The sequence below is a fragment of the Actinia tenebrosa genome, unplaced genomic scaffold (genome assembly GCF_029948245.1).
Source record: "Actinia tenebrosa isolate PJP-AT-01 unplaced genomic scaffold, QUT_ActTen_1.0 PGA_scaffold6__47_contigs__length_16458017, whole genome shotgun sequence".
NCBI classification, from domain to species: Eukaryota; Metazoa; Cnidaria; class Anthozoa; order Actiniaria; family Actiniidae; genus Actinia; species Actinia tenebrosa.
This window is the reverse complement of record NW_028292583.1, coordinates 2,794,781-2,936,243: the sequence shown is the minus strand read 5'-3', so window position 1 is coordinate 2,936,243 and position 141,463 is coordinate 2,794,781. Positions and strand designations below refer to the sequence as shown.

At 36.9% G+C, this 141,463-nt stretch overlaps 16 protein-coding genes across 22 annotated transcripts in view; 7 read left to right on the top strand and 9 right to left on the bottom strand.

The window, feature by feature from the left end:
• The window catches only part of LOC116306742 (uncharacterized), a 6,115-nt gene extending 5,620 nt beyond the window's left edge, over nt 1-495 (bottom strand). The window contains exon 1 of the mRNA XM_031716835.2: nt 307-495. Coding sequence (XP_031572695.1) covers nt 307-415 — 109 coding nt within the window. The 5' untranslated portion in view covers nt 416-495. The remainder of the gene's footprint in view (nt 1-306) is intronic.
• Nucleotides 496-581: 86 nt separating this feature from the next.
• Nucleotides 582-3,360, top strand: LOC116306734 (cytochrome c oxidase assembly factor 5). The gene is made up of 3 exons (XM_031716827.1): nt 582-782; nt 2,223-2,324; nt 3,162-3,360. Exons 1-3 carry the CDS (start codon nt 672-674, stop codon nt 3,201-3,203), a joined length of 255 nt encoding a protein of 84 aa, XP_031572687.1. The 5' UTR covers nt 582-671; the 3' UTR covers nt 3,204-3,360.
• A 12,118-nt stretch (nt 3,361-15,478) lies between these two features.
• LOC116295659 (uncharacterized) lies at nt 15,479-18,559 on the top strand. Of its 2 annotated transcripts, none has more exons than XM_031703555.2 (2): nt 15,479-15,597; nt 16,517-18,559. In XM_031703555.2, the coding sequence occupies exon 2, from the start codon at nt 17,058-17,060 to the stop codon at nt 18,129-18,131; it is 1,074 nt and encodes a 357-aa protein (XP_031559415.1). In that variant the 5' UTR covers nt 15,479-15,597; nt 16,517-17,057; the 3' UTR covers nt 18,132-18,559. The 2 variants fall into 2 exon arrangements, with proteins under 2 accessions (XP_031559415.1, XP_031559424.1); XM_031703564.2 differs by having other exon boundaries at nt 15,506-15,597; nt 16,556-18,559.
• A 10,310-nt stretch (nt 18,560-28,869) lies between these two features.
• LOC116295642 (uncharacterized) lies at nt 28,870-38,300 on the bottom strand. 3 transcript variants are annotated; one of them, XM_089039265.1, is made up of 6 exons: nt 37,867-38,300; nt 35,430-37,389; nt 35,070-35,337; nt 32,970-33,074; nt 30,574-30,790; nt 28,870-30,479 (listed from the first exon to the last, which is right to left on the bottom strand). In XM_089039265.1, the coding sequence occupies exons 3-6, from the start codon at nt 35,235-35,237 to the stop codon at nt 29,071-29,073; spliced, it is 1,899 nt and encodes a 632-aa protein (XP_088895391.1). In that variant the 5' UTR covers nt 35,238-35,337; nt 35,430-37,389; nt 37,867-38,300; the 3' UTR covers nt 28,870-29,070. The 3 variants fall into 3 exon arrangements, with proteins under 3 accessions (XP_088895391.1, XP_088895393.1, XP_031559395.2); XM_089039267.1 differs by having other exon boundaries at nt 35,594-37,389; XM_031703535.2 differs by lacking the exon at nt 35,430-37,389.
• A 1,729-nt stretch (nt 38,301-40,029) lies between these two features.
• LOC116295672 (uncharacterized) lies at nt 40,030-44,360 on the top strand. Its single transcript, XM_031703574.2, has 2 exons — nt 40,030-40,535; nt 42,899-44,360. The coding sequence occupies exons 1-2, from the start codon at nt 40,333-40,335 to the stop codon at nt 43,737-43,739; spliced, it is 1,044 nt and encodes a 347-aa protein (XP_031559434.1). The 5' UTR covers nt 40,030-40,332; the 3' UTR covers nt 43,740-44,360.
• Nucleotides 44,361-46,662: 2,302 nt separating this feature from the next.
• LOC116295681 (inverted formin-2) lies at nt 46,663-75,336 on the bottom strand. 2 transcript variants are annotated; one of them, XM_089038556.1, is made up of 17 exons: nt 74,774-75,336; nt 61,438-61,553; nt 60,443-60,602; nt 59,025-59,058; nt 58,674-58,812; nt 57,402-58,583; nt 57,123-57,184; nt 56,573-56,675; nt 56,126-56,211; nt 55,595-55,695; nt 55,240-55,310; nt 54,856-54,963; nt 54,287-54,357; nt 53,886-54,006; nt 53,421-53,585; nt 52,683-52,959; nt 46,663-48,828 (listed from the first exon to the last, which is right to left on the bottom strand). In XM_089038556.1, exons 1-17 carry the CDS (start codon nt 75,150-75,152, stop codon nt 47,111-47,113), a joined length of 4,893 nt encoding a protein of 1,630 aa, XP_088894682.1. In that variant the 5' UTR covers nt 75,153-75,336; the 3' UTR covers nt 46,663-47,110. The 2 variants fall into 2 exon arrangements, with proteins under 2 accessions (XP_088894682.1, XP_088894683.1); XM_089038557.1 differs by lacking the exon at nt 74,774-75,336 and adding an exon at nt 69,094-69,717.
• Nucleotides 75,337-79,824: 4,488 nt separating this feature from the next.
• On the bottom strand, nt 79,825-85,909 carry LOC116308037 (uncharacterized). Its single transcript, XM_089038895.1, has one exon. The coding sequence runs from the start codon at nt 85,907-85,909 to the stop codon at nt 80,273-80,275; it is 5,637 nt and encodes a 1,878-aa protein (XP_088895021.1). The 3' UTR covers nt 79,825-80,272.
• A 1,853-nt stretch (nt 85,910-87,762) lies between these two features.
• On the top strand, nt 87,763-90,696 carry LOC116295613 (diphthamide biosynthesis protein 3). Its single transcript, XM_031703494.2, has 3 exons — nt 87,763-87,952; nt 88,039-88,113; nt 89,081-90,696. Exons 1-3 carry the CDS (start codon nt 87,845-87,847, stop codon nt 89,138-89,140), a joined length of 243 nt encoding a protein of 80 aa, XP_031559354.1. The 5' UTR covers nt 87,763-87,844; the 3' UTR covers nt 89,141-90,696.
• A 695-nt stretch (nt 90,697-91,391) lies between these two features.
• Nucleotides 91,392-98,003, bottom strand: LOC116295600 (transmembrane protein 185-like). 2 transcript variants are annotated; one of them, XM_031703475.1, is made up of 7 exons: nt 97,896-98,003; nt 97,636-97,812; nt 97,126-97,333; nt 96,181-96,264; nt 94,103-94,279; nt 93,863-93,986; nt 91,392-92,230 (listed from the first exon to the last, which is right to left on the bottom strand). In XM_031703475.1, the coding sequence occupies exons 1-7, from the start codon at nt 97,943-97,945 to the stop codon at nt 92,019-92,021; spliced, it is 1,032 nt and encodes a 343-aa protein (XP_031559335.1). In that variant the 5' UTR covers nt 97,946-98,003; the 3' UTR covers nt 91,392-92,018. The 2 variants fall into 2 exon arrangements, with proteins under 2 accessions (XP_031559335.1, XP_031559342.1); XM_031703482.1 differs by having other exon boundaries at nt 97,636-97,809.
• Nucleotides 98,004-99,575: 1,572 nt separating this feature from the next.
• Nucleotides 99,576-105,289, bottom strand: LOC116295621 (uncharacterized). The gene is made up of 2 exons (XM_031703506.2): nt 105,123-105,289; nt 99,576-101,547 (listed from the first exon to the last, which is right to left on the bottom strand). The coding sequence occupies exons 1-2, from the start codon at nt 105,167-105,169 to the stop codon at nt 101,190-101,192; spliced, it is 405 nt and encodes a 134-aa protein (XP_031559366.1). The 5' UTR covers nt 105,170-105,289; the 3' UTR covers nt 99,576-101,189.
• A 627-nt stretch (nt 105,290-105,916) lies between these two features.
• Nucleotides 105,917-111,275, top strand: LOC116295515 (ankyrin repeat domain-containing protein 61). Its single transcript, XM_031703357.2, has 6 exons — nt 105,917-106,257; nt 107,415-107,567; nt 107,718-107,809; nt 108,513-108,616; nt 109,056-109,133; nt 109,567-111,275. The coding sequence occupies exons 1-6, from the start codon at nt 106,024-106,026 to the stop codon at nt 109,863-109,865; spliced, it is 960 nt and encodes a 319-aa protein (XP_031559217.1). The 5' UTR covers nt 105,917-106,023; the 3' UTR covers nt 109,866-111,275.
• LOC116295503 (iduronate 2-sulfatase) lies at nt 111,257-117,072 on the bottom strand. 2 transcript variants are annotated; one of them, XM_031703336.2, is made up of 6 exons: nt 116,638-117,072; nt 115,450-115,538; nt 114,605-115,106; nt 114,084-114,287; nt 113,693-113,810; nt 111,257-113,065 (listed from the first exon to the last, which is right to left on the bottom strand). In XM_031703336.2, exons 1-6 carry the CDS (start codon nt 117,041-117,043, stop codon nt 112,780-112,782), a joined length of 1,605 nt encoding a protein of 534 aa, XP_031559196.2. In that variant the 5' UTR covers nt 117,044-117,072; the 3' UTR covers nt 111,257-112,779. The 2 variants fall into 2 exon arrangements, with proteins under 2 accessions (XP_031559196.2, XP_031559205.2); XM_031703345.2 differs by having other exon boundaries at nt 112,896-113,065; nt 113,706-113,810.
• A 2,523-nt stretch (nt 117,073-119,595) lies between these two features.
• Nucleotides 119,596-121,466, bottom strand: LOC116295700 (A-kinase anchor protein 7). Its single transcript, XM_031703607.2, has one exon. The coding sequence runs from the start codon at nt 121,151-121,153 to the stop codon at nt 119,990-119,992; it is 1,164 nt and encodes a 387-aa protein (XP_031559467.1). The 5' UTR covers nt 121,154-121,466; the 3' UTR covers nt 119,596-119,989.
• Nucleotides 121,467-121,572: 106 nt separating this feature from the next.
• Nucleotides 121,573-131,203, top strand: LOC116295525 (ufm1-specific protease 2). The gene is made up of 15 exons (XM_031703368.2): nt 121,573-121,618; nt 121,823-121,967; nt 122,698-122,792; nt 123,724-123,934; nt 124,455-124,711; nt 125,301-125,388; nt 125,643-125,794; nt 127,142-127,262; nt 127,348-127,449; nt 127,826-127,870; nt 128,108-128,178; nt 128,796-129,099; nt 129,286-129,349; nt 129,645-129,705; nt 129,874-131,203. The coding sequence occupies exons 1-15, from the start codon at nt 121,577-121,579 to the stop codon at nt 129,958-129,960; spliced, it is 1,845 nt and encodes a 614-aa protein (XP_031559228.2). The 5' UTR covers nt 121,573-121,576; the 3' UTR covers nt 129,961-131,203.
• On the bottom strand, nt 131,090-136,149 carry LOC116295534 (cyclic GMP-AMP synthase-like receptor 1). The gene is made up of 2 exons (XM_031703382.2): nt 134,348-136,149; nt 131,090-132,465 (listed from the first exon to the last, which is right to left on the bottom strand). Exon 1 carries the CDS (start codon nt 135,767-135,769, stop codon nt 134,375-134,377), a length of 1,395 nt encoding a protein of 464 aa, XP_031559242.2. The 5' UTR covers nt 135,770-136,149; the 3' UTR covers nt 131,090-132,465; nt 134,348-134,374.
• A 4,465-nt stretch (nt 136,150-140,614) lies between these two features.
• On the top strand, nt 140,615-141,166 carry LOC148905848 (uncharacterized). The gene has a single exon (XM_089038894.1). The coding sequence runs from the start codon at nt 140,615-140,617 to the stop codon at nt 141,164-141,166; it is 552 nt and encodes a 183-aa protein (XP_088895020.1).
• The last annotated feature ends 297 nt before the right edge of the window (nt 141,167-141,463 follow it).

Here is a 141,463-nt window from a genome sequence, read left to right as displayed (position 1 = left end):
TCTAATAACATATTGACATATGATATACATGTAGTAGGTATGTTAATCCACAAACATCAACTAAATGAGTATATGAGTATGGATAATATACATGTACAGGTAGATGGGGTGTCATGTATATATAAACCCGCCAACACACCACACATCACAGTCAGCGTAGCTGTATGCTGTATGAAGCCAGTTCTATTCTTTTTGACTTAGTCCCTGGATTGCTCTGAAAGATTTATGAGCCACTATATTTCAGGGAAATAAAACTCAAACACATCGATGGTTGAAACCTAAAATTAGCATTAGCATACAGCATACCAGTACAGAATGTATGTCCACAATTTAGATTACGAGGAACACTTTGATCTTCTACAGATGTAAACGCATTGTAACAGACTGAACAGCTTAAACCTCTAGACTCCTCCATTTCGTAATATAATCATAGAATAAATGGTTTCTAGGGAGACAAACTCTTCTACATTTCCTCTTTCCGAAGGTTTTTGAACAACAAATGTGGTCAAATGCGCCCGCACTAATGTAGGTCCGCGGTATTTTTGCGCCGCATTCTTGGGGTCAGTGGTTATTTCCATCAAAACAAGATGGCGGACTGACTGACGATCGAAAGGTTTAATGTTATAAGTGTTCAAATGGTTAAATAAGAAATCTGAAGTACACATTTAAGAATGGACTCTGATCAAGAGGAAGTGCATGACCATCAGAGGGATGGTAAAGCGTGTGGTGGTTTGCGGAAAGAGTTGAAAGAATGCATTCTTAAGAGTGACTGTGTGGTCAAGGTAAGTTAGTACTGTATGTACACACGCATACAATGCAATACAATAATGGTTTATGTATTGTTTGATGCATGCATGGATGGCTGTAAATTACGGTGGCCGAGAGCGGCAATAAAAAAAATCAAAGTCAAAAAAATCAGAAGTTCAAAAGTCAAAGTGATTTAGGAATAAGTGCTACACCTGGGCAATTATGAGTTTTGCTTTTAATATTATCCAGCATTATTCGTCATTTGCTTTTTCTTTGCTTATACTTTTCAAAATCTTATTTTTCGAAAAGCGTTTCCGTATTCGGAAATCATTTAGCCTTGAATTCGCGTACGCTTCGCGTAGACTAACCTAAGTGACGATTTCCAATGGACTTTGATTTAGAGGTCATGTGAGAAAATTTCAGAAGTGTTCCCTGAAAACTTTGACTTTGACCCAAACATTTGTAATTATATAATAGATGGCTAGCTGACTAGCTTGGTGTAGCCCGTACAGGTCATAATTCCAGTCAACTTACACTTTAATATACTAAACTATAAAGATATAACTAGCTAAAAACTTGTGTGAGCTGTGTCGGTGTTTCTAATGAAACAGTAATGATGAAAACGTAAATTATACACCGTGAAAAGATGAAAAAACTTACTGACGTTTTGGACGCTAGTCCTTCGTCGGAGTCTTTTTCACGGTGTATAATTTACCTTTTCATCAATACTAAACTATATATTATTTAACAAATAGATATCAGTTTTTAATGTGTCTGTCCTCTTATTGATGATAAATTGCGTCATCGCATTGTCAAAGTAGTCTGGATTCATGATTCAAATTTAAGTTTTGATATCTAGCTAATAATTTCCAAATTCAGAAAAATAATTTCATAATCCGGAAAATAATCTCCAAATTTAGAAATCCTGAAATGTAATTTCAGTTTTGCCAGGTGGTACACTGATCTTTAGGGCCATATTACAATGTGAGTTTGTCTTTTTGATCAAATTCCTCTTGTAATATTTCGTCTCTCATAAGACATTTTGACATTTCGTCTCAGGCGAACTTGCCAGTCCAGCGTTTTGTCATAAAAGAATTTCCCTTTTGACATTTTATTGTCCCGCATTTTGTCATGAAAGACTTTGGCTTTTGACATTTCTCCACTTGGCCTCCGACATTTTGTCTTCAGGCGATTTGTCAAACGGCCAAAAGCAAAACAGTGAAAAGTCAAACTCGGATTCAAAGCTCCCAGGCATTCCTCATAATAAATAAAGGTAACCGACGCTATGTAGTTCACATATTTTTTTATTTGAAAATATTTAATGGGAAATTTCCTTGTTGCTGAATTTTTTATTTTTTCCCCTGTTTTTCAGACATAAAATAAGTCATATTACAAATTTCAAATGCAACTTCTGACATCATGTTTCTCATATTGATGTGCACCAATTCAAGACCAAATAAAAACTCCTTTTTCAGAATAAAAACAATCCCAATTACTGCATGAGGTCAGAAGCAGAAGGTGTTACTGATGAATGTAGAAAAATACAGTATGCATTCTTTGAATGCAAAAGATCAATGGTAAGATTCAGTTTCCTGTAATTTTAATACATCGACCACAAAGGGATTACAATAGAAGGATATATAATATATATGTGATATACCCAATCTAGACCTTTTTCACTGGTAAGAAGTTTCAGTCTGATCTTTTTTTGGAGACAATAGCATAGCAATACTGATTTGCTATTATGTCATCTGGTAGTCATTCCAAGCTTCAGGAATGATCTTTCTCCATTTGACTTCATAGATTACTGTTTGGTATCTTTAGTATGTTTTTGGTTGTTGATTGTACTGTGGTTTTTAATATTCTGCTAACCCGGTAGTTGCAAGGTGCACGCTAAAATCTGTTCTCTTTTTGCTGCTGTGGATCAAAAATAATCAGTCAGTACCTTTTATGTTCTTGACTGGTGGTAGTAAAAAGCCAATCTCACAATAACCCATTGAAATGTCTGAGTTTGCAGAATATGGAAAACCGCAGTAATCTCATGGTTGGTATATAATTGATACAGGCATTCTGTTAGATATTGTGGTGCCATGTTGTTTAATGCGTTATATATAATTTATTAACCAGGAGTCAGAGCAATTTACAAAGTACGTAAGTCATATGTTTTGATCTGTGAGTTCTCAAAACTAAACATACAGCACAGTTTTGTAAATACTGCAGTCTATCTACCACATATTGTAGGAGACCTCCAAAGATTTGAATTTTTTTAATTTCAAAACCTGCACCATAGTTATATTAATAGTGTCCTTTTTTTTTTTTTTTTTTTTGCTATTTTTTATAGCTTGACTTTTATATTAATTATAAAAATTATGACAATTATATTAATAGTGTCCTTTTTTTTGCTATTTTTATAGCTTGACTTTAGGGCAAGATTCAGGGGAAGAAAGGGGTATTGAAAGATGGTATAACAAGCACAAGGGATGGCATTCAAGTCTTTGCATCTTGAACTGAAATATGGCTTGACAGTAAATATAAAGTCAATACTGGAAACGTTAATGAAAAACTGAGATCAGAAAATGTAAAAAGAAATACAAACTACTGTCTTTTCATCAATAGTGCTGCTTTTTTATCTTTGACTTTATTAGCACAATACAAGAAGTGATAAGATGAACACATTGCACATTTTGAAGTATTTGTACAATATGATTATATTATGTAGTGTGTCATTTTTGGCATTAGTGTCCTTCAAGATTTTGATTTTTCCACATTCCTAGCAAAATTAAACTTACAAATATAGATGTATAAAGTGAAAAGGGTTCATTAATGAATATCCAGGTATTTAGAATGGTATTCAGATTGCTTCCAGTTAAGTTACCAGGGACGTAACTAGGAGGCACCCACACCCACCCAAAAAGTTTGACTAAAATCTCTGACAACTGCGTACTTTATTTTTTCTTCTTTCCTCATGAAAAAAAATAAGTGTAATTCCTATTTCTTTGATTACAAGTTATCGTATTGTACCTCGTATCTTAGGCACCGAAATTTCATTCATTCATGTGAGATTCCTGTGGATCTGGTGGAAAACTCTAAACATTCTCCCATCGATTTTACAATATGTGGGATCGTCATCTAACGAAGAAGGTTTTGGTTGATGTCAATCTAGGCGTTTCATTGGGCATGTTTCATGACTGTCACGAGAAAACACTTTGATTGAAACTATACTGTGTTGATGAGAACTAGTGCAAGATAAACTCAATTAGGGATTCCTGAGCACACATAAAATATAGAGTGAAGGCATTTAACCTGTGAAATATTATTAGCATGTACCAACTTGTGTACTTCCTAAGAACGCGCGCGCTCATTGGTTAATTGGAGGTGAATATTGTACGATATTCACCTCTGAATCCCGGAATATTGAGTCGGCAATAAAATGGCATCTGCCGGCAATCGTTTTGCTACAATTTCCGATGAGGAAATTGAAAAAATGAAAGTAAATGCCATTCCTATCAATACTAAAAAGGCAACGAAGTATAGCTTAAACGTTTTGCTAAACGTTTTGCGTGAATTCGTCACGCAAACTAAAAGTCTCCGTTTGTTTTTATTGAATTATATAAAAACAGGTTACTCTGTACACAAGTTGGTACATGCTAAAACAATTATTCGCCTCAGGCTCAGTGAATATAGAGAATATTTACCTCGCGTCTCGGTAAATATTCCGATATTCACTTCGCCTTCGGCGAATAATTGTTAAGTCCGCGTGTAATAGTCAAATAGACACAAAAAGACTACAAAAGGAAACAATGGAATTAAGGTCTACTAAGGTAGTCTACTCGCCCGTTCGCGATATGATACGAAAAACACGGGCGGGGGGGGAGGGGGGTACTACCACCCCAACTTGGGTAGGGGTGTGCCGCCAGGACCTCAAAACCCTGACCCTATCCCAGACCTAAAATTTTGATTTTACATACCCTACCCCAGACTTAAAACAAAGAATTGTACACCCTATCCCAGACTAAAAGACGGAAAAGACGGTTATTCAATAGATTGCAATCAATATTTACTAACGTTTTTATTGTTTTTGTGTCGGCAGAATGCATAGCCTATTCGCCAGACAAAAACGACCAAGTCGTTGACCCTATCCCTGCTGATAAAAATGATACCCTATCCCATACCAAATGTCAAAAAATGATACCCTACTCCAGACCCAAAAGCCTAAAAACCATACCCTATAGGGCGGCACATACCCGTATAGCAAATATAGGGGAGTGCCCCCCCGGGCGAAAAACTCGTGAATAAAAACGATGTCAAGTAATATTTCAAACACGCGAGAGAGTTCTTCCTCGGCTGCGCCTCGTTTTTTCAACTCACTTTTCGGTGTTTGGAAATCGGAGGAAGAACTCTCTGAAGTGTTTGAAATTACTTTTATAAAATAATTGGGATAGTACGCGCGCTACGATTGGTCGAAAACCATGTTTGATGAGTATGAGACGTATGAGTATGAGACGCGTCATTTTAGCGCGCGTGAGTATATCAACTGTCAGATTTTAATCTATCGCGCGCGCTCATTGGTCATTTTGAACAAGACGGCAGGTAGGGAGAATTTACTTAAATTTGCTTTTTTTTCGATCTTTTCGCGAGTTTGTTATTTTATAAAACAAATCCAAAACAGTTTTCCGTGTTTGATACTGTGATCAAAACACTTGGGATGTTGGGAGAACACTCGAGAAGCTGGAAACCACTCTGCTACGCGTCGTGGTTTCCTACGCTCCTCTCGTGTTCTCCCAACATCCCAAGTGTTTTGATCAGAGTATCAAACACGGAAAACTGTTTTTGATCTGTTAACTCAAACTAATGAACATTTCTTGGAGAAAATCAAAGAAAAAGTTTACGAAGTTTAATGCAAATTAAGAACACATTTCCAAACCACCGTCACAGTAGTGATTTGCTTTGTTTTCTCCTCATTAAATATTCACGAGTATGAGAAGCTCTAATAATATGTGATAGCGATGTCAAGTTCTAAAAACATCTAAAACATCTAAAACATGTGATAATCTCTATAGTCAAATAGATACAAAAGAAAACAATGCAGTTAGGATCTACTAAAGTGTATTAGTCTAATATCAAGAGAATATTAATACTTCATATTCTCTTGTCTAATATCTATTTCACGGGTTTAGTGACTTCAATCTAGTTTTTGATTCTACCGAGGTTTTTGATCAACCCGAAGAAAAGGATTATGAAATAACGGCAAATCATGTTATCCTTTCTTTTAAGTTTTTAATCATAAGATTTTATAGCTGCTTAGCTTATTTCGGGACCATATTTCCAGACATCGAGTGCTGAACCGTCGTATGGCAGCGCAAAGCTTTTACGGCTATGCTGGAGATTTCGACCCCAATACCGCTATCCCTTGGCTGATCAGGGAGCTCGGACCGAAGGTCCTAAGGGATAGGTTAGTCGGCCCCTAGACCATGTAAGATTAACCCCTTGCTTTTTTGATTAACCCCTTTTTGTTTTAGCTTCGCACCAGTGTCCCAAGATGTGCAAAAGGGACAGCATGGTGGTCTTTAGCAAGGGGGGGGGTCCTACATGGACGCCAGAGACACGCCGGGGTAATGAGCCCCGCCCCCCATGTAGACCTACACACTACAGATTACTACAATAAACACTAATACAAAAAGATAATCAAAACATCATTTACACATAGAGTATCATCCTGGTCTACCTAGGATCATACTCATCAAAACACTTCATAGGTATATTCAAGCGAACACAACGTTTTCCCTTGCATAAACGTTACACAAGTACAAGTGAAAAGAAGACAAAGAAAACTACTTTTAGGCTGACCAGGTTATAACAGTAATATCCGGAGAAAACTTTCCCAAAACATTCCAGGATCTGTTGAAAAAACGCCTTGATTTTCGACTAACCGAACGTTTAGAGTAACAGAGCAGATGGATATTAAGTCGTTTCACAACCTTTGCTTTAACCACAGAGGCAACAGGGAGAGTACCTTCAAAGCAATACTCATTCCTAGCCAACCACACAAAGTACTTCAACAGATTAAGAAAATAGGAAAAAAGCAGGTGGAATAATCTGCCGTTCATGATTGTCATATCCAAATAGCATATGACGAGATTGAAGGGATGGCGACAAGGGAGTAACACGCAGAAATAAGGTCTGAGCCCATAGTAACAGTTCTTGCATGAGGTTACATTCAAAGAATAAATGAACTGGAGTTTCCAAAGGATGTCCACAAAAGCATGAAGGATCAGCAATGTTCATACCAAACTTGACAAGTCGATCACGGGTATAGAGCACTCCATGGCAAATCTTCCACGATAGATCACGAACTTGACGATCCAAAGGCATAATGTTCACTTGTGACCATGTGTCCTGTCCAATAGAGCTCGCCAAAGATTGGGCGAAATTTCAGAACGCAATTAGGAAGCATAACATTCCTTTCAATGATGTTTGAATAAACAGATTTTGTAGTAAGAGATGAGATAGACAATGCACTACCATCAGAGGACCGCAGAATAGCAAAAGTTTTCAATTGAACTGAGAAATGGCCACCGACGTATGCCCAAGCATCTAAAAGTGAGGCATAAAAATCCGGTAGTAAATGAGAAGGATAATATGCAGGATATGAAAGAACAGAACGTAAATCATCACCAAATACTTTCTCCACAAAAAAGGAGAAGAAAGCACACCATTTCGATGGGGACAGGGCCCACCGCTTTATCCACTGACAATGGAGTGCGCGCACCTTTGATTGTATATCAATTAAACCAAACCCGCCTTGAGTGGTGGATTGGAAAAGAACGTTTTGTGACACCAAATGCTTTTTCCCCGACCAAAAAAAATCCAAAGTACACTTGGAAGCTTGCGCCAAGACCCAGTTTGGCATGGCTAGTACTGAGGCACAAAACAATAGACCTGCCATGCCAAGTGCATTCAGGACAAGAGCCTTACCAGAATAGGAAAGATTACGATGTTTCCAAGAATCTAGTACACTAGAAAGTTTGTTTAAGCGACCATCCCAATTTGGATGAGAGACATCATCATTTCCTAAACATGTGCCAAGACAAGGAATACTGTCTGAAGACCACTGCAAGTCAATGGGAGGATCACTACGACCTCTCCAAGAGCCTGCCCAAAGCCCTTTAGATTTCTCTTTATTAATCTTAGCCCCAGATGCCTTTTCATATTCCTCATAGATGGAGAAGACAGTGGATATTTCATCGTCATCTGTACATAACAGGGTCGTGTCATCAGCGTATTGGGAAATAAGTGCTGGTTCATAATCAGGGTGCGGAAGAACCAAACCTCTTAAATAGATTGACGCACGGATACGACACGCTAAAGATTCGGCAATCAGTACGTAAAGGGGCGCTGACAGTGGACAGCCTTGTCTTACACCCCTCGATAAATTTATAAAAGGTGTAAAGAAGCCATTTACCAATACCGAAGACTGAGGTCCAGTATAGAACAAGCGTACCCACGAGCAAAAGGAAGGTCCAAACCCCATGCCTTCAAGGACTCTGAGCATGTAGGACCATTCCACCCTGTCAAAAGCTTTTTCCTGATCCAAAGACAATAAGGCCAGAGGTGAATTAGTTATTTTGCCATATGTAACAGCATCTTGAAGAAGCCTGATGTTTTCACCAATAAATCTGCCAGGTACCGAACAGGTCTGGTCAGGAGATACAACATAAGCGATCACTTTTCGTAGACGGCCCGCGATTGATCTTGAAGCTATCTTGTAGTCTGTACATAATAGGGAGATGGGACGCCAGTTTTTCATCAAAAATCTATCTCCCTTTTTATATGAGAGCGTTATAATCCCTCTCCTCTGAGAAACTGATAGTACACCACACCTAAAGGCATAATTAAGTACAGCTACCAGGTCCTTTCCAATGAGATCCCAAAACTTTAGATAAAATTCTTTGGGAAGACCATCAAAACCAGGCGTTTTCCCTGACGGCATCCCCTCAAGAGCCTCAAGACATTCCTTCATGGTCAAAGGACCCTCACACACATCTTTCACTTCTAAAGGAATTCTACGTTCCAAGTTAGAAATAAAATCATCTGCAATGGTTTCATCAGTTTCTTGTGAAGTGAATAAACCCTTGTAAAAAGAGAACCAAGCCTGCCTCAAATTCTCAGGATCAGAAACGTATTGATCATTGCTATCTAGAATAAGATCAATCATTTTGTTGGCCCTATTCTTCTTTGCCATACGGAAGAAGAAGGAAGTGGATCTCTCACCCTCTTCAGTCCATTTGGTACGAGCTCTTATTTCTGTCGCCTTGGCTGCCTCTCGATCAAACAATTCTAATTCATTGAGTACACTATGGTATTGATTTAGAACAGAGAGATCTCCCCCATCTACCAGAACTTTTAATGATCTTGCTTGAGCTTCCAAGGAATGCCTGGATGCCCGTCGTTTGAAAGATAACTTGGAACAAAACCTAGTGGTGGCTTGTTGGATCTTTCTTTTACCTATATCCCACCAAACAAGCAATGACGTACATGACTCTTTCTGAGGTTGCCAGGACTTCCATAAGTCCCTTACGAGCTCCACGTATGCATCGTTATCCAAAATACTAACATTGAGTTTCCAAAAATAAGGGCCTCTGGGTGGAACTTCAGGCAATATGAAATCAAGGAAAACAGCAGAGTGATCAGAATGCGGACAAGGTAAAATACTACACTCAGAAACATGAGGAACAAAACGCAATGGAAGTCCGATCATATCAATGCGGGACGCAGCCATGCCATTAGTACTGATATAAGTAAATTCTTTGGTTCTAGGATGACAGTGCCTCCAAATGTCAATCAAGCGATTTTCATGGAATAAGATGGGAAGGACAGTAACACTGTCATAACTAGCAGGTAGTACAGAATTAAAGGATCGACGATCCAGAATAGGTGTAAAAACCGTATTGAAATCCCCTAAGAGGAGAATGTCAGACGTAGGATCAAGCCTATCATTTACTTGTGTCAAAAAACCATCTCTTTCAGGATTGTGATTGGGAGCATACAGGGAGACGATAGAAACTTTGCAAGAGTCATATTGGACATCTAAATAAGTGAAGCGGCCATTGATACCCGAGTACTGTTTAAGTACAGAAAAAGGAGAGGCACGCTTTAACAAAATTGCAGTACCACCAGAATGCTTTGTGTTGAAATCTCCAAAAGCTAGATAAGGAGAATTAGCAAACCAATTATTGAGTACTTGTTGTGAAATACAGTGAGTTTCTTGGATGCTCCCAATATCAGGCGGGCGAGATAAGGAAGACAGCCAAAAAATAAATGTTGTTCTTTTCACATACTCTCGCAGACCATTTATGTTTATAGTGAGAGCCCTCATTTTAAACAAAAATCAACAAGTATTTATGATAGTTTCAATATTCTGAATAACTGCTTATTAATAAACCATCAATTTCAACATTTTCAATAATCATAACATTATTTGTAACATTATTCATATAACACATATATTACGTAAACAATTCATACTTCAATACACTTTTTTTTTTTTTTTTTTCCTTCTTTTTAATTTTATTTTAAACCTTCAATATATGATTAGAAATATAGATAACTATATAAATACGCAAGAAAAATTAGGGTTTCGTTTTAGAACGTTGAGTAATAACCTCCTTTGGATCCACAGATCTTTTGAGGTTACGTAAATTAGTAAAGCAAATGTCCATCCCTTCAGCAGGTTTTTCCTTCGTCGTGTTTTGTTTGACCATATGACTAAATGAAGGAGAGGACAAAGATGTTCCCAAGGAAATTGAAGAGTTAGAATCACACGACAGAGATAGTACTTCAACATTTTGAAGAGAATCCTGAGAAGAAGGATTAGGAAAAAGCGGTTGCGAAGAAATAACTTCTGAGGAGGAATCCTTTTGCAAAGAAGAACGCAAATCTGTAGGTTCCTGTACAACTTCAGTGATCACACCTGACTGAGATATATTTTCTGTCAACTCTTGAGACTCCTCTGGGAGAGAAAGAGCAGGATGTTGCGGAAAGTCCTGTCCTCAGGACGATCTATAGCGTAATCGAGGGGGTTCAATAAGATCCTTCGAGCAAGCATAAGAATGGTGACCTTGCGCACCACAGCGGTTGCAGACACCTTTTAGGGGACATCTTGTATTTGAATGTCCCCACCAGTTGCATGAGAAACAACATAATGGCTGACTACGGTATCTAATATGAGCGAATAAACGGGTCCAAAAGAACACTCGTAGGAATATGCTCATTTAATGTCACAAAAAGCCGTCTATCTCCAGTTTCAAAGCCAAATTTGTCTAAATTTCTCACCACTTGATTTACGCTCCCATATTTTTCAAAGTATTCCTTGATGTCGTCATCCTCCACCTCACAAGGGAGGTTTGAAACCGTCACAACTTGTTGAGGTGATTCAACCCCATTGAAAAAGCAAAAACAGCCCCTAATATAGATTCCTTTCGTAAATAACTGTTCCCTTTGTCTATGAGATTCCTCCTTAAACGTTACTCTACAAGAATAACCTGTATTAGACACCTGAACACATTTTATGGCAGTACGCAATTCGTTTCCAAGAACTTTTCCAATGGCCGCAATAATTTCATCCCTAGTGACCGGCTGTCTAAGCCTCTGTAATTGACGTGGAAGCCCTAATTCTAATGTATTTGGCCTATGTACAGAGAACATATTTGACCAAAAAATAATATACCAAAAATATTAATAATCAGTGCCCTTGAAGGAAATATTCCTAGGTTGTCGAAGTAGGACAAACCTAGGGAATAATCCAACAGAGGGAGGAGGATACAACTTCCAGCTCTTGACTTCAGAAATCTTGATTCTTGAGTCTTGAGAGTCTTGAGCCTTGAATCTTGAACTGTGAATCTCAGATCTTAGACTTGAATTTCTACACCGACTTGTAAAGAAAAACTTCACCAACTATCGGCAATCGTGAGCTTACTTGCAAAAGATGATTAACCCCTTGCTATGATCAGTGAATCGAGTTTTTCTCTCTTGTCACCAGGTTTCACTGTTCGCCTTGTACCATGTGGGAAGCGATGTGCAGCTTCATCTAAGACACATGACTGATGAGCATGCGCAATACGTTAGCAATTAGGAATCGAAAAATATTATTTTTATGATATAATGATAGAGAGAACAAAAACTGATAACAAAACGTGTATCATGTTAGGAAAGGGCCAGTGTAGAAAGTTTGCCATGCGAAGATCCTCTTCTAATTGAATATGCAGGGCTATAGTTATTAACTAATAGTCGCAATTTAGTGCATATTTAGTCGATATCGACTCAAGTGAATCAATCTACATATGAATACACAGGAGACATCAAATACACAAGAAACATGTTAGTCATTTGTTCATGAATGCTATGACTATCAATGACTAACATGTTTCTTGTTATGTTCTTAAGCGTAAACAACGAAAGCATTCAGAAACTCTTTGGCATGCATGAAATGAAAATATGGTTCATAAGTAATACCATGGCACGAGGGGAATTAGTGATTAAATTTCCCCGAATAACGAGGGAAAATTTGTGGAATAAAACAAAAATAGAATCTAAAAACAATCTAAATTTCCCTACATTTAATATATGCTACAGGGAATTTTAGTAAAAGACAAAGTATTTCTTTGTCTTCTAAATTTCCCTCATGTTGTATGCGTGCGGGAAATTCGGGTTTCTAAAGCCCTCGGAAGATAAAAGAATCCATGGTGATCATGGTATTACTTTAAATATTTCAATATCTACAACTTTCCAAATCAGGGGGGAAATGTGAATAACTAAAATTCACTAGTCTACACTTGTAGCCATTCCCAATAACATTCAATATATTTCTAATTTTCAACATAAAATTTATTATTGCGTATTTTTTACAGTTGTCCGAACAATGGGGACGATCATTTTAGCCGTACAGTCGTCAAATGTGGCTTCTTTTTGGCAGCTTTCTATGTTTTTACGTTGTTCGCGCGTTACGTTTTTACCACAAAAAGGGAACATTTTTGCAATTAGGGCCCGGTTGTACGAAGGGTGGATAGCGCTATCCGACGGATAAATGCTTATCCCCGCCGCAGCAGTGGATAAAGTCGATGCTGTTATCCAATAAAGTCATGTTAACCCAATTTTTTGTTTGCTTAGTTATTTTACTTCTAGGATGTAGTTTCATTATACAAAATTTTGAAATAACCTGAGGATGGAATCTCTTTTCCCTATCACAATGAATTTGTTTGCCATGCCACAAATGTTTTTTGGCTTTCTAATCAGCAGTTTAATGAGCAGCGCGTGACGACACTGATATATGCATTAGCTATTTTGGTAAACATGGATCACATATCTGATGTGTCAAAGCTTGTGTTGACTTGATTTTGTCAGTGCTGGTACTGGTGCTGTTTGCAGGTTGACAGAGCGTCGTTTTCTCCATATATTATTGATTCGTTCATAAATCTAACAAGGCAATGGATAAAAGAAAGTCAAAACAAGTGTTGATCGGGAGATCGACATGACGGACTAAGAAGAATGTGGCACACTGACTTGCTTGTCTAATAGCACATTTATGCCTTGGATCACATTTACTTAATTTTAAAATATTCGATTGGCAGTAGTGCCAACATATTCACAATTATTATTGAATATATTCATCATGAATGTAATATATTCTAATAATATTCTTGCTGTTTAAACCCAGTCATTGTCATGTTGGTGTTACGTCATAAAAGGACGTATGCTTAGCCCAAGAAGAGGGGAGTCTGGATTTGCATTTTCAGGTTTTTATTCTGGATCATTGGACAAATTTCCTAAATTGGAAGTTCTAAATTCCGTTGCAATCTTCCAGTCTTTTGTCAAGGAATGAATACTTACAGTTAGTCTAGGGATCTAGTTGTTACCCCTTTTGTAAAGCCCTTTTTACTGAAGAGATAAGAGAACCAAATGACTGAGAAGACTGGTTAACCAACATAAGTGTTGTTCTTACAAGATAATAAAGCTGCTTAAAGCTCCAGGGCCGGCGAAAGCTCAAAATCTTTGGGTATGTGGTAATGACTATGTGGTAATGACTTCTGTTTTGTTTGATTGCAGACGCATGCGCAGCAAAACTATGACTGAGAACCAATATTTTGTGGGGGATCCGCCCCTGAGCTGCTGATGACAAAACTCATTCAACTCATCATGAGTTTCAGCGAAAGATATTAGCACTGAGTTTAGAGGTGCAAGGAGGCAAGTGGGTCAGTTTTGTATAGTATTTTCAAGGCCTTAGCCACCACTTGTACAGTGGGCCGGTTTTTAAAAAAAGCTGGTCCGGTTTTTTATTTACTTGTGTAATCAGATATTTTTACGAGGGGGGGGGGGGGGGGGGGATCATTCTGAAGGTAAAAAGTGGGTAGTTAAAACCGGATCAACCGTCCTAGTGGCTACCGCCCTGATTTTACTAAATCCATTTGCCTCACTTGAAGGACTTTAGAAAGACTAAACGTATTTTATTTCAACAGCTTGTTACCTAACGCGATCCATATCGCCCCTGTGCCCTCGCAACCCACCCACTACAGCCATGTGAAGCCGGGTTAATCATGGCACAACGGTTGAATTTGACTAACAACAGGGATATCAAACGAAAATAAATTATGATTAGAAAACACTCGTGAAACAATAGATCAAAGCCAATTAAAGGCTCAATAACACCTACGACAGAAAAATAGCTAGTCTTGACGTCAGCGATGCGGGAAATAAAGAGAACTTATAAGTATGAGATAGCCAGTATTAGCTTATTAATATAAAAGTGTACTTTAATCGTTTTAATCCCCTTCTGATAGCATTCTGTGAAACGTTAGATTCAGCAAGTCTTTTTTGGTCGGTCGATTGATTGTCGATCAACATAAGTCGCTTTTACAGCCTGGCACGTTTCAATCACTCGGGGTCTGAGTACTAAGCAACAAATGAGGGGTTATGATCGGCATCTAATCAACACTGTGGGCTATACAACTTAAATTGTTTTAATCTAGTGGTATTTTTAGCTTGCAGAATGTTCAGGATTCTAATGTTTCTATTTATGATACTTGGCACACAAAAAATTAAAAAAGACAAAGAAATATGAAAATGAGTTTCAAAAGGCACAGTTTTGTAAGATAAAGTAGGTCTAGCGATCAGCATATAAAGTCCAATGCTTTGTTCTGCTGCTTTGTTCAATACTTGAGTACTGACGTCACTATTCTTTTCAAACTAGTAAAATGTCGAATATTGTTTATCCGTAGAAACACATGCCATTATCTTGGCCATGTTTTATAGCACGTAACATTTTGATAAAGGAAAGGAGATACCAAAACAATGTCCGATTATTCGAGGAGCAGAGCAAAATGTAATTGCTGGAATGTCCAACAGGCAACACATGAAATCATGCATTAAATAAATGTTTTTGGATCACTTACTGAGTGAGATAAATTTGAACACGCGCAAAGGAACTGACACTTTATAAGTACGACGAAAAACCTGAAAATATATTAGACATATCAGCAATTCCTGAGGGGTACATTGATACTGATCCCTTTATTCGTCAATAGCCTTACACGTGTATGTCAATAAGAAGTGATTTTTTTGGTGTCAAAAGTGACAAGGGATCCGAACAAGTTTTCAAAATAGTATTACAAAAAAATGAATTTGCGATCATTGGTTGATTTATCTAAAATCAAAACAGGTGAATTGAAGTTCACTGAATAAAAAATATTCTTATTCCTGAAATAATCTTGGTGAAGACTAGTAGACGAACGGTCGCGTTCAGGTACTGTCACATCCTTCAAAGTTACTGACGAGTTGTTAATAGCTTCTTGACTAAAGGTAATGGAAAATGACATTTGTGCCACAGCTAAACATGTTTTTAACGCGAAAATTTTTCTATTCTTACTCGGCACTGAATCGAAATCTTTGTTGATAAAATAGGGATACGAGATTAATACTGACCAGTTCCTTAGAGCTTGAATCAGGTCATTTGACAGATGTTCGCTTTAAGGTGTTAAAGGCCCAAGTGTCTAGAATGAATAGGTTTATTTTAATGCTTTATTTCTCGTACTTTTAAAAACAAAACCCAAACGCAGACCAAAAACGGACGAACTTGAAAATTCAAAATATTGCCGTCCAATATCTACTGAGTATTGGTGATTCTAGAATTTTGTGTGACCATTTTCTTAAAAGTGAATCCAATCATTTGTAATTATTCTTGTGTATTTGTATTTAAATGAGCACCTGCAGGAGACCTTATACATATTCTAAGTCGCTTGCCTTTCGTCTATTTGTTAACACCACTAAACCTGTCATGAATCACCAATGACTTTTACTAAATTTACTTTAGGGTAAAATTCGACTAGATTGATTGGGGAAAATAAGTTAGATCACCCTTTTTCTCCCCAAAAAATAATAGGTGTTAAAGAGATTTTAACTGATGATGATACTAGCCAATTTCACCAAGGCTATTTAATTCCAATTAAATCGCGGCTTCAATAAAATATCGTAAAAAGAGAAATTTAAGAAAGACTCTTAAGTTAATGTCTTCATTTAGCTTAAAAAGATTCCAATAAAACAGAAATAAGATTTTTAAAGGTATTAATTTGGTTTTTAATTATGGAAAGAACCGTCTTTCTTTCAGAACCCTGAGGATAATAAACAATATTTCGTTTGAGGAGAATGTAAATTTATTCAAATGTCTTTCATTACGATCCGAAGCAATTTTACCATTTCTCTTGCTTATTCTTTCTGACAGGCAAATACTAATAAAGGCTTATTTAACATTGAACAATAGCTAAGGATGACGACCAATCAGGACGCGAGTATTGGAGTAGCCTGAAATGATACGGCAGTCTCACAATAGTCCACCATTACCAGCCCTCCCACGTCCAACGAAGTCCTCTGATTTTCTTCTGTTTCCTATCTACTAGAATGAAACAGCTGCCCTATCTTCATATGCCTTTTGTTTCTACCGAGAAAACAAGCTCTCCACTTAATAGACAAATTATTACTGGTCAACTTCCTAAATTTATCCAACAGAGAGAAGCGATTCATAGCGGCTTTCGACAAGTTGGTATTCGTGTTTACTGTATTCATTTAACCGACTGTTCGCTGCCAAACATTTGATACAACTCAGAAAAATCAAGAAACCTGAGTTGCGAAATTTTGCGGATTGACAATTCATCTCTTTTGCCGGTTTGGAAACGCAAGTGTTAGGACTGGGTTGCTAACGTGTAATTCTCAAGCAAGTTCCTGTTTGGATAAGAGATCTGTTTATCGTATTAATACTTAAAGCGATGGAAGAGAGTGGATCAAAAAATTCCCTAGTAGACTTTGTCAGCATCGCTACTAGTAATATCAAACTCGCACTTGGTAGACCAGTGAAGCCTAAGCGAAAAGTCAATCATCGTAAATATTTACAACGCCAGCTAAAAGGCCGATCGTCTTACTCGTCTACTACGACAATTATCGACCCGATAAATCTCTTCAACTTTCAAAAACCGGAAGGCAAAATCATGAAAAACGGGGATGGGCTAGAATCATCAACATTGAATGGCGTGTTTAATGCTAGCAAAACCCATACTCAGGATAAGAACCTTGAAAAAGCAGCAAAGCCATGGCCGCCGAAGGAGAAACATTCCGCACCTGTTTCACCGCTGAAGCAGACCAGGTCTGTCAACACAAGTGTGCCCAATTTAGTAGACGTAGATAAAGTCATGACAGCAGTTCGAGTCCCAATGTTGGCTAGTCCACCACCACTGAAGAAGCGCAAGGCGGCTGCAGAGGTAATGACTTGGACGGAAGAACCTGTCAAAGTCCCTAGACATACCCACTATATCACAACGAACAAAAACGTTAACCAACAGCACAATAACGTGAACATCGAAAATGCAGTACAAAAGAGTAGCTCAGAACTATTCGAATGGTTCGGCCCTGAGTTTGACGACCTTCTCGAACGATGGTCTGAGGTGTCAGAGAGCGCATCTTCAGATTCCGTAAGGACAGCAGAGTCTAACCGCTCAGGAAGTCATTCCGAAAGTTCTTCCGGTGCTGATCCCTATTCTCCGAACTCTGTTTCTGATATATCAGATAACGGCAATACATTCGAAGACGTATTCTACGAACAGCTTATGCGTTTTTCTTCTTCGTCTTCTCCTGCTGAAACGAGATCAAGTTCATCCCTCCAAAAATTCCACTCAGGCAACTTGAACTATTACCATTCACAAGGACTTACACAGAGTAATTCACACTGTGGGTCAGAATACCTGATTCCCGGGTCTTCTAGTGTAGAAAGCAACACTTGGTTAAACAAGGCTAATACTGGCCGTGTACGTTATGCTACAAATATGGATTATACCGCTTTTTCTTAAACAATTCCGCTTTTCATTTCGAGTCTCCGTAATAGGAACAATATACGAAACTGAGCGGTAGTTCTTTACTAACCAAATCTCTTTGATCAATTCTCATGATCGAGAAAATAGATAACTGTATATACCGTCAATTTGTTTTTCTCATGCAAGTCTTGAAAGCTTGTTAGTACAGGCCCAGACTAGAAGAGATCACTGGTAACTCTTGACTATTTTTCTCATTGACATTAACACTTTCTTAATTACCAATTTTGGGCTTTTGTTCAAGGATATTTCACCCAAAAATAATCGTATTTTTGTAATAATTCTTAAGGAGAATAGATCTATGTATTACATCTTCAGACGAAAACTGTATAACTAGCTATGATCGAATTCTAGTATTTTGAGCATTAAATGCGAGTATTTCTATACTCATTCTTGTTAAAATTGAATGTTCATGACTTATTATTAAAGCAGAGCTTCCTCAGTACTTGACAAAGGACTCCCGTAGACATTCCATTAATAATAGAAAAGCTAGTGCGACAAAAATAAAACAATATTTCTATCAGAACCCGTTTTATTGAAAGACAATATCCCCTTTTTCAAGATGTATCTTTTATAGTTGTCTGCGGCGTTTTTTGTTTCCCATAAAGAGAGTTATTCTGATTAGTCGGTTGATCAGTGATTTTATAGTTTTTACAAACATTCAAAGCTGCAAGCGATGTGACCATTTTTATTACTGATTTTTTTAATTTCTTAAAATGAGAATAAAGCAAGTCTTTAAGCCAAGTCATTCTTGTGCTGTCTGGTAGGTGTATTCAGCTGTTTGAAGCGACATGAGTGCTTTTCAATTGATGTTCCTGCCAGCAAATCCTCACTCCACATCAATCGCGTCATTTTTCAGTACTGTTCCGAGTGCTACTGTTATAATCAGTTTGATTCCGATTTTTATACCTCAATATTTCTATAACCTTTTTGACATAAAATTTCAAAATTCAGCCTTTTTTTTTTCTATCCGATTTTTTTATAGCTCGGTAAACAAGTCATATGCGGCATTTTAATGCTTTTTGGATTGTGCAAGCTTTCTTTCGTGATTCATTTCACGTGCTGCTAGTTAACTCTACTAGGTGTTGGCTATTCTTCCATCAGTCACAAAATACGTATTTCTTCATATTCCAAAAGTGAACAGTAACATGAAGAGTTATCGTAAAACTTCAAGACTTCAAGAACCGTAAGTCTTCACCGAGTTCGTCATCACATTCTGGCAAACTCTTCTCGACCTCTGCTGAATTTTCATTTTATTTTCAACTAAAAATATGAATTTATTTACAACAGCTTCGCTAAGTTTGAGTTCGAGCATAAAACTGTTCTTTTTTTTTTTTTTTTTTTTTTTTTTTTTTTTTGTGGAAAATGAAAAACATATTGAAAGATCATTAAGAAATAGGTAGCACTGGCTCATTTTCTCGCCGACCTATGTATTTTCCTTTCTTAATTTTCCTTTTCATTTCTATAATTCTAGAAGTTTTCGCAATTATGAGCCTTTTTTGACAGGAGCGAATTAAAAGAAACTGATTGTGATAGGTTTTCTTAATTACATGTCATTCATTCGTTTCGAACACCTATTTTGGTCGCAATGAGTTTGGTAGTCATTTGACTTTGTCGGCCCAACATATGATATAACTAAAGGGAAAAAACAGCAAACGAATATAGCCAACAAATTTCACATTTATTTTGAGTTAAATTCTAATTTCCTAATTCTAATAATGAACACATCAAATATTTGTCTTGAGTTGTTATTTTTTGTTCAACGGCTTTAAAAAAATTAAAAAAAACAATCGCCTGTATCCTACTTGAGAGCTCCACTTTCTTGGCTAAATGCATGTTAAATTTTAACTTATCGAATTTTGCCTACCAGCATTTTAAAATTTAGAGGATTTTTGAAAAGGGCGGTCTAAGAATCCTTTGTACACAAATATTATTTGAAATAATGTAGCTATTTTGGCATATTAGTTTTGTACGATTCAATAGAAAATATTGAACAAGTGAATTTGCTCTGAGTTGAAAAGAACGATATCTGTAAGAAAAAACGGCCATTAATTGTATAAAAAGGCGACCAGCTTCGAAACAATTAGCGCCATAACGAATCGTTTTCGAATTAAGGATTTTTGTCGCTATCAGCACGACAGCGCGCACGAATTCGATTCATAATCTTACAACTGCAGCGTTGCTTTCATAATTAATATAACGTTTAGTAATTATGATTAAATCAAATAAGAAACTACGGTAAAGCGATATAACATAGCAAATGAAAGTTTTGATTAGTTAAACTTGCAGAGGCATTTGTAGAATAAAGTCTTATATATAAACCCCGAGCTTGGACGTGAGAAAGCAGTGCTGAAGATGCTCATCCTTCTGTACCTTTGTTTGAAAAGTGCACATACGTAAGTCATGTAGTTGCCATGCGATCATCAGGTCCAGGCTAAAGCAGGTGGTACTCACAATTAGAGCAGATAGTTTTGTCTTAAAAAACACAACCGAATATTATGATTATTTCAATACCAATGCAAGGATGAATTGTTTTGTTTCGGCTTCCAAGCTGAATCGATGTCAATACCAGCTTCCGCGGAAGGAGAGTACCAAATATTGATAAAAATAAACAAACTCGCCATGTTTTTTTCCGCACCCCAAGTTGATTCCAAATTAACATATTTCAACAAAAAAGTTTTCATTACACTTTTAGAATTATTCAGCTTGAAAATCCTATTTAAGAAAGCAGCATAGCTTGGTATTAACAGGGAAGGGTTATAGAATAACAACTGTAATAGATATTTGGGGGGACGGAAGTGAAAAACTCAAAATTAAAAATAGGGGGATATGCTCCTTACTTATTACTAAAACGTCAGCACGCAGCTAAATGAGTTATACATTCAGAAGGAAACAAACAGGAGAAATTTTTTCCCACACACTTATATATTCACAACTAATACGGCAATTATTTGAAACAAGGTAACATAAAAAAACTATTGTGCAAAAACAGATCTTGTTTCTCACCGTTTATTCTCACCGGTCATTATAGTATGTAAGGTAATAGAGTGATTCAGCCAATACCTAAATATAAACCAAAAAAACTTTTTTATGTGAGCTTTTACGGAAAAGTATTCTATAAAAAGGTGACTTTTGTGACGTTATAATATAAGCTATCTTTCATTGTTATGCTTTTTCTTATTCAACTGAAAATTGTAATTAGCGAAGACGGAGTCAGAATAGCTTGGCTAGTGGCTCTGATAAAAACGGACTGAAAATGTGAGTGAGGGTTGCTTGTTGGTTTTCTCTTGTGCTTCAAAAGGGGTTTTCTACAGATTCGCAGGTTTTCCTCCCTCCGCAAAAACGAAGATGAAGAGCCCCTTTGAAGAAATGCCACTGCAAAGTCCTATCATTATTATTATTTAAATAAGACAATGAACAGTTATCTGGGGAAATTGGAATGGAAATTAACCGGCTATCCAGCTATGATTTATGGGAATTTCAAAGCCATTAACGGAAAAATATCATGATGGTGCTGCAAAACCCAAGTCTTTATTTGTTTTTTCACTTTTTCCTGGGCACGTATCCGCCGAATACAACAAGAGAAGAAAGCCAACTCATTGTCAGTTGAATGAGTCACACCCGATCAAACTCTGTAAACACGTGCTTTGAATATATAAGGAACATACTCGGCTTCTCCAAGCGGACAAGTAAAAGTTATGATTTAGAAATGAAAATATGGCAAGCCACCTTTGATCAATATTGCTAATTCTTTAGCCATGGTTAATAGGTCACGAAGTAAGACAGAGTATCTGTTCATCAAGCTGGCTGCTAAGGAATATCGCAAATAGCCTGAAAACTATGCAGTTTCTATGTAGAATATTTAAATCAATAGGCTCTAAAATCGCATTATAATTCATCTTCACACACAAACGCATAAACTAGCATGGTCAGCGTAGCAATTTAAACTTGCGAGTACTAGTTCTTTCATGAAAAAGAAGTGGATTAAAACCAATCGAGTACGTCCTTCACATTACTTATTACCTACCCGCTCAGATAAGTTAAGCGTTGATATAGCTGTAGTTATGAGTTAAACGAGGAAACAACTGTAAGACAGTCAGTGCGATGACTGATCTTTATACCAACAGGCTTAGATGTTTTCATGCAGTTTATGTTTACGAGAATTTTTATAACCACTGGTAGTAAAATAAAAGGGGGATTCTGCCTTAGATAAACATATTGATCCAATCAAGTTAATCTTAGCTGCAAAACCATTATAACTGACGACACCCTTGGACGTTGGTCTATTTCTTTTCTTTGATTGGCATATCTTTCAAAACAAATATATAGTACACAATAAGGTTGTTTGAAGATACTCATCAAAGCAAAAATTAAAGTACTTCTTGAGTGTACTGGCGCCACTCAAACTCCTACTTTGAATATAAATTGAATAGCTTCCATCCGAAACACATGATCAAATTCGTCTGGAAAGAGCACAGAATTAGACATAGCGGGATGTGTGCGCCATTAAATCCTGACGGGATTGATTGCCATTTTGAGACTAGCTCCCTCTTAGGTCGGCGGCTACCAGTTTAAGGGGAATGCATTTTCAACTTCAACCCGCATGAGTCTCTTGAGGAAACTAAAACTCAAGACGTTTTTGAGTTTTATTTAATATATTGTCTCAAGCCGTTAGGAAATTGTTCTCAAGGGAATAACACGTATCTAGAATGAAAAAAAAAAAAACAACTCACAAACGCCTTAGCTAAAGAGGTCTATTGTTTGGAGCTCGTAAGACTTCATGCATGCTTTGAAACTAAGTCCGTTGAGCATAGTTCCAAAATATTGTGTACTGATACGGTACGTTTGACAACATGCCTGGCTATAACAGTGTCGTAATAGCGTACGTTGGGTCTTCAAAATACTGTGGAGCAGAGTTGTTGCAAATCATTCATTCGCCTTTTTGAAGTTTAAAAAAAGACTGGCAGTGACGACATCGTAGTGCACAAGTTTGAGGGACTGAAGAGGACGTAAGAATGATGGCGTCATTTGACTATCACTACCAAAATGCTTCGCAAATTTTCTTTCGTATTCAATTTATTTCCTCATGAGAATAGGAAGTGATAGTCTTTTGACGTAATGCCTTATATGGTATTGTTTCAACAAAATCACACCACAACCGCTGACACTTTCAGTTTAAAGGCCTCAGTATCACACAAAGACGCGTTTATCCCGTCCATTACTTTTCGTTTTCATGTAAAATGGCGATTTCTTGGGCTTTAACTTATTATGAAAATGATACGTTTTTAAAAACAAATCTGTGTTATTTGTCATTCGAAATCTCACTCGCCTACGGAGTCGATCCTGTTATTTACTGCGCATGCTCGACGACATACCAGAGACTACGGGAAGAAACCTTAGAATTTCAAGGGCTGTGATTGGTTAGAATATTTATTGCGATAATATGGCGAAAAATCTCGCAGTCGATAACACAATCTCGTACTCAGAACCTAAGTTTCTTCTGGCCTGCGGCGAAGAACAAGGACTTTGGTATAATCCATTTATTGGCGCATGCACAATTTTCCGGAAGTGAAATACAATCAATGAAATCATGTTTTAAAAAAGACTTCTGGGTTTACTTCCGATCAACTATAAAAATTAGAAGTCTCTGAACGCATGCGCTCTTACCGTAGGTCTTGCTCTCAAAAAATGGATTATGCCAGAACACTCGTTCTTTGCCGCAGGCCAAAAGTAACGCAGGCTCTGGGTACGGGATTTTCGATTAAATTCGATTCGAGCATGCACATTAAATACAGGTAGCCAGCATCGACGAGCATGCGCAGCAAGGATGACACAGCTCTGGGGTGGAGTGACGAAATCCGAAAATGAAGAATACGTTATAACACTAATTATAACACTATTCCCAGTGGATTCGTCTCACACTATAAGAGGAGATGAGAGCAAATGAGCATTACCACATTCTATCGATCCTGGAGGTGTACTATGGCTCAAGAAGGTGAAGTTCAAGTCCCTCGTGAAGAAAACCTACAAGATGCTCAAGCAGCGGCGGCAGGAATTGTTCCTGTTGTCCATGCCCAAGAACCCCAACCGGCTGTAGAACCAGCCCCTCAAGTTCCCCAAGAGAATGCTACATTGGTTCTATTTTCGCTTGATCTAGTTTTAGTGTTCCATGCTTTTACAACTCGGCCTTGCTTTGTAACGTATATTTTAATAGCTTTGCCGGCTTAATTTTAGTTTGTTTTACATATATTTGTATGTCATGCCTTGCTTTCAAACGTTTAGCTTATCCCTTTGCAGGCAGTCTTCTTTTGCTTTACATCAACATGCCGTGCTTTAAACGTTGGCTTTATAGCTTTGCCGGATAAATTTTAGTTTGCTTAAATATATTTACATGTCATGCCTTGCTTTCAAACGTTTAGCTTATCCCTTTGCAGGCAGCCATTTTTTGTTCTGCATCAATTTTCAGTTTCTTTCAATTGGTATTGCTCCTTTTTCAAATGTGTTGATTTATCGCTTTCAATTAAGGCGGTTTCCGTTTGTTTTTTTCTCTCATCCATTTGCCTCACGTGCTTCAAACGTTTAGCTTATATAGCTTTTCAGGCAGAATTTTTAAATTTGTTTGAATTTATTATCTGCATTTCTCTCTAAAGTGTTGCTATTTAGCCTTGCAGGCATGATTTCCATAGCTTTCTAGCTTTGCAGCCAGTTTGTTTGTTTTGTTTTGTTTATTTTTCTTTCATTTTTAGAATCATACTTTTCGGCTAGCTTACCCCGCCTACTGCTATTGTTTGTTCGTTATGGTTTCATAACCAGTTGCCATTCGTTTGCCGCCTTTGTGGTTTTTACCTTTTATTTGTTAGACATCTGCAATCGACTTTGTTTGCGGACCTATTGTTTTATTTCTTTCCTAGCATTTTTTAGTCCTGTATTTATGCAAATTTGTCAACCGCCATGGATGCTTGATTTTTAACGGACTCTGCATAATTTATGCTTCACGCCCTTTGTGTGCGTTTAGTTGCGTTTTCAATGCATCATCCCGGAATGTACGCAATATTCGCTTTTCTTATGATATCCAGGCTCTACATTTTTATCAGCTTTTTCTGTGCTCCCTTTTCTCTCCCTTTCCCCCATGGAAGACATCCTCAAAGAGATTCTTATTTCCCTCTCGGATTACCGGGGCTGAGTTTGTCATCCCTTGGGCCCTCTCTTTTTCCATTCTTTTATCCTAGTGTACATACCCTCACTTCCACCACTGGGAAAAGCGCACAGGATACCATCCCGATAAAACCAGCTCGCATATACCGTTTTGGATGCGATTTGATGGATCCACCGTACATGAGGCCCAGGGGATGACAGACAATGCTCATTTTTTTCTACTATGAATGTCTCTATGTATTCTTGTCTGGGTTTTTTGAGGTTGGGCTTCCTTTGTCTTTTGGTCCCAGTCCTTGGACAATTGCAATGCACTTATTCAGAGACTGCTCAATCTCAAGACCAAGGGTGAAAGAGAACCCTGGATATAATCTACTATTCCCAATGGACTCGTATCACACTATAAGAGGAGATGAAGGCAAGTGAGCATTACCACATTCTATCGATCCTGCAGAATTATGTTGTACATAAGGCCACATTTACCATGTTCTTAGCGTTTTCTTCCACAATCCGTGTCTTGTCCCGTTTCATTTTTCCCATCCCGCACCCTCCCATTTCCTTTTTAGACATACTTCTTACGGGACGAGACAGTGCTGGTGCCCAATCTCAAGACCAAGGGTGAAAGAGAACGCTGGGAATAATCTACTATGCTTTTTTATATTAGATTACTTTCCAAGATGTTTTGGAAAGTAATTAATATAAAAAAGACATTTTGCTTGTTTATCAAATACTTTGCCGTGTTGTCCACCTTTTTCTTTCCTTTACATCCTGTTTTAGAAATGGACCGAATCCACTTGGGCGTAATGTTTTCAAACTTCAAACCACGAATAAGATTCTTCGTTTGAGTTGTATCCATCTGTTCATGTGTATTCTGATGCGCAACCGTTAAACAAAGAAATTCTACTGTAAGGAATAAGACGTGGTCCGAAATGGGAAAGCATTATGTCCAAGTGGATAAGCCATTCCACCGTCATCCTTAATGTAGCTATTGATGGCATTGCCAGACCTGATTAGCCTACTAGGGCCCAGTCATAACCTGCGTGTCTTAAGGTGGCTCGACTGGGTTTTGTTTGTGACGTACCTTCGAAGTTTGAAGGGGGAATGCGTCGCTGCCAATAAATTAAATTCAAATAAATTATTATGACATGTCTAGAGATAGATTCAAGTTTTAAATGATATACAATTTATCATGATCGGAGTTACCATAGCAATACAGTGACGTCATGTCATTTTTTTATACATTCCATTTTTGGCGAAATCAGACGTTTGTTTTAAAAATTGTTTAACAGAACTTAAAGTTCATATGTTTGTCTTCAAGTTAACGAAGTTTCGAAGATTTGTATGGAAGCGTTTCGAAATAATTGCCGTCGGAACTTTTGGGCAACAGAAATGTAAACAATCCAAAGCAATTAGTTCATGTGACCGAAACCTTTCCTTTTTGAACTTAGGAAAAGCTTTTTTTGGGGTCATAGTGTTGTGTTACTATTCCAATAGTCCTTCTGAGAAATGGAAAGAAATCGCGTTATTCGATTTCGAGAAATATGATTTCAAGCCTAGTTAGTAAAGTTGTGCCTTTTGATATCTTGTCAAAGATTTCACTTGTCTTTGCAATTTGTGATTGCAATTTCATATATACTTGATACTATACCCCACTCTAAAGACAAAAACATATTTTACTAAATAAAGTTTAACGAGAGTACTAGATAATCGTGTGACAAGTGTTTTTCTTTGTTATTTGCTAGCTCATAGAAATTGCAATCACAAATTATCATAGTCGGAAGGGTTTCGGAAAGCAATCAGACTTCGAATGTTAAGCGTGAGGTGTTGGAATGCACGACTTTGGAAATATTCTGGACAATAGAAAGGCGTAATGATATAAACAAAGTGCGAGTGAAGAAAGCGGTCGCATATTTAGAATTAGGATACAAATGTTTACGGAATTGAGAATATTATTCGACGGTTTTAAATTATTTCAATGAACTTGAAACTTTAGGGTATTTAAATGCGTTATCTAAAGTAACTGACTTGGAAGTTAAAAAAAAATTCATCATCGGATTATTGAGTTTGACCGTTTTTAGTAAAGACAAGTGAAATCTTTGACAAGATATCAAAAGGCACAACTTTACTAACTAGGCTTGAAATCATATTTCTCGAAATCGAATAACGCGATTTCTTTCCATTTCTCAGAAGGACTATTGGAATAGTAACACAACACTATGACCCCAAAAAAAGCTTTTCCCAAGTCCAAAAGGGAAAGGTTTCGGTCATATGAACTAATTGCTTTGGATTGTTTACATTTCTGTTGCCCAAAAGTTCCGACGGCAATTATTTCGAAACGCTTCCATACAAATCTTCGAAACTTCGTTAACTTGAAGACAAACATATGAACTTTAAGTTCTGTTGAACAATTTTTAAAACAAACGTCTGATTTCGCCAAAAATGGAATGTATAAAAAAATGACATGACGTCACTGTATTGCTATGGTAACTCCGATCATGATATATCATGTAAAACTTGAATCTATCTCTAGACATGTCATAATAATTTATTTGAATTTAATTTATTGGCAGCGACGCGTTTCCCCTTCAAACTTTGAAGGTACGCCACAAACAAAACCCAGTCGAGCCATCTTAAGGTAGGCATACACTGCCAGGCATAATTAATGTAGTCTTGAAACGCGAGCGGAAATGTACAATTGGCCGTCGGGACAAAGTGGGTTTTCATAGAAGTCAATCAAGGCGTTTCCATGACATTCCACAAGCACTTGCCCTTAAAAAGAGACTGTTTCTCTACGATTTTATGGAAGTCTGAATTTGAATGACGTTCACCAAAATTAAGCGTGTTATTGAGAACGAATGTAAACAATGCATCATGCTATTTAGTAGAATTACTCAGATGATTATGGAAAATCGCGCTCGCTGATTGGGAGAACTTTGAGCTATTAACAATTATTCGCCGAAGGCGAAGTGATTATCGGTGGAATATTTACCAAGCGGCGAGGTAAATATTCACCATATTCACCGAGCCTGAGGGGAACAATTGTTTTATTATAATTTTAGACTTGAACATCAGAGAAAAGTCGAAATTCAGGATTTAAATAATGTTTTAGTATTAATTCCGATCTGGAAAACTTTGGAGCACCTCATAATCACCTCTCCAGCTGTGATTATTGTCTCAGAATCACCGGTCGCTCGACCAATCTTTTCTCGAGAAACTCTGTTATCAAGTCTAAGTTATACTAATTGTCGATAATTACTTACGCGCCTTTAGCGCCAATTTTCAGTTAGCCTGCATAGCGGCGGCCCAAATGGGGAGGGGAGGGGGGAAGGGGTGGGGGGCCTTTGGAAATAAACCGCTGTTGTCTATGATTTTCAAATAATCACCTGTGTAATGATACTACAACAATTATTCGCCTCGATCAGACTCAGTGATTATTGGCCAATATTTACCTCGCCGTTCAAAGACCGTAGTGTCTCGGTAAATATTCAGTGAGACACTAAGTAATCACTTTGCCTTTGGCGAATAGTAGTTACATATAGGTGATATCAATCACAAAGGACTAACATTTGTCTTTCTTTTTTACTTGGATAATTCACTTCTTGCTCTCCTACAAAGAGCTTCTTCCAACATTGCATTATACTATAACTAAAATCCAATAACTTAGAATAAAAATAAAAATGTGTACAGTTCTGATATTCACACTTGAAAGTTATATTTGGGATCCTTGGTTCACTGATCCGACCACGAGGCGTCCTACGTCGACTCGTCAATCTAATAACATTTGACGCCCTCTCACCTGAGTCGTAGCACATTGTACATTTTGCTCAGAAAACTGTGCTCCAAAACCTTGTAACAAGTTCATGTCCATTGGTATGTTAAATGGCATCAAAGGATAATGATTACTTAATGCATTCCCAGAACTGTTCATTGGATTAAGTGCATTAGCTTCTGTTACCACATGCAATGAATTTCGTTCGACATTGGGTGCGCTTTGCGGCACAATTTGTTGAGTAAGTGGTGCCGATATAATAGCAGTTATAATAGGCATTCCACCGTTACAAAGCGCATTATTAATACTGGGATGTCCTTCAAGGCGTGGGGCAATGGGGCGGTGAGACGTCGAAGAAGAAGTATTAGAAACCATGTGATTTATTGGGATACAACTTTGAGTGTTTCCTTGAGTGTTAGTTAGTACAGTCCGCGGCAAAACCGAATGTCTGGTTGTCAAAATACCAGATGTACTGATGCAATCATGCCTGCTAGTGTTTATATGGGACTGCGAAACAAGAAGACTTGACATACTTGACTGTATAGAAGGTAAAGATTGTAATGATAATTCAGTGCCTGAGATATTCTTTACAGATGAGGATACAGAAGAAGTGCAAGACTGATGTTGTTGCTGCTGCGGTTGTTCTTGCTGTTGATGAAACTGCACATGTTGCTGATTTTGGTGGCCACTGCCTTGTAAATGTTGTCGTTGCTGCTGCTGCTGCTGCTGCAGTTGTTGTTGGCGGCTGCTTTGGAGCTGAATATGCAGTTCCTGTTGTCGTTGTTGTTGTAACCGCCGTTGTTGCGAAAGCTGTTGTTGCTGCTGCTGCTGCTGCTGCTGCACAAGTTGTTGCTCTTGCAGTCGTTGCTGTTGCTGAAGGTGTTGTTGCTGGAGCTGTTGTTGTTTTTTCTCATGTAATTGCTTTTGGTGTACTTGCTCTAGTAGTTTTTGATGCTGTAAGTACTGGAATTGCTCTTTGGGCATGTTATGCTGTTGATAGTGTTGTAACAATTGTACTGGCATGTTATGTGATGCATTTTGCTGTTGCTCTTGTTTCTGTGGGTGCAAAGCTTGTTGCGTTGGGTTAAGTAGCATTTGTTGTGGCGTTATCTGCTGCTGTTGAAAATTTTGAACTTGCCTTAAGTTAGAAAATTCAGCCTTTTCTTCGGTAATATCCCAAATCCCTGACGATGCATACATAGGGTGTCCAACCGATTCACTGCCATTTGAAGTGATCTTAGAATGAGGCATCAATCCATTAACTGTAGATTCTACACTCGAGTTACTATTATTACGGTTTTTAGAGTTTTTGCTCGAGGTCCTTCCTTGCGGTGGACGCGAAGATTGTTTTGAGGACTTCACAAGTGTTTTACTTGAGCTGGCAGACTTGGAAGATCCATTGGGTGCTGTAAAAAGAGAAGCCAAGATATCAATCGACCACAGCCCACGCTATATCCAATCCTTGACATAAAACATCGTTTCGTGAAATATCATACTCACATTTGGTGGTTGTACCAGAGTTACAGGTAGTGCTAGAACAAGATGTGGAGGAATTAGGAGCCGAAAGTGACTTAGACTGCTTTTCTTGTTGCATTTTTGAGTTGCGCTCGTTTTGGGCTGCTTTGCGTCTTTCCAGGAGTTCTTTTTGCTTATTTTCCCGAACATTTTGCTGATGAATTCTTAGGAGGTTGCAAATACTTGGGGATTGCAGAAGTTCCTTGAAAATGAAAACCAAACAAAAATAATTAACGTTTGAAGTTCCGCGTGTGCTGCAAAAATACTACTGTCATTAGCAATTTGCTCATCTTTTGCAGACGTCACGCAAAAAACCGCAACATTACGAAAACTCGGTCAGGATTCAGAATAAAAGATATATATAAATAAATAAATGTGTGACCTTACGGTTTAATAAATAAACATCTTTGTTTTAAAGAACAATATTTGACCAATGTCTGCTTCTACCAGATGTGGATGTGTGTGCCCTCAAACCTTTTCTTGTGTTTAAACAATTATAATGCAATACCCTATATGGTGGCTGTCAGTTTTCCATCAGTGTTAACTATTACTATTTTTAACTTGTTGATTAAAACAGACTTAATTATTTCATTACACTGAAAAACTGAAGAACAAAGAATAGGCTATATTTTGAATGGCCTCATGTGATTTAGTATAAACAAACTAGAGGATGACAAATTGCTACTAGAAGACAGGGCTTTTGTATAACGAAAAAATAAATTCAATTAAAGGCACATAGCAGTTTCTAATATACTGTCCAACTTGTTTGTTTATACTAGAAAACAATCAGCCATGCGTTAAATAGCCTACTTGGCTGCAACTCCTGGGGTGATTGACCTTTAGCTCATGGGGTGGGTCTAATCCTAAAATATACCATGCCATGAAAAAAAACTCTTCTTGCATAATAGAACAAAAATTACTAATATTTCACTGCCTGAGTAGATAACTTGATCCATACATTTTCTATAAGTAAATACATATTTCTCAAAATCCTATAATCTATAACTTTATGATTTCATTTTTGTTTCATATCACATTTGTTATCAGCGAAAATAATTTCCTTTATAGCGGATTGATTATCTCTTAAGGGACCATAGAGATGGGATGGCTGGAGGATGGGGTTTAGCCTACTAATGCACATTTAGCTTTAAAAGTAGTAATACCATACATGAACAGGGAAACAAGTGTAATTAAGGAGGGTTATGAGGACTAATCAACCCATCTCTGAGTCTAAAAAAACTATAGAAAAATAAGGTAAAATATTCTAGGTAACAGCCACTGACCTCCCCACCCCACCCCACTGGAAACTTAAAGCCCTCCTGGATCCAAAATAATACATATATATAATGTACATTCAATTTCATTCTTCAGGTTTACTATTCTTTGTTTGCATGTGAGGTCACAGCTGCTATCTTGGTTGAATTTAACAAAATAATTGTCAATGAATACATTTTTTATATCAATCAGCATGGTTGCAGTGTCTTTTGTTAGTTCACTCTTTTGGGAATGACTGAAAACCTGCAATTTTGAACATACTCTTTCCTACTCTTTTATAGCACATGCAATAATCCATTAATCTTTTAATGCAAAATCTTTTAGGCAAATAGCTAGTGCAAAAAAGACCTCAAGCCCCCCTCCCCAATAACCAACATTTGTAATTCAGGGTCCCCCCTAAAATGAATGAAATTGAAATAAAATTAGATCTCCTTTACCCACCCCTTAATTGTAAATGGTAACTTAATTCATTCTTTGTAACCCTATATTATTGTGGGAAGGAAAATTCCATTTCATGCCATTAAGAGACACATCAAGTGTATAAAACTAAGAGAGCATAATTTTATAATTTAAGGCTGAGGACTATGTGCATGCAGGGTTACTAAACACTCAGTCAAAGGCGACTGTTGTATATATTAAATGCATTGCATTTCCTTTGGAGAGGCTAAACTCAAAACAAACAAAAATGTTTTTGCTAAGTGGGACTACTAAAAATAAAATATTTTAACTTTGAATCAATACACAGGGCCTCCCCTCCCCTCCCCTACATATACGCACACATCAAATCATAAATCATAAATGTTTCCTAATTGGAGAACCTATAAATTATTAGAGTTGTATTTTATATCAAATGCACAGCACTTTTTCTATTGGCAGGTAATGTATGCTTCTATAACATAGCTTATCATTATCACTAATTAAGATGCTCATTAATTCATTGGATTTCTATCACTCATAGAAATATCAGTTTTATAATACATGTATACTACCTATACTAGGTCTTTTTCTGCCATTCATTGTACGTACCATAAGCCATGCATTATCTATCCCAACCTTTAGTCCTAAATAACATATTTTATTCAAATATATTGTATATTGCAATTTACCAGTCTTTTCTGTACAAGCACTTGTTGAAGCATGCTGGCATATTTCTGCTCAAGGTGATACTTTTCAACAGCAAGCTGGCTTTCCAATGATTCTCCTTGATTTTCCTAAAAATTAAAACATCAAATTGATTACTTAGTGGTAAAAATAAATCTCTTTATTTAGGTGTCTAGTCATCTAATCGCACTAATTCGGGACACTTTCCACTCACACACACTACCGCACCATATTCAAAATTCTATGCATACAATGCTCAACTCGCATGTCTATGAAGGGAGAAAACAGGAGAGCCAGGAAAAAACCCTTGTAGCATATATAGGAGAGAACAATTACACAACAAACTCAATCTACATATGAAACTCACAGTGGTGAAAGACGTTAATAGTTCACTAGCCTTTTTACACTCAAATGTTCATTCACTACTTTGTTTTGCATAATATTCTGTACAAGTGTATGTTATAGCGATATTTCTTGATTTAACTACCTAATATGGAAAAAATATTAATATATAGTGGTACATTTTATCAAATTGAATAAAGCAACAAAGCTAGAATTATTTTATGAGTTTTTTTCCCATTTATGTGTTGCTTAACTGCAGTATTCGAAATCACAACCAGCTCACCATGATATTTAGCAATCAGAAGTACAACTTGTAAACTAAATATGTTCATGTTTATAATATTAGAGGTAACAGAAACTAATCGGCCAAATTGCAAGAAAAGAGTGATGGACAAATCCAGAAAATACAGCTGCTCAATGGGGAGACATGATGTCCAGCCACATTGCCTGATCAACATGTGAACAGTGAATGTGACTAATCATATTTTGCCCCCAGGGAAGCACTTTAAAGGCAAAAACTTTCTTATCAATATAACCAGGACTAAATTCAACAAGCAAAACCCGTTTTTGATTCTCCTGTACCTCGACAGTCTTTTTCAGGCTTGCCACATTCACCAATTCAAAATTTTTACTGCTTCAAGTGGATGAAGTTTGAGCCCTTTTTTTGTATTTTTAAAAAAATCATTAATTTGATTTAGAGAATATTAGTTGCACTTTTCCACTGCTTAACCATTTCATATAAAAATCATAAACTATAAAATAACCAGCTTATCTCTGACACTTAAGGCTTTAGCTTTATAGAGGTAAAATGTCATATTCTGTAAACTGTGTTTATACCACATTTTATCAACTTGATGCATATTTTTCAGGCTTATTTGCAAGTTTAAACATAACAAAAACAAAAGCAGGTATATATTAATTGAATTAAATCTAGATATAATTTATTTTTCATGAAACAACAAAAGCATTCGATAATTTTCAATTTGTTACGGAGGGGTACCCATGCAGACCACTCCCAAAACGAGTGAGGTACAACCGCTTTTTGACCCCACTCTAGTAGTAAACATTCGATATTCTTGACTGTTACAACATATTTTACGAACGATTACCAAATATTCTCATTATCAAGCAGGAAGAACTTTAGCAACTTTTATTGACACAAGAATAAATTGTTTTCATATAGAACCACAGATCAGCAAATACACGAGGGAATAAAGGATTTCAATGAATCAAGAATCCATTAAATTGGTTGCGAAAATATGCAATCAGTCTTCCTACCGCAAGAAAAGCCCTCCCAGACATAAACAAGAAATATCTCTTTAAATGTTATCACATGGGTTTAATTTAAAAAAGAAATAAAGGACTAAGAGTAGAATTGATGTTTTGATAGGCGCTTAGCGAGAGCGATCTGAAGTTCCGATTCAAGTGTATTCTTTCAGCATTTGTAAAGGATCGTGATTTCGAATGTAATCCAAGATTTCAGTAGGCATTCACACTCTAAACTAGCCAAACCATAGGGATATCAGTTCAAAAACAAGTCTTTTATTCACTGACTATCACTAGAATCCTAAGGAATTAAAGTGCTTCGCGAAGGACAATGAGCACAATGGTAATGAAGGATCAACATGTGACTCGATCGCCATCAACCAAGACCAGTTTCAAGCCTATATATTCTTTGGATAATTCTGCTTCACTATCGTTCAGATTCCGTCAACAAGTAGAGAAATAATAGAATATTTACTTGAAATAGAAACATTTCTTACCTCTGTCCCCTGTGCTTTGCGTTTTTTCTTCTTGTAGTTCTGTTTGTATTTATTGTTTCGGTGTTTTCGGCACAACGAGGTTCGTGCTCCTACAGTAACATCATTGCATCCTTCGATTTGGCATCGTCTTTCGTTCTCTGTCTGCTGCACAGGGCCTCTATTTTCCATTCTATTAGGCCTCTGGCTAAGAAGGCAGTACCTGTGAAATCCTAAAGATTTTTGCTTGAAACCTCAACACGTGGTAACACGTTTACCGAAAGCCAAGAATCTGAAATGAATGAAAAAGTTCAAAAAGTTTGCAGAAAATCATAGAAAATACCAGCCGGCGAACTGAACCAAATATTGCTCAAAAGATCTTACTGAAACTTCCAAGAAAGGTACTGCACTGCAAATGGGTCTGTAGGACCCTATGTAGAAGGTAAAATATATTTTATAGGAAAGAGTAACTCTAACCCTGGTGCTCTCTGCGAGCCCCATGCTCCAACAAAGCCTCGAACGTCATGCAAATGAATGAATGAAATTACCTTGCAAACAAACAAAACCTTCAAGAATATTTCATATCTTTTCCCATGAGGCAAAAGTCTCATTATATACCATTTATGAATATCCCGTTCTGTACGAGTTATCTTGCAACCATTGTAATAACATGTAGGTGGACAAGTTCTCTTATTTATGTATTACTTTGCGGCGTCCCAACGATGACAACAAAAATGATACCGGAAATGAGAACATATCCAAAGTGAGGCTTCTACGAATTTTGGAAACAGCCGGAGAACAGATATATTAAGAAATGTTTAAAAAATCTCTATACGAGTAATTCTTTTTTTCTTGACAGAGAACTGAAGGAAATTATTTTTTACTTTTGATTAAATCAAAGCTGAAATTTTGAAAGTAGCAGCTTCGTTTCCGGTTTTTCAAATGAGCTGTCACACAACGTTGAAAAAGTCACGCAAGATCTTTTTCCCAAATGGACTGATCTTGATAGTGAACTTATCAGTAACGTTTAAGATAACAGCGTTTTAGGAGTGTGTAAGCTAATATCTTCCCGCCCTCAATAAAATATTCTTGAATCATAATAATGGAATTTAAGGCTGTAACACTCCCCCGCAAACTAACTTGGCTAAGTACCGGGTCGTTGTGATACGGTACTTTTACAAATAAAACTGAAATCCATCCTAGATGAATATCCTGCTTGCGGCCATATCCCACCGCCATCATGATTTTGCTGCCGGGATGTGACAATGGCTCAATTAGGCCGGCCAGCGTTCATATGGACTAAATGGCTAATCTTCACTACCTGACACCTGGGGCGAAGATAACAACAATCGAGTATAAAAAGAAAATTACCATTCGTACTAGACTCTGCGCTAGCCACAATATTCAGGGATTTCGACGATTTGAAAATATGAATAAAACTATTAGATTTCGAGCAGGAAGTTCTTTCTTTTATTTTGTTTGAATCTCAATCTTGATTAGATATTTGATGCATATAAAACACCATGATGGTAATTGAGTCGTCGTCTATCAAGAGAATATCACTGCATCCTCCTCATTACCGCATCCTATTGTAAAAACATTGAATTTCGAGTAATAACAAAAAAACATTATCATCCTGTTCATTGATATCATCATCATCATGAACCAATCTTCATCAATATGACAACTATTAGCACATGATTAATACATCGTTTCACTTCCTTGTTTGCTAGATTTTTTTTGATTTCCTGGTTGAATGAGCAGTTTTCATTATCAGTTTTCTTGGTAGCAAGGACATAACGTCGGCTCCAGTAACATGACTTGATGTATTGATGTTGTTACGGTTTAAATTCTGTAACGATAGGAATTGGTCGCAGCGCAGCAGCGGATATTGGCAACCATTGTGTCTCAGTTTCAAAATCCATCCGATGATGATAGGAACCCACTATTTTTCCTTTTTTGTTTTTCCATTCGAATTCTCTATTACACCAACACTAATAAAACAATCTTTTTTGTCTTTATTTTATTTTATTTTTATTTTGTCCTTTTCCTTTTCAATTCCCTTTCTTTTTCTTTTTTTCACATGATTGGAGTTTTCAATTAAAAAAGGAGGTAAAAGTACTAGTGTAAATATAAAGCAACGCCGTTACACAAATGGCTTGTATGGCTTATTTTTGAAAGCATAATCCGACATGTATTTTGTAGGACAGTCGAACATTTAACAGTTCTAAAAATGTTTATTCTTCCTGTTTTGAAATGTATTGGCTTTTTGCCATGCAGTTCTTTCAGTTGCCTAAGGAAGTTTTTTTACTGACACATGTCAATCAAAGTCAATCAGACATACCTGTAATATCAGAGATATATTATGAAGACAACATAAAACTGAAAATAAGTTAATAACAGAGTGGTTTTCAAAAACCCGTGAAACAAAGTGTAATAACTAAGGTGTAACAAATTGTAATACACCGAAAACACAAAAGAAAATGAAAAGAAAATGCGGACAATAAAGTGTATTTAAGTGTAATAAGCTAAAGTGTATTTCACGGGTTTTTGAAAACCACTCTAAAAATGAAATGAAATGAAATGAAATGAAATGAAATGAAATGAAATGAAATGAAATGAAATGAAATGAAATGAAATGAAATGAAATGAAATGAAATGACCTTATAAACAAGGTTAAACACATTACAGTCGCAGACTGATAAACTTGTGGACCTCCCTATATATCTATATTATGAATAAACTAATAAAATTAGTCAGTGATGAATAAACTAATAAAATTAGTCAGTTCTGGAGTTTAAAGATTTTGAGTTTCAAATACCTTTCGTGTAGCAACCTCCCAAACAACATCTCAAAAATTACAAAGAAATGTACATTGCTTGTAGTTTAACTGTTACTTAGCCAATTGAAGCCATACTGCAGTAGCCTGATGATCTTGATGTGCTCTTTCTCGTCATGGAATTAAAGAATTTTTTTGATAAGGTAATAATCAATACCTTCTATATACTCGTTCCTTCGCTCGTTTCTATTTCATCCTCCCCCTCGTCGCTATTGACGAATAACGATTGGTGTGATCGCAAGGATTGAGTATGCCATCACCGTACGACTAAGATCAGACTTTAATCTATTGTAGACCAACACTACACCACGTTGCGTCTGGATCTAAACAATGCTATGTGCGCATCATGATTCATAATGACGTAATTCCACGCGGGTATTATGTAAAAAATTGCTAAACAACACAGTCTGATTTACGACTCTCTTGCGGTACAAAACACTAATTTTAATGATCTTTCATATTACGGAATCATTTCATTTGACTAAAAGTTTGGCTGACTGCCCTTATACCGTCAACAGTGACGTCACAAGAAACTGATTTCATTAACTGCATTGCTAGGACGCATTACTTCAATGGATAATCATTATATCTATTTCGTCATACGGGTTGATATCCGAGCTGAGGGTTTTCTTTTTGGTACATCGGCTGACGTGTTGTTTCGTTCTGGTAATTTGATCGGAAAATATTAATAAACAGTATCAGCCAAAAAAATGACTGTTGATAGATAGTAGATGGTGTGTCAATGTATGTTTGTGATTGGGTGAAGAATAATAGAGGGTGTTAATTAGACACGTGATTGGCTGATTATATATGGGGTAACAATCTAAGTATGTGATTGGGTGACGAATAAAAGAGGGTGTTAATGTAGAATGTGATTGGCTGATGATAAATGGGGATACAATCTAAGTATGTGATTGGGTGATGAATAAAAAAGGATGTTATATGTGGACATGTGATTGGATGATGAAAAAGAGATTGTATTAATGCAGACATGTGATTGGCTGATGATATATGGGGTAACAATCTAAGTATGTGATTGGGTGAATATAGAGAGTGAATGAGAGTGACGAATAAAAGAGAGTGTTAATGTAGAATGTGATTGGCTGATGATAAATGGGGATACAATCTAAGTATGTGATTGGGTGATGAATGAAAAAGGGTGTTATATGTGGACATGTGATTGGATGATGAAAAATAGATTGTATTAATGCATACATGTGATTGGCTGATGATATATGGGGTAACAATCTAAGTATGTGATTGGGCGATGAATAAAAAAGGGTGTTATATGTGGACATGTGATTGGATGATGAAAAATAGATTGTATCAATGCATACATGTGATTGGCTGATGATATATGGGGTGTCAATGCAATGCAAGTATGTGATTGGGTGATGTGGTATACCAATCTAAGAACTGTTGTTATGTCTAAATGTATTAAAGCACGTGATAATTGGGTTGTCAATATAGGAATACCAATTTCAGACATATATTTATCATTGGTATAAGCTAATTATATCAAAAGAGTGATCATCGATCATATCACGTCCTGTTCCTGTTTTCGACCAAGATATGATGATCTAAAGCATGTTGACGCATGTTGAGTTTGGCTAGTAATGCATCACGCAACACAGAGGCTGAGAATGATGTTGTGTGACATGACAGGAAACCGATTTACGAGAAGTGCTGTGTCGGTCTGTAGATCAAAGAAATGGATTATTTTGTTGGATTATTTACCGATATGTTTAACCGATGGCAACGCTATTTTGTTTGTTAATTATGGTGAATTTTTTGGCTAGGACCATAGCACGACCTACTGGAGTGTCACGTGGTAAGACTGCTTTGAGTAATTGTTCTCAGGTCAGAAAGGAAGGCTAAGAGAAGCATGAAACTACGCTACAAGGAACTGTGAAATAGAAACTAAGGTCCAACATTAGAAAAAGTCCCTCGTTCCACTCTCCTGACACTGTATTGACGCCAACACTAGGTGTGTTATTTCAAACTAAAAGAAAACCAGAGGAAAAAAAAATACTTTGGAATTTTGCTTTTATCATATCGATAAATTTTTAATTGTTGATACGACAATAAAGTAAAGAAAAGACAAATAAAGGGGTGTAATTTCAAGTCAAACTTCCGTTGTGCATTAATATATTCATAAAGGCCTGCTGTGGTCACTCGATCGAGACCGGAACTACTTTGTCTCTCTATAAATAGCATTTTGAAGGGAAAATCCCGTCGATTGTTTGGTTTATTTCGTTTTAAAAAAGGAACTCGCTACTTCCCATAAATGGAATCAATTATTTCCCCAGTCGAGTTGCGGAATTAACTCTCGTGATGCCATCAGAGTCCAAAACCTGATCGATCAGTTTAGAGTACAAAGTCAGGGCTGAAGTCACTCTGAGTCTGAGTCCATTATTTGAACGTCGAAGTAACTTGAAGAGAACGAGAATGTCAAGAAAACAAGAATTCGATGGACTTTTATACAAGCACAAAGCATTAGAAATCATCATATCTGCATCACTAACTGTCAATCTGTGTGTAGTCTGTTATACACTTTTACCATGGGTATACAGTCTTGTTAGGAGAAAACTTTACAAGAAAACTAATGGTGAAACTACAAAAGAAGATAATGATATTCAAGTCAGTCGCATGTAAGTACTAGTCTGTCCGTGTCATATACAGCGTATTTTTAAACTTTATAAGTCTAATACATAATACGGTGGCTTATGAACCCTTTTTCAAACTTATTCATGGTTATTTGACTAATTGTCAGTGTATATTGAAATATATAAATGACTATACAAGACATTTCTTTAGAAGGCTCGGCCTTGGTGTGAAGCAGGTTGCCTTAGCAACCTATCATAGCTCTAAAAAAATTCAAAATTCTGTCGTTTTTCTGACGTTTTTCCGTTCAAATAAATTTGTTTCTGCTTCGAGCAAAGGAACTCTTGAAAACCCTACCTTGCATGACGTTAAACATATCGAGTGTATTTACAGTCGAAACGGAAAACACGCGATCTGACGTAAGGGACTACTGACCTCAATCAAGATAACGCCCTGGTTCTCTAGACCGTAACCTTCTAACATTTCCTTCTTGCATCAGTCTGACGCAATGGTATCATATTAGATGAAAAGTCACACAAAACCCTAAGCGGAACATAATAAATTCACAATCGACTTGGAAAAAATCTCGCAAAATTTCGTGGAAAAACGGAAAACTTGACTAATTTTCGCAAGGCAATGATATAAATGCTCATTAGCACATTGTGTCAATATAGAAGATAGAGAAAACATAATATACCTTGAATCGAATGTAAACACGATTTAACTATGTTGAGCTTTTCCAAAGACGTGTGGTCGTATTTAGTTCGTGTTGTGTATGGTACTCGTGAATTTAACCAACGTCTTTCACCTGTTTCGTGGCTTATATCACGGCAGTTCTTTAATTACCCGTTCGTCTTCCTCTTTTAATCTTTGTTAGGAAGATATCATCATTTTATAACTGAGTATTTTTGCAAAAACATGGCAGACTGTCATTCTTTTAAAAACAATTTTCACATATTTTCTTTTTTTTTTTTTTTTTTTTTTTTACCTTTAATTTTCCCTTTGAACGCAAGCCAATAATATATCAGTAACTAAACCTATTCGATTCTTTCTTTTACGGCTTTTGCGTTTAAAGCTGGAAAAAAGCTTAGAGAAAACGAAAAAAAAAAATTATTAACTTGCTATCAAAAAGGGCTTTAAAATTTTTGATGTTTGAAAAAATGAATGTCGGTCTTGTAATCAAGATATGAAGCAGCTGAGCGCTACAGGCTGTAGATGATGAACTATATCGTCATGCAACTTGGCCGATAAGTATGTATTTCCTGTGAATAACCAGTTATCAGGCCTTCGTCGACTGACATATTTGACCAAGCTGAATTATGATTCACTTACAAATAATTATATAAATATAAAGAAAAAGGTTGGAGTGATCCATTTATTTATTTTGTTGATAGTTCAATAGCTGGAATCATCGCAGTCATAGTCTTGGGCCAGAGGCAAAGCGTCTTTTTGGCGTTTACTAGAAACATGCCACACGAAGTACTATCGGTGCAAAAATAGCTGAATCAAAAAAAAACTATAAGGTCAGGTGTCCAGGAAGCTATTGAAGAAGAGGAAAAGAAAGAAATATGACTTACCATTCCGTATGGCATAAAAAAATTCAAAACGCCAATCATGCAGCTATTTGATTGGATTGAGTAACACTATTAGGAATGCTCTCCGCCCATCATCAGCAATGCCGGGTAGATTGGTTCTTCCTGTGGGAAGACAACACGATCTTACTGAGGCATGTATGTATACATATTTGCTATCTATACTCAGGGGCTCTCTAGTGTTGTTGTGATGCCCTGAAGATCTTGAAAGCAATCTACTTTCCGGCTCCTGTGCATACTGAACAGACCACGGCACTAAAAGCTCTAACAGGCTTCGAAAACACAAGAAAAAGGAATATATATTTTGAAAGTGAAATGAAAGCAAATATTCAAACTAAAACAGATAAAGGATAAACTTTGCCTTTACTGACTATTGAGAAGATATTATTGAATATCACAATAAGCAGAAGCGAATAGAATAATGATTAATTGATTGAGGAATAATAAGTAATAATAATTGAACTAAATATTATTATATAAATATATTTTATCAATATGTTTTCTATCTTAGACTTTTCTAGATGCCATCTGTAAATCTAATATATTTTCAAAACCGCCTTTTTCGCAAACCAAAAACAGCGGAAGAGCATACCACACGGGTAAACACTGCGAGAAAGCAGAATAGAACACTCGATATTAAAATGGTTCAGCTACTTAACACGGTCCCCCATGCAAAGTAGTTCATTACTGACCATCCCCACAAAACCATAAGGAGCTTTTTGTCTTCGTATAACTTTTTGTGAAGGAACTGCTTTGTTTTACAAATATTTAGCAAACACTTCAATCAATCTAAGAGAATATTTGAATGTTGTTTTCAGATCCAGCAGTGTCCCATTCTACGTAGCCTTCCCCGTGTGTGGCCTGGTGCTGATATTTACTTCAAACATCCTACGAAGCCCATTCTTCACGTTTGATAGTTCCCTTTGCATCGTGTTTTCGTCAGCCCTTGGTCAGTACATCTATAAAAGTGCCGAGGCGGTGTACTGGAAAAGAGAGACAAACTACAGACCCTTGCTTGTTCATAATGCTGTTGTCATAGCAATCTATGCAGTTATCTTATGCTATGAGCAGGGTGCAATTATTGGTGTGGTTGGATTGCTTATGAAAGGCAGTTTTGCTTTTGCAGAATTTGATATTGAAAACTTCTCAAAATCCATGAGAAAACGAAGTCCCTCGTTACCTCCCAAAGTCACTTTTGTTGGCATGTTTGTGGTGTCGGTGATCCTGAAAGGGCTTTTACCATGTTTACTCGTAGTCTTCTCAATTGTCACATCATCAGGGGATCTTCTAAAGATGCAGTACATTCCACTTGCGTTCTTCTTCCTCAGTCTGGTGTTCTTTTCAGCAGTTGCCGGCTGGTTCTTCAAGGATGCTTTTTGTGGCCTGCGATACATGTTTGGCCGATCCAAACATACATACCTATGGAACACGATACAACAGCCAGTAACCACTCTCATCAATCATAACGGGCTTGAAAAGCTCATGGAGAAGGAGAAAGGTGCGGGGATACTGCAAATCAAGTGCAATGAATTATGGGATCAAGACTCTGCATCATTGTGTAGTGCGCATGTGTTGGGAAGCAAGTTGAAGAATGTTGACGTCATAGAGGTTGAATGTGCTACACCTTCTGTTCTCAAGTCTACAAACATCGTGCACTAACTTAAAAATAATAAATCTGTCTCCATGTTATATGGGGAAAAGAGAGTACACATTTAAGCAAGAATTGAAGATAATTGTAGATATAGTCATATGAAACATAAAAATGAACGCTTGCCATATGAAGTTACACCTTCGACGTTACGTGTAATGTGGTACGCGGGAAAATAACACTGTTATCATATTTCAAGAAATTATCATAAAGTATATATTTTCAGTAGAAAACCATATTTAAAAGTTTATTCAGTAATTGACTGGGCATCTTTAAGTATTTAGTATTTATTTAAATTGCCGCAAAGAATTATGGGAATTATTAGTATGACAAATTAACAAACAGACAAGTGAAATAACATTAATAATTTCGTGCCATTAAAGGGCAGACCCCGAGGGGAGGGGTGAAGAGGAGGGGGTTACAAAGGTGAACCCAGGCTGATATTATGAATATTCAAATATAAAGTTATATTATCACGTGTGTCTTATGATCATATAAAAATAACAGAAAGTCTAAATCTTGAATAAAAGAATGTTTATAGAAATGAATATTGCTATAAAGTGAATAGTACTAATTGCCTTGACTTACTAGTAATGTATATATTTGAGTAGAAATAAAATCATTGTGAAAGAGTTCATGCTTCTTATAATAAAAGTGTGTTTTCAATATGAGTAGCGGCCAAGAATGTGCGGTCTTCTTTTAGTTTGTAAACTGAGTGTGCAAGTGTTGTTTACCATGGTATATCCAGTCTCCTATCATCCTAAATAATCATTCACAAAGTCCTACCCTACCTCGTTAAACGGGGCTCAAGTCCTAGACATATTTATTACCCTATATTAAAACAGGATCACAAAATCTGGATCCCACATTATAGTTCCAGATGTCCAGATATATTGACAACCCCAGCCTCAGAGTTCGAGCGGTGTATTAAAACCCAGTCCAACCAATCGTTTCTGTTAAGTTCCAGGGTATTAAGGAAGATGCACGAGCGTCAAATTTACTCGCTAATTTCTTGAAGACAAAGGCCTAAAATTCGTTTGGTAGTGAAGAAGCTTTACGCTTAGGCTATGCTGGAGATTGCGGCCCAGTAATAATGAAATGAATGGTACCGGTCAGGGAGTGGCTTGGGCCAAAGTGCACTAAAGAAGACCTATGTCAGTTTAGTTAAAGTAAGCCCCTATACAAGTGATATCCTAGACTGACAATGCAACATTAAACATACTTTTCAATGTTCGTTACGGCCAGATTTTTGCAGCCATACAAAATGTATAATTATATATCAGTACTATATTTGAACTCGAGCGGTTAGTAAGAACTGTGAATGTTTTGAACCGATCTCTTATGTAGATACTACGTGCTCTTCATAGGGCTCAAGCTTTTATTGTGCCTCAAGTTTTCTATGCCCTATCTTTTTAGTCCTTTTATCAACCATGCTCTACTGTTTACTTCGTATAAAAAGACTTTTGCTCTCCATTTCGTTCATGGTCAGTCCCTTGGACTCTTCTAATCAAACAGCGAACTCACATGGGCTTCCATTTAAAAGAAATTATTTGATATAGCTTCCTGTTAAGAGAGTTCGTCAGTTTTGCGACTGTTATCCACAAAGAGGCCTTGTTACTCCTTCAAAGCTACCGAACATCAACAGGGTAAAACCCTAAAATTTTGTACAGGACTTTATTCTTTCCTTTTTCATTTCCTAAAACAGCAGTCAAAAAGCAATCTTTTGTCAAGGTTCAAGAAAAACGTTATTATTTTCTTAGCTTTTTTGAGGTATTAATTATTTTATGGGAACCTTTTAGTTTCCGCCATTTTCATCAGTTTCAATAACTTGTCAAGAAGGTAATTTTTTAATCCCATTATCTCGAAAAGGAGGCTCATGAAACTCCAGTTTTCTTTCTTTATTTTGAATCAGCGTTAAATGCTGTATAAAATAGCTTTCTCAGAAAGTTTTCTAATTACTTATTGCTAAAGGTCACCCACCTTAAAGCGCCTATGACCCCTAACTCAATATTTTCAGTATTGATTCGAATGGTGAAATATTTTTATATGATTTGAGTGATACATCTTGGAGATATCAAGGTTTATACTTCCAGTATGCTAATGAGTGTGATGTCATAGGAGGCATCATTAAATATACGAAAAATATACTGGGATAGTAAAATATCCTGCATAAAACATAATTATCTTACTCAGTGTTTATAGAAAGGTTATTGCAAATTTGTTTCCTCATTGTAATCAGTGTTTTGATTTAAAATGATGACAAATAAACCCAATTGCCTACTATGACATTAATGCTGAAAATATTGAGTTAGGGGTCATAGGCACTTTAATGGCTCGGACAACAGTGCAACAGTCGTGCGTAACACGCTTGATTGTGCGACGAACCTACAATGTAGTTGGCAAAGCTGCTCATAGGCAATGAGATGCGGATTTTCCATGTAAATTGTTAAATTCTAACTGCATGCTTGCAGAGGTCCTTTACTGTTTGGGCATTAGGTCGGCATTTTTCTCCCCGAACAACCTGCCGCCCAGCCCAACGTGCTGGCAGAGTCTCCTCTATATTCCTCTCGAGCGAGAGAGAAATTAAAAGAAGACTCTGCCAGCTGGTACGCCCAACCCTGCGGAGGGAAAGATCAAGAAAAGTAATCTCTGCTCTCAGACCAGAAAGGTTTTTATAAACACTTAGTGGCCATCACCTTTGGACGGGAATACTGGAAGCAAGAAATAAATGATTGTGCATAGGGGAAAACTTCTGGTACCTCTGTTTTCTATTTGACCAGCCTTGCGCGAAAGTATTGCGAAAAAAATTGGCTTTCTTTATCTAAGACACCAGCCATAACAAGCAAGTCATGGAAAAACGGTACATTATCTGAACAGCTTGATTTTTATCAGAATTATGTAGTTCGTTAATTTACAACAACAACAACAACAACATTCTTATCAATATTCGGTTTTTTTTAATCATTATTATTATTTCTGACGACTAATGACAGCTTGTTTAAAGCTACAATGTTGTCAGGTGTAATATCAAACGATTTTACCATACGAATATGACAAGCGATACGAAGCGGCATGGATCACATACAAGTACATTCGTGAAACTTTTGCAATATTTGCAATATTTCCTTTTCCATTAAATATATTATATAACATCAATTGGACGTTTCACGTCTAAATTAAATAGCAAATTATTAGAAATTGGTTCGTATGATTGTATTTACGATTTTTTTTTTTTTTTTTTTTTCATTACTTGATGATTGGGGTAATTATTTTGTATTCAAAATTGATATCCAAAATGGAATTTTATTATTAGAGTATGGAAAACTACATATTTTTAGCAGATGATTTACTATTCTCAGCAACTTTTTATACTTTTCCTGTTCTAGTTTTTAGCTTTTCCTCGATGGAAAAAGCTTCTTTTTTTAGAAGGAATTGCCTGTGTTTTTTTGCTTCTTCGATCTTCAGATGATATTTCTTCAGCTGGTTTTTGTCTGTCTTCGTCCAGTGTTTTCTTTTTCCCGCCAAAAAGACGAGCCAATTTTCGAGAAACAAATGACTTGCTTCTTTTTACTTTTTTCGGTTCGTCTTGGTTCTCTACCTGTGGACCATCATTCTCGTCTCTCCATATCTCTGGATTGATGATTTCCACCTTTTGTTTTTTAGCGGCATTGAATTCTTCCACAAGAACAATTTCTGTTGGTGTGGTTGGCCGGTCTTCAATGTGATAGCCCCATCTTGCCGTCACTAATTCAGGTTGCCTGACTAAACACGGTAAACTCCCATTACTGCTATGAAGCGCTTCATCCGTATCCATTACTAATTCCGGGTTGTATGGTATTGGCTTTTGTTTTTGCACATTGCCATTGCTGATTTTTGCAGTGGTTGATAAAGGTAATCTGGATGTATCATTACCGCTTGCTTCGAATTCATCTTTTTTGCTCAAATTTCTAGGCTTGCTTTTTGAAGAAGATATCTGATCTGAAGTTTCATTTTCCTTATTCTCATTATCCTTCTCTTTTGCAAATAGTTGTTTTTTCTTGTCAACATTGTTGATCTCTTCCTTGACTGGTCTTTCTTCGGTTTTCAAACGTAAATCGGGAATGCTTTCTGCTTTTTGACCTCCTTCTGTTATATCTTTGCCACCAGATTCTATATGTTTAGAACGGGTGGGACGGAAGGGAACTTTTAATTCCGCGGTTTCATTTTGTATTTGGTCGTCTTTTGTAGACAAGCTTGTGTTGTTCTCTGCCGGATGTAGATTTCGTTCTGTAACATCTTCTCTAGCATCAGGTGATGTAGTAACGATTTTTGTTTCATCTTCAGCATCACTATCACTAAAGACAACATCCCCACTTTCAATTTCTGCCGGTTGTATATTTGGTTCTGTAACATCTTCATTAAGGGACTCTCTGGCATCAGGTAATGAAGTAATTAAAGAGGTTATTGTTTCATCTTCAGCATCACTATCACTAAAGATCTCATCCCCGCTTCCCATCTCTAAGTTTTCTAGCTCGTCTAAGCCTTGTAATCCAAAGACATCATCTTCAGACGCTTCAGACGTCGTTTCTGTTGTACTCAGGCTCTTTCTCGTTTCTTCCTGAGAATCTGTTTCGTGACGTATAATAGTTACTTCTTGTCTTTTCTTAAGTGTTATCTCCTTTACGTTGTCAGTAGTTTCACTATTCTGTTCCTCTGAAACCTTTAGGAATGGTACATTTGTTTTTTTGTCTGCTGAATTGTTTTCAAGGTGTGCTTCCTGTTGATCAAGGATTTGTGATTTGTGCTGTTCTTGACCCATCGCAATGTCTGTATCTGGTTTTCGTAGCTCATCGCCCTCTCGCCCTTTCACTCGGACTGCTACATTAGTACTTTTGACCAGATGTTTGTCTTGTTTGTCGTCTTGGATTTCAGGTACAGTTTGAGACACAACCTCCTGAATTTCCTGCACGATCTCCTCCTCTTCTTCTGTAATGACATCCGGAATCCTTGAGCGCCTAAGTTTTTCTTCAGTAAAATTGTCAACAGCTACAGTGTTTTTCTGCGCTAAAGTGGGCTTGGTTGTTTTGCTTTCTTCGGCAACAGTCTTGTATTCGAGTGAATCTGAAAAATAAAAAACAAGTAAACGATATGAATATACTATATATTGCTAAGCATATCCGTGTAGGGGTTATCTGCATCGAAAAAATAAAAATGATAAATTAACAAATCAAACCCATTAGAATAGGTCTGAAGCATCGTATTGATAGAACACTACTGACCGAAATAGGTCAAACATCAAGATTTGTCTGTAGTCGTTTTAATAGTCACGAAAATGGAATGATCGAAAAGCTCATTTACAGTTCATCGCTATACGCACTCTATCTGAGTTTACCTTACTGGAACAAGACTTGTCATAATAAATTTGACGTGATCTTATAACATTGCTATGTGGTCCCATATCTAGTTCTGTTGATTCGATCCGCCAAAATAATCGTTACAAGTTAACTTTGTAATATTCACTTTTTATACTCTACACACACCAGCTTATCTTTCAAAATAATTGACTGACTTTGTGAACACTGAATAGATGTGAATAGTGTATCGACGATATAAAGTAAGAAAACAAAACTCTTGTCTCTATACAGAACTGATGAGACGCGTTCTCCGTATTGTTCCAAACATGTTGCCATGTTGGTTTTACCTAACTAAGACTCTTGCTAAAATTTATCGCTGCGGATCAAGCATACCAATACCCATTACCCAGAATACACAAATGAGTGAATATACAAAATATGCCAAATCCATTACATATATTACATACTCTTAAAGTGCAGAATTAAAGTTGAAGGGTTAGTTTTAAACGTTTTGAATCGATTTTCAAATTCTCTTAACCTTCACATTACTTGAATACCGCGTGAATACAACACAAGTGAAGCATATTTGATCAGGTATTGGACCAAGAAGAAAATACCTTTGTCTATTCATCAACCACAACTATTCATTCCCACGTGTCGTGCGTGCATCAGTATCAAAGTCGAGGCCCTTTGAATAAAGCTATTGTGAACTCTATTGCTATAAGCCTCGATTTCATGCTCACACCGGCTCAGAGTTAGGTATAAACATGCAATTAACGCATTAGCGAAGTGGGGTGGAGTGGGGCAGTCGTTTATTAATGGCATGGAGTCAAGTGTCTGTTATTGGATCAAGTCCGTCATCCGGTAATTTTCTTGCTCGAGGGCAAATGATAAAGGTCAAAAATAACTCCTTTAAGTGGGAAAAAAATTTAAGACTTTTATAGACTATAAGATCTTGAAGTTTTTTGCTGCAACTCACTAATCAATCTCAGAAACAACTTTACATGAGAATGTAAGGGAAAAGGGAAAACTCCATCCTACTAGATAAAAGATCTATCATTTTCTCCGTTTATTGTGCTTTTGGACATATGAGTATAATATAACAGAAAATGATTTGAGTTGAATTGAGTCATGAGATCAATGATCACCTTGAAGTCACTTCACTATTGAAACATGTTAAAGAAAGATGTTTAACTCAGATAATAAGATCATTTTTGTGGACACAAAGTTTTTAGTCAACTAATGGCATCCAGAGTGATTCAGCTGATTGCTTTAGAACTTTTCCAACAAGCTCTTGCTATCAAAATGTGATAGATTTGTTTTGGTCTGTACTAGGGTTAATCACCGTCGAAGTACCACTTCAGTGTCTGATACTGGGACTGAACGATATTTAGTTGGGTTTTTTCTCATGATGAATATTAATATTACTTCATGCTCTTTCCCTTAGTATACGTGATTAAAGGTACAATATATAAATCAAATTATAACGAAAGCAGAAAAACGTGATTAATCTTGATGATTGGTTTACTTCTGTCATAGGGTCGTGACGACATTGCCTTGGTCGATATCAAGAATCAACATTGATAGAGTTTCAAAATCACGAATACTGCAAGCAGTTTTGAATTCTCGCTTCTGCAGGGTTAGCCTCGAGTCAGATGGAATTACTTTAAATATAATTATATATGCATTCCAATAAAGGTCCGTGGGATTTTGAAGTGATTGTAATATTGAAGTTGTACATTCTCAGTTTACTTGACCATTGGAATTTGTGAATATGTGTACACTGAAATGAGGCTTACCCTGTATAAATGAGTCTGTGATCAAGGAACACAGCGGTTTTTTCACTAATTCGAAAACGGTCTATTCGAATACGAGTATGGGTACAGCAGAGACCAGGGATCGATTTGATCAACGATTAGCATGGATCATAGTTTTACTTGTAAGGGATGTGGGAAAATGGAGAATGCGAGAGGTTTTATAATAGTTGTCACTTCTATTTCTCTTCCCTATCGTCAAGTCATTACGCCGCTATGCAGTTAAAACCCTATTCTACTGTTCTACTTCTAGCTAGAATAGTTTTCCACAATCCTTACAAAGATAAATAGCAGAAGACGTGGTTAGTAGTTAATTTATCCTTGGTGCAAATATAATAAATGAACTTCCTAATGATGCTAGCAGTATGATGGCTGCTAACGGATCCAAACAAATAGAGTCAAAATAATGCATTTTTAGTGAATTAGTTAGAAAAACATTCAAAAACGTAATCATTCCACACTAATAACGACACATAGTTACAACACTAAGTTTTTAATGAAGAAATTCACGGTTTAGTCGTTTATATATTATTCTTTCTTTATTTTATTTCGTTTTATTTTATTTTATTTTATTTTATTTTATTTTATTTCATTTTAGCCCAAACGAAAAACTTTAGAAAAAAGTTATAGGGTTTCGATGTAATTAGAAGAATATGTTATTCTATTTTATTGGCGGATCCAGGGAAGGACCTGCTGGGGGTAGGGAGGGCTACTACCTGGCCTTAAGGAGGCTGTGGGTAGTTTTGGTCTGGCGCATCTAGCCACATTGAAACGGCTACAACTTCGTCTTGAATATCTCGATCTGCAAGCGAAAACTACCCACATCCTCCTTAATACACAGCTTCCTTTAAAAAGGATTTTTCTCAATTTATTTTGGAATCTCCAAGGAGTGCTGCTGATCAAAACCCACTACCCCCTTCTTTCCCCTCCTTCCCCTGGATTCACATTGGTATTTTAGTTTGTTTTAACTGATTTAGTCTTTTTGATACAGGAAGTAACGAGTTTATTTGCGCAATGCATTTTTTTCAAAAATTTTTATCAGTTTAGTTTAGTTGGTTTAAATTTACAAGTGTATTTTATGACCTTTAGTCAACACAGGATATTTGTGTTCATTTATGATGAACTGTTTTAGGTTTGTTTATGTCTCATCAACAGTTTATTAAGTTTACTTTGTTTATTTCTCACCTCGATTAGTTCAGTTGTCGTACTCCTCGTTTATTGATCCTATTGCATCAGCAATCAAAATATTATTAGTCAGTTAAAAGGGTTAATTACGTCCATGTACGTTGAAATCACTGGTGATTGGCTGCCAGCAGTGCGATTTAATAGTTAGATGCCGCAAAATGGGCTAATTTTTTTTTTTTTTTTTTTTTTTCCTCGCTTATGAATTCATAAATATTTTTTAAATGTTTAGAAGCCAGTATACAGGAAACTTAAACATTTTTATAATTTAAAGTTTACAGTTAAATTGAGTATTTTTAAGGGTAATTATAATAGTAACGTAGATTTATCCTTCTTACTTAAAGTATCGCTTTTCCATTGCCGAAAGATTATTACGATTCCCTCAAGGAAACATTTTTCTCGTCACTGGACACCGCTATCATTTCATGGACAAATGTCGAAGCAGTGGCAGTTTCTTCGTCAAAAGGATGAATACGGTTTTCCAGAGACTCTTTTTACTCCTCATTAACCCCTTTAGTTGGGACAAGGAGGGAAACAGATTTATACTCATTCTCATTGTTATCTTTAAACTCAGAAGGCTGACCATTTGAAATGCAAAGGGATAGGGGTCGCTTTGTCTTATTACCTTCAGAGCTGCTTTCTCTGCTTTCTTTAAAGAAATGCTGTTGTGATTTCCGTCTTGGAGATTTGACCGACGGGCTGCTGCCAGTCTTCTTGAGAGGGAATCCATGACGAATCTCGTTCAGTAGTTTATCTACTATACACCCACCATCGTCTGGTTCCATTTGCTTGACTTTGCCTTTGATTTTATGGGGATTTGCTGCTCTCTTCGCTTCTTCCTCTGCTTTTCTTCGCTCTCTTTCCAGGCGCTTCTTTTCTTGGATTCGAAATTGCTCATTTTCCTTTTTTAACGAGACAAGCACCTTTTAGTAATACTGTGCATTGAGTTCTTCAATAATAGACCTCTTTAGCTTTGGCGAAATGCTTTCCCATTTTAAGATCACGTGTCATTCACTAGAGTATCATTTCTTTGTTAAACGGTTGGACACGAGAAGACATATGAATATAGATACAGCTCAGACAACAAAGAAACTTATTCCCGAGAGAATGACAAGATGTCTATTACATTAAGTTCCTATAACCCTCCCCTTATTACCCGACTCCCCATCCATCTATACACTAGTCCCATATCTTGGTATGCCTATGAACACTAACTGCATGGTCATTGTTCAGTATTGCAGTGTTTTAATTTGATCAGTGAAATACTGGAGTATTTTTCGTAGCCATTTCTCGGTCTTCTATCTTGGGGTAGGGGATTGAAAGCTGTCGTAATTTAGAACTAGTCAGGAACATGTCACTCTACCTTTTTAGCTTGGTTGAGCTGATCACAAAACGTTTTAAAGAGGTTAAGGACTTCTTGCAGTTTGAGTTTCTTTTCGTCTTCACAAAAATAATCAGCAACGTTTTTGGTTAGATCGTTGATTTCTTCGATACCGGATTCAAGACCTTGTACTTCCAACAATGCGTCCTACAACGAAACAAAACAACAACAACCAAATACGTTCATTATTGTTTACGCTTGTGGTTTCGTTTGTTTCGCTTTTTTTTAAGTTCTGGTCATAAAACACGGAACAGTTAAATTGAATCCAGAGAAAAACCCTCAAAGAACAGGAGAGAACTAACAAACACCCAAGAAAAAAGAGAAGTTGCAGACATTCGGTCCCGCCCTGCATACAGGTTGATGAAGTCCGGTGGAAATTAACACACGATTATTTTCACTCATAAGCCTATCTTGTTTATTGATTACAAGTGTTAAAGACAAGCTTACCTTGACAAATTCTCCGAACTGTTCCCTGATATCACTCGGCGCATTTTCCAGAGCAGTGTCCAGGGATGTCACATTTTTTCTAATCGTGCTTACTTCAGAAGTTAGGTGTTCCAGAGACAATCTACGAATAATATTTTTAAAATTGGAAGAGTCAATCTTGATTGTTTTCGTATTTTAGAAGCCAGAGTAACTATCGTTAATTGTCTTTTTGGGGTGGGGGAGGATAACACTTTAAGAATGATTCATTCACCGAGGAGCCACCTTGGTACTCAGGTTCATATTCTCTCTTTCAGTTTTTTCTCATTCATTAACAAGGCTAGCGTATCAGCCTTTTCCCGCGATTTTCCGCTTTTTTAAAGTTTAGCTATTCAACCCACGAATGATTTTACTGCATTCCAGACCTGACTGCTTGATCCAAGTGCTTCATATGATCCGGGAACTCAAGGACATCTTCTCGCTTAGATTCTGCTACCTATAACGAGAAATGGCGTATTTCAAACACTGGTTTAGAAAAACGTCAGTATATCTGAATGGTGAACTAGAGAAGGGAATCGAACTATGGGGAAAACTGATATCAAAAAGTTAGAGGAAATATTCTCTCGTAAATTCACTTGGTTGCGATCGGTTAGAAGAGGTTGTTTTGAGCAATACTCCCAAGTTCGCCTTTGGTCAGTCATAGTTGTGTGTTTCAGCTATTCCACCAAAACCCGTGGCATTTTAATCAACTCGTATTGTTCCGTAGTGTGTACATTCCTTACTATACAATGGACTTTAATGAAAGACAAGAACACAATTTGTACACAATCGAGGCTACCGAGACTAAGGCTGAGCAAAGAGAACTCGAAACTGAAGCATAACGATCCAGACGGGTGGCGGTAACCTACAAAAGCCTTTTCTTATTTTTAAAACATCCAAGGGACGGGTGGTAGCTATCCAATCCACCCAGCCCATTACTTAAAGGAATACTTACATTAACCAGAAAATGCATGAGATTCATCCTGGGTTTGTTGGCTCTTGTGTCAACAAGCTTAACGAGAGAACTGATCTTGAATGCAATTGCGTTTCCCGCGTAGCCACCCTAATATCAAACATCCATGATAGATTAACGACAGATCTTTTGCATGCATTCAGATTCAACTCAAGTCTCACATTGACGTAGTAAAACAATGAAAATGAATCGGCAATGCTAAACTGAAGATTTCCCAATCGTAACGCACATAAAGCCTTGTTCTTGGCAGTAAAGGGAAAAATACAGATAGTCCAGCTACTACACATCTTTCTAGTGGTTTGACAAAATGCACCGTCTTCCTAATGCATCTTTGCCTCTTACTTCTTATAGTCAAGCACTGCTTACCGAATTCATGAAGTTTCCAATAATTAGGATGAGTTGCAGCACCTCTGGTAAGATTTTACTTTCTAGGATCTCTGAAATCACAAAAAAGAAGTTGTAGCTTCATGGAAAAATATTCTAGTGTGTTTGTAGTAACCAAGAAGAGATACGATGTCTCTCGCTTTCGTTTATATATCTGCGAGTAACAGACAATTACGATTTGCACCCTGAACTGAATCGTATCTGGAAGGCAAACGAGTTTTTCTACATCATCATTCAAAAAACATTACGTACGGTTAAAGTATTAATAGAGGTTCCAATATCAGAGTAAACGTTTCAGTCCTTTATTCAGTGTTCCCAAAAGCCCTAGCTTGCCTACCTCCAATGGAACATTTCAGGCACTCTATATTTGGCTTCAAGGATGAGAGATTGATTTTTAATTCTGCCTTTTGTAGCATTGCCTCCAACCGCAGCTGATAACTGAAAGATTAATACAGATTTCGGACTGTAATACCCGAATTTTAATTTGTTGCTGAAGAAATAGAAAACGCGTGCGCGTGCTGTGTGCAGTTATAAAGCACACGGGGGTTGGCAAAACACTACAGAAGTGTTCGGATAAGCACGACGCGTTGCGTAGTGCTTCTCTACATTTCTCAAAAACCGTTATGTTGGATAGGAATGACGCAACTGAAAGTGTGCGCGCGTGTGGTGTGTGCTCTTATAAAGTACTCCAGAACCACAACCAACCAGAACGCAAGATTCATAACAGTTATTTTATAATTTGAGTTAGAGATAATAACGAATGCAATGATCTAATACGCTCTAACATGGATATTGCTTGAGCAATTGAAAACCCTATTCCTGATTTTTGACTGGAAAACAAGAAAAGGTGGACAGAATGTGTTCTAACCTTTCTACCGAAATTAGCTCCATCAAGAATTTTTCAGCAGTTCCCAGTTTGGTCTTGTCTCCACTAAACGACTTCAGAAGCTCTTCCTGAAATAAAAGGTACATACTGCATGTAACATTGACCACAGTATTCCTTTATTAACTGATAATATGGAATTACTATATGGAATGTTCTCAATCAATTTTCGTTTTCCTTACGAAACAAGCAATCCTGCATAGCTTTGGATTGCAAATGTAACATACCAAATTTTTTCTCGCAATTTCGTTGCAAGTTGGCAAAATTTCGAGGCAAGTTACAAGACACATTTTTAGTTTCGTCAGAGCACTTTCAGTACTACAACATTTCCTCCCCATGAAAAGAGTCAGTGTAGCGTGTGTACAATTTCCCTTTTCTTTGGAACAGAACACCAAAAAAGGGGCAAAGGTAATTGCTGCATGCATAACTCACCTCTGAATTGTCAGGCAAGAGCTTAATAAAGCTTTTCAAGACATCTGGTTCAATTTTGGCAACATCACCTTGTCTTATCAAGTCTATAATTTCCGAATTAGACCTAAAATCCATGCAGAACCACAACTTAACAGAGTTTATCATATGAATGTATTTAAAGGTAGTGACCAAATGGCACAAATTATATCTTTCATTTGTCTACTTCTAAGTGTTAAAAATGAAGCGAGAAGGAGCATCAATATCCCCCGGGGGGATACTAATCATTAGTCCATTACATAATACCCCTAGTCCCCAGTATTTTTCAGGATCTCCCAAACATTTGTCGGTAGCCATTTATACACTGGGGAAGAGTGCCGCAATCCATTTAAAGTAAACCATCTTGCTCAAGACCATAACGTAATGGAATGTGCTCAAGTGTTGTCGAATTCGAGTCTATCTACCAGTAGTAGCAGAATCGCTAACCCACAAGTCATCATGTTACTCACTAAGTTCAATCCCGTAGTGTCGTATAAATCTTTTCTTGCTATCAAACGTCATATCACAAACTTACTTTTTAAATTGCTTCAAGAAAATGTTCAAGTTTAGACTTCGTTTAGGATCCAACAAAGATATCTGAAGACACAAAAATGAAAGGTTAATAAGAAGTATCTTGCTAACGGCCTGTCTTACAGCTAAATTGTTGTTGATAGACATTGGACCATTGAAACAAAAACTAATGTAAACAATGGACTCTTTTCCGAGGGTTCAACAAAATCACTCTATTCGTTACTTTAACAATCTTTTATTTTAGTAAAATCCTAAAAGTACAAGTAGATATTAGAATAATTACCTCTTTGGGAGCTTTTTTCTTGTCTTCTTTTTTCGGGGCCACCTTTTTCTGACAAAACAATTCTTCCTCCATTTTAAAATCAGGATGAATCTCGTCTAGAGACATAACTCGAGTCCAAACACATTGGCGTTGCCGTTGTACGATATGCGCTGGTAGTTTCTGCCAAGCTAGAGTTCTCATTTTAGATCCTGGTCGATATCTGGGTACGACTGGACAACTTTGTGATCTTTGGCATCTTCCGTCTGTGGCTGTTACACCACCAGTTGGTGGTGGTGGGGGAGGCGGGCCGCCCATTCCTGGCGGTGGAGGAGGTGGTGGTGGATTTCCAATGCCATGAATTGGTGGCGGGGTAGGAACATCAGGTATGCCAGGAGGAGGGGGAACGCCAGCCATTCCAGGAAGAGGTGGAGGTGGTGGCATTCCAGGAATACCAGGAGGCGGTGGCGGAGGTGGAACACCAGGAATTCCAGGAATCGGTGGTGGAGGCGGAGCACCAGGAATCCCAGGAGGAGGTGGTGGTAATGGTGGTCCACCAAGAATTCCAGGAAAAGGTGGTGGAGGCGGAGCACCAGGAATACCAGGAAGCGGTGGCGGAGGCGGAGCACCAGGAATACCAGGAATTGGTGGAGGAGGTGGAGCACCAGGAATACCAGGAAGCGGTGGCGGAGGTGGCGGTGCTTTTGTGGGGTGGGGGAAATCATCAGAGATAACAGATGGAGTCTGCGAGGAAGTGCACGAAAGAGAACTTTCTTTGTGACCTTCACTTACTGAATTGGTATCCAGTGATGATTTTTCATCGGTTTCTAGTGATACACCAGATTCAACATTTTCTATTACTTCAACATGAATTTGTTCCTGATCCAGAACTGGGTTATCCAGACAATTTGCAGATTTCGATTCTGTGTTGTTTGCAAGTTTATTTTCCTTTTCTTGGAAATGTACTTTTGATTGATTTTCAGGAGCAATTTCATTTTGACTTTTGGGAGGTTTCACATTTGCAATGCCTTTTTCGCTTGTACGAAGTAATTGTTCAGCTTGAATTTCATCCTCGATATGAACGGCACGTCGCACAAGCTTTTCAACGGTATCCCATACGACATCGGAAACCGGTGACTCCTCATCAATCATCAATAGATTCTGCAGAACACTCAACAGATTCACTGCCTGTGGTTTGCTGCTTACCTAAACAAAATGAGTTAATCTTAGCAAAATTGACTGATTAACAGACAACTCGAGAGAACAAATTATTGAACTGATTTTACATTTTCTTACCCGTTTAAAAACGGCATGGAAAACATCAATATGGCTCGTTAAATCAACTCCTTCTGGTGTCACTTGCTCATCGTCGTCGTCAAGTCTTTGATCTTCAAAAACGTCAAGTTGAACAGAAAGATCTTCATCATCTATATGTCTGTACAATTAAAAAACACAGTTGCATGAGTCAAAAACACAAAGACAGGGAATCTAAATCACGTGTATGGGGGAGGGGGTTCCCAAATGAAGAAATGTAGGTGGAGCGTAAAAACAGCGTAAGAGTGACAACGGCGTTAGGACACCGCAGAACACCCCTTTGGAACTGCCCCTGATTCCTTGTACCATCAGTCTTACCAAACCTTTACTTACCTCAAGCGGCTTAGTATATCAAGAAGTCCAAGACCTTCAAACAAAGACAAACAATAGAACAAAAAATATTAGTTATCGTAGAAATTGTAATAAATCATACTTAAATAAATCAGAGAGAATAAGAGAAAAATATCAAATGCCCTTGGCAGGATTCGAACCCACGTCTTCGGTATTCTAGTCCGATGTGTTAACCACTACACTACAAGGACCAACCACGCTGGTAACGCAGCCAGAATATGAAATGTAGGGTAATCGTGAGGATCCCAGAGCGATATTTTTTCTCTATAGATAAGTTGAACACCGTAAATATGTACGCAAAGATTAGACATAGTATAGTAGTAATAAGTTATGCGTTCGGTGTGTATATTATGAAGTAGAGAGAATAAGAGAAAAATATCAAATGCCCTTGGCAGGATTCGAACCCACGTCTTCGGTATTCTAGTCCGATGTGTTAACCACTACACTACAAGGACCAACCACGCTGGTAACGCAGCCAGAATATGAAATGTAGGGTAATCGTGAGGATCCCAGAGCGATATTTTTTCTCTATAGATAAGTTGAACACCGTAAATATGTACGCAAAGATTAGACATAGTATAGTAGTAATAAGTTATGCGTTCGGTGTGTATATTATGAAGTAGAGAGAATAAGAGAAAAATATCAAATGCCCTTGGCAGGATTCGAACCCACGTCTTCGGTATTCTAGTCCGATGTGTTAACCACTACACTACAAGGACCAACCACGCTGGTAACGCAGCCAGAATATGAAATAGTCTACTTTCTATGATTTGTACCGAAGAGGTATTTACACAAAAAGGTGCCATATTTACCCCTTAGGCAATCCATTATTTAAAACACTATTATTTAAAAAAAGGTTCTTGGGGGAAAAAGAGAAAGGGTGAAGCAAATCCTTCATGCAAGCAGGCCGAATAGTAAAGTGTGATGTAGTGTGATGGCTTAAATAAATCATTTGTCTCACGAAAGAGGGTCATCTGCAAGACTGACGGCGGCGTCTCGACCTCATCAGGCGATGGTAGACTTCATGGCGCAATGGTATAGACTGGATGGTGTGTCTGTTGCTCAACCAACCACAGCACAGACGACGAGCGGTATATAGTAGTAGATGCAATTCAGAATACACCATTACTTGAAGAAGACTAGCAGTTTGCAGTCGAAACGTCTAACCATCTATCTCGTGAGATAAATGAATAAGTATCATTTTCAAAAGAAACCAAGAAAACGTGATAGAAAACAAGACAAGGAGCTGAAAACCGCCCCGACCCCCTAGAACGGTTAATTTTTAAATAATTGTTTGTTATATATGATAAAAACGCACACACACCACCTCCCACCCTGTCTCGATGTAGCAATGTACCTTGAGGGTAATAACTTTGATATATTAAAGACAAAATACGTACCAACAAACTCGTTACGAAGTCTCACTCGTTGCTCAAATTCGTCAGTTGAAATGAGAATAACGTTGATAAACGCAAGACAGGCCGCCATGTATGGTACCACTTCAGCATTTTTAAGTTCGTTGATTATCAGACTAAATCTGTATCTTTGTCCCTTCGTGATCTGTTGAGGTAAGAGTTGATGGAAACCCTCCCATTAATAACATAATGACATAATGCAAGGTTTCCCTTTCATACGCAAATAGTCTACTTTCTATGATTTGTACCGAAGAGGTATTTACACAAAAAGGTGCCATATTTACCCCTTAGGCAATCCATTATTTAAAACACTATTATTTAAAAAAAGGTTCTTGGGGGAAAAAGAGAAAGGGTGAAGCAAATCCTTCATGCAAGCAGGCCGAATAGTAAAGTGTGATGTAGTGTGATGGCTTCGTCAGGTGCCTTGTAGCAAGAATTTTTCCTATCTTAATAATAATAGGATAATATTATTATTTTATTTATCTATTTATTTTAAATGAATAAATCAACTTTTTTTACGTCTCCATGTATTTTAGCTCTTCAGAGCTAATTGGGGAGACAAATTAGAAACTGAAATAGATAAATATAATCCTGTCAAGAAAGAAAGAAAATAATAATAATAATAATATTAAATATTTACACAGACCCAAAATTCAAAATTCTGAGAGTTATGTCTTTTCAGGAATGTACATACTAACGATTATAGGAAAATTCGAATTTATTTGACTTTTTTAGCAAGTTTAATTTTGGGAACACAAAAATCTTAGTGGTAAAAAGACCGCTGTGGAAGATGATGAATGCTTATGTATATGAACCGCCTCAGGCTCACTCAGGATGTTTCGTGATCAGTATATATATAAATACCGGGTTTGCGATATCATGAGGCGAGCGGTTTATCTGTTTCTTATACTTGGCCTCTATACAGTTTCCAATTAGGTCCAATATAAGAGCCTTCCCCAACACTTGCTATCTCATTTTACCTTGTAGTTCTCCAAGGCGTCTATAGCCAACTGGTATCCTTGATGGGAGTATAGACAAAGGGCTGATAACAGTTCAAACACTTGCTTTTTGATCATTGTATTGCTCGTGTCCAAAGCTGTTGGAAACAAAGAAACAAATACTGTTATTCAAATAGTGTATCATATATCAGTTTTATTCAAAGCGGAGAGTTTTATTCACGCGACCACACAAAATGTTTTGCTGCTATAGAAACGACACTAACAAAAGAAAATGATCCAATCGAGTCTGTACCGAGATAGTAGCTGTAATAAATAATAGTGGCACATTAAAAAAGAATTAATTAAACAACGCATGCAGCCATGGGGGGAAAATCCCATAAAGACGTTGTTGTGAAAGAAAAATTCATATTGAAACAAAAAGTGCTAGACCCAGTATGGTACGTTTATGAAATGATTTATCTTAAGTAAGAAAAGGACGCTTTGGACGGGGAAAATTTTGGCCCTTCAAATAAATTGTTCCTGAAATGAGACCATATTTCGCGAACATTGTCAGAAAAATAAATCGAAAAAAGAGAGTCTATAAAGTAAAGTATATTTTGACTATGAACTGTGAATAATATGATAAAGATCCTTGAGCCTGATATCGAGATTGTCCTAGATAACATTACGATGCCATAGTAACTGAATGAATGGCAAGCAAAGGTTTACAGCAAAAATAGATTTCAAAAATGTAAACACTGAATGGAATGGATGGACATGCGAACGACAGTTTTTTCAATGATTCAGTTTTTTTAACATGAAAAGACCTCGTAGACCTTGTAGGCTTATTTAATGAATTTTAAAACAGGTTTTTTAAATAAGTTAATTTTTTGAATTGATCCCTTTTTAAACACGTCTCTTTGAAAAGTGAAAATAGGTATTTGGTATACGAGAATTTCTTGATAATGAAATTTTTATTTCTGATAAAAAAATAAAAATATTCGCAATAAGTTATTGCCCCGAAAGTGTGAAAGGCGATATAGCCTATTCTGATGTGCCTGATTGATAAATACTAACTTTACTCCAAATGAAAATAAACGTCAACTTAGACAAATCGTAAAAATCACCATCAAAACGTTTTCCCAGCTGTTAAGCTTACAACACGAACATCTAACCTTTGACTAGATTTCGTGAGAACTGAGAATCATTGACGATGTAGTTGAGGCCCGCTTCTGAGTTCATGACTTCCTTTATGCAGTTAACGCACTCCACTTGTAAAAAAGCATCAACAAACGCTAATTTGCGACCACTAAGATGGCGAAGCCCTTCAAATAATACTTCCATCCCACCGTAAAGCAAAAACTCCTCGATCCATTCCCTTGAGCTTGATTTTAACTTGGTTTTCAAGCCGGAGAAATTCTGTACCGATGGAGAACCTAAGAGACGTACGCAAAGTTCTGCTCCAAGATTTGCAGAGAATGTTCGATGGTCGATGAATCTGCTATTTGGAGAAAACTTTAGACGAATACTTCGCCACTTGCTGTTGGTTGTCATCTTCTCTTTCACGATTTTCCTTTTCCAGCCAGGAATAACAGGTTATTCGCTTCTCTGAAGCCGATGTTGAAAATGCTTGGGTTAGTGTTTTTTCTCCTACTGATCAACAGAGTCAGGTGGTAGCCAGCGGCCAAGGGGTCAAGCATTCGTTGTCATTGTAGTCGACTTAGAATAGTAAGTATATAAAGACTATTAGCACACTAGGACCCATTTGACTTTGCTGTCAGTAAGCCAGCTTTTACTGGTTGGTTGACCTTTGATTAACGACTGCTTGTGAATGCTACACTTAAAACACAAAAATCCACTTGTGAAATGAATATTTTGCTTCCTAAACTGAGTCGTAAACAATTTAGTGTTACTTTGGAGGGGATTAAAAGAAAACAATAATGGCGGTAGTTAAGACACTCTGGTATTGTCAAGAAAAACCGTCGTTGACACAGGTTCTCACATTAATGAAAATACTGTTTACTTTTACCCCCTTTTTATCTTTATAATAGGGTCAAATTGGAAAGCAATTGTGTATTGATCAAGACCATGTTTGCTGGTACGAAAATGTTTGGATTGAAAACAGATAGCCTTTTCAGAAAAACATTTTGTTGTAAATGTCACGGGAAAACATAACATTTACGAACTTGGTTCTAAACTGATATGAAGAGTGAGTGGGCGTATGGATGTGTGTGGAGTTGTGTGAATGAAGAAGGTTTCAACGATGCACTGAGCTATGCAATACGAGAGTTAAGCCGGTTAGATTAATTGAATTCTTTTCGTAAACTTAGTGCAAAAACGATATCGATGAACGAATTCAGAAATATTCCAATTCGCCGTTTGTGATGAACTCATTGACAGCTAGTTTACAACCTTCAAAAACAGTCTCAGGCATGTTCGTTGAATGCTTTTTGTAAAATAAGAAAAAGAATCATCGTGAAAGACAAAGACTGACAAGTGACATCAGTGACATTCAGTGAGACAGCTCTGACTGTCATCAATCTAAAAAAACATTACGTGATTCGCATATGAAATTACATAACTTTCTTATTTACTAAAACTATACCTATGAACAGTGGCAATTAAACTATTTTTCAAAACGAATAGCTTCTGGTTAAATAAATCTTCAGAAGTGTAATTACGAAAAAGTTAACTAAATTGCTCCAGAAAAGGCGGAGTCGGTGTATGGTGCACATCTTGGTCGACTAGTCTCTTGAGTTTGCTGCTCTAATAGAAACTAAACATGTTATCGTCCTGAGAAGAAAACCACATTTTGCTGTGTTAGTTCAACAGCACGTATATCCTATCTTCACCCGCTGTCACCCAAAATGTTTGCCACATTGACAAGCATTAAATCATTTGCAGGTGCAAACATTTTCGCCGGCATTTTGACTCCGGTTAACGAAAAAGTAATATAGGCATTGGTTAGGAATCCAAACGTGTTTTGCTAGAAACGTAACCTATTTGACTCAATTCCTAACAAAAAGTCGAGTTGAGAAAAAAAATGGATCCAATCAGTCTGTGGAAAGTTTTCAGTATTAAGAAAGCTGAGCAACTGATCCGATGTTCCGGCGTTCTGTCAGTCATGACGTTGGTCGTAATATGGTTCAAAGTCGAAGCATGCCTAGCTTTTCAGTTTAGTCATGAAATTAAAAAGCAGATTAATTGAGAGGAATAAATTAACTTGAGAGAATCACCCCAAGAGAAGATATCTAGAATGAGGCAATACCGAAAAAAATCAGGAAACGCCTCAAGAACAAAATCTTTAATCAATAATGTCTTAAAGTATGTGTCGTTCAAACGCAATCACGAGAATGATTTTGAAGGAAATTTATCAAAGTGGATGGACAGTTCAAAATATATTGCAAAACTTACATAATGGGTTGTCAATAACAAGAGGAATTGTTGACATACAACGACGGAAGTCCATTTCTAACGTTTCGATAATGAATTGCCTACATTAATAGACGATACCGCTGGACAGTAAAAATGTTTGTCTTGCGGTCAAACTCTTGCTATCTCCACGGAATATACTAAAATAATGGGAGAAGACTTAAAAGGACGGGTATTAGTATTCTTAGAACTCACGAATTACAAGATTTTTACATCACATTTTCAATGCATTCGTGAAAGCTTTTCCAACCTAAAATATAGCTATTAACTTTTTTAATTGGACAACAGAAATCAAACGAGCTCAATTCTCTACGGCCAAGTTAATTGATCGTCTGGTGATTACTCATCATTAGTGCTTAACTTTTGATATATTCTTCCGCTGCTTTTTTTTTTTCTATCATTGCGATCTGAGGTAAAAACATCAAATCTAAAGCCTCTCTTAATTTCTTAGCGTCCAATTTTAATGCAGTTGAACCGTATGCATTTTAAACTGAATATGGGACGCACAACTTAAGTCTCTATGTAGGCGAATTTAATATAGTTATCATAAAAAACCACGGCAATCCAGCTGTTGTTTTTCTTTTAATAACTTCAGAAAACGCATAAGATGTTTATGTGTCAACCATTTTCGGCACACTGGTTGGTCAGCAAAAGTTCAATTGATAATAAGTAAAATGAAACTTTATTTGTTTTTGATTCAACATTTGTCACAAGCTGAGAACTCGTGACCATGGAATATTGTTTATAAAGAATTTTTTTGGTGCCGAAATCGATTCGGGAATTGAACAGTTAGTTTCTGCTTTAAATTTTTACTCAGTTTTTAATAGGCTCTTGTTGATTGCATAGTTAATCTATTAACTATGGTGATTGACAGGAGAATCATCTGAGAAATATCTGAGGATTTCATAGTTGACCAAACACCACCAAAAACGAATGTGCGAAATGTTAACGAAAGTTAAGTTCTGTTTCCTTGACAGCAATGTAGCGCGTAACAGAAACGTTTTCAAATTAGTCACGTGACAAAACAGGTATGATTGAGTGGGTCGATTATGACAACAGACACAAGAAAAGAAACTCAGTCGTTCTTGGATGGCGCTGTATGCGCGGAGGAGTACAACATCAGTATATCGTTCTTCACAATTAACTGAACTAAGTTCTTTTGTCAGCGACAATTACAAATATCTAACGTAAAGCGTCCCGGCGGAATTACTTTGTATCTATTTAAATGTACTCTATAGAAGAGTCAGTAAGCCATCGTGTATTATCGTCTATCAAAAACCTATTTGTTCCCGCAATTTCATTAATGATTAAACATTTTTGAGTTTTAAAAGCTTTGATATTTGTTTAAGTGATCTATTTCTGACCTTTTATTATGTTATCGCTATATTGAAAACGTATTAGTTTTGTTTTTTTTTGTTTTTTTTTTTTTTTGTAACAAATGAGAGTAAATTAATATTCTATTACGTCAGCCAGACTGGCGAGTATTTCATTACAATATTTAATGCACCCATTTAAAAATACTCTTTAAATCAATAAATAATTGATTGACAAAATAAATAATTGAATTACTATACCAAAATGTAGGCATACTACTCGATATGTATCGACTTGAAACGAATATCTTTATTCTTACTAACTGACCATCGCGTTTAAAGATTAGACAAGGAATAAAATATCCATTGACTTAATGGTCTAAGTAAGACTCATTAATCAACGCCATAAATTCTACAAAAACGTGGACGTTAATAAGCTGATGTCAAACAAACACGGCACTTTTAAAACGTATTTTTTTCAATATTTAGTTTCTTACTTCCTAAAAACTAAGGTTGTTGTTAAAGAATCGGTTCTGTGAATCTAACTAACCTTGACTTAGTCTCCGAACAGTATCTTGGCATTCAATCACGTATTGAAGTCCAGATTTTGAGTTCATTACCTCTTTTATGCAAGACACACATTCCAGTTGTAGTAGTGTATCAAGAAATCGAGTTCTCTTACTAGAGCTGGTGCTTAGTCGTTCCAAAGTAAACAATAACACATCCAGTCCACCTCGGTGTAAGAACTCACCAAGCCATTCATTCGAAGAACTTCTCAGCTTCGATCTTATCCCGGCGTAATTTTGAATCGATGGGTAGCTTAATATTCTGATAGAAAAGTCCACGCCACATTCTTCGAACAGAAGCGGGGAAATTCTTTCTCCAGTAAAAACCTTTTTCAGATCCATCCATTTCATTTTCGTGTTGAAATAAGACATTTTTAGACCTCCCACTCTCTCTCTTCGCCAGGCTTAGGCGTCAATCTTTTTTACCACAACCCTATCCCTGCCTATCCACCACATCACAGGTGTCTGTTATTCGTGTCTGTATCCATGGAAACCACTGAGACATGACTTTCTTTTAAGTGCATTGTAGAAAAAAGGCAAAAATCATCTCCGGCCAAAATAAAATGAGCGTTTCTCCATCAGATCATATAGGCAACTTTCACTCGCCGCTCCTTCCGCAGGTGTAACTCCTATATAACTTAATAATATATTCCACTTAAACAACAGCTTATTTCTGAGCCTGTTAAAAAATGTTTTTTTTCCCCTTTAATAAACAGTTTTTTAACGATAATTTTGACCACACAAAAAATAACGCTGCACCGCTGATCATAACGTCTGTTCCGAGTTATTTTTAGATCGGTCCAGACGCGTTGCAGACTCTTTTAGCTTACGCACTGAACAAAACCACATACCAAAACAGGTTTAAGTTGAATAATTCAGTATCATATTATTTAAGGTTACGGCCAACATTAATACGCATAAAATGCTCACTTCTTTATCAAGAGTCTCATTAAAATGAAGCTGATAAATTGGAGCTATCTGGTGTCTTGCCAACCTTGCTCGCCAAAGAAAATAAACAAAAGTAAAAACAGAAATCGAAATTGAAACTAGTCCCTAAACTACAATTGTGTTAATGTTAGTGCGTGGGGGATTATAAAAATCACCATAGAGTGTGTATAGATATGAAGAAATTGAAACAAAAATGAGTTTTCATGTTTGATTACAAGTTTTAGACAATATCATATCACGTGCTTTTCCTTTTAGTTGTACCAGAGTTAATATAGTTCCCCTCTATTAACTCTGATTGTACAGATAGTATGTTATCTTGCCCGAGCCCGTATACTAAATACACCGGGTATAATGCGAAACAGGAGAGCATGGTATGTAACGGGTCCCTTCCTGTCCCTTTCCTTTACTCCGCTGCTATACTATCCGCACGTACAGTACAATGATTAAAGCAAGTCTGTACCCTAACCTCTTGGCTATGAAAGAACACGTTCCGAGACAATCATCACAAAACAAATAAACCTTGGTCAAATGGTCATTTCATACGTGTACGACGCTTTCGCTCATGGGGGAAAATATTCTGCTGGGATTGCGTGCAAGGCAAATACAAATCAGTTGTCCTTTCAATCTCCTTTACTCACTTAGAAAATTTCGTCAAAAATATTTTTTACTTCAAATGTTGTAGTTGCTTTTTTGATTGGCTGGATGGCTTTTTGATCGCTATACATATCATTCATTCCAACTTATACTTTAGACAAACAGTGCACAATAGCGGTCAAGTGCGGACAGAGTGCTAGCCCTCTACAGTGGTAATTAAGCAAAAAGTCGGTGGTGTAATCTTATCTCGGGCAAGAAAGCAAAACAAAATCAATCGTTCTTCAATTTTTGTCAAAGTGTTGAATTCAATAACCTTTGCATCTGGTCTGATTTTCAAGTCATCTCAGTTCTACATACCTTCATACAAAATCAATCCATGCATGATATTTATTCATGTTTAATTAAACAAACCATAATTAATAGTTCATAAACTATGAACAAACTTTAAATAAATCATTATTAAACAAACTAGTAAAAAAATGCGTTGTTTTTGTTGAGGTCTATAGCTACACCACAGGAATCCAGTATCATGCTGATCGGATGTTAATCTTCACGTCATGAGATCAATTTGAATTCGAATTCGTCATACATCATATACGTACGAACAGTCAGGCAATATATCTAGATTGATTGGGTTATTCGAGAAAGCGATAACCGTATAATACATTGGCATGTTATCTAAAAAATGAACATGAACCAATCGTCACCCAAATTATGGGGCAGATTTAATTGATCGAGTGGAGTGACCAATGTGGTTCTAAAGGGGATTTTAACATAAGGATTTAAAAAAATTCAAGTAGCCTGCACAGGCAAGAGACAAATTTGACTTGGGCAAGCTAGCTTACCTCGAGCAAGCGAGCATACGAATCCCTGGCTTTCCATCATGGCCATGAGACCAGTTTCGGAGTTCATCACTTCTTTAACACATCGTACACATTCTAGCTCGGTGAAAGCATCCATGAAAGACAAGGTTTCCCTTCTATCCATGGTATCCAGGCTGTCGAGTAGAATAGTCAGTCCTCCTAGGTTTACGAACTCTTTCAGCCATTCTGATTTACAATTCTTGAGTTTATGATGAAGACAAGAAAAGTTTTTCAAAGAAGGGACTCGGAGCAACTGAACACAAAGCTCGGGATCAACATCTTCAAAGCTTCCAAACTCGATTTGTTTGGCTTTTGAAGTCACAACCAATTTGTAAGCTTTGCCCCAAACAGCCATTGCTTGAACACTGACTGGCAAATTCAGTATCCCTTAAGAAACTTTCCGTCAATTTCAATATACAGCCTAACTATAGTCTTAGCTAGATTAAGCACGTTCTTAATATACTATGTGATATCACCGTTACTTTATACTTTGATAACTAATAAGCGCGCAATGTGTCATGGATCGATGAATTCAAATAACAATGTCACAGGTCAAAGAGACAATTAAAGCTACATCAATGACAAGCTAGAAACACCGAGAATATCATGCAATTTTACATGTTATGGCTAGTACAACGAGAATATAATAATAGTAATTATATACACTAGTTTTGTGGTCTTTCCAGATTTGTCGGACGATATCGTTAAAGAAGTGACGTAGCTCTTGCAAAAGAGAAGATATGAATAAACTAGACTCAACATGCCATGATTAGTCTACTAGTTTCAAGGTCTTCCATTGCTTCGATGTCGTGGAGCTTGTCACTCAACCAAATGCTAGCAGTGGTATATCAAGTTGGGAAGAGAGAAAAAAACGTTTATAAAAAAGCTACAGATATTAGTCTCGAGTTATGATTGTACAAGTAATATAGTTGTTCTGACTATTATTAGCTGTTAATTGTTTTGTTATTCGTTAACTGAGTGATAAAGCTAAAAAAAGACAAAAGACGTTTTTTGAATTTTTTCCCCAAATGGCATAAATGAAATGTTTGCACAAAACATGTTTTCATAAAATGTCTCTCGCACTCCGAGACTGGCACCGATATTTTGGTAGTGTAGGGAAATGACGATAAAAGGAAAGAAGATGAGATCAAAGTTATATACTTATTTCAATAAAGTTTGTCACTAAAAACCTAGAAAGCTGTGATCGCTGAGAATCATGGGAAATATTTCATATCCAACAAGTAAATCTTTTGACACAAACTGCAGCAGTTGAGGATATTCAGAGGAGGTGAAACTGTAACTGGTAGAAGATGTGCAAGTCCATCAACAGTTATCAAGCGGTTGAAACATGTAAAATGTATCTACCCATAATCCTTGCTGGTCTCAGCTTTGTAGCTTTTTTGGTGACTAACTTTATACAAAAAGATCACGTCATTAGATGTGTCACGCGACGATGTCACGCGGTACTGATGATCATGCCAGGTACTGGCTATGTTCCTCTGCATGCTGGCATGCGTGATAGTAAACCTTAATCCTTAGTCATTTATCTTTACAGCATGTTGTTTTGTGTGAGACCAACGGGGAGTCTCTTTAAATCGGGTCACGTATATTGAACTGTTACCATTACGAAAAAAATGTGAAAATGATAAAAACCAAGAGAAAATGTTTATAAAGTTTTACCGACTTATTCTAAAGTAAAAAAATAACCCAGTTTAAAAGTTTAAAAGTTAAGCATCATTTTTTTCAAGTAACTGAATCACTCAATTTCATTTTTGACCAGGCATGCCGTAGTTATTTAACTCCACGCCATCATCTTTACCATGGAAATCTCTCAGAAAATGATATTGTATCAAATAGAAATGTTATCGTATCATGCCGGAGCCAAGGGTTAAACCAGTTCAGACTTGTCATTTTTTTTTTTTCAGTTTTACGCATGTATACTTGGTCTTGAAATAGGAGCTGGGATTTGCCTTTTTGGGCTGGGAAAATGGGATTTTATGGACTGGGAATGGGATTCACAAACGAAAAATAATCAACAAATTGCGGGAATTGGATTGAGATTGAGATTTGAGCAAAACATATGCTGGGAAATGGGATTAGGATTCCCCTTCAGGACCCTCTTGAAAGAATGACCAAACTTCAGGTGATGATGTCAGATAAGTGTTTAATCCTCTGAGGTGGATGGGCGGATATCATATTAAGAGGTCAGTTAAGGACCTGGTTCTAAGGTCCACTGACGAAAATCTATTTTGCCAGCTTGTACTCGGGTTATTTTCTACCGTGATTAGACCACAGTCCTCCTACTCATGTTTTGGGTTAGCTGCGGTAGATAGATAGTTATTAATGACACTGTTTTTTTTCACCGGCTTATTCTCTTCAAACGTGCAACCACAAGACTCAGATAAAAAATAATTACTCACAGTGAATCTGCCGCCAGCGTCCACCGGACTTTAACTCTGGTTAGTACAGCCTTAAAGTCGGGCTACCGGGCTGCACGCCAGACTATGAATCGGCAGACCCATGCGTGGTGTATATTAACGTCTTCTTCGTTCAGTGATCTTGATGCGTAAAGATGATGTTTCTATCATATAACCCTTGAGCAGTATTTCAGTGTATCGCGATTCTCCCATACATAAGTTTGATCGAGAGAGATCCAAAACCCGTTTTGTCAGCTCAGAATTACCTTGCAATATACTAGGAGAATCGCGATACATGCACACCAAAAACTCACGCCGATTTTAAGCCGCCAATACGGCGGCAATATAAGCCCACATTGGCGACTCGAAATCCCAATAACTTATAAATATTACTTCGAAAGTTCCCATGATGAATTGGACCAAGGGTTTTCATAACTTGCTGAGAAAACAAGGGACCTTGAGATATCAGAGAAACGAAAGTTTGATTTTCATATATCAAACCCTAGCTTGTAGATGAACAGTACTGTAATGGCGAATACAATTAATGGCATTATCATTTCCTTGGATAATTTTTAAGTCCGAAAACAATTTGTTGAGAAATTTTGTTAATATTTAAAGCAATTGCTCGTTTGCCCAAAAAATATTCAAGTCCGGCTTGACGCACAGTGGAGAGACATACTGATCCCGATGGCCCCTCCAGCCAAACTTCAAACCGTTCAGCCAATTATCAGAATTAAGGTGGGACGCAAACTTGTACTCTATTAATAGAAAAGTTAAGCACTTTTATGTAAAAACTTTCAAGTAAAAACTCTACAGATTTAAAGTGCTACGCATTTCCTCCTAGAATGAAAATAAACTGCTGAATTAGAAAGGAGTCAGTGCTTTGTAAGCTAAAATACTCAGGACCGAAAGTTCCTTCCGCTTTGCTAGATCTGAAAACGTGTTCTACTAGATAAGAAAAGATTCAATCCAAAACACAAAACAAGAAAAACGCCGGTAAATGGTGTTAGGGGCTGTTTATATGGAGCGAGCCAGCCCGGTAAGCGGGCTAGTCCGCTTGGCCGAGATGAATTTTGGATTGCGTTTATATGGGAAAATTCAGCCCGCTTACCGGGATGAAATCAGTCATGTGATCATCCAGCCTCGTTAGCATACGAACTCGTCCCGCGAAAATCAAAAAAAAAATATGGCGGCATGCGCAGTAGGATCAAATCCAGCCCGCTTACCGGGCTGGCTCGTTTATATGGGAATTTTTCCATCCCGCTTGCCGAGATCTCGGTAAGCGGGCCAGCCCGTCTCCCCATATAAACACAAACCTTTTTTTTTAACGAAAAGAGGCCGAGCCGAGATCTCGGCAAAGCGGGCTAGCCCGCTTACCGGGCTGGCTCGCCTCCATATAAACAGCCCCTAAGTCAAACTGCGCATTCGTAGATCCATAATTATAATGAAATGCCTAAAATCTTCCTTTTTATCATTGAGGAAAAAGATAGATATAAAAAAGGAAAAAACAGATTGCTTGAAAAAACGTATTCATCAACTCTTATACAATTCATATATCGCTTTTTCTATTGAATTCAGCTTCTTGTCTTTATCCTTTATCATGGCATAATCTGGCCGGGTTCTGCATCATTCACTCTTAATTAATATTTTGTCTAACTAGATGATAAATACAGATACCGGAAATAAAGCCTTCAAATGCAAATTGTCTGTTATGCTCTCATCCTCATGAACTGACAAACGCTTGTCGAGACAAACAAACCTAAAGTACCAGAAAAATGCTACAAAAAGCATCTGCGAGTTGTATCAAGAGAATATTAGATGGGATCACACTAGCTCCAAAAATACCAAAGTAGTACTTAGAGAAACCGTTATATAGTACAATAATTCTTCGTTTGCAATAGACGTCATAGCCGCCATATTGAAAGAATTTGACAAAAGATTTTTCAATGAATTCTTTTGTTATATCTTCCAACATGGCGGACATCCCTTTTGTTATTGTGCTCTCTTGGTATTGATTGCAAACCAAGAATATTTCAAAACGGACCCGTGAGACCCGCATCAGAAGACTTCATAATTAATAAGATCACGTATTGAGATCACTATTTTCAAAAGTGCTTGGTATATCTCCTCGTTGCTTCCTCCTTAAAAATCTTAACCTAATTAGGAATATCAATAATAACACATGTACTTTCCTAAATTAGCTAAGTACTGAAAGAACATGCGTGATTGCATTAATAGAGCAGAGCATATGTATATCGGCCCGATTACTTATGATTTTGGTGTTAAGTGCTTGTCACTAGGCAGATTAAGGTTCTCTTTTTTCCTTCCCGCAAACGGCAAACTGTGACCACGTTTTCATCGTTTCCCTACATTTCACTTTACCTTTTGCAAACCTCCTCGACAAAGACAAGTATTCTTTTGTTTGTCTACTACTTGGAGATTTTTGCGATTCCTTATCACTAATTTTAAAGAATTTTTTAATGGTCAACTGACGTTTCACGTTTGCCGTAAACGAGAATCTTAAACTACTAGCTACTGTTATCAACGGCAGATTAACACGTGATACAGATATACACTATGTATACACGTCTTTCACTTTCGTTAGAGTACTGATAGACTGTTCATAATCACACTAATCTTGATAAATCCTTGATGTGTCAGTCTATACATTTTCATACATGTTCGCAGCTACTGTATACCAAGTTATGTATTGTCTTTTTAGTGGAAAACCTTTCCGAATTGATTATAACTCTATTCAATTTGAAGAACATTACACAATTTAAAGAACCTATCTACACATTTCACGATTCAAAGCTACTAAAGGACAACTTGATTCTTCTTGAAGAACAAACTTTTGACTTTAATTAGTTGTTTCAATCTTTTCAAAATACCACTCAATACGCGGCTGTTCGGTGGAGTTAGTACATGAACACCGGCAGTCGGTAAAGAAACACCTGTTAATCGTGTTTGTAGAACCCTACAGCGATTTCACTTTAGAATGTCCAAACATAAAGTGGAATAAACACCTCCGCTCTCTCATACCGAGATATTTCTTGATAAGGCCGCCTCATTGTAAGGAGATTATTATCAATATTTTCCCTCAAACAATAATGTTATGATATACGCAACCTAAAGTTGCTCAGAGATATGTTTTTTTAACAGCATCAAAACTGATTATTCTTTTTAAAAAAAAGCCCTAACCAACTGCATACATTATCAAATAAAAAATGACTCAGATGGCTTACCTGTTGCCAGTTGTCTTGTAAATTCTTGGCTTTGTACCATGAATTCCAATCCAGTTTGTCTGTTTAGTACAGCTTTAATACATCGAATACATTCTAGCTGAACAAATGCATCAGTAAACCTCACAAGTTCTCTTTCACCAAGCTTTTCTAAGACTTCGAAGAGAGCTTTCATTCCTCCAAGCGTAAGGAAACCAGTTATCCACTTTTCACTGCAATGTTCTAATTTTATTTTGAGTGCGGTGTAGTTTTTCAAGGAAGGTATACGAAGGAACTTGATGAATAGTTCTGGTTCAACTTCGTCCAAATTACTGAAATCCTCCAACTTTTCTCCTTCAACCAGACCCGCCGTTTTGGCAACTTTTTTCCATTTCATAGACATCTTGAAAACGAATAGCTACTGTTACGTGGAGTTGCAGTTCACAGACTGGCAGCTCAATGTAGTAAAGCGTGGTAAAGCTAGAAGAATAGTGAGAGTTGCTGTTTTCGGGGGTCGTCAGTCCATTGACCTTGAAATACATACAACTCAACTAAAGAACGGATTTACATGTTGACACTATAAAGGTTGAGGGCATTGAGTCTCCACTATTCGCGAGGGAATTCATGAGCCGGAAAAGACAAGAGTTAACTTAATTATGCAAATGGTTATGTTAGATATTGGTCCGCAATGGAGCTTAGCTGTCACACTGATGACATTCATGGTTCAAAGGCTTCTATAGACAAAAATAACCCGACTTTCCAAGTGTATGAGATTAGAATATGGCCGTATAAAAAGATTTACCACTTACTTTTGCAGTGCACTGGTTGAAGTAAAGTCGTTTGGTACTTTTTTACTTGCACAAACAATTAAATGCATAGATTGTTGTAGCAAATCAAATGGTTAGCCCTAATTGCTTGGATACCACTGAACTGATGGCTGCATGGCCACCAAACATGATGAATGCTGATTGGCTGGCAGGTGGAATGTGGATGATTGATAGCATGGACAATCACGCTAGACTACTTCTTTTTCTTTCAGCAAAAATGACAAATGGAAACAAGAAGTGAATGAAAAAGTGGACGTGAAATTTAGAAAACATAGAGTAAAAAGTAGAAGTAAATAATGAACCTTCAAAAGAATGGAATAGAAAATGTAGTCAGAAAGAACGAGTATAGATGTCGACAGTGTGAAGTGTGCTTCGCATTCCTAATTCGGGAAGTCAGAAGAAGAAAAAAGATAATATCGAGTTAGAAAAAATATGCTGATTTCATCGTTAGTGTTTTAAATACGTCTAAGTGCTAGAGTGCACGCACTAAAACCGTGAGCATTAAATAGTACTAATTAGTACTATTTCATACAGAATCCTTTGTTTTCTATTGTTTAATTATCACTATTTAGTGCTAAAAATTAGTATTTGTTTCACGGATTTAGTGTGAGCACTCTATCATCTTTTAAAAAATAAAATGAACGCCTAAGTGCCATCATTTTCTTAAAAACATGTTTCTGCTGTTTAAAGCAAAGTAGTGGCCAGTTATCGAAGGATAAACTAGTTTAAAACTTCTATTTAGGAATGAGTAATTAAGATCTACAGTTGTTGGCTTTGCACTGTACGTTTCATAAACCTTTCAGTGGTGGAAGCAGATGGGCCATCAGTAGCTCTCGGTTTGGTATGTGGGCCTTATTCGCAGTGGCGGATCCAGGACTTTAAGAGGGGGGGGGGGGGGGGGGGGGAGGGGGGTCATTTTTGCAAATCTCGGCACAACAATAACGTTCTCTTGCATCATCATTTTTCCCATGAGGCACATCACTGGCCTAGGGGCGCTCCTGATAAGAATAACCTAATCAAAAAGCGGACCTACCATACTTTTATTTATTTATTTTAAAAAATATAAAAAATCCAAGGTAGCAGCCGGTAAGGAGGGGGGGTTCAATTGCACCCAATGAACCCCCCCCCTAAATCCGCCACAGATTCGGACCACACCGTTTACAAATCAATGTTTGGGGAGTTGACATTTAGTACCTGTATTGATCAATCGAATTTGATCATGTAATAAATGTATAAATTTCTTTTTCTTTATCTCGCGGATTAAAGTGTAAGAAGAGCCCCGCTATCTCTATGACGTATGTCACTAGCCTTACAAAAATTCCACACACGCAGTGCTACAATATGTTAGTGTGAGAGAATAGCAGCTTTATAAAGTTGCAACTTAGCACTAGTGGTTATCAGATTCCTTAACCTTCTTATAACCCCTACTCTTTGGCTAGCTTTCTTACACACGATACTTATATGATCAGAAAAATTTAGTTCTCTAACGATATTAACATCTAATAAGGTAATGTTATGATAGGATTCGATCTTTGTCCCATCAACTACTATTTCTATTTCGTTCTCATTCTTATTTCTGCTCATCAACATAGTCCCATATATGTTTCTTAAAGTTACCCCTAAGAAAATCTGAATCATACCAATAAGCCTTTTCATAGTTTAAGAATCGATTCCACTGCGCATGCGATTTTATCCCGAATTTCTCACTTTCTTTTGTCTAAACCTTCTTTTGTTCTTAATTAAACAAATGAAGGTGAGAAATTCGGGATAAAATCGCATGCGCAGTGGAATCGATTCTTAAACTATGAAAAGGCTTATTAGTTGCTTTAAGAGCGCATTCCTGTAAGTTAGCTTGAATAGTGTTAACATTGATTTCATAAAATTGATGATCATCTGCGTAGCTTTCTTTGGAGATCCCAATCTTCCGGAGCTTTGGTTTTATGAAATCGTCGAAGCGCTTTTTGCCTTGCCCTTATGGCTTCCTTCCATTCGGTTGTAATGTATGGAATATCACCATCTCTAGTGCGCATTTTCTTATGTGGTATATGTTCGTCAACAATCTCCTTTAACATGGAACTTATGAACCCAGACTGATTATCAGCATCATCGAAGACTTCAATAACATGCCATGGAGCAATGGCCAGGTCGTTTTTGGAATTCTTGTTCGTTCAAATTTTTATGTGAACGAAAGTTCACTGCTTTTGTTCTAAATCTTGCTACTCTTTCTCGCATGAAGGCATAAACTAGGGCATGATCACTGATCCAAGGGTCGAAAATGTCGCTTTTGATGAATAAATCTGGTTAATTAGTTAAAATTACATCTATAAAGGTCTTGCTCATCCGTTCTCCAATTTTCTGAATTCTCGTTGGTTTGGATGTGAGGCAGACGAGCTCATGAGTATCTTATAGGTCCATTAGTAATTTCCCTCCATTGCTCATCGGTTTAAGGCGATCTAACGGGAGGGGGGGGGGGGGGGGTACTGCCCTATATTTGCTATACGGAATGTGCCGCCCCATAGGGTATGGATTTTCGGCTTTTGGGTCTGGGGTAGGGTATCATTTTTTGACATTTTGTTTGGGATAGGGTATCATTTTAGTCTGGAATAGGGTCAACGATTTGGTCGTTTTTTGGTCGTCTGGCGAAAAGGCTACGCTTTCTGCCGGAACAAAAACAATAAAAACCGTAGTAAATATTGATTGCAATCTATTGAATAACCGTCATTTCCGTCATTTAGTCTGGGATAGGGTGTACTATTCTTACTTTTAGTCTGGGGTAGGGTATGTAAAATCAAAATTTTAGGTCTGGGATAGGGTCAGGGTTTTGAGGTCCTGGCGGCACACCCCTACCCAAGTTGGGGTGGTAGTACCCCCCGGGCGATCTAAGCTTGGTAATCAAAACGTACTGATTTATTTCCGGCAGACATGTTTCGGCGTCCTTACGCCTTACTAAGCTATTGTGAGGTTAACGACCCTACGGTTTATGGCTATATTACGAATTAAGAAAATAATTGGACAGTTACCTATATGGGATTAATGAGAAGCTGTATAATTACTGGTTTTACACCTCCATGGTTCTAGACACAAAAGCTGTCCAAGTATTGATGGGTTATGAAACAAGAAAGTATAGAGGGTAGGGGGAGTCAATTCATCATGACAAATTAATAGATACGTGTGTACCCCGGTGAAGTCTCATTCTCTCAAAAACACCATATTAACGTAAAGAGGTGGGGATCGAGTAAAAAGCGTGCAAACTTCTAAGAGCAAACCTTACTGCTCAGATTTCCACCAACTTGAAAATTTCAACTGATCAGCGTGCACGAATTTTTCTAAAGCACGTCCCAGTTACCCAAGACCGCCGAAAACGTAATAATCAGCGTTAAAATAGAACAAGAGAAGAAGATTTTAATAAGGAGAAGAATGTCTTTGAGGGCCACAAGTTCATCAGTTTACACTGTTACGTGTTTTATCCTCATGAAATAAAGTTGGTTATTATCATTATAAGAAGGACCTACGCACACTTTACAACACTGTGCGCACAATGTTGCAGGCAATGGGTGTTGCGAGCCATGTCACATGACGAAATTGCTCGCACGCATTATTTCTGAAGTAGAAAACGATGCCGTTTCAACAACACATTGCCTGCAATAACTCGCGCAATGTTACACACCGTGTGTCTGTACCTTTAAGCAACACGGGAGATTTGCAGTTCTCGTTAAAAGCGCCACATATCTCGCTCGGTGTGAAGTCGTAGGTTTGATAGAGTTGCTTGTTCAGTTGGTCATTTCTCTCCTATTCCCCAATGGTTGTTTCTCTCCAGAACAAAACAAGTTTTAAAATGAGTTGATTCTTTCAATATTCTTGTCTTACAACGCAAACCGCAAGTATATAGCTAAACGGGCTATCATTTCATATTTCATATTTGTATGTCAGGAAGTGCAATGCTCCTCGAGATATTAAAAAAAGTGCAGTTTTCCCTAATAAAAAAGTCCTGGCTATATAAACAATAAAGTCCCCTATCAGATAATTTTGGATCTTAATAACGGAGCTCAAAGGAAGTGCCTGATAGCACACACTGACAAAACTAAAAATTGAGATTAGAAAAAGATAGTGCGCAGGCAACAGTTGAAATAATTTGGACAAGTATACGTATCCAAGACACATGAAGTAATATTCTCTTGTTTCAATTTAATAAAAATCGGTTAGTATTGAAATAATGTGACAGTCGTTTTCTTATGAAGCATTCTTGTTTCGTTTATTGACGAAATGTTACAAGCTACGGTTTCAGAACTAATTCTCTTCGCGAGTTATATACGAGTTGGTTCGAAATCTAAAAAATGCGAAGCAAAATAAAGCGTTACTTGTGTAGAAAAATATATATAAAGTTTAAGCGATCTGACTTACCCGGTAGCTTGCTCTGAAACTCGACGAACTGAATTTAAATTAGCGTCACTTACTTATATACAAATGCGACTTAATCCGAGGCAAGCTACTCGTGCGTGCGTGCAGAAAGGAATCTATTATTAAATTCATGCTTTTCGCGCATAACGAAACACTCCCCCCCGGCCTAAATAAAGAATCTTATCTTAACCTTAATTCTTGGAAAAACACTTAATTCTAACTAAACAAGATGCATATTCAATAAATAATTCTTATCTAAAGTTCAAACTAGGTCTTTCTAGTGTCCTTCTTTTCTTCATTATTCAGTTTCTTCTACAGGAATCAGAACTACCAATTTTTGGACTGCTCTCTCTACAGTGGTGTAGTTTCTTCCTTGGTAGGTTTTCCGCGGCTCCCCTTGCTTGGGTACTTTGTACTGTACTTGCACTCGTCGAACTTTTCCATCTTGATCTGATTCAGCCTTGGATACCTTTCCAAGCTTCCAGTTTCCTCTCACCAAGTTTGAGTCTTGTATCATCACTATATCTCCAACCTTGACATCTCGTCTGGCGGTATGCCACTTCTGTCTAACGAGCAGACTTGGGAAGAAATTCTGAGTCCATTTTTTCCAAAATGCATTCACGATACTTTGAACAAATTCGAAGCGGTATCTTGGATTGGCTGTCTCTTTAAATGGTCCACTTGGAATTCTTGAGGTCGATCTTCCTAAAAGAAGGTCATTTGAACACAAGTACTTGCCATCATCTGGTTGTGTTGGGAGTCTTCCGATCGGTCTTTCATTTACCAAATTCGCAGCTTCATAACAAACTGTCTGCAACTCTGAAAATGTCATAATGTTGTTTCCAATGGCAACTGTCAATGCTTTCTTGACCGACTTTATTAGAGCTTCTGATATACCGTTATACCATGGTGCATCAGCTGGAGTAAATTTCCATTGCATTCCTTCGGTGGCTCCAAATTCTGCTAGCTTGTCCCAGTCCCAGGATTGAGTCACGCTCTTTAGTTCTTCATTTGCAGCTACGAGCTGTGTTCCATTATCTGAGATAATTTGCTTGGGATAACCTCTCAGGGCAACAAAACGTCTTAGTACCATCAAGAACTTCTGGGCACTATAATCTGGCGAGACATCCACGTGTACCGCTCTTGACCCGAGACAATTGAAGATTACTCCATAAGCTTTTCCAGTGGATCTTTTCTTTACTTCATCGCGGATGCTAAAGGGTCCAAATAGATCGATGCCAATGGAACTCCAGGCTGGTGCAGGCTTTAACCTTTCTACTGGAAGTTTGCTCATCACTTGCTCCTCAGTCTTCTTTTCCAATTTCTTGCAGGTAACGCAGTGAAACTTTATTGACTTGGCCATCTTGTGAGCACTAATAATCCAAAATCGTGCTCTGACTTTGGCAACAGTAGTCGCGACGCCATAATGTCCTTGATTATGTACGTACGTTACATAAAGACGAGAAAAACGATGATCATAGGGTAGGAGAATGACTTCATTTTGATTGTAGCTCATTTGCATCCATTTATCTACTTGTCCGCCAACTGTTATCATACCATGATCCTTGTTGGTTGTAGGACAAAGGCGTTTTGAGCTCTTGTTGTTCATGTTCTGTTTCAGTTGTACTTGTGCGTTTCTTATCCAAAACAGTTCAGCTTTCTCGATCTCTTCAGAAGATAGAGGTTTTGTGGCATTCTTGAAACTAGGTTTGCTTTTTGGACTTGCGTCCTTTTGATACATAGCCAGTACTCTTGCTGTCACTCTCAGCAATCTGATGTAGGATGAGAATCGCTCGATGTTGATTCTTACTTCTAACGTATCTGATTGGATGTTTTGTGCCATCATAACAGGTTGAACTGTCTCTGGGAGAATTATGCTTGTGGGTTTCTGGGTTATTGGCCATTCACTTACTGGTAACTCCAAGAATTCTGGTCCCTTTTGCCAGGCACTGTCAACATCTAGTTCATCAGGTTTCTTGCCACGTGTTAACCAGTCTGCGATGTTCAGTTCTCCGTCAATCCAATACCAATCAGAGGGATTTGTCTTTTCTTGAATTTCACCTATGCGCGTGCCAGCGAACGTATTGAATCCGTATGATTCTTTCTGGACCATAGCTTGCACAATTTGCGAATCCACAAGATGGTAGAATTTCACAAAGTTGTATCTTGATTCTTTCTCTATGAAGACCTTTAGACGCTTGTTTAGAACTGCTCCACACAATTCAATTCTATCAATTGACATCTTCTTTACTGGGGTCAGGCGATTCTTCGACATGATTAGATTACTCTCAAACGTATTTTCTGGCATTTCCCATCTGGCGTAGGCACATGCACCATAAGCTTCTTGAGATCCATCGCTGAAAATGACTAGGGAAGGATCACCAACAGCATTACTTGGCTTGATACATCTGTTGAACGATATTTTCTCCATACCAAAAAGGTGCTTGAAGATTTGCAACCATTCACTTTGGAACATATCTGGAATAGGATCATCCCAATCAAGTTTTGGATCATTCAGCCATAGCCTTCTCATCTGCATCTTTGCTTTCACAGTAAACGGACCAGCAAGTCCCAGGGGATCATAGATCCCGTTAACTTGTGACAAAATCATTCTCTTTGTCAACGGCTCTGGAACTCTTTCAGGAATCTGCTTGACACTCAAATCGGGTTCTGTTCTTAACTTCTTCTTCTTCGGGGAGAAATTTAGACGCACTTTAAAGTAGAACTGGTCTTTGACGGGACTCCATACCACACCAAGAACTTTCTCTGAACTTGAATTTCTTTCGTCTTGTAAAAGCGGTTTATCGTCACCTTGATTAGATTCACGTGAGAACGTCCAATACTTGACTTGAAATCCTCCTTTCCTCAAGAGAGTCTCTATGTCTGTTGTTAGAGATTTAGCCTCTTCCTTGCTTTTGACGCTGTCAATGATGTCATCCATATAGGTATTGCTTGTGATGGTCTTTGCTGCTTGAGGATACTCTGTTGATGACATCTCTGCGGTTTTTCTCAAGGCTACAGTAGCTATTGTACCAGCGGGTTTGTCTCCAAACGATACTCTCTGAATAACGTAGGTGTCGGGTTCTCTATCCTTCTCCATATTTCTCCACAAGAATCGATGAGTGTTCTGATCTTTGATGCCAATCTTGACTGTGTGGTACATTTTCTTGATGTCTCCAGTAATTGCTGTTTCATTTTCTCTAAATCTGACGAGAACTCCAAGCAAATTATTAAGCAGGTCAGGTCCCTTGGCCCAATACTCATTCAAAACATGACCCATGTAGTTAGCGCTACTGTTAAATACTATTCGTACAGGGGTGGACTTGGAATCTGGACGAAGAACCTCGTGATGCGAAATGTAGTGGACTGGTCCTTTGTAATGTCTCATCTCTTCTGCAGTGAGCTTTCTGGCGACATTTCTGTTTATCATATCATCTATTTGCTCTTGATAGACTTTAGCATGTTCTGGATTCTTGACTAATCTTTTCTCTGTAGACATCAACAATCCCATTGCTGCTTTCCTGTTATCTGGTAATTCAGCTGGATTTCTTATCCAAGGGTAATCTGCGGTCCATGTGTTTTCTTCATTGTTGAATTTCAAGTTTTGTTCAATTAACTTCAGTTCTCGTTCTTCTTTTAGCGTATAGTCCTTCGATCCAGGAGGGCACTTTCCACATTTACAGCCGCCACAACGAGGAGTACACTCGATCCCAAGATTCTCGATCTTGTAGAAATCTTCTAAGTCTACTTTGGGCTTTACCTGACTAACATGATGAACTCCTCCAAGTACGTGTTGGCTACGCGTCTCTTTGACTTCCTTGAGAAGTGGGTGTCTACCTCCAAGACATCGTCCAAATCTGTTTTTCAGTAACATCAAATGTTCCACCTTTTGCTCTGGTTCTGGATGAAATGCAGCATACTCGTAACCAATTAGAACATCTACAGATCCTTCAGGCCTTGCTATGTCATCTCTCTTGATATCTTTGAATAAATGTACTGCTCCTTCGACGTCGATGCTATGGATGTCCGATGTGATTCTGTCTATCCCGAATGCATCTATCTCTACCACACATCTTTGCTTGTCTATCAGATGAAGCTTGTACCTTTTAGAGTCGATCGTCTCCGTCTTACCCCCAACTTTGATGATAGTCAATTGCGCGTTCTTGCTTGGCAATCTTTGTTCTTCAGCTTTGGCGTTGGTAATGAAGCATAATGATGCTCCACTGTCCCACATGACATTTACGTCTCCTTTAGGTGTTGGAATTTTTTGAAAAAGTAGGAGGCAAGTTTCTTCTGCTAAGCTGTCACAGGACGTGGCACGTTTACCTTTTGGTGTCTCTTCATCTTGTGTTTTGCTGTGTTGGTTACTTACAGGTTCCTCAGTACTGTTCTGACTTTCTTCAGGATTGTGAAGTGTCTTGTGATGTCGTCTGGTACAACCACTTTCTCCACAGTTCTTTTTTCTCTTGCAGTCTCGGAACAAGTGTCCTGGCTTAAGACATGACCAGCATGCTTTTTTCGTCTTTATTAGATCTTTCTTCTCGCTGTACGGCTTAGATAAGTAAATACGACATTCATCTGTCCAGTGATCCGCGTTGTCATGTAACAAGCACTTCTGGGAAATCTTTCCATCAGAATAACGCTGTTGTCTCTCTCCTGGTTGGCGAGTATCTTGTTCTTTAGCTACTACATGATGGGCTGCTGATTTGTATGAAGTGTTGCTTGTACGTAATTCAGCTGCGTCGTATTCTATCGCTCTCTTCTGGCTTAGTAAAAACTGCAACAAACTAGGGAACTTGTTAACTCTTTCAACTTTACTGTCATCATCCGTCACCATCTTAGCCCATTCTTTTCTCACACTGGCAGGCAGTTTTTTCTCGATTATACTAACAGAACTAGTAGTTGTCATTTCGACTTCAAGGTCAAGTCTCTTAAGGTCTCTGAAGCCATCTTCCACGACATCAATAAATTCGATCAATCGCTTACTCTCTCCATCTCTTATCGGTCTTACCTTGCGTATGGTATCTATGATAGCATCAGCGATTTTCGATGGGTCACCATATTTCTCGTCTAGGCGTTTCCATATTTGGTGGATGTCATCATCCACGCTTTTAACCACGCCCAAAGGTTCTTTGCCAAGACAGGATCTTAGCGTATATGGAGCGGTTTCTGTTGATAAACTTGTCATAACTTGTTTCTGGAAATCTGCTTTAAATCTCGGATATTCTCTTAATTCTCCTTCGAATCTCGGCATCTTTATTTTTTCCAACCATAGATTATTCATCTTTGCTGTCTCCTGAATACTTAGTTCTTCTGTCAACTTTGTTTCAACTTCCTCAGCAGCTTGACTGTACATATTCTGTATAGCGACTATCCACGTGATTTCTAGAGTGGCACTTTCTCTGGGTAGCAGGCTGAGATACTCGTTGTTTGCTTTCTTGCAGTCGGCAAAGGCTTCATCTAATTCTTTCTTGGCTACCTTGAGGGCTGCAAGCGACGAATATTTCACAATATTTATAGCTTGTCCAAAGACTGCTTTGGCACTACTCCTTCTCACATACGCTTGATCTAACATTCGTTGAAATTTCTCTTCTTCTCTAAGAACCGCTTGCTTCTTTTCTTCTTGTTCCTTGGCTTCATTATCGGTAGACGTTTTCTTCTTCTCGTATTGATTCTGGCGTTTCATAGCGTCGCTGAACAAATCTTGCAATTCCAGAATCCATGTGTCACCGGCTTCTACCTCTTCATCAGTCAGGAATGTGGTATAAACATCGTGCTTTAACTCAACGGTCTTCCAGGTTTCAACCAATTCGTCGTAATTTCTCTTGACTATTTCTACTCCACAATCTTCGTCGATAGCCTTCTTTACTTCGTTTAATTTTCTGGTAAACTTGCCTTTAGCTGCTCGTCTTTGGTTCTTAACGTCATCGGCCATGTTCCAGTCGTCTTGGTGAGCTCGGATTTCGAATGTTTCGTTTATTGACGAAATGTTACAAGCTACGGTTTCAGAACTAATTCTCTTCGCGAGTTATATACGAGTTGGTTCGAAATCTAAAAAATGCGAAGCAAAATAAAGCGTTACTTGTGTAGAAAAATATATATAAAGTTTAAGCGATCTGACTTACCCGGTAGCTTGCTCTGAAACTCGACGAACTGAATTTAAATTAGCGTCACTTACTTATATACAAATGCGACTTAATCCGAGGCAAGCTACTCGTGCGTGCGTGCAGAAAGGAATCTATTATTAAATTCATGCTTTTCGCGCATAACGAAACAATTCTTTTCCATCAAATAAACGGCGCTTATCTGCTATCTCGATGTTATTATTGTATTTTTGTTTTTGTCCAGTGTTTAACCACTAGTTTTTGAATGAAAATTCCGGCTTTTAGGCTTATAATAGGCTTTTATAATGATATTATATAACTCATAATTCAAAGGCGGAAAATAAACTTTAGTTCATGGCGCACGGCGTGCAAAGTGAACTACATGATGAATTTGTTTGTCACAGGGGCAAAAATGTTCAAGTATTTTCTTTTAACTCTTGTCAAAACAAAATATTCTCCACCAACAACAAATAACAAAACTATTTCTAGAAGATATTTGGTATATCTTTCCACCGATTATTTTTATTTTCATTTATTTTCAAATACAATTTGCCGAAAACCTGGAACAGAGAAAATATTGAGCTTTGAGCAAAATGTTTGCTGATTGGCTAATTCGTTCTGGCTGAGAAAAGCGAAATCACCGGGTTGCTTGTTCAGTATCTCACTGACTGTCTTTCTGTTTGTTCGTTTTTCTGTTAATTTATCTGCTGTTTGTTTATTGGTTTGATTTCTTCGGCTGTTTATGTGCTTGTCAGTCTTCTTCTTTTTTGTGTGTGTCCTGTTTGTCTGCCTCTTTGTTTTTTACTTTGATGAAGCTCTCCAGGATACTTTTCAAACGAAAAACTGAGAAATCTTTCTTGTTCCCGGAGCCTCAGTGCGCTAATAATTGTTCGCTAGCTGGCAATAGCGCAGCCTCTGGGAACGAAAATGAAAAAAGGAAATACGAAAATGAGTGGTCTTTTCATAGTTTACCGGAAGGGACCGCGGAGTATAATTTTGATTTTTGGGGAAGGGGGAGGGTGGCTAACGACCATCGAAGGCGGAAACCCACAACAAATTTATTGCATTGGCTATTGATATCTGAAATAGAAGTCCCCTGGTTTCCAATCGTATTTCATTAAAACTTGACGTTTATGTATGACCCTTTGTCTTCGCCGAACGCCGAACGCTTGCATTTAGAACGTTTATTATGTAAAGGGAGGAATATTAATTCCCTCTATACCGACTCTTATTAGCCTGATCACTTATTCTCACACCTAGTTATGGAAATAGCCATGGTGCCGTTAGTCCGGCTTAAACCTTACTTCTATACTTTGACTAAGCAGAATTTATCTACAATTCAATATTTCAGTAACTAGTGTGTTCACATGATTATATAACCTAAAAATCCCATCATTAAATTCTTCAAGTACCAATTTCAGAACGCATTCAATTCACTAAATTGACGGTAAGAACTACTAAAAAGAAACATAACAAAATCATAATAAAAGTAAGATAATTTACAAAGATCACTGCATAGAGGGCACACTAACATAACCTATTGGTTTGCGAACAAATTTGACGGTTGGTCTTACCTCTGTTTCAGTTATACCAGGGGCGCAGCCGAAGAAAAGCGATTTAACAATAGAGGTTGGGCTCCCTGTGCTCGAACTCATTGCGTGGGTTGCCCTGTGCACTAAACTGAGAACACGAGACAACGTCACGTAGAACGAGATTTAAAATCAACGTGAATTTCCTTGTATTTTCTATGTAGTTGTGGACTATTTATGGCCGTTTACCACGACGAAGTTGAAATTGAAGATTTCGAATATGATGAAGAACTTGAGACTTATTTTTTTCCGTGTCCATGTGGCGATCAGTTCCAAATTACAAAGGTTTGTGGTAGGCAGCACAGTACTGTATGACCGCTTTTACTTTATCTCAAATTGTATTTTATTTTTATACCTTACCACCTTCTTAGGAGCAGTTAGAAAATGGCGAAGAAGTTGCTGTATGCCCCAGTTGTTCGCTTATAATAAAGGTCATTTACGATATGGTAGGTGCTTGAAGTATCGAGGACCAACTAGTGGTCTTTAGGACAAGATTTTAATCAGTAGAGATTCTAAAAAGCTAAAAAGAATGGATCTTGTGAGTAAAATTGAAGAATTCAAGGACATTTCTATTTCTAAACCCAATAAGCAACATATCTGCTGTATATGAAGTCACATATGTTGTATAGATTATATCCTTAAAGAACTTCGGGGAGGGGGGGGGGGGGGCAATAAGGACTAAGGTGCCTTTTACATGGGGAAAATTTGTCCCAAGTAGAAGGGAAACCCTCTTCCCCAGGCTACCCTGAGCGAGGTAACTTTTTCCTACATGTATTTCTTTGTAAATTCATCTCGATTGTTAACATGAGATATTTTACTTTGCTTCGGCTAGAAGGGTCACCCTACTGGTAGGATTACCCTCTTTGCAAAAGAGAGTGACCCTGGAACCAGGGACAAATTTTCCCTATGTAACCACTTTAACTCACCTAACTGAGACCTTTTTTTGTTTGAGCATGAGTATCTTCATTGTTGGCTTGAGTAGGAGGGTTTCCATGCTACCAGAGAAAAGTTTTCTCTTCGTAAATGGCACCTTACAAATACATCTACACAGTTTCCCTTCCCTCTCCTTCAGCCTTTGGTACCCAGGGTACAGTCTCTTTGGTCTCAGGCCAAAAAAGTAAAGTAACAAGAAATATACATGTAAAGATTAGTTGTGAATCCAGGATTTTAAAATGGGGGATTCAAAAATAGCTGCCACTGAGAAAAAGCTGGCACGATTGGCCTCACAAACATGGGTAACCTGTTTAGTTTACTGAGTGTAGAAAAACATTATTGGCTTTACGAGAGCTTACAAAGGGGAGTTGAGTGGAACCCATGGGACCACCCCTTGAGCTACTGCTGAAGATTGAAATAATATAGATATGGGTATAGAAACTAAGTGCAGTGGCTCAAAATGGTTTTTATTGTTTTCAGGATGATTTCATGGTGACAGAAGAGGTTTCTGCTCCTTCGCCAGGCCTGGAGAAGGCCTGAAGGTAATTGATGTACAGCTGGTTCATAGCCAAGATACCATCATATTACCTGCCATGCAATAGTAATCACTCGAGCACAATATTGTTTTCATGGCATTATGCAAGAAATATTGATACACCATAGTAACTTGAGAAGAAACAAAGCAACAGCCAGCACAATTCATTTTAGAAGAAAAACAGAGAACATCTTTTTTCTTTGATTGTGTTTTGAATGAAGTGGACTAAAAAAATGAAAAAGGAATAAGTAGAGACTCAGTGGGAAGAGATCATTTAATTTGTGAGAGGCTTGATTTGGTTTATTCTTGGTGATGATTGCAACACAAAGATGTCTGCATATGATAATATAAGAGCATGCATGGATATTGGATTTACTTGCAAGAATCTTTCTGCAGTTTTCCAACATTTCTCTTTTTATGTTTGTATTAATTATTGCTTGATGGGTTAATTATTAGATATCTTTTTAACAAATGTTTCACAATGTTATGCCAAGTTAAGGGAAAAAATCAGAGTTTTTGGAGCCCAACTTTAACTTTACAAATTCCAAAATGAAAAAAAACTCAATATATATAGTATTGATGGAATATTGGGACTTTTTTTAGAATTTCCTTTTTTTGTCTATACATACTGTGCTAATTATATTATCAATATTTGTTATCTAAATTGCAGATTTTAATATTTGAAAATATTATAAAATACAATGCAGAATGTAGAAATTAACCGTGATATTACTTTTAAGTATGTTTTTAGGAAAGTATTGTTTAACATTTTTAAAAGAAAATTCTACAAATTGATTAGCAATATTTTGTGAAAGTTTTTTAATAGAGTAGATTTTTATTTGCACGTTTCCAGTATGAGTCAATATTTGTATCCAAAACTACAGCAAAACTGATCATGAGTAATATTAATACATTATCAATTAGCCTCCTATGCAGACGATCTGGCTGTAACCTGTTTTTAATATCTGATTTATCATGTTTTTTTCCTTTACACTTTTTGGTTTGGCATTTCGGAAGAGACCAACAAAATTGAGGCTTTTTGGATCTGTGCACCTCCTTTAGTAACAGTACTGGCTATGCCCCTGGGATAGAAATATGTAAAAACATTCAATACTGCAATTCAGTTGCCTAATGCATTTGTGATATCAAAACAAACATAAGTTTGAAACACCCATGTGGTTGCTGAGGTGCCAGCTATGATGATGCCCTGGGTTCCACAGAGGCCCTCTTGCTCCGCCAGTACTTCTTAGTCGTATTGTTCATAATTGCAATAACAAAACATATGACCGTGAGAAGCACTGGAGTTAGAGAGCCTCTGGAACCCAGGTTAGTTAATGAGAAGTTTGGTGTATAAATGTTGGCTCAGTACAGAGCCGAGCATATTGTGGCTTAATTTTATACCTAGATTATATCAAAGGAAATTAAAACTCAAGTTGTCTTAAGTTAATTTTCTTGAGCTGATCTGAAATAGTGATGTAGAAATGACGTCATTGCAAAACTGAGGTGTCATGAAGCCTATAAAAATTAACCAGTGAAAAATAAAAACATGTCCACCATTTCATTTTAAGACTTAATGATTGTGTCACTGACATCAAGTGCTTATTAGAAAAGTGGTTTTCTTTGTTTGTTGGCCTGGAATTCTAGACCGTTTTCTCAAGGCTGCATGTGCACTCAAATTTAAGGAACTTGACGGGCCACAATACCAAAACGCAAGCTTTTTAAGTATTATCATGCAATGCCATGAAATTTTTTTCGATAAGAAATCATAAAGTTAATTATTACTCTCCTCTTTAAATTTAACACTGGCTTCTCAATTTTACTGAATTTGCGTTTTTCAGTCTAATGTGGCCCATCAAGTTGGATGCGCACACAACCTTGAGAAAATGGTCTATTTCAAGAGGAAAAATGACATGGTTTTGAAAATTTTCTTGATCCTGATTAGCTAACATTTTTCCTCCGAACAGTTGGATAGTTAATAGAGGGGGGTGGGGGAATTGTAGTGCCCCGATAGTCCCCCTCTATTAACTTTGCTGACAATAAACATTTCTTGTATAATCCATGCCAATGCCCAAAACAAGAAACTACCATCTTAGATCTGTTAGATGCTTTGGGGTAATGTTTTCTCACTTACAACCAAAATCTTGGAAAGGACACATGGTCTGAAATAATACAATATTTTGCCCAAGATGAAGAGTTCTATTGCCCTACTGGAAAACTGGCGTTCTTGCATGGACGACATTGAAATTCAGCTTACTCTAGAAACATAATGTGCTTTACTTTATTCAAGAATAATTTACCAAATGCAAAGTCACAATTGGTGTTGCAGTCAACAAAAAGCAAGCATGCTGTACAAATTGTCTTAGGTCAACCTCAAAGCTTTACATTCAACTTTTTACACTTAAAATGTATTTACAATAAACCAGGTAAAGAATTTTATAGCTATCTACTAAACACTTGATCTACAGCAGCAAATATGGAGGTAATGGTTTCACATGTCATACCATGGATTATCCCATAAGGCACTTCTATTTGTTTGTGTTTACAGACATGAAGCTCATGTATATATACAAGGTGGGATATTCCACAGTGTATTATGAGAAAGCATTGTATAAAAAAACTTTATCTCATGCATAGAAAAATTTATTCTAATAAGCAAAAATATTATGTTCATGCAGTTTAGTCACATGGAATTTACAATGTTACAATTAAGACAGCAATAATAAGAAATTGTTGCTTAATATGAACATTTGTCCAAATTAATAAATTTAATGTTATACTTGTTTCCCAACTTGTTTCCAGCCAGGCATATGTTTTTACCATGAAACATTATAAGAGGAAAGAACAAAATCTGTGACATAAAACATTTAAATAGTATTTACATATTCAATCTGGTGTTTCTATACATATAATAGGTACAACTGGTTTAGTTTGATGTTCTAGCACTACAGGTTTACGACGAACGTCCCCCGATTGTCCTTCCTGTTTGTGTACAAAAATACTCTCTGGAAAGTTACAAGAGATATTTCCGTATTCCTGAAGACAAGGACATAGAGCAAGCAAAAACTCACAGAAGTTTTTTCTCATACCAAACCACCCTGAAACAAGAAAGAAATCAATGACTAAACATAGATTTTTCCTTTCTTAGGCTGTGTTCTTAATGTATACCGCAGGGGGGGGGGGGGGGGGGGGGGGGGAGGCAGAGGAAATTTCAAAAATACTCCAAAATTTAAAGATTCTCCCCACTTAATGTCAAAATATTGTGCCCCCCCCCCCCCTCCTTTAGCAGGAAAAAAATTGTTCCCCCCCCCCCCCTATATACCTAAATACAAACACTTCTTTGTCCTGATGCCTACACAAAATCTTATGCAAGCCATTGCAATGACTGGTAACAAGAGCTTGCTATAGACTGTCTTCCTGATTGCGATACATACTGAACTGGAAGAGGAATATCGGTTTCCATTTCCTCCTCACTGACCACTATTTTTTTTTTTTAATTTTTTAAATTTTTTTTGAAAGGAACCAGTGAGCAGCACTTTTTATTTTATATCTCCTACGCGTTTCGTCTAACTCTGTAGACTTCTTGACGAGAGTTTAACAATAAAAGTTTAAAGTCCTGTATTTAAAGACTAACTATCCTTGTTTACCTATAGGAAGTAGGGCATGTAAAGGAAACACTATACAGGACTCTAACAAGGGAGGAACATAGTTTACGGATGTTGAATAGTTTTTGAATAATTTCGGGGGCGAAGTTATACCTATGAAGTAATTCCTTTACATGATAATGATTATGACAATATTGATAAAATTGAGGGAGATGATGATGATCAAGATTACAAGTGTTATTTAAATAGTGGAGTACAATTATCCTGTTCATTAAATTTCTTGTTGAGTTTTATATGTTAGTTAATAGTCATTTGTTATTGACAGAAAAATTAGCATCCCCCCTACCATTGCAAAAATAATTTAACATCCCCCGTTGAACACCTGAAAAATTTTATGGCCCCCCCAAATTTCCTCTGCCCCCCCCTGCTGCAGCCTTAAAATTGGCAACAGTTTTAAATTTTGAAAGCGCATTGATACCAACAGCTTGCAAAAAAAAAAAAAAATTCCATAAAAATCAATAATAATTAAATAAATATATTGAAATAAAAGGAAAAAGGAGTGGCTCCCCAATGGTGCTCTTCTTCTCACAGAAAGCCCAAGCTACAGTAGGTTTCTGTGGTGTCATGTTATGAGAAAATAGAAGGTGATACTTAAAAACCTCAATAAAAGATTTCTAAGATTTCTTTACTTTATTTCACAATTTAACAATTTTATTTAGTTTTTTAAGTATCGCCATACATTTTCTTATAACGACACCACAGAAACCTAGCTTAAGCTACCTGTGTTCTTCGAATGAATACAATACTCCCTTTTCAAATTCACCTTTGCTCAGCCTTAGCCTCGATTGTGTACAAATGTGTTCTTTTCTTTTATTAAGGTCCACTGTATAGAAGTAAGGAATGTACATATACTACGGAACAACACGAGTTGATTAAAATACCACAGGTTTTGGTTGAATGGCTGAATATTTCAATGCACATTTGAGGCTAAGACTGAGCAAAGAGAACTAAAAACTGGAGTATTGGGTGAAATAAAAAACAAGTGCTATGGAAATGCCACTGATAAATTCCATTGGATTTGTTTTGATTTTGATTGAGCATTAATCAATATTCATATACACTTACAGTGATTGCCACCTTTATGATAAAATGACGATGTAAGTAGACTTAACAGTGATATCTGTAACGGGGCTATAACTCCAACAAACATATCTTTCTTTTCACTTTCTAGCCAGTTGCTCAGGATAATCTAACGACAAAAACAAATATACTGGTAATGCATGAGTTTCTTTTCATAAATCAGTAAGATTACCATGTCAGCTGCACATATAGTACATGACTAGTCATATCTACAGCACATTTTACCTGAAATGTTAATAATGGTATAACTAGAAGGACAGAAGCAACAGCAACCATAATGTGACCATGTTTCTGTTCAGGCAAGAGCACTGCTGATCGCACAAATATGATAGCCCAAATAATATAATAAAGTACTAGTAAACACATCAAAGATAAAACTATCCACATGGGGGCAAAGACAACCTGGAAACACAATAAAACAATATATATATCATTAATAAAGATGTCATTCTAATGTAATTTTTCTGCAAAATAAATAGAGGATATTACATAGGCGCGCGGAGATACGAAATTTATCTTCGAGTGTTGAAAAGATCTCTCACAAGTGAGCGCAGCGAACGAGTGAGAGATTTTCAACACGAGAAGATAAATTTCGTATCTCCAAGCGCCCATGTAATATTCTGTTTATTATATAATTATCAATGGAGTATGTTTTGGCTTTTTCAGGCAATTATTTCCGTGTATTTTTGAATAGTCATCGCAATGGTGTTACCTTCACACGTGAAAATAACATGTTATTTTCACGTGTGAAGATATCAATTTTTCGAAATAGAGAAAAATAGATATTTCATTGGTAATTATATAATAAGAAGCAATATTCTGTCTTCGTAGTGCAGTTCAGTCTATAGTGTATTTATTATAAAAGAAGTTTCCTTCTTTTTCTTATTCTTTACTTTGTAATCATAAACATTTTGTAGCCTGCTGAGCCAAACACTTTTGGACTAGTCACTTGAGGAGGATAGAGACATGGAGATGGTGATGAAAGATAGGAAAAACTTGTACTTAAACCCAAAAGTTTTTGGACATCACTAAATCAAAGCCTCTATTCTTCACAATTACATTTAAGAAGTTTGTTCTATTTTCAGTAACAAAATGGTCAAAGTAAAAGTTTTTAAAAACTTATTTATTTATTTTAATTACCAAAAAGAAGCATTCTCTTTGATTGTTAGATCACTTCTTTTAAAAGATTTGTTCATCTTGATCGTAGAATGAACTTGAAATTTTGGTCACAAATTTGTGACATAATTTTTTAACCAAACCTCTTAAGGGCAGAAAAAGTAAAATAACCTAATTGTGAAAAATGCTGCTTAGCCCAGCATGATTGAACGGTATTAGTATATAATGCATGATTGGTCATAAAATACAAGAAACCAATATAATATATATAATATGTCTATAATATAACAGTCAACGTCATTAACATTTAGACATTTAGACATTTAGAATAAAAGAAATATCACGTGTGTCATTATGTATTCTTTGCCTCGTGTGCGTCAGCCTGAACTTTAAAAGTAAAATTCAACTCGTGAATCAAAAATCCAGAATGCCCCGGCCATTTAGTGAGGAGTTAGGATGGAGAATGTTTGTTTTATGCCAGAACATTCAAGGAAACACTTGATATTTTTGCTAGTCTAAATGTGTAAATGTGTATACATGTAAATGTCTTTTTTCGGTGGTGAACATTAATGACATTGACTGTATAATATGTCAAATAAAAAAACATCAAAACATATCCTTATTTTGTATTACAGTGCGACTACTCCAACAAAAGCCACCTCGACAAATTTTCTACAAATTAGCCAATCAAAAGTAGGAATCTGAACAATAGAATTGCTACAAATGGGACAAATATCCATGGGTTTACATGGCTTAGAAGACTGTCAGCACCTTTGTTGTCGAATATAAATGTGCTGTCGCATAGCAACACAGTGATAAGATCTAACAGTGTCAGCCTGATGATATCTTTGTCTGGAAGAAACAAACTGTAATCATAAAGACTGTGTTTTATACGGTCTCTAATTTGCTTTCCTGTCGTATTTGAAGTCATACTATTTTTACTATTTTTCTATATCTTTGGTGACACAAATCACTAATTTGCGAAGAAAATATATTACAAGCTCTTCTTCATCATTTAGTTTTACCAACCGGAACAACGGAAGAATATTTAAATTCAAAATTTGCAGCTAATCTATCATCTAAATACTCAAACACTATTGGATAATTTGTGGAAAATTTGTCGATGTGGTTTTGGTTGGAGTAGTCACACTGTAATAGTCACCCTCTCCATTGTGTCATTTACTTACTGCCCATTGCCATCTAATAACATTGTCTAGCTTTAATGCCAGGAAAATAAACTGCAGAATATTCACAGAAAACACTGTCTCTAGCTGCAACGAGACAAAAAGAAATGATGTCTTATATGAACTAGTTTACAGAACAAAACAAAACAAAAAAAAAAGCTTAGAAGGGCTTACTCTATACTCTATAGCTAGTTTGCAAAGGAAAAAGGGGGAAAAAACATTTTAGATATTCTTTCAAGTGCAGCGACTTTTTGCTCCCTTTGATACTTTTAAAAGATGCCATTTCAAATACCAAAGGGGCCTGAGCAATGAGTTCATGCAACAGTGACTTGAAAATAATTTTAAAATAATAAATAATAATAATGATGAAAAAAAAAGAAAACACTCCTTCCTGTCCAATCTTTCCATTTTATTACAAGGGAGAAATGCTTTAATGAGAAAAAAGTGGTCAGGTTTAAATCAGATCAACCATACTGATAGCTATGGCTCTGTTAAGCAGCCAATATGTATTAATTAATATTCTCGACTTTCACATCCTCATAATGCCTTGCATTTTTGGGGGTAACAAATCAAAAAACTGTCCCAAATTGAAAGGTTTCTTAATTGAATTTATACTATACCTGCTTTTATCTGTACAATACTGATTATCAGTTTATTCCAAGTTATTTTTGCGTGTACAGATAATGAAGAGTTTTGGTCTTACAGAAAATGTATTGACTTATGAAAAAATGTTTAAATTTACCTTAAACATCTTCAAGCTTCTATCTTTTTCTGTTTTTTACTTCTTCATTATATTATTTTTTTTATCTTTGGATACCAAACAAGGTATTTTCAACTTTGTCTGATCAGCCTTCAGCAAAATAAGTGGGTTTTTACCTCTGGTTACCCCCAAAAGACGCAAAGGATTATGGGGATGTGAAAGTCAAGAATTACAAAAATTAAACAAACCTCCACAGATCTGTCATGACGAAAACCCCAGACACAAGCAATTATGGAAATTGATGACAGGACATATAATGGCATAAACATTATCCTCCATTCAAACATCTTGTGTCTTAGGTTTATACACACAAGGATTTCAAAGATAAATAGCAGGAGATGAAGGAAAAGACTGATTATCATGGCCTTGAACTCAACATAGCTTTCTCCTTCACCCCTGAAAGACAAAGTCAAAGACAAAGTCAAAGATCATCAAAGACAATGTTCATATATGTCATTATATAAGATCAATTGGATTAATTACTGTCTGAAGTAATAATTATTTTTCAGTGATGCCCACTGTATGTTTTGGGTCCATGTTGTCGTTAAAACATACATAAGTTTATCACATCAACCCAAGTTTAATTTCATGGGATTGTCCTTTTCAAGTTCACATATAAAATATACAATAAACTTATAGTAGCTACATGTATAAACTCTTTACAATCAATCGTCATGGTATATATTATAAAAGCATACCTATACTCTGGTCGCTTTATCCATATGTATAAACCAGTAACAGCACCAGAAAATACAGCGAATTTCCATATCCATACTGGCGTGAAAATAGCCCAGTAGCTCCATTGGATTGCTCCATCCAGACGAAGAGCAAGAAGAATGGAAAAGATAAACAGCATAAAGAACAGAAGGAACCTACTGTAGACACACAGACAACATAACCAACTGTTAATTTTGTTATTTTCGCAACTATTTATTAAAGTGTATTTTCATGAAGTTACCTTGGATTAAAGTCTTGAAAAAGACGTCGTAGGTTCATTGTAGAAAGCATAGATACGAGGACTTTTACGTTATGAAAACGAAGACATTTTGAGACCTATTGTCTGTATAATATGATCTACCTATAGTTCAAAACCAGGCCTCTATACCCACTCGATCAAAGCAATCTACAGGAACCCCACAGCCCCGTAATTATCCTTTATATGCTTCTTGCCTTTTCATTATTTTTTTTAGGGGAAAGGGGAATATTTTAAAATTTTGCATCCATTTGTATGAAAATAACATTTACATTTAGATTTACCAAATTACAAGCACACCCTCTCTTCGAGGCTTAAGTGCTCGGGTAACTTAATATCATCAGAAGCTTAATTGATTACCTCCATAAATGTACCAAGTGACATGTGGTAAAGGTTTTGTTACATTCTATTTTACCAAGCTTAAAATCTACTATATTCATATGTAATTGTTACCACAGAGGACATTTCTTTGTAAAAGCATGCAGATAAAGTTTGGGAAAATTCCAGTGTTGTAGCTCCTTTGCAAGCATCCTTAGGGGCAGACCTAAAACTACCCACACCCCCAAGAAGGCCATTCCTTGAGAGGGGGTTTTAGGCTAATATTGTTGACTTTTTTATTAGGCTTGGTATGCAACAAGCTCCAGGGAGCATTTATTTTTAAGTAGGGGAACTGGAAGCTGTTAATTTTCTTATTGTTTCAATCAAAATCTGTAATATAAACAAATTATAACATGTTAAGAGCCTGATAATTTTTTTGTATGTCACACCTGGAATGGTATGGAATACAGGAGCACGCATAGCTCAGGGCCCAGTCGTACAAAGCCTGGATAGCGCTGTCAGGCGAATAAATCCTTATCCAGTGGATATGTTGATGCTGTTTTCCAATAATTAAATTTATCCACTGACTGGATAAGATTTATCCGCCGGATAGCGCTATACAGGCTTCATACAACCGGGCCTAGTTGGTAAGTGTGCGACCTTCAGAGCTTGAGGTCCACAGTTTAATCCTTAGGAACTCCACATCTGTTTTGACTTCTCTCTAATCCATGTAGTTTCAGCTTTAAATACTCTTAAAACAGAGCACTGATGGGGAGGGGGTAAAGTGCGCACCAGTTGAATTTCAACTGAAGGAACTACCCACGTTAAACATAGGTACTTTACTTTACTTTTTAACCTTTAAATAGGTTTTCCATAAAATAATGTACTTATCCGAAAATTCAAGGACTGGAATCTACTTGTTAAAACCTGGCTCACACTTAAAGTGATTTTACTTCATCTGTGAAATAGTAACATAATATGTTATTAGTAGACACCAATACCATTGTTTTCTTTTGTTTTACATTGACTATTAGTCACTAAATAATACAACTGTGTGTCACAAGTGAAGTAAAATCATTCTAGCATCAGAATCAGAATCAACATAAGCAGACACAGTCTTTCACTTATGACAAAGGAGTGAAAAAAGGCAAGCACTGTTACCAATGAGTAGTACACTGCTGAGTCTTCATATGTTGCTTCTGATTCTGATTCTGATTCCAACACTAATGTGAAGCAGGTTTAAGAAACAAAAATCTCTTAGTATGTCCATTGAATTACATGCTTTCCCTCCAAATATCATAAAAGATCACCTAAAGTGACAGACAAAGTTTAACAAATCCACATGTCGCCCTTTATGCAGTCTTTATTGCACACTGATTATTAGTCTCAAGTCTGGTTATATACATTTTCTCCCTCTTACATAATATTATTAATGAAACTACTAATCTTGCATTTTTCTCTTATAGTAAAGCACAGACTATCATATTCTTGAAGAGTGGAATAATGAAGGTAGAACAATGTCCAATGCATTTGACTATAGAAAGTTAAGATCAGTCACTTTGTAGTGCACGACATGAAACTTGACTGCAAGCAGTTTACATTTGTATTCTCATTACAAATTCAATACTCATGGTTTTAATCATTTCTTCATGATTTAAATTCAGAATTTTAAATAATTATTTGGCCAACAAATGTACTCAGGTGGTAAATAGTGGAGTGTTTTATGTCAACTGCAATTTTAAGCTCAGCTATAAATGGATGCAATGTTCAAAGCCATATTAAAAAAGATTCCATGAGGATGTGAAGTTACTAAACACAGCACTATTCAGTGCAAGATCACTACTAAGGTATTGAAGATGCTTGTGTATATCACTATTGCAATCATGGCACAGAACATGTCCAAGGTGAATTTTTCCACACTTTTAGTTGAGGCTTTTTAAGAACTCTTTCACATGGTTTTCAGATTTTTTAATAGGTTTTGTACATTGCTTTTAGCTGAGGTAGGTAAGTCATCAGATATAATTTAGCTTGAATTCTTAACATCTCAGAATAGAACTTTTTAGCTTCATTGTTTGTTGTGCACATTTCAGACCATGTGATGTCAGTCTTGAGAATTGATGATTCTCAAAGAATGTCATGTGATAGGAAATGGGCAATTTGCATACAAAGCTAAAAAGGTCTATTGGAAAGGTTTGTATTTTTGTATGGCCTTACAGCTGAGGTCAGTATTATTATTATAAAAAGGTTTTAAACAACTTATTAAAGTTTAAAATGTTCCATACATGACTATCTTGCCTGGCATATATATAGAACCTTGCACTAACGGTCTTAACCATGAAAATGCTGAACTAAAAGGATGGAATGTAAAACTGCTACAGACATAACATAATTTTTTGCAATGGAGCCAGCATTTTCTTACTAAACTGCTATAGCAAACAAAACCATTTGCAGCCAATTCAAAACATATTGTAAAGCCTGGTATCCTTGTAATCATTTGTCACAAGATACTTTTACTGACAGAGGCTGTTTTGGTTTTCAAAATAGAATTAAACAGCAATATAAATGAAAGCATTGTTGAAATTGTATCGGAAACAAAATGCACAAAGATTAGAAACTTAAGATGTTATTTCTTCTTCAAATTAAATAGGTAATCAACATGGAATGCAAAGTATCTTAACGAACAAAAAATAAGAAATATTACTAAGGTTACCAGGCTTTATTTGCTGCATTTTGTAAATTAATGGAAAATAAAAACAGATCTTGCAAGTATGAACCCTTTATGAATTGCACTGCACAACTGCTACACTGCAAGCCAAAATACTACTTTGACAAGTCTTTAAAAACTATCAAATGGAGGACTTGCAAAACCTCCTAATTGCATATTTGTTATGATTTAATGTCGCTTGATTTATATTAGCATTTAGAAATAACGGTCACAACTTCAATGTCCTTCAATCATTTTTATCCAAAAGAGATGTGTGAAACTCCACCAGGAGGAGCCTTTACTTGGACCGAGGTATGTATTTTTTCTGGCGCAGCCTCAGTAGCAGCTATAATGTTACCAGATGACTTTTCTTGGTGTGCCTTTTTGGGTACTGGGATTGGTTCTAATGGTGCAGTAAATACAGATGATTTTTGCCTTGCTTCCTGGCATGATTTTACATTGCCCTTGCTTTGAATGCCCATCTCACTAGCTTCAAAGACATTTGATGAATTGCGTTGAACTTGACATGGGTTTAAAGGTTTTCCAGATGGGTCTGAAGCCTGTGCTGCTGCAAAACTGACTGAATCTTTTCCACCAGGAGGAGCCAACACCCTACTGATGTAAAATGCACATACATATTTATGTTAATACCATTAAGGACGTTCATGGGCAAAAGATCCCATCGTCAGATTTTTTTTTACATTTTGCACAATGAAGGAACATCATACTAGAAGTAAAATAAGCAAATAAAAAATGGGGTCCCCAACTTTGTTTAGCTGTCAGAATATGTGGAAGGTCACCCTTTTTAAGAAATGCCCGAGCAACATTAACATGTAAAGCTCTCAAAAATTAGAAATATTTTAATGACAAAATAAATTGATCCTCCCCATTTTTCACAGAAGATTAGAAAATAGCCAAAAAAACTAGTTAGCATTTGAAATTTGAGTTAAAAAGTAGAAATATAACATGTTATTGTGCTACGAGTATGGACTTGGAGCCTTTGCATTACACAAACTTCTATTCTAATTATATACAAAATGTGTAATTTGGATTTTATCCCAACGTCAGACTTTTTCATTTTTCCTCTAAAGTTAGGTATCATAAAGTACTTTCAAAAAGCAAACTAAAAAGGGGATGGCCTACTTTGTTTTAGACCTATGCGAGATTAAAGACGTTTTTATTAGTTTTTGCTTATCCAAACTTTGGAATGACGTCATCATGATTAGCTCATGCTCACTAGATTCATGCACAGAAAGGATGCGCGCAAACAATGCCCATGAACGTCCTTAAGTGTAATATTAGCACTTGTAAATTCTTTTCACTTAAAAGGAGCCCTGGTCCCGTGAACTTTGGTTCTAACTATTTTATATGTGCATTTCTCAAATTAATTTCAATAAAGGCCTGTGGTGCAACTACATCAATACCACCGAACTAACTGCTCAAATCGAGAATGGTGGTTAAAATGCTTGAACATTGGTCTTTTTCCTGAGGTTTAGACTTAATTTTGAGCCAAAGCTTGGGATTTTTCATTTGTCAATGCTGGGGCCTAAATGCTGGGGGTCTAAATTAACAGAATAAAGGAAGGCTTGCTGTCATGGCCACTTAAAATGACTGCTTCTTTAGTAGCTACACAGCTATTGATCAAAATAGTAACCACCCTAATAATCTACACTTCACTACACTATAAGGACTTTGAATGTGGTAATGTATGAAAGACCCTTAGTGACATTCCAATAAACCATATTAGATACCAAAATGTTATGCATTCAAAAGGGAAGTTAACCGTCTACTCTAATTTTGCAAAATTTTGATTGAAGCTGAATTCTACAGCCAAACATTTACTAAGTTATATAGAGATGACAAGTACAATAAAAAAACATCAAAAGTCTTTAATCGGAAAGAATGTTTTCTTTAATCTTTAAATCCATAACAAAACAAAAATACTATCAAATGCATTAGTATGACTTTTAAAGTCGAATGAATTTTGCAAATGGAATTACTAAAATATTGTTCAAAATAAGTATGTGACAGGGTAATAAAGTAATGAGAAAATAACAAGTTGGTAAATGTTGTCATTATTTTTGGTAAGCCTTTGCTTTCTTTGAAAGGGTTTGTCAAGTTACAATTTATTATTTTGCTGTAATTAGGTCTTAATTAGTTACAGGATATTCAATTTTAAAATAGCAATAAAATGCTAATTCAACAATATATTGATAACAAAAGAACATAGATGGTTATTAAAGATTCCACTCAAAGATAAATATAAATATAAATGGTTGTGCAATTATAATGTTGTGTTCCTCAACAGGTATTGTTTCAATGCCACCTGTATTTCTAGTTTTAATAAGAGTCTTCATTAAAACAATATACAAATATTACTGCTCCTTTTTGCCAATTTATATTAAAAAAAGCTCAACACAAGTTACTTCTTAGGTTTGATGTGTTTAAATGCTTGCCTAAAAGACCTAAAGTGGGTTCTAAATTCCAGAAGCAGAAAACTGCCCTAAACAGTATAACATTCTTTTAAAACAAAAAATATTTACAATGTATCAAAACACTGAGGGTTAGATAACAGAGATAATACCACAACTTTAAGGTAAATCGAAAAGCATGTAAACATTATTTACACAAACTAAAGTTAAGTCAAAGTATGCAAAAGGAAAAGATTAGCTGTCAAATTATACATGTCAGTTGCCTGACCATGACAACACGAGGAAAAAACAAAAGTTACTGTAATATATTTTTGCCCCTACAGCTATTTTTAGCAAGCAAACACGTTCTGTAACATCAATTGACTGAAATTCAATTAAATTGCCTAATGAAATTCGAAAGAAACAAAGGAGTGAAATTCAATTACTAAACGAATAGTCAAAGATTTTACGGCAGACCCAACAAGTACAAACTCATTTGGTTGACTTGACCTCGTCTCTCTGTGAAGTCTAAATATCAAGGATTCTTTATTGGCCCTCACAATTCTTTGAACTATCTTAAAATCACAAGAATGTAATGAAAATAAAGCACACAAAGCCTCGTTAAGCGATTCATAAAGCAAATCCTTTTAGTCATGACTCAACTTCAAAGCCTTTTTTGCAAATCTAATGAACAGATAATGTTAGAGAACATGGTAAACTAATCTTCTAGCGTCTCATATTTTACAAGGCACGAAAGAAACAATGACGAAATATAATGCTTTTTCGTAGTAAAAGAAAATTATAAATTCAAGATTAAGAGCGGAGGTGTTTTACATAAATGTAATGCTTAATTGTAGTTGTTGACGAAAAGGGTAAATCTTGAATAAGAAACGGAGATTTGCACAAATGAATTACTGTCATATCCATCCAATGTGGTCAGTGAGGAGCCTCAAGTATTTTATCGTTATGCATAGCTTAAATCCAAAATCCAAAGAAACGTTTCCTTCAAAAGGACAAACAGGTGAAGAGTCTTTCACAGCGATAAACACGTTCAAACCCCAAAGGAGAAAGAAGTGATTTATAATTTATAGCTCGCCAAAGCCGTGTGAAATGATGATATGCACAAAACCCAAGGCAAGAAGTGAACGTACCACTCGTTACTTTGCACTCTTATCTTTGCAACTTCAGTAAAGTAAATTCAGAGTCACGGTAGATTCAAAAGATCAGACAGGACAAACTATGCAGGTGTTTGGCTCTACGACAGCGTAGTTCATTGTCCGTAGTCAGCATGCTTTTATATTCTTGCATGGCTGGTTTAAGAACGTACCATTACATTAGGTTCGAGACGAGCGAAACGAAATAAAATACCACGGCTCAGTGAGCGACTTCAGTATAGATAAAACTAACCTTAAATAGTTAAGAGTAATGTAAGTCAAAGTGCTTGAGAATTATCGTGAAAAACGCTTACCAAGAATAACTATCAGAAGCCTTTCATCATCAATGTTTTTTGGACACACTGAATGTTCAGAGTACTATTTTTAAAAGGTATGAAAAGTAAATAAAACAGTCGTTGGTACTTCCGTAATATGAATGATATGTCTTAGATATTTTTTATTGCGTATATAAGAAGCGTATATACTTTAAAATAACGAGCGAGGATGTCAAAAAGCCTTTGTGATATCTGAAATATTCAAATTTCGTGGCATAAATGAGCTTCAAAATCTGAATTTTTGGCCAGTCAAAAAATACAAAAAATATTTTCCCTTAGTTTATCTTTACCTTTGTCTATGGGAGTCGTCAAATCCAACTACAAATTCCGAAGACATGGCAGATAAAATAGACCTTCAGGAAGAATTATTCCCGCCTTTCAATATTCGAAAACCGTTTGATATCCTTCGCTTTGCGTTGGATCATGGAAAATATAACTACTGTTCATTATTCATGACAGCAACAAACTGCAGTCCCCGGATGAAAAAGAATGCGCGCGCACAAATAACAAAAAACAAAACTCTTATTGGTGGAAACTAAATAAAAGCGCAATAGATTAACATATTTGATTGGTTGATGTCTAACCGTACACTCCACAAAAATCGCCGGTAAAAATGTCATCAAACAACTTTTGATGTAAACAAATCCTTTCACGAAGAAAAAGTAAGAATTTTTTTACGGAAATTCAAATTTCTTTTCGTTTTTGTTTGCGCCCGACTAGTTGTTTTATTCATACGAGTGACGTCAGACTTATAAGCGAGTAAAACCTTCTAAAGTTTTTTTAAAACTCTCTTGTCTAGAGAATTTTGTTCGAACAAAGCGATGCCTCCTTTTTTGTACTTGTCACTTTGTCAGTAGTTTTGAAAATAATGAAGAAAAAAGACTCGGCCACATCAGGGGGTTCCCGGATCATAGAACAACGCTGCTGCGTTTTCAAAGCGCGCCAAATTGGGAAACCCATTCAATGCAAATATCTTGAACTAATATCTGATTGGTTTTGTAAAAGCGTGAATGTTATTTTACTTGATTTTGATTGGTCAGATAACTGTGAATCGATAGCTTCCGCTCTCAAACAATCTGTCAATTCAAGGAAAAAACACATGGATGGCGCGGAGAGCGTCATGAATTAATATCTTCTTTCCCTTAAATTTTGTGTCATTTGTGACCACAGTTGCGGGTTGTATTGTCTATCATGGGGTCCGAGAACTGCTTTATGACAAAAGAACATCTCAACGAACGAATTCTTCGTTCTCCATGGTCAGAATACCCTTTGCCACCGTTACACCGCGCTTGCCGAGATGGAGATGTGCAAAGTTTGTTATATCTTGTTATTCAGGGTGACCGACTCGAGGTCTTTCGCTGTGTAAACGAGAAGGATCAGTTCTTAATGTGGACTCCAGCTCACTGGGCAGCATACTTTGGTCATGTAGGTATCTCTTCTCACACACGACTAACACGAACCAGGAATTTTCGACAACTTTGTGGTCAACTTTGTTTATAACCTTAGGCCTATATACATAAAGCCGAAATTATACGTTGAAAATGCTTTCGGTATTGTTCTCCTATTTAGGACATTTAAAATAAAAATAAAAATATTGTGATAACAACATTGCTGAAGTTTAAAAAATTTTCATTAGCTAACGTAAAACATTTATCCATGTTTGCGTGAGTATTTACAAGGAACAAAAGTCATGCAAAGTTACTCAGCCATTCATTATATTTCAAAGCATCAAATATGCACCTTTGGTATTAATAATTTAATATACACGCTTAAGATTAGATACCTTCCTTTATGAATTTTTGATATAGTTCTTGATACGAGAACTTTTTCATTCGTGTTAGCGTCAAAGAGACAGTAAAAGAGAGATTCGAAAAGCTTTATGTATATATAGATTATAGACAGTAATTATGTTGTTGAATACTTTGCGTGTTCGAACTTAACGGCCATTTGATAGACGATAGTCTGCTATCGGGTATTTATTAGATTCAATCAAAGATCCCGTTCGGAAGAGGTCTTATCAAATGATTACCGCTATTTGGTTGTTGTTCTTGCTATATCGTGTGTTACATTTGAAGTTACTATGTGAAAACTAAACAGAGTCTGTGTCTATGATATTTGCGTGTCTCTTTCCCTAAATACTAGGCTTGGCACCGGCAACCCGAGGGATCATTTTACTTTCTATAAACATATGATATGTTTTTGGTTGCCATGTCTGGGAAATTGAATGGCTAGATGAGTCCAGAAAGGTTTCATTACTCAGGGGGAGGGCCCTAGGGAGGAGATTAGTCTTGTTCATATTTCTCATATTTGTGTTATTTAATAAACACATTTTTGGTGGATATGTTGTATTTTATATTCAGAAATAAACTGACATTGTTGTATATTTTTACATGTTTAGTTTTCTATTTTAGAGTATTGTAGAATCAGACTACAGTACAAGAAAAATTTTCAGTAATCCTTGACCAGTATATGTTATAGCTCCAAAAAGGTCATGATTAATTCAAAAAACTGTGGAATAACTTTTGAACTAACTTTTGTGAACTATATATGTAATTTTTACTATGTTATGCTCTCAATTTCAGCTGGAATGTCTTATGCGGCTCGTCAGCTGTGGCCTTAGCCTTGATGTCATGGATGGTAGACTCAAGCAAACAACTTTACATTTGGCAGCATTTGCTGGAAATGCCCTTGTGCTAGACTGGATTCTTCATGCTGGAGCATCTATTGATAAACAAGTGAGTATTTCACTAATTTTCATGTTGGTGAATTAAGCTAGGTATTTGTGGAGCCATCATATAGTTTTTAACAAGCTTTATAGATTCTAATTTCTGGATGTTTCCAAAAGCATCAAAATAACTTTAACCAGACATACCTTTGATCGTTAGGATAGCCTGGGGGAAACTGCTGTGCACAAAGCTGTACGTGGTGATAGTGTTGAGTGTTTGGAAGTGTTACAGAAGTACAAAGCACCAATGAAGTAAGCACCAGATGATTTCCTCTTTGTCATTACAGAATGTTTAAAAATGAAAATGGTTGAATATATTACCAGTAAAAACACTAAAATGCTTGACAAGAAAAAGTTAACCAAGGCTGCAAATTAATTTGTTTCTATAAGGCTATCATATGTCAGATCAGTGACAAGGGTTGCTCTGACATCCAACCAGTGGGGACCAACCAGTGTAGTTGGACAAGAGTTTCTATCAACAACTGCAACCAAAAGAGCTAAAGGAAAAAAATCCTTCATACTATATGCACCTGTGGTAATTCTGTTAGGTAAAACTCTGAAACAACATGGCGGCCACTACAGTCACACTGTTACACTGTACCTTTCCACCAACTGTGTCCACTTTTCACTTGTAATTTCTTACCCTGGTAGCATACATGAAAGTTCTGCTTCAAGTTTCGCAATCTTGAGGGATAATATTTTTTTAAAATCTAGAGTGACTATATTTTTTCATATTCCACCAAATAAATGTCTGATGTCTAGTGCTAATTTGCAAGCTTGGTTAACATGTTCATTGTGCAAAAAAATTTATTGATGTCCCATTCCCTCGAATGACTGAAAAATTGAGTAAGAGTACTAACCTTGGTGATTAGACACCACCTACAGTAAAATGCCTAGTTGTGGGCCTGATGATGGAATTATTCAGAGAAACTAAATAATATTTTTGTATTTGTAGTATGCCCAATAGCAGTCAACAAACCCCATATGAAATAGCACTCTCACTTAAAGGCCAATGTATAGAATACTTCAGGGTTGTTCTTGATTTAAAATATTCAGCTGGTAAGTGGTAAATTGTTTATATGACATCCAGTACTTAATATGCACCTATTCCAATAAACCTTGTCATCACCAAAGGCAATAGGCAATAGGTAAAAAGCCATAGGAGATAGGTCATTCCAAGATCCAAGAATAGCTGGAATGACTTGTGTTTCTGCTTCAATGTTCTCTGTATTGAGCAAAACCATTTTCATGTTTAAATGTCCAATCGCCTATCATCTTTAGCAATGACAATGTTTATAGAAATAGGTATGTGTAATTTAATCTTGGACAGTGTAGACTCTTTTTTCTCTTTATTATGCCAGAATTTATTAAAGTTATCTTATTCAGAATTCAATTGAAATAGTATTAATTGTTTTCAGCATATTAAACCAAATGGTTTTGGGTTAATTAGCGAAGCTTGATAAAGCATTGTACCTATAATTACTCCTCTTGCTTGTAGGGCCAATTTCTAGATCTGGTAAGCGCTCACTTGATGATGATGATGATCTGGAAAACTCTGCGAAGAAATCAAGGAATGGTAGGTTATTACCAAAGTCTGTTAACTTTAAGACACATGGGTAGACTTTCGCAAAGTCCACCACCTTCTGTGTGTGGCATTTGCTGCTATGCCCTGTCTCTCACCTCTGTGAAGTTCATGCGTGGGGTCACAAGTTTGATTACCGGCCAAGCCAATATTAGTTGAGTATGTTTCATGTGATGTTCTCTCTCTTTCCACGAGGGTTTCTCTCTAGTTTTCCTCCCTTCCTAAAATAACCATGTGAGTTAAATGTTGTTTGTTGTAAATAATGAATGTAGTGGTAGTGCATGTGCATGAGCAAACCTTGTGGAAAACAATGATGTTTGTAAAATATAGTTTTTTTTAATGTCGTTTTTTTTTTAAACTCAACTGAATTTTAGAGGTTCTGACAAACAAGCACATGTTGACATGACTTTATCCATTAAATCTTTAGATTCAGATCATTTAGCCATCAACCAAAATGGCTTTCACACTCCTATTCATAATGACCAAGAAATCCTTTCCATGATGGAAGCCAATGGACAGTATCCTCTTATAGAAAAAAGGGAAAGCAGTCCATTTAACAGACAACTAAATGGAACTGTCAATGGAGAAAGAAATGAACACATGAATGGGGATTGCGATATGCAGGAAGATCATAGCTCTAATGGCCAGAATGCTTTACATACTGAAAGTACTTATTTCACTCAGTCACCAATAAGATGCCTGACACTCTGTGGCCACCTTCAGTAAAGTACATAATCTCTTTCTTGTAAAAAACTTTTTAATAACTTTTGTAATTTGAATTTACTTCATATTTCACTATTCAGACCTGCACTACATAAATATCTTGTATAATAATAATCATTTTGATTGTTTCTAAAAGCAATTTTTTAAACTATTATTTTAAACTAAATGGATTTACTTAGGATCCACCCAACTATGAAGTCAAATGATGTTCTTTCTGTTATTGGTCCTTCATGGCTTGACAAATTTTGCTAGCATCTTTTCTTAACGTGATATTTATTGAATGTCACTAGATTTTTACAGCCAGATATTCTTTTTTAGAAAACTGACAACTGTGGAATCTTTATATCTTGTGCTCATTTTGATGATACCAAATGGTTTTGTGTTTTTTCCTTTTTTTTCCTCTGAAAATGGGTAAACCAACCCACTGCTCATTAAAATTTGTAGATTCTAAAATCATCTGACTTCATAATGATTTCATCGCATGACCTCATCCAGTTATCTTTTTTGTCAAACCTATATTTTGTACTGTTGGGGGAGACATAATTATAGGGTTTATGGTTTTTGGAAAATTTTTACCTAGCTTTTTGGAAAATTGTTTTTGAATATGGTTTTACAGTTTCATCCAAGTCTGTGGTATGCAGATTTTGCAACTTTTGGACTTGGTTTTTGCTGAAGTCCAATAATCTATGCTGTATTTACGTTTCTGTCTTTTTACTCTAGTTTGGACTGAATTTGAGTAAGAATGTGAATGCAGTTTCAGTCAACTTTTGACAGGGTATTGCAGTTTTTGCCCAATTTTCATGGTTTGGTGGTCTTGGTACACCTACACTGGCACCCTCTGTACATTGTCATTCCATACACTATCACAAGTTTCTGCTAGACATGATGAGCTGTGTTAAAAAACAAAAAATACCTTGAAGGGTTATGATAGTCCTTTGAGTCCCTTCCCTACAGAATTTTCTATAAAACAGCTAAAACATGCTTCCTTCATGATTCTTAGAAATGAACAGTCCACACTGTTTTTTTATTCAATCAGTCACAAAGGTACCATACGTGGAGATAAAAATGATATATAGAAATCAAACTTTGTTTTTGTAGCTAGATGCGTACTTGTTTATAGTATTCCAAAGACATAAACATCAAATATGTATAGGTAGCTATTTTAAAAGACAATAATGGCAATGCAATGTTAGTGATTTTACTTAACCTGTGGGGAAAAAATTACTTGTTTATGTTTGATAGCTAAATAGGCACTATGAAAAAGGATGAAAGTAAGATCTACTAACCTGTATTATTAGTATAAACCTACTAATAGCCTATCACAAATCCTTTGTTCTGATTGGCTGAGTACTAGCGAATAGTGCCAGTTTTGAAAACCAAAACAACGCAAAAAGTAAAGTTATTTCAATTTAATTTCAAAGGTATTTGTATCCATTTATTTGACAGATCCTCAGGTTCATAATAAAGCATTTAGATCCTTTCCCTCGTGGTCTATGAGTCAATCGGTATTCGGCCCCACGAGTCACCGACAGATTGCCTACATCTCAGGCTAAGCAAAACCACCTCAAATTAGTAAACATTGGTAAACTAAATTTGTGTATAATAGGTAATTCCTTGGTTTATTATACTACCAAAATATCTTGCCTACTTTATTAATATCATTAATGACTTACTTTTCCCGATAATTGACCACAAATCTTTTTATAAAAGTTGCCTTCAAAGGAATTTCATATTGAAGTTACTAACACTGTCTTAATAACAATTGGTTATATATACATATCATTTATATTAAAATTACGAAAAGCGGTTTGCCATCAATATCTTTAAGTTATTTTGAAATATTCCATACTTTAGTGTCTAGAAATAGCTAGGATATTTGTTATTTAAATTATCATATTTATGTTGAAAATGTGAATTTATTTTGTTTTTAAATAAAAGTAGACGATAAACCTGCTCAGATAAAGAAGTACTGAGTTAAACATATAACTAACTTCCAATTTTCCCCATTTGCTCCTGATTAGCGACCTGAAATCAAATCTGTGCACTGCATTTCTAATAATTTAAAACTGAAATTTTAGACATATCTACATGCATCGTGTGGGTTAACAGATGGACCATTAGTGGTTCTAGACTGAGAGGTAGTGTAACTAGTGTGGTTAAATGACAATTTTCATGTAAATTGTAGTTGCAGCATGTCAAAAGCAGTGGCTGATCCGGGGGGAGGGTTACACCTGGGCCCCGTTGTACAAAGGGTGTATAACGCTATAAATTTATTGGATAACAGTATCAACTTATCCACTGGATAAGGATTTATCGGCTCTTACTTGGTATTGCAAGGCACCAAAGTAGCTCTTACTACTCATATACCTACAGGGATATACTCATGTACTTATCTATATAACTTATATCTACATAATATGCTACATAGAAAGAGCTATTTTGCTGCCGATTTATCCGTCGGATAAAGCTATCCTTGCACCCTTCGTACAACCGGGTCCTGAAGTTTAATTGATGGTTGTATCCTAAAATTTAGTTTTGCCACAAGTTTGATTTGAAGTAGTTTCTGTAGAAATTTATTTTAAATGGGAAGATAAAAGTGAGTGTCGTGAAACGGAAAGCGTTTGGACCCCCGCCTCACTGAAAAATTCCTGGTTACGCCGCCCTCAACAATTTAAATGATGTTTTTTTAAAAATACCTTTACCAAAATGGCGACCGCAAATTCAAATGAGTTAAAAATTAAACTGAGTGGAAAATCTATACCAGCACTAGAACTTGGGAGCACCTTGACCTCATAAAGATTTATCATGTTAGGTGATACATCAACCGAAAATGATTAACTTGAAAATTGGCAAATATACAGACATTTGTATGACTGGGGTTAAATTGTGACATTCCATCTACTGGAGGATTGTCTTCTTAGCATTTTGCATCTGGTAAAGCTCCAATCCAGCCTTTTCTAAGTTGAGCTGACAGCTCTTTTACAATTTCGGCAAACCCTGGAATATTGGCTACATTCTTGTCTTCTTGTTTGGTAATGTAGAGTTCTCTTGCCTGCACGTTGGACCAGTTGCCTTGCTGGGTTTGAGGGTCAAACTCAATCCACTCTGTATATCGATGCATAGCTGTCTGCATTGAGTAACCCATGATCGTTATATCTTGTGGTCTTGGTAAACAAGTTTTTATTGTTGGAATCGTTGATGGTCTAAAATCAAAGAATCAATATTTGGTTTTAGTTGTTGATTTGGTTTCCCAGTTGAGAAGCCACAGGTAGCCCAAGCTTGGTTTCTGTGGTGTCCTGCTATAAGGAAATGTATGGAGATTCATCAAAAATTTCAATAAAATCATTGAAACGTGAAATAAGGCCTCGACATTTTACCCGATCATTGAGAAATAACACTTCTTTTGAACTGCGTGGTTATTTTTTGAATTTAGCCCGTTTTAAGATTTTTTCCCCCCACCAGTAAGAAATAACACGCAGAGCGAAAGAAGTGCTATTTCTCAATGATCGGGTAAAATTTCGAGGCTTTATTTCACGTTTCAATGATTTTATTGAAATTTTTGATGAATCTCCATACATTTCCTTATAACAGGACACCACAGAAACCAAGCTTGGGCTACCTGTGGAGAAGCATGCGCAAGAAAAATGGGGATTTGAGTCTTGCCCCTATGAAACTAAACCAACTGAGCTATATTAGTATAAGGTTAATTTTCAGTTCAAGCATCGGCCCGTTTATTCCAAAGGAAAACTGAGGACTCAAAGAAACAAGAGATGGGTAATGGAAAGAATAGAAGGAAAGTTTGATTTTGCTTCGCGGTACTTTATACAAACCTAGGATACTGACTGAAAATGGCTTTTTTCCATGGTAACGAGTGATCTTTAAGAAGTGGGTAAAAACTCAAACCCTCAGTGCAGGTTAAGCGTTTTGATGAATCTTTTGGACATCGTTCTGTAAATGGGGAAAAATAAAGTTAGTGACTGCACATTTGTTTGGGAGATTCTTGCGGGATTCTTGTGGATATGGCGCGAACTCTGAACATGAAACGCGTACGCGTGTGTATTGGTGGAAAATGGTATATTGTCCCTCGCTACGCTAACCTATCGCTACACCACTGCACGACAGTGGTAAAAATCCACGTCCCATGTTTCACTATCATCCATAATGATCGAAGTTGATTATGAAGTTGAATGTATGATGATCCCTATCGACCAGTATACCCACCTACTTTTTTCAATCCACAGATCTCGGCTAAAGACGGCATTATGTCGACTAATTCAACGAGTTTATCAATCACGATTCTTTTTGAGCCGATCTGTGGTCTCTTTATGTCGGTTAGGCCTGGGACATGTATGATTAGAGGAACATTAGTTGCTACCCGAAAATTGCTGTATTTACACCATTCATCATGTTCACCGAGGGCCCAGCCTAAATGCAAAAATAAAAACAAGATGAGTTTAAAGTATCATATAAGATCGATTGCATCGAGCAAAAAAATATCAGTGTGCAAGGAATTCTATCCCTTTCTGCATCTTACTGTTTCATTTTATATTTGAAGATAACGATATAACGCTAGGTATTTTTAGAGGCATTGTCTTATCGCTATTCAGCACGATAAGTGCGGCTTTTTGCTCTGGTTACCCCTCCAAAGCCGCAAAGTATCATTGGGTATTAGAAAAGCAGAGAATCCCATCATTCCCGTTCTGGCATCATGGCCTCATTATACAAAGAGATGACTCACTCACCATGATCACCAGTTACAAGAACCACAGTGTCATCACCAAACCCATGTTCTTTAATACCATTAAGTAATTGGCCGATAAGAGTATCGATATAGCTAGTGGCCGCGAAGTAGTTTTGGCGAATTTTTAGAGCAAATGATTTAGGAATAGGACCATAAGGAAAGCTGAGATTCAATGCAGCAACGTCTTCTCTCCATCTTATGTCTGTCCACGGTTCATAGGCTACTGTCGGCATAAACAAGGGCAAGAAAGGATCCGAAACGCTTGGAACTTCAGTGAGTGGATACAAATCAAGAAATTCTTTTGGGTATTTGAATGATATATGTGGCTTGTAGAAGCCAACGGCCAGGAAAAATGGAGTTCTAGGTTGTGAAGAAAGTTGTTGCAGAAGCTGTAGTGCATGACGGGTGCTCTGGATGTCTGGTAAGGTTCCCTCCGGTTGATGAGCGACCTCAACAGGGCAAATCAAATTGGTATGCAATGTACCATCGTCATTGAGACAAACCTACATAAAACAAAGTAAAAATAGCATTAGAGATATATACAACAATTTTCGTCATTCGTGGGTGTTGAGTTGGGGGCTAGCAACTACGTCACAAACAAAAGAAAAGAAACGAACGAGCAAACGCAGTAAAAAAATTCCGTTTGAAGAATAAACAATGTATTGTCATTTTTTGCCAAATATAGTGGGTCTTTCTTATTGTAGCAAGCTTTATTATATTCTTGGTTAGGGTTCTGATTTCGCAGGGTATTCGGTTTAGCTCCAAATTCATTGTTTTCGGCTATTGTTTTGTTGTCTTCATGGCTCAGGTCGCCTGCAACACCAAGAAAGAGCCAATATAGTTTACCTCTGCATTATCATATTTGAGGGTCGATGGGATGTAGGGCGGGGTTGACCAGCTATAGGGATAATCTGAAGTATTATTAGAAGATCTCCCTGAGGAAAAAATAAACAGAAACATGATAAATGTCTTCTATATTGCTTTATATAAATACGGGCAATTTACAGGGAGCAGATGTTTGATTGGAACGTAAACTTTTCAACAACAACAACAACAACAACAACAACAACAACAATATATTTATTCGTACAATTACATTGACAGAGAAAACATGTATAGGCAAAAAGTTGAAAAACCTATTTGTACATGTCATCCAAAAATAGCAGACGCTAATCGAGTTAGATGACACAGTTTAAAATTTGCCAAGTTGCTAAATAATAATAATAATAATAATAATAATAATAATAATAATAATAATAATAGTAGTAATAATAGTAACAATAATAATAATAATAATAGTAATAATAATAATAATAGTAATAATAATAATAATAATAATAATAGTAATAATAGTAACAATAATAATAATAATAATAATAATAATAACAATAATAGGGTCGATACTTACAACAATCATAGTAAATAAGAGAAAAGTATAAATACTGTAATTGATAAATAATAATAATGACAAAACTTTTAAGAGAAAATATGAAAGGCAAGATAATAAACACACAATACATACATAAACAATTTTCACGTCTTAACGTGTATTGTTACGGTAGAGTTACCCCCCTCTATCGATTCGCTAGTTGGCTAAACAGACACGCTTATCTATTAGCTAGCCCCTTTACTGGCGTGGTTTGTAAAGTAAGATCATTATTTAGAGGGGATGGGGGGAGGTGGGGGATTGGTGCACTGAAGTACAGGGTGGGACGCCAATTTTTATGCAGTTAGAAAGGAGAGGTTATAACAAATTGCGCCTAACGAAAAGAGGCTCAGGAAAAACCAAACATGGCATACCCACTATTGATACTAACCCCCATCCCCCCACCCCATCCCTCCCCAAGGCATAGTAGTTCTAATATAGAAGAGATAACTAGCTAAAAACTACTGTGAGATGCGTCGGTGTTTCTAATGAAACAGTAAAGATAAAAGGGTAAATTATACACCGTGAAAAGATGAAAAAATGCACTGAAGTTTCGGACGCTCGTCCTTCGTCGGAGTTAAAGAGTTCTAATATAGTTGTTTACTTACCAGGATGAAAGATTTTACCAACAGATGCCGTGAAGTATCCAGACTCTTTGAAATACTGAGGGAGAGTCGTAAAGTTACCAACTTTATCCCTCCAGTAAAAAGCATTTTTGTTGGAGTATAACTTTGTAGTATCTGGTCTTCTGCTTGTGAGGAATGACGTTCGACTTGGAGCACACACAGCTTGTTGTGAAGCAACAGTAGAGAAAAGCACAGAACGACTGGCAAGACTGTCTAGATTCGGAGTTTTCATAAATGTATCGCCATAGCAGGATAAAGTGGTACGCAAATCATCTGCTACAATTAGCAGTACGTTCAATTTTCGCCCATAACTATCACTCTTTAAATTGGTAATAAAAATGAATATGCTATATGCTAGTAACCAAAGTATTCTGCTGTATCGGCTCATGGCGAGTGTGTATTACTGGAGTCGCGGGGCTTAGACGTCACGTTTTGGAAATTGGGTATCGTCTTCCGTGGTTAACTACACACGTGAACGACATAAAATAAGATAGATTTGGTTTCTTATTGACATATAAATGTAGTTCAAATGATATAACATATTATATTCCTTGCTCCTCTGCTTGACATCGGTTTTGTTGTGGTGCAGCAATAATAATGTTATAGACAGTTTATTAATTTATATTAAGAACTATGTAAGCCATGATCAAATGCAAAATCTTATTTTTTTATTACTAAGTTCCTCAGCACTATTTGGTATTTTTTGTTATCCCTTCCCTTCAAATAAACCACGAAATTATCTGATTTCATGATTTTATGATTGTAAGACCGGCTTTATAGACGGCTTTATTATTCTTGAAGCAAGTGGTCCTCTTCATTTATATGATAATCAATACTGGTGCGTAGCTTGGTTGGTGCGCAGCTTGGTTGTTACGTGGCATGGTTGATGGGTGGCACTGAAGTACTGGTAGTACTGAAGCGCAGTATGGCAGCGCGAAGCATTTACGGCTACGCCGGAGATTTCGGCCCCGACACCGCTATCCATAATGACTGATCAAGGAGCTCAGCCGAAGCCTAAGGGAGAGGTTAGTCGGCCCCTAAACCGTATGAGATTAACCCCTTACTATGACCAGCAAAAACAAATATTTCTCTAATGATTAAGTTCATATACTTGCCTTATTCCATGTGGGATGCATAGACATACAACCAAGGCTTGCATAAAGAAGTTAGTCATGCGCCGTAAACACATTATACTAAGTAGGCGTTGCAAAAAAAGGACTGAGAAATTAAACCTGACGCCGAAGTCAAAAAGTAAGAAGATTTAAAAGCAGTAAATTTGTCAACAAAAACATAGACAATCTAACTATCAGTTTTCTTCAACGAAAATGTCCTTGAACTTTATATCAAAAACGTTGTTTGGTCCACCATCAATGACTAGTGCACACTCGGTGTTGCTTGGGTAGTTGTTTGGAAGTTTTGGTGATGTTATCTTTTGTTTTGGTGTTTGTATCAAATTCACTTCACATGCATACTGGAGCGACTATGAAGGGTTTATTTATGTTAGTTAAATTTAGTTTAGTTGATTGTTATGGTAATGATGATGGTGGTGGTTATCACGAAGATGGTAATTTATGACGAATGATGATCTTGACAATGATGGTGATGATGACAACAACCATGATGATGATGAATGGCAATGATGATGAAAATGCTGATAACAGATTTGCATTTTTACTCAATTATGATGTACTATTTTTTTTTACCATAAAACTGGGTTCTCACTGAAAAATAGCAAAGACTGCAATAATGTTTTCCCTATATTACTAATGACAATCCAATTATATTGAAAGTATTGTTGAAAGCCAAACAATGCAAGGGTGCTCATAGGTGGCTAAAGATGGTGTGCTAAATATTTTGTTGTGTAAATGGCAAGTAACCACAATCCAAACCAGAGCCTAGCAATCTTGTATTCTTTGTCATTAATGTGAATAACTGTCTACGGTGTTAAAAAGGTTAGGGGTAAAGCCTGGCGGGGGGGGGGGGGGGGGGGGGGGGGGACTCCCATCAGGGCCGTAACCAGAACTTTTACAGGGAGGGTGCACATCGAATAACATTGGACCACTGATCGTTTTTTTTAAGAAAGCAGAACCAAAAAAAAAAAAGGTAACCAAAAAAAAGCAGAACCAAAAAAAAAAAAAGTAACCAAAAGAAAGCAGAACCAAAAAAAAAAAAGGACTAGCAGACCTTAAGCTTTTATGGGGGGGTGCATGTGCACCCTGTGCTCCCCCCCCCCCCCCCCAGTTACGGCCCTGCCCATATATGGACTATACGGGGATGATCTGCTGAACAGGGTATGGTTTTTTTAGCTTCTTGTCATAAACAGGGTATGCAATTTCACTCAAGTCCCAAGTTCTTGCCGAGTTTCCTGTCATATTCAGGGTCTCTACTTTCGTATTGACCGAAACTGGTTATTATGGTCGTAAAAGAAACGATACATGAGATGACATGATAATTGAAACAGGAACTCAGTGCAATAAATTATATCTTTTATCATAAACAGGGTCTACAAATTTGAGGTTTTTTTTGTCATAAACAGGGTACCCCTTTCACAAAACTCAGCGAAACACCCCTACCCAAATTCTGGCGGAATTCCCGCCGGGGGCAAAGGTGAGGCTACCGCTCAAGATAGTGCAGGCAACCGTGAAGGGGACTATTGATTCACATGCTTCTCGTATATTTCTGGTCATTATTTTTACAATATATTTAGCATTTTACACAGATTGGTCCTGGTCTTAGTAACTTCTCACTGGGTGAGTATATTTTGAAACATTGGTCCAACCGTAACTTTAAAATGCACAGCTTTCATTCTTGTGCTTAAGCTTTATCCCCAAAGCTCTTCCCTGCTGAATTTAAAACCCTCCCTGGCATCAAGTTTAATAGTTCATACAAGAACTCGTAAGAAGCCTTATTGAAAAATTCCTACTGAATAATTAATGAGCATTTGAAAGAGTATTAAATTTTGTTTTTATTGTAGTGATTTCTTCAAATGTTTTAGGGATTGATATTTAGCTTACCACAAATAAAACTAATAGTAATAAAATATATCACAATCACTTTTTTAAATAAAGCAAAATATGTGTTTGTCTTAGCAACAGGTCTAGAATTCTTCTCATGTCTCAAGTTCATTGATGGGTTACAAGCATTCCCAAGAAAGACAAAACGTCAAAAGACAAAAAGTCAAAAGACAAAAACCTGGCCATATTTTTCAAGATTTTCAAGACTCAGACAGTAAGGCTTTAGTGATCTCAGGAGCACATCCCCATCAACATCCCCATCAAAACTGACCCAAGTGTTCCCTTCCTCCACCCACCTGCCCGGTTAGATATGATGTCACTCAGTCTTGAGAAGGTTCAGTTGTCTCGTGAATAGTTTCAATGCCATCAGATATACATACTGAACCAGCACAGTGATAAAAACCCTCTTCATCTTTTTCATGGTTCATGGAACACAATAGAACTTCACTGACTGTCTCTTTTCCAAGCTCACAGTCAAGCCATGAAGTATAGCTTTCTGGTGGGATTTTCTTAAGCTTTCTTTTTCTTTTCTTTTGCATACGTGAGAGTTTCGTGATTGTAAGGTGGGGGGTAAATGGACGATCATCTGTTGATAAGATTCCATTCTTCTCATAGTTGTTTCTAACAACTGTAGCCAATAACTTTAGTTTCTCCACTTCCTCCTCATTGTTCATTTTGCCAAAAACAACTTCATTTCTAAAATGTGCAAGTTCCTCAAAAGTCATTGACAAAGATTCATCAAAAAGATCCTTAAAATCCCTTTCACAACTTTTGAGAACTTCAACTGCTTTTTCTACCTCTTCTGTCTGTAGATGCATGACCATGAGTGTAATATGTAAAGTACTAATAGGAATCAAAGCTGGTTGTAGTAGCTTATCAAAGTTCACCATAGAATCCTGAATGACTTTTACAGACGAGTGAATTGTAGGATTTGACACTCGAACTGCTACAAAGTAGTTGGGTCTTGTCTTTTTTGGAATTAATTCATGGTCACTTTCATCTTTACTTTCATTCTCTTCTCTTTGCTTTTTTATTTTCTTTCTTTCTTTACCCTTCTTGCTTTTATCTTTCTTTATAACAGCACTATCCTCCAATATGGTCGTTTCATTTTCATCTTCAAGTTCGCTGCAGCTATGCACAAGTTTTCTTTTTTTCTTTTTTTCTCTTTGTCTCCTTTCTTGTTTCTCGGATTTCTTTTTTTCACTTTTAGTAGTAGTCTTAACTTCATCAGTGGCACTGTGCAAGAAAAAATTCAATGGAATTAATAGTTCATCCTCTTCCTCTACGCTGTGTGAGTCTGATGGCTCTTCAAATTTTGTCTGACTAATGCTATGCTCTTCAAGTATTTCTTCATTTATCGTGCCACCAGTTAGGATAAGAGATGTAGCTGAGATTTGCTCTGTATAATGGCTGTCCGACTCTGTTGTTTCATCTATGCTGTCTTCTTGGTCTGAGGTCTCAAATAGGGTTTTTTTGGAATCCATTATTTCTTGATTCTGTTGTTTTTGTGAATGATCATTCCTATAACCATTAAAATACGTAAGGAAGGACGAACGCTCAAAAACTTCTTTTGTTACTTTACATACGCATGAAACCCAACTTTTTTCAAATGTCGGAATTCCTCCTAAATATGGATTGATTTTCTTCGAGTTTTCGTAAATGAAAGCATCGCGAATCAACGAATGAGACTTTGAACAAGATTTACTAGAGCTATTATGGTAATGACGATTTTTACGCCAAAATTTAGCAAGAAATTCTTTTGTGCTTTTCTTTGAGCAAAACAACAACCTCCTTGTTCCTAACATAGCACGTTTTGATATCTTGGGATCCCTGTGTTTTTACTAGAGCCCTGGGATATTTGGGGCTGCGGAGTCACGCATGAAAAATGAATCATCAAGAAAAGTAAAATGGCGGACGAAGGTGTTTTGATTGATCATTTTGTAAGAAAGGTAACAACTCTCTCGTTTTAAGATATACATTATTCTGTATACCATTTTAAATAAAGCTGATAGATAGTGCACAAGGGAAAAAAGTGGATTTTAAAATTATCCATCGATTCCTTCTAGATTCATAACATTTTTAGGGTCAGACGAAATTAAATGTCCCTCTCTCTGGCCCGGCTCTAGCTATAACGTTTATGTTTATGTTCTTAGAAATTATTGGGCGGCTCCAAATTAGAAGATGCCTCAGATATATATCTGTATGGTGATGTTAAAGATGCTACATATCGTGTCATAAGCTGTGTGGCCTGTACATCAACTGATAAATGCGAAAAAGAGGCTGATTACCTACCTGAAGGTACTGTATGCACGATCAAAATGGCCTGACCTAAAATCCCGATGAATCTATGGCGTTATATACAAAACATAGGATTCTATCTTGCTGAAAATCCATTTTGTTGAACCATTACCAAAAAGTAAAACATGATGCAGTGCCAAGAAACAATTTACCGGTCAATCAATCAATCGATCGATCAATCAATCATTAATTCTATCAGTCAATCAATAAATCAGTCAATCATCATTTATCAAATTAATTATACCATTGATCAAACAATTTGCCAATAAAACAATTAATGAATCAGTCAGTCCAATGGTCAATCAATCAATGTATCCATCATTCAATCAATGTATTAATCATTGTATTAATCATTGTATCAGTAAATCAAATTATCTATCAACCAAGATCAATTTATTTTCTAACAATTTATTCAAAATACAACATCAGATTACACTATAGGCGATAAGTCACAGTAGCATGATGCAAAGGTAGCTACAATTTTGTCCATATCACATGCAGGCTGCATACATGTAGTATTTTCAAATTTCATACCTTAATGTTACAGTGAAAAAATGGGATGAATTCTCATTATTCCCATGAGAGTATTATTCATGTGGCTTTTCTCAGTAACCTGTCACCTATAAAGCAATGCATAAAAGGTGGCATATTATAGACCTGTCCCTGTGACTTATTGTATAATGTGCCATCACCTTAACTATAATATTACCTTTGTCTACTTCTACTGTAGGACTCAAAATATGTGGACTTTTTAACTTAACTTTAAAATTTGAAGAACTAAGTGTATCAAAAGCCAAAGAGATAGCCAGAGATCTCTTGGATAAGGTACTTATAAATATGAAATGCTGTTGTCTTAAAAAACAAAAATAAAACTTTTACAGCCTCTTGGCTGATCAAAGTTGGGGTATGGTTAACCCACATATCAAATTGATGGTTTTGATTTTGGCATGCAGCTTCTTTTTCAGAGTCATGTTAAAAAATCATCTCATCTAGGCTAGGGGCAACTTATATAGCCTTGGTAATGGCTCATACACGATAAATCAAAATCATCATTGATAAAGACTCAATGGGTCAAATGGGAGTCCAAAGCTCTGATTGCTTTTAGTCTTTGCTGGTGATAACAACTATCTTCCCCCTTTGTTAATAAATATGTCCCAGTCAATAGTTGCCCTTTTTATAATGACGTCACAGTTTGTTTACATCAGCTAAAATGATATAAATTTAGGCTAAATTTAAGCTTAATTCTCCTCTTTCGAGATATTTAGCATAATATTTAGTTGTTCTTGCCTTCACCAGCTCATAAACCAAATTTAATTGTGATTTAAGATGTGTTGTTGTCATTCCATCCCCCTCCAGCGACCATGATCCCTAGCGTTAAAACAATAGTTTGTTTTGATGTGACGTCATTATGAAATATAGGGCAATAGAACCTACATTCTGTGATTATCGTGAATTTTGTTTCAACATTTGTTGTTAAAGTATAGTGAAACATGGGGTTTGGTAAATGCTACTTTGTTCTTTTCAGTGCTCAACGGACAATAGTTAATATTGCATTTTGAGGACATCAAAATATTTTGTAATTATATTCATAAAAATCTAAATCTTTTATTACTCATTCAAGAACATTTGGGTTTTAATTCTTCTTTTCTCATAACCTCAAATGAAATTGGTGCCCATTCAATTTAATGGTCCCAGCCAGTTCACTTGTTACTCTACTGATAAACATTTTCATTGTTTTTATTCTTATGTTTATCAGAAAGCAAGCAATAATATTAGTGAATCAATAGTGATCTGGCAACATTGTCAGTCCAGTAAAGATGATCATGGATGGCTCTACAACATTAACACAAATTGCCTCATAAAATGCAGCCTGTCCTTCAGTGACATATCAGCTTCATTTATAGAAGATAGAATAACTTTCAGGATTCAGACTTCATTTGATATACAAGTGGAATATAATTTGAGAGGTAAGACTTTTGGTGTATTAGCTAGCTCACAAGCCAAAATGTATACATTATAATTATTTTTAATCAATTTGAAACTTTTGCTTATGTGTATGAGACAGTGAATGTTAAAAATTAGCATTTTGGGGGGCAAATTTAAAAAGTGATTTCCAGGATACAAGCTTTAGAATAGCTTCTACTTTAAATATGAACATTCATAAAAAGTTACATTTGACCCTTTTCCTCCAAACAAAGGGGGGAAAACAACAAAGTTTGTTTCCTGATTTTTTAAGATATATGTATGGATAAATATATATTCAAGAAATATTGTTTATTGGTGATTAATTAATAGTGAATATTTACCAAGCCACAAGTTTTTGAGCGCTATTTTATATTCATGTGTAGGTGATTATTGAGAAATATTCCCAAGTTCTATACCAATCAGGGCATGCAATTTTCTATATATCACCTGGGTAATGATACTATTAAAGTCTCTTATTATTCCTAATTAATTCTTACAGTATTTTAATCATTTGATCAACAGCATTGAGGGATAGGCTACAAATCCTTAGCAAAGAATTAAAATCAAATTCCACTACATTTCTTATAAAAGACTGCAACTGCCTTTTGCATTGTTTTGAAAGCATGTCTAAACCAAGTCATACAGAAAAGACATGTCAGGATTTGCTGGATGCAATGATAGTTTACCTGGAAGATGACACTGAGTCTCAAGCAAACAGGAAATCTAAGTCAAAGAGAGGAACTTCAAAGACCAGTGAGAAAACAGTCATTTCACTTAAGGTAAATAAAAGACACTCCCCTTTACATTAATTAACATGTCTCTGTACTGTTTATTGCAATGGCTTGTTAGTAGAAGAGAAGGGCTGTGACGAGCACTTATTATGGCAAAAAGGGAGAACCACTGAAAATACACCCAATCAGAATGCAGGAATTCAAATTATAATATGTATATTCATCAGTATTCCACTGTTCTTTATTATTGGCTATCGTCACTGAGGTGTATATTTAATTGCATGGGGTAAAATAGTTAAACACAGCATGGCTGCCATGACAACCTAATGCTTTTTCATGACATACCATGGAATATCTTTTATTTTCTTATATAATATGCTGAAAGTATACACCAAATTTTTCAAATATTGTTAGGTTCAAATGAAGGTGCCTGGGGTGTTCTGGGTAAACTGGTAATGAGGCTAATATTATGCATAATAAATTTTTCTGCTATCAAAACTTTCATTCAAGCTACCAAACAAAGCATTCTGTCAATCTTCATACTTTTGTCTGTGCAGTGTCTGTATGCAAACACTCTCCAAATTACTGGTCAGTCAACAAATAAAGTATTAATAATTATTGATTTTTTAAATCTCAGGATGCAATAGATGTGAAGGCATTAACAAACATAACATCATCAGAAAGCAATGGATTTGTCCCAGTGATTTACATGCACAATGAAAAAGGTAAACTGAGTCCTTTATTCAAAAACCACTGAGCAACCAACATTTCATTTTCAATTTCAAGTTTGCATTTAATAGTTTAAAACCCTAAAACCACCTTAGTTTTCTGATTACTTGAATCCCTTTGCAACTTTAATAAACAACTTAGTGATTACCAATTTTGGCATAGAAGAACAGTGAATTCAAAATAATAAGTGAATCACAGCATGTGCCTTAGTTTTTCATAACCATGTTAACTTTATTGTTTCTATTTTCAGGGTATATTAGAAATGTGACAGTCTCTTTCCCTGTGGATGTGGTTGTCATGGCACTTAAAGAAACTCCAGTAGTTGAACTTACTAAAATGTTTGTCTCTGCTATCGTTAAGCAATTAAACCAAATTGTAAATACAGTACAGAAGTTTTCAAAGGTTTGTTGTTAGAGGAAGCATTAATTGTGTAGAATATATGATACTGGTAATCAACAATAAAAGCTTACCAACCACCTAACCACCACCTACCACCACCAACCACCAACCAACCGCCTACCAACCAACCAACCGCCTACCAACCAACCAACACAAACCCAAATACCTAACCACCACACCACCCCACACCAACCAACCGCCTACGAACACCAACCACCAACTACACACCCACCAAACAACCAACCCAAACCCCCACCAACCAACCAACACCTACGACACACCTAACCAACACCAACCACCTACCAACACCTTACCAACCACCTACCACACTTACCAACGAACCTACCAACACCTTCACCAATCACCTACCAACCATCAACCACCTACCACCCACCACCAACACTACCAACCACCTCACCAACCACCTACCATACACCTACCCCAACCACCTACCAACACCTTACCACAATGATTGACAACAGTGATTGAAAGGGTAAGAGGTGATCAGAAAACAGTTATGACTGCCCAGTACTTTGGTAGGATCAGAATTAATGATTATCTATGATTCCTATTATGTGCTTGTACAGTGAGTGTGCTGAGATTGATATTTATATCATCACTGAGTCAGTTTCTTTTTTTCACTGGTGGTCTTCATCCTTCATATTCACCCTATTTAATCAAACAAAGGAATGCCCAGGTTGATATTTAGTTATCAACTCCTGAGGAGGTTGATATCTAGTTATCAGCCCCGTTTTAAGAAACTTTCCCAATGATGATATAAATCAGTTATATACCTTACCTCATACCTTGGTGGATATGAGATATACAGTCAATTCAAAAAACATTGTCGTCGACCATCTCAAGCCTACACGACTGGACCGAAAGGAACTCTGGGTAGTAATCATTGAAGCCGAGTTGACTCCATAATTTTATCTGACTAGTTATGCCTGGTTTACAGCACGAACCTTCGTAGGCAAGCGGGAAGTGTTGAAGGAGACGTTTTTTTAATGCCTTCATATTTTCGAAATTGTGAACTGAATCATAACTACTTTGTTTTTCTTTCCCTCTAAACCCAAAGACATGCATTTGATGGATTGTTTCTCGCCATTATTATCTTATTACTAGCGGGAACAATTAATTCAGAACGAATATTTAACCGCTTCAGTGATTTTTACCCATATTCCTTTCGGTCCAGTCGCGTAGGCTTAAGCTGGTCGACGACAACGTTTTTTGAATTGACTGTATAACCCAAAGGCAAAGCCAAGGGGTGGAATATCTCATATCCACCTCGGTAAGGGTATGTAACCTTTACTGACAACATTTATTTCTCTTTAACATCTATTTCCTCAGGAAACTAGTTGGTGCATACCTAGGCCATATCATTTCAAACCTCCAGGGTATTGTCATGTAATGACATTAGTTTATCCTGAAATAACCAGTGAAGGGACAGTAGCAGATGATAATTATTTAGGTGAGAATATAGTTTTTTTTTATACTTAAACTTGGCTAGTATAAAACTATTGAAAACTTAAAATACCATTGATTTTTCTTCATAGAGTCCTACAGAATTGATCTTCATAAGAGGTTTTTACTTCCATTAAACAGACCTTTACTCAGAGTTTGTAATGCTTACATCTTTGACAAAGATAAAAAGCCAGGTACTCGTTTATTCAAATATCAGTATTTTAGCTAACAAATCCCATATATTAATCCACTCATAAGTAATGTATATATACAACATCAGCAGGTCCTGATCTATATGGGCATTTACAATGGTGAGCCATTTTAAGGCCCATAGGTATCTGATGCAAATATTGTATATTTGGTTGTGAACTGTGTCTTGGTGTAATTTCATGTTGTATTAAAATGTTTAAGATTGGATTGAGCTTGACTGAGAAAATGCATTTTTAAATTTCAATGAAAATGATTACAATTATGTATATCATTTACATACTTATTCTGGGTCAGTCATTTATGCTGTTTTTCCTCACTGATTATTTATAAATTATTTGATAAATATTTTTTTATGTATAGAGCCATATCTCGTCAATCCACACACTGAAATATCTTCTTCTGGGGGTAAGTTTATAAGGATAACATGATTGGGATTGCAGTATTGTCTTTATATAGACAAAATGGATAGCAAAATGATGATGATGATGATGATGATGCCAGTGATAATAAAGATGATGATAAGGATGACGACAATGATGATGATGATGATGTAATAATGTTTTAAAATATTCATAAAGCACACTATAACATGTGGTTTTTAATCACATTTTCTTACTGAGAACATTTCTATTGTTATTGTAGATGGTGCAATAGGTCTGGTGGATGGTAACTACTCTTATCATCATTACATGCAAGATAACTTTAACGATGATGTAAGTGTTATATTCTGTCAATAACTAATTTACCATACAACCCACAGACACAGTACAATAATTATTTTAACCCAGAGTTTTAGAGCTCTCTTGCTCTAGTGCATCTTGTTCATAGATTTAATTATCACAACAACAAAAGCCACTGGCATGAAAGATTCTCTTTGAATGCTATAGTTTACCACTGATCAGTGGCTGCACCCCATGTTGTGGTCCTTTCAAAATGTGCAGACATGGAAATATCAGTTCCTTTCCTAAGTTTTTCTTATATTTTTTATATGGAAACTGTGGATGCTATATTTGTGGACCCACTGACTGAGCACAAACGTTTTACCGTCTACTTGAAGAGTTTACATACTAAGATTTTAAACACTAAGAATTGGAGTAGGTTCCTTTAACCACATTAGTTAGCCACATAAGCACCCTTAATACTTCCACTGCATGCTGTGTTTGATATGAGAGAAAATGTAAGGAAGGAAAGAAAAAAGATTAATTATTTATTAATTAAATAAAATAGAAAGGATGACAGAACCATAGATGGAAACCAAAAAAAGGGATTGGATCAAACCTTCAAAGGACTGAAATTATCATAAAGATTGACTCAAATATTCTTTTTACAGAAATGGGGATGTGCCTACCGTTCTTTACAAACTATTTGTTCATGGTTCAGACATCAAGGCTACACAAGTAAACCAGCTCCAAGCCATAGAGAAATCCAACAAGCACTCGTTGATATTGGTGATAAACAGTCAAACTTTGTTGGTTCAAAGCAATGGATTGGTTCTTTTGAGGTCAGCATGTGTCTGGAACATCTGTTGGGTGTTACATCTAAGATCATGTTTGTTACCTCTGGTGCAGAAATGTCTAGCAAGGGCAGGGAACTGTTGCACCATTTTGAAACCCAAGGAACTCCCATAATGATTGGTAAGACTTAGCAATGAAAATACTCATCTATGTATACCCAGTTTTAAATTTTTTATTTCTCTAACACAAAATTAAAAGTATCTGAGTACTACATGAGCTGCCCATTCACATTCAGCAGTGTTGTTAAGATTTTTCATTCCTTAATGCTCATAAACGTCATGTAACAATATTTTTTAATGGTTTTAGGTGGTGGTGTTCTTGCACACACAATAATTGGAGTCCACTTTGATCAAGAATCAGGAGATATCAAGTAAGCATTACCATGGCAACGACAAGCATCATGAATTTTAAGGACTGCTTTATTGCTGGGTTTCAATCAGCTGAATCAGTTGAATTTCATAATCTTCAAATTGTTTTCAAACACTGTGACCACCATTAGCTGTCAACCTGAAATAGTTTTATTGAAAACTTGTGATTCCACTGATAAACATTCTACTCGAGACATGAAATGACGTCAAGTGAACCCCAGCACTTACCAAAGACCATTTAATTAACTTACGTTATCAATACCATTCGTTTTTCATGATGTAATTCTTTGTTTCCAGGTTTCTGATTCTTGATCCTCACTATACTGGTAGTGAAGACCTCAAGACCATTCTTGATAAGGTTCGTATACATTTGTAAAGAGTTTTAAAATAATTATTAACTAAGGTTGATAAAGTACTTATCTCTTTTTGGTTTTTCTTTTTTTTTTTGTTTGTTTGTTTGTTGTGCAACATGACAGAGCTATACTTTATGAGATATTTATTAATTGCACTTTTGCTGATCCAACAGGGCTGGTGTGGCTGGAAGGGGCCGAACTTCTGGAATCAGCAAGCACATTATAATATGTGTATGCCACAAAGACCAGACATTATTTAACGGCTCTGTTAGATGATCTTGACCTAACCCGCCACCATTTCAGTAAGAGTTGACTGAGTCGTGTAGGAAATAATGATTCTCTACTTTCCAACACCCATAACACTTTGCGGCTCTGGGGGGTAACCAAAAAAAAAAGCACTTATAGGTTGCTATCAATAAACGACACTTCCGGTAATAGCTGCAATTTTTTAAGGCTTGTAGAATCTTGGAGGTTGTTTTGATCTCTTGTTTTCTGGTTTCAGCTGCTTGTTTGCTCCCCAGTCAAGTCCAAATAAGTCACGTGATTGATAGTAAGCATTGTTGAAAATACCTTGTTGGATACCCAAATAATAAATAAAACAATAAGATGCAGGGATGGAACCTTGAGGAGCTTAAATTAAAATTTAAACATTTCTTCGCAGAGCCAATGCATTTTCTGTAACACCAAAAGCTTTTACTCAAAATTCACTTAGAACGGATAACTGATAATCAGTATTTCAGTGACAAAAACAGGAATGCTATTTATTCAGTTGAAGAACGTTTCATTTTGGGACAGTTTTTTTTGTTTTTTGTTTGTTTTTTTGTTTTTGTTTTTGTTTTTGTTTAGTTACCCCCCTGAAAGCAAAGCATTATGGGCAATGGGAAAGTGGAGAATTGGCTAATAACAAAATCAATAATGATTAGCTAGAGATAAAGACCTTAAGAGCAGACAACAAATATCCCTACCAGTCTTATAACATTAATGTAACATATATGGGGTGACACATAGTCTATTACAACAGTCTGGTACACCTGTCATAAGAAGATACTTATACCGCTTTAACATTGACAAACAATCCTCACGCCTTCTGGGATTTTTTGCTTCCGTCAATCGAAATACATGTATCCTCAAAATAGTGGTCCTAATCCTTGGTGGAGGTGAAGTGGTGAATATAAGAATGGGTTCATGGTAGAAAACCATATTTGAAATTGAATCACCAATATGATTATAGAAACAAATTCATACGAATTTTTGTGTCTACTGCTTCTACAAGAAGATGTAGACACTATGCTGTCGAGTTTATAGGGTACTTCATGTTCCGCGTATTTTTATCGTGTACTAATGAAAGCCCGGGTAAGACAACGAAGAGATATCAATTTAGAAGTAATATGACTTATGTAAACTATTTATTGAATCATAATGAATACAAATCTTTAGAAATTTTAACTGTAAGCTAGCCTAATAAGTTAAAGAAGTAAAGCTAAAAGCAAAAGAGCCTACTTACTACTCTAGCATGTTCTTTGGTTTACGTCACGATGTCTTGCTCGCGGAGTACCATGGGATTGAAATGCGCGAAGCTCCCAAGTGGACCCTTCTCAAAATTGTCTTGAATGCGAGGCGAACACGAAAATACAAAAGGAATCACTTTTTTCTCAATGAAATTGTAGGCTTTTCTTTTTTATTTCCATGTTAGTCTAGCATTCAAGACAGTCTTTAAAAAGGGTTCATTTTTACGTCTTCGTCTTCTTACGAGTTTCAAGAAAAAGCTATAGACTTTTCGGCACTATTCTTTACAGTTTTAAAAGCTAGAGTTTACATTTTACATTTTACATCTTGGTTTCAAGGGTGACGCGGCGGTAGTGCACTTGCCTTTCACCTTTAGGGTTCGATTTCCAGACTTTAGGTCTTTCCCTTGATTCGAGGTTTAATTCTCTGGCTTTTCTCCCTCCGCAAAACCTAACACGATAAATTCCAATTACATCTGTGAGTTAGCCATGCCCTTACTTCGAACAGACCTGAGGCTGTTTCTGAGTATCGATAAAATTTTAAGGTTTTTAATTTTCCCTTGAAGTAAGGTAGAGAATTGTGTTAATTGTAAAAGAGGTCTTCACTAACTAGTCTAGTCTGCGTGCACGTGTCAAACGTTCCATACGATGGCCTCATTCAAAGCAATAAATACTTTTACGACTGCTAACAATATCCTTTGGTCAAATTCTTTAAGAGATTCTATCATGCGTTCATTGGTCCTTTGATTTAACTTGGAATTATATGACTTGTTCGTTGTATAAAAAATCAGTCGTTCACAGTAAATGCGCACTACTCACAAATATTTATCCGTCAAAATGTTTCCTGATTGCCCATCATTTTCTTAAACACTTATAAACAATATTTCAAATCCAGTATGAAGTTGCGCACTGCAGTCCTTTAATTAATAAAAAGCTAAGTAAAACTTCCTTAAAAAAGGAAGCCCTTTGAAGATATTGACTGCAATCTACGTTCACCATGATCCCCATCGGTCTGACCCGTTAAAGGTAAATTCGGTGTTATTAATATTCATTGTTACTACGCATCTCGACACAGCTACATTTGAAATATTATATGTATCTATATATTTTGGAACCGGCTCTTTTTGGTTCAGGTTTTTGTACGAAGCTTCAAAAATGAAAGACAGTAATCGCCTCTGTGTTGTCTTGGGCCAAGGTTTTCCAACAGTAAGCTAATGTTTTCTGGCTTTGTCGTATTTGAAGCTGTAACAGTTCTACTCCCTAAAAGGAAATCGAATGAAATATGCATTAAATCGAGAAGCCTTCCTTTAAGGAGAGTGATGGGAGGGGTCATTTCTCAACCCCCTTTCTCTTCTCTCCCCTTTCCCCCCTCCCCCCTTCCAACCACATACACACACACCTTTTATGGCCGCGGCGCAGGCTTGTGTGACTTACTAAAATTAAATCAGCCATATGAATCTTTTACTGAGCATGGCACTCGGCATCATATCCCCATTTATATGACGTTTACGAGATTATACTGGCGCATTATTTACCCTTGGTAAGAAAATAAGACATGTAGACAATTAATCATGTCAAACCTTCGTTTCCAGCCAAATCCTAGATAAAAAGTTGAGCTATTATAATCTGAAATGGTCAACTGAAAACGCTAAGAATTCCACTCATTCACAAACGCCCATTCCTTGACGTCATCATGAATGATACCGGTAGACTTATGTTACCGTTTTGTAGACTTAATTTAGAATATACCGTATTCCTTTGCATTGCTTTATTTGGAAATCAGTAGAAATAGACTGAAGTCTGTTTCTGGTGACCTTGTGACTCCAAACCTACCACAAACCAAATATAAAACCTATTTTATCTGAAAATAGATGACCTAAAGGAATTTAGGGAAAGGTAGTGCTGAAACCGTGAAGGTTTTCAAAAAAAAAAAAAAAAAAAAAAAATTGAAACTCCAATAATAGAAATAACACCGAGACTACATTCTACTTTGATAACGGATTTCCAGCCTCACCAAATCTCGTTTTTTATGTTGACCTATACTATACATTGGTTAAAAGCTGCATCTTTTGCGTGAAGGAAAGGAGCAAGGAGCGAGTAACTAGGGGATTCAATTTTAACATCTGTTACCTCTGAATTTTTTTTGGAAATGCTCTTGAATCCATGATACTCAATAGTTTTAGATTTACCAAACCAAAATTATTTAAGGCAAAGGTGAGAGTCTTCCCGACGAATAGAATGTATCCTTGTGCAATTAAAAGACAATTAAAAATGGATTTCTCGTTAAACTGAAGTAATGAGAGCGCCTGATGCCAGACGTATTATGAAACAATTCGTAAATTGAATCGCAAAAGTCGCAGATCAGAAGTTTGTAGACACCTTTGTAGTCTTATAAAAAAATAGTTGAAATTTCTGTTAAAGGTGTCTTAATTGAGAGGTCAAGAGATGGAAGAAATCAGAAACATATTAAAAAAATATCGATAAAAAGTGGTGATTGAGAATTTCAAGAAATTCACTGTTGTGAGCTAAGGCAATAACAGCCTGCTATTTAATATTGGCTTGCATTTAACATGACTTAAGCGACATCGAGCACCTTAATGGTTTATGTCACTATATGCCTCAGTTGAAACAGACTTTTGTCGAAGATTGCGCATCAATTTTAAACGCACGTATTTGTCACGAAAGAGTGGATTACTACTTTCATGAAATTAAAAGTTGAACAAAAGGGAATTACAGTCATAAAGCAGCTATAATCGTTCAAATTAAAATTTCGTGACTACAAAAATTAATCTTAATGAATCGTTTAATCGACTGCGTTTAAAGCGGATATTGGTGCTATTCGGCATATACTAAATAAAGAGGACGTTTTTATTGGAAAACCTGGTGATACAGGAAATGGTTATGTTTAGTCGGATTCTTATAGGTTTTCAGATATATGGTTTTCAAATATCCAAGTTTGGAAAGACGGTTTAGCGGAACGGATTTGTGGTATTTTGTCAATTGTTTGATACAGTCCCATTCAGAACTGCCGCACTCAGGTAAGACGATCTTGTTTATTTAGTTAAGGGTCATTAACAAATATAAATGTTTTTCAAACTAACAAGATCATAACAATAAAACTTTAAGAATATAAAGAGATTACCTGTTTCTTAAAACTTCTCCTAAAGTATTATCCACTCTGTACGCCTTCAGGTAGCACTAACTCGTACTCCCATGGCCATAATGATTTTCGCCTTTCCATGCCTTCCTGCTTCAAGATGCTCATCCCCGAAGTTTGTCGTAGGTCTTCTACGATATCGTACATGTCAGACAAGGTTTTGCCATCAAAGGTAGCAAAAAGATTAACAGCTTCGTAATCGGGCGGCTGCATAAAATAATGAAGTAGTTCCCCATCTTTAAGGCATTGCTTTAGCAGGTCTAACAATCCCAAGAATCTTGCTGTTATTTTTTCTGTCGCCCATTCGTTGGGGTCTGGAAGGGCGTCTGACGCGTGAAAAAGGAGATGCATAAGATGAAAGGAAGAAAGACTCTTTAGCTCATCTTCGGTATCACGGAATTCTGTAAGGATTCTTAGAAGCTGCATACGACATCCGGATGTTCCAATAGCTCTTAGCTTGTTTTTCTCTGCCACATGAAATGATAGCCTCCACATCAGCTCCTTGTGATGATAAGTTTTGCAAACAATATGCGAAGACGAAGGACAGTTTTTTCGTGACGGATCCAGGCGGGAGTCAGGATTCACGAAAGCGGGTAGTACATCGATCGATATGTCCCTATTGACAGTTAGCCTTATGACGGGACCAGGTTCCATCTGAATGCTGCTCAAACCCTTGGATAACTTATCTCTGTGTCCTTCCTTGATATGCATATTCAGCATAGCGACTGCCTTTTTTATGTATTTTCGGAGTAGGGTATTCACTTTGGAAGCTGAAATAAAGCCATTGGCCGTCTGACAATCATCCCAAACTTTAACGCTCGTAGAGGTGGGTTGAATCCGGACTCCTCCAGTCTTTGCGTCCCGTGCCATGTACAAAGCAGTGGTCGGTCCTAACGACAGCTGGACTAGCATGTCCATCTGAATAGGCTCCTCAGCCTGAAGGCCATCGTAAGGTATTCCCTGAGACACCAAACTATTTGCACGGAAACGGTTATCGACTGACTCTATTTTACGCAAACATTTGTGTACAGCATTGTAGGCAATCTCCTCGCAAATTTCTTTACGCTCTAGGCTGAGCCGGGCACGGTTCTCGTGAAAACTGTAGAGCTGAATTGCAATAGGGTCTAATTGAACCTGTGGTTTTTTGATAGTGCTTCTTCGCCTATCAGGGGTTTCAGGGATCTCAAACCTCCATTTGGTTTCGGGTAATGAATCACTGTTATACGAATCTTCCGAGGCCCACGATTCGTTGTCGGACGAAGTTTCCGTTATTTGATCGTTTGAGTTCGAGTTTTCTATCGCTGAACCGTTCACGTTCGAGTTTTCAGTGGAGTTTTGAGTTGGTGCGGGTTTATCGACATTCTCGGCAGATGCGCTGTCGTCCGGGGAGAAGTTTTCGAGATTCATCTCAAATATTCTGCCAGCCTCTTTTCCCAGACATTGCTCTTGGTGGTAAAACGTTTTTCTTGATTTCCTTGCTGCAAGGGTCCCAAATTTGTAGAGTAAACGAACGCTGTCTAGAGCCGGTCTGCTGTTGGGATTGTTTATAGTTCGATCGTTGCAGCCTCTGTCACACTTTGACTGCAGTTGCTCGTCTGCTGTGAATATTAGTCAGTCGGTCACGAAATGCCAGAAATTTCCGGAAGTGAAATTAAACAGTCATGTAAAGTGGAGCACGAAGCTTGTGAGTCATAAACGTAAAAATCTAGAGCTCTTTCTATTGCGCTTGGACTGATGTATTGCAACACAGCTTTGCTCGACGACCCGTTAAATTTAATCAAAGTCAAAATAGTTGACAATAACTTTAGTGTATATATAAAAAACCAATGGAATGGGGGTGGAGTTGTCTATAGTAAAACTATTATAACGTGGTTACCTTAGAAACGCCAACCTTATGACCTCACGGCAATCTTGGCTTATCAGAACCCTAGTGTTATTTCATTTGGGTTTGATGACACGTATATTTACATTCTGACACTACTATAAAAGGACTCGTAATCTAATCTTTATATATTCTTCCAATAATTTTTTAGCTCCCTATACCGATCCCTTTATTTCTTTTTGGTACTGATACAACTTTTTCTTGCGATTCCTTTTGCCTAGAACTCAATATTTACATTATACGAATTGGAATAAAAGACAAAGCTACAACTTTGAAAATGGTAATATCCTGATTCTATTAACAGATGCACTCAAAGCGTGACGTTGTCTCGCATTCTTTTAGAGTTGACGGCATAAGATACCATGATGTACGCTTAAGACAAAGGGCAGTCGAAGCTGTAGGATAGTGAAGGTGTTAGCACGGTTAAATATGGTATGAGTTGATAAAAGAGTGACGAAAACATCACTGGAATGTTTTATGTTTGCGTAGGTCTGTATTGAAGTATCAGATTGATGGCGTCATTCAATGTGTACATTATATATGCCACTGCAGATATTATGTTGATTCTCGACATTTTGTTTTAAAAAATAAAATGTACGTTTATACTGATTGGTTTTCTCACTAAACCCAAGCAGCAATATTCAAGAAGTACAAAACATTGTACCCTGCTGGTTTAATTAAGCTTGTTTTAATATTTTCCCAAAAGATCACTAAAGTGATCTCGAATTTTTACATTAGACATAGATTTGGATGAAGGCAGGAGGAGAGCATTGAACAATCAAGGAAAAAGGACATGAAAAAAGCTATAGAAAGAGAAAAAGTCTTTTCTCTTCAAAGCTAAAGGATCATCCAGTCAGCATTTGAAAAAGCATGCCCACATTGGCAATCAACCAAAAGTTCTTCAGGCTCTAGCACAAATACCTGAAATGTTACTGCTGGCGTTCTGAAATGAGAAGGACTTGTATGAGAAAGAGAACTGAGGCCTTGCCAGCCTTGTTTTCATGTTTTGCGGCACATTTTGAGCAAATTATTTTGGCATAGGGTTTATTGATTGACTGGAAAACTGAAATTAACCCTCTTAATAAAAAGGGTTGCCCAGATCCCTTAGTCCTCGCCAACATTAGAGGGTGCCATGGGGACACCCAATCGGTCAATTAATGCTAATTTTTTCGGTCGAATGTCAGCTAACTGTAATAATTTTACGAGCGCTGGCCATAATATTAACCAAAATAATGAAACATCAGTTAACTGTCAACTACTAATTTTAGGTTATTTGTCAGGTAACTACTTTTTTTTTTTGCCGGTTGTCAGTTAGGACCAACTTCATTAGCACCAGCGTCCATTAGACGTCAGCGTCAATCTCGTTTACGGACTTGAAGGTTTTGAAAAATGTAATTTGTGGCGATCGTGAGGCACGAGATTGAAATAAATTAATATTTTGCCTGCTTGTAGCACTATTCCTATGTTGCTCGTGAACTTGAGCGTGGGGTCCTTAGGGACCGTGAAGTGATATATAATTCGGGCCGACTGTGTTAGCGTGTCATTAACGATCAGCTTTGGCGCGTCTCTGCTGTTTCAACTCCTCCAATTTATTGTTGTTACGTTTACGCGTTATGCACGAAGCGAAAGTTGTAGAGTGCATCAACTGAGCAAGAATTGCTCTACTTGTCCACTTCTCATCAAGATCAGACATTTATGATGTCTTTATTAACGTCCGTTTTTAAAAGATCCGTAGCAAAGAATCATTGACAGCTTAAATGACGTGGATCAAAAATATGCCGAAATGAGAACCTGGCTGCTCCCTCGAGCTCGTTTAAAAGGAAGATGACTAAGAATTGAAGAGATCCAGCCAAATCTGCAGCCCAACTGACTTAGATCAATAAGATCATGAAAAGAGAACCAGCTCTCGTCTTATGTTAAACTAAGAGGACTAAATCAGCATGAAGCCAAATTAAGGCGAAATGGAGGTTTTTGGAGATGCTCAAACTGTTCAAACATCGTGAGATTTAGTGAGAACTAAATATAAAAACCTTAGGTAGATCTTCGGTGCTTTGCTTTGCCGGCTGTGGTGTTCATTGCCCCCAACTTTGTTAACTTCTCGACATGTACAGTTAAATGACTATCTAATGTATTAAGTTTAGAATTTCGTTGGTTCAGTTGGTTGGCATACTGAAATAAGTGTTTGTTTCCTCAACCAAATTAGTTTTAATATAAGCCGAGCTTTCGGGCATACTCGCTGCATACTCACCCATCCTCAGGGTACTATGGAATCAACGGTAAAACTATCACGATTACAAACATATATGCACGTGCTACACACGTTAACAAACATTCATTTCGCGCGCTGACATAAACGCGCGAGTATCAGTAAAATAAATCAAATAAGTTGCAGATTTTTCCAGGCAGTTTTCTAATGCTCAAGATGAATGAAGGTTGTATACCAATAGTATATATGGATAGGGTTAAAATATTTAAGAGTTTTTTTCTTAGGTTTTAAGCTCATACCCGGGGAGGGGGGGGGGGGGGTACTCCCCTATATTTGCTATACGGGTATGTGCCGCCCTATAGGGTATGGTTTTTCGGCTTTTGGGTCTGGGGTAGGGCATCATTTTTTGACATTTTGTCTGGGATAGGGTATCATTTTAGTCTGGAATAGGGTTAACGATTTGGTCATTTTTGTCTGGCGAATAGGCTACGCTTTCTGCCGGCACAAAAACAATAAAAACGTTAGTAAATATTGATTGCAATCTATTGAAAAACCGTCTTTTCCTTCTTATAGTCTGGGATAGGGTGTACAATTAGTTTCAGTCTGGGGTAGGGTATGTAAAATCAAAGTTTTAGGTCTGGGATAGGGTCAGGGTTTTGAGGTCCTGGCGGCACACCCCTACCCAAGTTGTTTTTCACTGTAAACATGAGTAAAACCTCCCCAGAAACTTCCAAGTCGACGACGTCCTCTACCTTATCATCTGGCTCGCCTTCAGCGTCGCTGTCTCCAGAAGTTATGGCGGCTATTCAGCTCGCTGTCAGCCAGGCAATGGCGGCTCAAAACACCACATCAACTCAAGGCTCTTCGTCGCTCCTTGATGGCCCGTTCGCCTCCACAATAACGTCTTTTCTAGATCCAAGCGGAGCTGTACCTCCCAGTCAAATCCCAGCAAGCTCCCTCAGCGCAGGTAGGTCCACAGTTCCTTCCTTTTTACCAACATTTTCATTGCCAAACGCCAACGCTTCATTGCCTCCCTCATTAAGTGTGAGCTCCACTGGCAGTACGCCAAGCTCGTTGTTTTCAGCGTCATCCCCCTGGGCTTCCATCAAACCCACATTATACAAGCCTTTCGTAGTAGGCCTTGGGTATTCGCCCATTCCATCCAATTTGGTGTCACAGATTGTTTCAGGAAAATTTATCGTCCTGAACGATTTGATGCCCGCGAACTTGGCCCCAGCAACGGCTGATGAGCCCCAACTCATGCTAGATGGTCGTTTAGTGCTTACAAGCCAGCCAAAGAAAACCAAACGCCGATTCGACGACATAGTTAGTTGGACCGAGGCGTTTTCTATCTTCTCACTGATACTGTCATCCCATTTCCCTCAACGCTGGAAGGACCTGGTCTTGCATAAACTACTTATTGTCCGCACTTACCGTCTTTTCGGGGGCCGTGCGTTGTTTATTTACGACCAAGCCTTCCGCGAACACGCCGCGGCAACTCACCTGACCGACTGGTCACAGATAAACGTCCAGCTTTACAACTTCCACACCGCTGGCGCATCCCAAAGGCCATCTTATAGCACTTATAGCAGCACCATTTGTATTTCATGGAATAAGGGGCATTGTTCATCGCCCTACTACCCATGCCGGTATGCCCATAAATGTTCTAAGTGCTCGGGCAGCCATCCTGCAGTCGATTGCCACCGCGACGAGAATCCCGCGTCTGAGAGAATGGGCCGTCCTGCATCGCCTTCCTCTTCACACACAAAGTACCGTAAGTACTGACCTTGGCCCGGCTTTCCAGGCACTTTAGCCTCGAGTTTCGTATGTGTTGAGTTGCATTTACCATGGTTTCAGGCTGGGCTTCAACGAGGCTCCCCTTAAGCCAGCTAAGCGTAACAAGAAGTCTGCAGAAGAACACCCCGTAGTGATTGACGAGAACTTGAGCAACGAAGTGGCTTTAGGCAGGGTCGCCGGCCCATTTGATCATCCACCCATACCGAACCTGCACATAAGCAGTTTCGGAGTTATCCCCAAGAGCGGCCAACCGGGAAAGTGGCGTCTCATTGTGGACTTGTCCTCCCATGAGGGCTCGAGTATGAACGATGGAATAGATCCGGACAGCTTTTCCCTTCAATAAATAAAAGTCGATGACATCATAACAATGATTAGCAAGTTAGGCATTGGTACGCTTATCGCTAAATTCGACATTCTGTCAGCCTTTCGGAATGTTGCTGTTCATCCTGCTGATCGCGTTCTCTCAGGAATGAAATGGCGTAATAATTACTATGTGGACTTAGCCCTTCCGTTTGGTCTTCGTTCCGCAACTTTTATCTTTGACTCAATCGCGTGTATGGTGGAGTGCATTCTGCGCCATAATTATGACGTCTCTGACCTGCTACATTACTTAGATGACTTTATCATGGCGGGCCCTCCAGGTGCCAATGTGTGCAGCCGCAATTTAAGCACCACCATCAACGTCTGTTCGTATCTCGGCATCCCTCTTCACCCCGAGAAGTGTGAAGGTCCATCTACCTCACTGGTGGTTTTGGGTATCGAACTCGACTCTGTTAATCAAGTTGCCCGCTTACCGGAGCTCAAGCTAACCAGGCTGCGGTTGTTGCTCGACTCTTGGGCTAATCGTCGATGGTGCCGTCAAAAGGACCTCGAATCTCTTATTGGTCACTTGCTCGGGAGCCTAACTGGAATAACGTAACCATTGCGTTTCTCAAAAGTAAATTTTTTTAGGTCTTGCTTGCTTGGTTGGTTGGTTGAGTTTTGGAGTTAAAAATTCAAAATCCCCGCGCTCTATAAATTGGATTGGTAAACAAAAGACTTGTCCAAACTTGTCTAACAATACTCTGTTCGTCATTTTATGGTAACGATTTAATGCACAATAGTCTGCTCGTCATTTCATGGTAACGATTTAATAAACAATAGTCTGCTCGTCATTTTATGGTAATGGTTTAATAAACAATGGATGTGCTCGTCCTACTCGTCCAAAACTCTTGCC

Coding starts and splice junctions, on each gene's coding strand:
- LOC116295534 (XM_031703382.2), bottom strand. CDS start 135,769: ATGAATCTCGAAAACTTCTCCCCGGACGACAGCGCATCTGCCGAGAAT.
- LOC116295600 (XM_031703475.1), bottom strand. CDS start 97,945: ATGCTTTCTACAATGAACCTACGACGTCTTTTTCAAGACTTTAATCCA. Junction 97,334..97,635: donor ATAAAGCGACCAGAGTATAG/GTATGCTTTTAT, acceptor TTTGTCTTTCAG/GGGTGAAGGAGAAAGCTATG. Junction 94,280..96,180: donor TTATTAGATGGCAATGGGCA/GTAAGTAAATGA, acceptor TTGTGTTTCCAG/GTTGTCTTTGCCCCCATGTG.
- LOC116295503 (XM_031703336.2), bottom strand. CDS start 117,043: ATGAGCCGATACAGCAGAATACTTTGGTTACTAGCATATAGCATATTC. Junction 113,811..114,083: donor CTGTGGATTGAAAAAAGTAG/GTGGGTATACTG, acceptor CCCCATTTACAG/AACGATGTCCAAAAGATTCA. Junction 113,066..113,692: donor ATTTTCAGTCAGTATCCTAG/GTTTGTATAAAG, acceptor CTTTGATTTTAG/ACCATCAACGATTCCAACAA.
- LOC116295621 (XM_031703506.2), bottom strand. CDS start 105,169: ATGTCTTCGGAATTTGTAGTTGGATTTGACGACTCCCATAGACAAAG. Junction 101,548..105,122: donor GACGACTCCCATAGACAAAG/GTAAAGATAAAC, acceptor ATTTTACATCAG/TAGGGTGTTGGCTCCTCCTG.
- LOC116295700 (XM_031703607.2), bottom strand. CDS start 121,153: ATGGATTCCAAAAAAACCCTATTTGAGACCTCAGACCAAGAAGACAGC.
- LOC116295525 (XM_031703368.2), top strand. CDS start 121,577: ATGGCGGACGAAGGTGTTTTGATTGATCATTTTGTAAGAAAG. Junction 125,795..127,141: donor CAGTACAGAAGTTTTCAAAG/GTTTGTTGTTAG, acceptor CTATTTCCTCAG/GAAACTAGTTGGTGCATACC. Junction 129,706..129,873: donor TCAAGACCATTCTTGATAAG/GTTCGTATACAT, acceptor CTGATCCAACAG/GGCTGGTGTGGCTGGAAGGG.
- LOC116295613 (XM_031703494.2), top strand. CDS start 87,845: ATGGCCGTTTACCACGACGAAGTTGAAATTGAAGATTTCGAATATGAT. Junction 87,953..88,038: donor ATCAGTTCCAAATTACAAAG/GTTTGTGGTAGG, acceptor CCACCTTCTTAG/GAGCAGTTAGAAAATGGCGA. Junction 88,114..89,080: donor TAAAGGTCATTTACGATATG/GTAGGTGCTTGA, acceptor TATTGTTTTCAG/GATGATTTCATGGTGACAGA.
- LOC116295681 (XM_089038556.1), bottom strand. CDS start 75,152: ATGTCTATGAAATGGAAAAAAGTTGCCAAAACGGCGGGTCTGGTTGAA. Junction 60,603..61,437: donor ACGCCTTGGAGAACTACAAG/GTAAAATGAGAT, acceptor TTACCTCAACAG/ATCACGAAGGGACAAAGATA. Junction 58,584..58,673: donor TCCATGCCGTTTTTAAACGG/GTAAGAAAATGT, acceptor CATTTTGTTTAG/GTAAGCAGCAAACCACAGGC.
- LOC116295515 (XM_031703357.2), top strand. CDS start 106,024: ATGGGGTCCGAGAACTGCTTTATGACAAAAGAACATCTCAACGAACGA. Junction 107,810..108,512: donor AAGTACAAAGCACCAATGAA/GTAAGCACCAGA, acceptor TTGTATTTGTAG/TATGCCCAATAGCAGTCAAC. Junction 108,617..109,055: donor TGATTTAAAATATTCAGCTG/GTAAGTGGTAAA, acceptor TCTTGCTTGTAG/GGCCAATTTCTAGATCTGGT.
- LOC116306734 (XM_031716827.1), top strand. CDS start 672: ATGGACTCTGATCAAGAGGAAGTGCATGACCATCAGAGGGATGGTAAA. Junction 783..2,222: donor AGAGTGACTGTGTGGTCAAG/GTAAGTTAGTAC, acceptor CTCCTTTTTCAG/AATAAAAACAATCCCAATTA. Junction 2,325..3,161: donor TTGAATGCAAAAGATCAATG/GTAAGATTCAGT, acceptor CTATTTTTATAG/CTTGACTTTAGGGCAAGATT.
- LOC148905848 (XM_089038894.1), top strand. CDS start 140,615: ATGATTAGCAAGTTAGGCATTGGTACGCTTATCGCTAAATTCGACATT.
- LOC116308037 (XM_089038895.1), bottom strand. CDS start 85,909: ATGGCCGATGACGTTAAGAACCAAAGACGAGCAGCTAAAGGCAAGTTT.
- LOC116295672 (XM_031703574.2), top strand. CDS start 40,333: ATGTCAAGAAAACAAGAATTCGATGGACTTTTATACAAGCACAAAGCA. Junction 40,536..42,898: donor GATATTCAAGTCAGTCGCAT/GTAAGTACTAGT, acceptor TGTTGTTTTCAG/ATCCAGCAGTGTCCCATTCT.
- LOC116295642 (XM_089039265.1), bottom strand. CDS start 35,237: ATGGAAAATAGAGGCCCTGTGCAGCAGACAGAGAACGAAAGACGATGC. Junction 33,075..35,069: donor GCAAAGCACAGGGGACAGAG/GTAAGAAATGTT, acceptor TTTAATTTTTAG/GAAAATCAAGGAGAATCATT. Junction 30,791..32,969: donor TGCTTGTACAGAAAAGACTG/GTAAATTGCAAT, acceptor TTCATTTTCAAG/GAACTTCTGCAATCCCCAAG.
- LOC116295659 (XM_031703555.2), top strand. CDS start 17,058: ATGGAAGAGAGTGGATCAAAAAATTCCCTAGTAGACTTTGTCAGCATC.